Here is a 144,179-nt window from a genome sequence, read left to right on the forward strand (position 1 = left end):
ACACCAATGGAACCAAATGCCAAGATGTGTGAACACGAAGGCAAAGACTTGAAAGATGCAACAATGTATCGACAATTGGTGGGTAGTTTGGTTTACTTAACTTTAACTAGACCCGATATCTCTTATGCAGTTGGTGTGATGAGTCGATACATGCAAAATCCAAAGAAGCCTCATTTGGAAGCAGTTCGACGAATTTTGAGACATGTGAAGGGTACAATTGATTATGGTCTGTTGTACAAGAAAGGTGAAGATTGCAAGCTAGTTGGCTACTGTGATGCTGATTATGCAGGAGATCACGACACCCGCAGATCCACTACCGGGTATGTGTTTATGCTTGGATCAGGAGCAATTTCTTGGTGTAGCAAGAGACAACCGACAGTATCTCTGTTAACAACGGAGGCAGAGTACCGAGCAGCAGCAATGGCAGCTCAAGAAAGTACGTGGCTTATACGGCTGATGAATGATCTACATCAACTAGTGGACTATGCAGTTCCATTGTACTGTGACAACCAGTCGGCAGTTCGTTTGGCGGAGAATCCAGTCTTTCATGCAAGAACAAAACATGTGGAAGTGCATTATCATTTTATCAGGGAAAAGGTCCTGGAAGAAGAGGTTGAGCTGAAGCAGATTAAGTCAAAAGACCAAGTTGCAGACTTATTCACAAAAGGTTTGAGTGGTAGCAAGTTTGAATGCTTTTGTCATCAGCTCGGTATGGTAAAGATTTTGGAAGCTGATGTTGAGGGAGAGTGTTAAAGTTATCAACATCAGCATGTGACTGAGAGGATGTATTGAACAAGTCAAGTTTGTTTGTGTCAAAAATATGCCTCTGTTTAGTTTTTCAATAAATTAGGAATTGTCCGAGTCTTAGGGAGGTCGTTGCAGCACATTTAGAGTGACTGGTTATCTTTCTATTCCTATTTTTTAGTATTTCTATTTTTGTTGATGGTTTTGCCTATAAAAGGCTTGTATCAGGTGAAGTTTAAAAATATCACCATATCAATAAAAAAAAATTTCTTTCCTCCTCTGTGTGTCTCTTTTATAAAGTGGTTTCAACAAGAAGTATTTGTGAGATCTAAACATGTCCTATGCAGGAATCTCCAGTGTCATCCCAGCTTGGTTTTGGACACAATCCTATCTTAGTGTAGATCTATCTCACAACCAAATCATTGGAAATATTCCAAGTTTACATTCATTCGATATCTATCTGGGCTCAAACAATTTCACTGGTCCACTGCCCCAAATCTCTTCTGATGTAGCAGAACTAGACCTCTCCAATAATTTATTCTGTGGATCTCTTTCATCCATGTTGTGTCGGAGAACTGATAAAGAAGTAAATTTATTGGAGTCTCTAGACATCTCAGGAAATCTTCTGTCAGGAGAACTTCCCAATTGTTGGATGTATTGGAGAGAATTAATGAGGTTAAAATTGGGAAATAATAATCTGACGGGACATATACCTAGCTCCATGGGTTCTCTAATTTGGCTCGGTTCATTGCACTTGCGCAACAACCATCTCTCCAGAAATTTTCCACTTCCATTGAAAAATTGCTCTAGTCTAGTGGTTCTAGACCTTGGTGAGAATGAATTCACTGGGACCATACCTGCATGGATGGGGAACTTCGATGGAAAGTTCATTGAAACATTACCAGGGGATGGTGAGATTAGATATACATCGGGTCTAATGGTTCTTGTCCTTCATTCGAATAAGTTCAAAGGAAGTATTCCTCTTGAACTCTGCCACCTTGATTCCCTTCAAATCCTGGACTTGGGAAACAACAATCTCTCTGGAACCATTCCCAGATGCTTTGGTAATTTCAGCAGCATGATCAAACAATCAAATTCAAGTTCCCCCTTTCCTTTTCATAATGCACGTCATTTTGATTCGGAATCAACCGACACAGCAACGCTGGTTATGAAAGGAGTAGGCAACACTCTTGGCCTCCTAGTTGGCATAGACCTCTCAAGGAATAAGTTCTCTGGTGAGATCTCAGAAGAACTCACAGGTCTCCATGGATTGATATTCTTGAACCTGTCTAATAACCATCTCCAAGGGAAGATTCCTATGAAGATTGGGGCCTTGACATCACTGGAGTCTCTTGATCTCTCCATGAATAGACTTTCTGGTGTTATTCCTCAAGGTATGGCAAACATATCATTTTTGAGCCATTTAAATTTGTCAGACAACAACTTCTCTGGCAAAATTCCATCAGGCACCCAGATCCAAGGCTTTAGTCCCCTCAGTTTTATTGGCAACCCGAAGCTTTGTGGAGCTCCATTGACTGATGGTTGTGGTGAAGATGGTAAGCCAAAGGGTCCAGTTCCAGACGATGATGATGAAGAGGACAATGGATGGATTGATATAAAATGGTTCTATTTGGGTATGCCATGGGGTTTCGTGGTTGGCTTTTGGGCCATTTTGGCTCCATTAGCATTCAACAGAGCTTGGAGATATGCTTATTTTCAGTTCTTGGATGACATGAAGTATAAACTACTAGGATGGTGTTAATAATTGTAAATAAATTTGGCAACCTTCTTTTCCATGTGTGATCAATAGCACTTTTATGAGTTTCTTCCATCCATGTTTTTTAATTATCCGTAGTTTGAATTTATCAGTTTTCAACATATCTATACTCACGAGTAAAGGATGTTATATAATTATATTGTGGATGATTGTCATCTGGAACACAAATCAAAAGCTTTAATCCTAGCAATTTCATTGGCAATGATGGGCTCTGGGCTCCTCTTTCAGATGCTTGTGCTGGAGATTATGCACAACAAAGCCAAATATCGGGCAATGTTAATGAAGATGATGAATGGATCGAAATGAAGTGGTTCTATCTGAGCATGCCATTGGGGTCTGTGGTGGGTTTTTGGCCTGTTTTGGGTCATACTTGATTTTCAATTGTTAGATGATATGAAATCCAAATTATTGGGATGGTTGTAAATACAGATAGTTTTAAGACCTTGTTTCCGTGGTATTATAAATAGTATTTGGTAGTTTTCTTCCACTCATATCCTAATTTTCCCGTTGTGACTTTTCATTTTGGTTGCTCAGATAAATCTAACATGGAGTTTTCATTACTCAATAGATGTGAAAAAATAAATATCTGGATAGAAATGTCAGTCTTAACACATCTGATTAAGAGAAATGTTATTCATTGCAAACAGATCTCATGCCATTAATGTAAATCTGTGAAATAAAATTTTGAGTAATCGCAAAAAGCCCCTTAAAAAGTCCTACTTTCCTTGTTTCTTTCTTCCTAGATGACACCCATCCCAAGTGGTTCCTTGATTTAAAAGTTTTATTTTCTTTCCTAACCTTTACTCAATTTTCTTGGCAACCAAAAGTGGGTGTAGCTCAGCTCCTTTTTCAATGGATTCCTTTCTATTGTAATTGTTGTTGTTCTTATATTTAATGGAGTTTTCTTTTTTACAAACAAGGAAAAATCCAAGATCCACGGTTGAAGTATCTGAGTTCAGCATTTTCAAGCAACTTCCACAATGATAATTTGCTGATTGTTTTCTTTTCTTACGTATATTGTTACAACGTTGAAAAAAATAAAATAAAAACAATACCTACTTTCTTTACACAGAAGAGGGAATATTATACAGAACAGGTAAGTGAAGATTTCCTTCCATCCTTGATTTTCCACATTACAAATATGGAGAGTAGTTTTCCTTCCTGGCAGATTGCATTATCTACTTCTCATGTAGAGATTCTACTTTGGCATGGATTGTATGCTGGCTGAGTTGGAGTTTCCTTTATCAATATTCATATTTATTTCAACTGCTCGCATATTCAATCTTATCATCTTGACTCCATTCTCTAGTCTTTGATTTACCATTTATTATCTATTTGTGGCTTCAACTTGGACTTAGTACTTTGTAACCTCACTGCAGTTCACTCCATTCAGTTTCCACAAAGTTGATTATCATGGTTTGTGGTAGCTACTCTCGAATAGGATTTAGAATCCTTCAAACTTTTAATTATACCTTGGTTCAAACCTTTGTAATGATTGCTTGTCAAAGAAGGAAATTAATCATAATGCCAGATTGAAGGATTAACAATGGCAAAGACTCTGAAAGTTTCTTTGAGACCGGCTATGAGTAACAATTGATAAAGGCACATTGACAGAAAGAAAAATAAATCAGTTAATTCAGAATATGAAAGTTTTGATCCATGAAATACACATTAAGGTCAGGCTTATGGCAGATTTCTTTATTCCTGGTATCACTATAAGTATATAGCCTAAGCCCTTGCTTCCTACAACACACCATTGGAAAATTTCCTTGTCGATTCATCTGTTGCAGAAATAGTTCTATGGAGAGGAAAAGTATTGGAGATGTGGTGGTTCTGTGGCTTTGGTTTCTGTCCTTAGCAACTATAACCATCCAGTTTAGTTTGAGTGACGGAACTTCAGATGTCATCTGCAGTGCAAGAGAAAGAAGAGCACTCCAGAGAATCAAACAAGGCCTTGTGGATCAGGGAAACTACCTCTCTTCATGGACCCGTGAAGCCTGCTGTTCATGGAAAGGCATTGGCTGTGACAACATAACTAGGCATGTTGTCAAGATCAACCTCAGTTGTGAGCCCATGGAAGGAGCTTCCTTGGGTGGGGATATAAGTACTTCTTTGTTGGACCTGAACCATCTTCAGTACCTCGACCTCAGTTGGAACAGCTTTGAAGGACTCCAGATTCCAGAATTCCTTGGTTCCCTGACAGGTTTAAGGTATCTTAATCTCTCCAATGCAGGTTTGACTGGTGATGTTCCTCGTCAACTTGGAAAACAGTCGAGCTTACAGTATCTTGATATTGGAGGCATTTCTCTAGATACCAAGAACCTTGACTGGATCTCTTCTCTTTCCGTCCTTGAAGTTCTTGACATGAGCTGGGTGGACCTAAACAAAGCGTCTAATTGGCTACAAGCAATGAATACGCTCCATTCTTTGTCAGTTCTAATCTTGTCTGACTGTGGGCTCGATAGCATCAATCCTCTTCCAGTTGTGAATTTTTCGTCTCTCACTGTCCTTGACCTCTCAGAGAATCAATTTGTTTCTCCAACATTTGACTGGTTTTCTAGCCTTGGATCACTTGCTTCACTTGATCTAAGTTCCAATAACTTCCATGGACCAATTCCTACCACTCTTTGCAACTTAACTGCTCTAAGATCCCTTCATCTTTTCAATAACAGCTTCACTTCTACTATACCTGATCGCTTGAGTCACCTAACTAGCCTTGAAAGTATCTGACTTTTTATCAAACAATTTTAATGGAATCCTTCCTGTTTCCATCAGAAACCTTACTTCACTTGTAGCTGTAGACCTGTCAAACAATGCCCTTGAAGGGGAAATCCCAAGATCATTGGGAGAACATTGCAATCTACAAAGGCTAGATTTGTCATCTAATAAACTTGTCAAAGGTTTAGAGTTTCTAGACCTTGGAGCAGATGAAGTTTCAGGTCATTTTTCGAAATGCTTATCAGTTCTTTCTGATGGGAATAGTTCATCTTCTGGACCAACATCTGTATCTGTAAGAGGCTCGTCATCCTTGAGTTACTTAGATATGTCCGGGAATTCTCTGAAGGGTATAGTGTCTGGAAAGCACTTCGCTAATTTGACAAGGTTGAAATATTTACATGCTTCTTCAAACTCGTTTACATTGCAAGTAGGTTCTGACTGGAATCCTCCATTCCAACTAGAAATTTTGAAAATGGGATATTGGCAGTTGGGGCCTTTATTTACTGCATGGCTGCAAACGCAAAAGGATCAGATGGATCTAGACATATCCAGAGTGTGAATCAAAGATGTCATCCCATCTTGGTTCTGGAGTCTCAATCTTGACTACATAAACCTAGCGGACAACCGGATCTATGGCACTGTTCCAAGCTTACCAACTGCATATCAGATCTATCTTTGTTCAAACAAATTCACTGGCCCACTGCCCCGTATCTCTTCCAAGACATTTTCATTAGATCTTTCCCATAACTCCTTTAATGGATCCCTTTCACCCATCTTGTGTCAACAGAACAATGAAGAGAACATTTTGTGGTCTTTAGACCTCTCCGGAAACATTCTATCTGGAGAACTTCCTGACTGTTGGGCGTCCTGGACACTACTTATGGTGTTGAGATCACAGAATAATATTCTGACTGGACATCTACCGAACTCGATGGGTTCCCTACTTCAGCTAAGATCATTGCACTTGCACAACAACAGTCTCTCTGGTACTTTACCGCCTTCCATGCAAGGTTGCAAAAGTTTATCATCTGTAGACCTCAGTGAGAATGAATTCTCTGGAAGCATACTGATGTGGGTGGGGAAGAATCTGTCTTATGGTTCTTACCCTACGATCAAATAAATTTACTGGGAGTATTCCTATGGAATCCTGTCACCTTGAGTCCCTTCAAGTCTTAGACCTTGCAAACAACAGCCTCTCAGGGAGCATTCCAAAATGCTTTGGTAATTTCAAAAAATAAGATAACTTAAGGAACAATGTGTTAGTATGTAGGCCCATAATTACCAAAATATCCAACAATCTTCCACTTGGGCCACATGTCATTAAACAATTGATCATGACAAAAATGAGCTCAATATTTGCTATCTTAATTGTAATCATCTCAAAACAATCTGGTCCATCAATTATACCAATATAGAACCAAGACGATCTTCGTTACATGTTTCATAACTAGACCCATCAATGATCACCACATTAATACAATCAACAACATAGATCAAGTATGGATGTGTAGCATGGAAAATTAACGTAATGTGATCCCGTATAATGCCTATTTCCAACTGGTTCAACTTTATAACTTAACAAAGTTCAACATACTTTCAAACTTTATGCAAAACTTCAATTGAAAGAATATAACTTTATTTTAGAGTTTTCAATAAGCAAAACAAGAAAAATACTTAAGTCTAATTAGAAAAACATGTTATTAACTAGTGAACATCAATTAACAAACTCCCACTACACAAGCATATCACCAAGATGAACCACACCCATACGAGCCACATGCTCATGAAACACTTTAGGTGGTACACCTTTGGTAAGCGAATCCGCAATCATGAAGTTTGTACTAGTATGTTCAATAGACACTTGAAAACTCTGAACTCTCTCCTTAACAACTAGAAACTTGAAGTTAATATGCTTTGATTTTGATGAGCTTTTATTCTTCTTAGAATATAATTTTGCAACTTTGTTATCATAGTTTATCCTTAATGGTCTCTCAATGCCATCAACAAAACGCAATCCAGTGATAAAATTCCGCAGCCATATTACTTGGTTCGATGTCTCATAATAAGCTATAAATTTTGCTTCCATGGTGGAAGTAACTATGAGTGATTGCTTAACACTCTTCCATGAGATAGCTCCTTTAGCCAACCTAAAAACATATAGAAGTGGATCTTCTACTATCAATGTAGCCAACAAAGTCGGAGTCGAAATACCCTATGATCTTTAAATGATCAAATCTCTGATATGTGAGCATGAAATCTTTTGTTCTTTGCAAATACCACATGACTCATTTTGTTGCCTTCCAATGGACCATTCCTGGGTTACTTAAATATATGCTAAGCATACCAACTACATACGCAATATCTGGATGTGTACAAACTTGAGCATACATGAGACACCCTATTGTTGATGCATAAAGGATGTTTTCCGTCTTTTTTTTTTTTCGAGATTTCATTCTTTGGGCATTGAAGCAAATTGAATTTATTACCCTTAGCAATGGGGGTATCTCCTGGTGCACAATCCTTCATGCCAAATCTACTAAGCACTTTATCAATATATGCCTTTAGTGATAAGCAAAGAATACCACGAGAATAATCTCAATAAATCTATATGCTCAACACAAAGGATGCATTAACAAGATCTTTCATTTCAAAATTATTTGAAAGAAATCTCTTAGTTTCATGCAACAGACCTATATCGTTGCTTGCTAGCAGAATATCATCGACATATAACACCAGAAGAATAAATTTACTCCCATTGATCTTTTGATAAATACATTGATCAACTGTGTTTTCCTTAAAACCAAAAGACGTAATCACTTGATCAAATTTTCGATACCATTGACAAGATGCTTGTTTCAAATCGTAAATGGATTTCTTTAATTTGCATACCTGATTTTTTGACTCTTTGGATTAAAAAAATCTCTGGTTGCACCAAGTATATGGTTTCTTCAATGTCACCATTGAGAAACATAGTCTTCACATCCATATAATGTAACTTCAAATCATAATGAGCTATAAGTGCCATAATGATTCTAAAAGAGTCTTTCGTTGAAACTGGAGAGAAAGCCTCTTTATAATCAATCCTTTCCTTTTGAGTGAAAATTTTGGTGACTATATGTGCCTTATATTTTTCAACATTGATTTTTGAATCTTGCTTGGTTTTATAAATCCATTTACAACCAATCGGTTTTGCTCATTCAGACAATTTGAAAAGATCCCAAACATCATTGTCTTTCATTGATTTCATCTCATTGTTCATGGCTTCTATCCATTTTTAGGAGTTTACACTTTGTTTGGCTAGACTGAAAGATATTGGATCATCTTTTAGTCCCGTATCAAACTCATGCTCTTGGAGATACACGATGTAATCATCTGGAATCGCCATTCTTCTCTCCCTAGTAGATCTCCTTAATGGCACTTCCAATTGAGGTTGTTATTGTTCCTTCTCATGAATAGGAGAGGGTTCTTCATTATGAGTAAGAGGTAACTCAAGAGTGTCTAGATTTTCTTGATATGCATCCTGAATAATGTCAAACATAGTTATCTAATCATTTTTAGTTGCAACTGTAGGAATAATAACATATTCCTCTTCAAAGACAAAGCTCCTAAGTCCAATAATCCTACCATATTCAACATACTCGATGAATTTAGCATTGCCTGTCACAAAAAAGGATTTTTCTCAATGGCTCATAAAACTTAAAACCACTTGACCTTTCTAAGTATTTAACAAAGTAGCAGCTTACTGTTCTTGAGTCTAGTTTTCTTTCATTAGGCCTATATGGCCTTGCCTCATCTAAACAACCCCAAACATGAAGAGGCCTAATACTAGACTTCTTTCTAGTCTATAGTTCATATGGGGTTTTAGCTACTGCTTTGCTTAGAACTCGATTAAGGATATAAACTGCAATTTTTATGGCTTCTCCCCAAAGTGATTCTGACAAAGAAGAATGATTTATCATACTTCTTACCATATCCTTCAGGGTCCGATTTCGTCTCTAAGATACACCATTTTGATTTGGAGTCCTTGGCATGGTGTACTGAGGAACAACGTTACATTCCTGTAAGTATCTCGCAAAAGGTCCTAGACGTTGTTCACCCGATCCATCATATCTACCATAGTACCATAACGAGAATAATTATTTGATTTAACGACTTTAATTTTCTTTCCAAGTTGATTTTCAACTTCAACTTTATAAGATTTGAAAATGTCCAATGGTTGAGATTTCTCTTAAATCAAATATAGGTACCCATAACGAGAATAATTATTTATGAAAGTAATAAAATACTATTGACCATTCCAAGAAGCCGTAGGGCATGACCACAAATATTAGTATGAATTAATTCCAAGACACCTGAACTCCTGTTGGCACCAATTTTTTTGACATTTATATGCTTTCTCATAATGCCATTTCGCAACCAAGTACACCCGTTTCGCAGCTACGAAATGGTTGCGAAATCTCCATGCCGTGAAATCCTCCACTTCGCAGCCGAGATGCCATTTCGAATGGTGTTTCACAGCTATGAAACCACCCTTTGGCACACAAGTGCCACTTCGCAGCGCCGTACGCCCGTTTCGCAGCTGCGAAATGGGCTGCGAAAATGATGCAGAAATTCCTCTCACTGCGAAAACGCCCAGTCGCTGCAAAATCCACGCCTCCTCGCTGCGAAAAGTCCCGTCTGCTGCGAAAAGGAACAGTGACCCTTGGTGTCCCTTTTAAACGGTATAAATTCCATTTTTCCTATTCTAAACCGTCATTTGAACTTCAAAAAGGTACCAAGAGGATCCAAGCCAGAGCACCCTCCCATCTGCCTTCTCTGCCTGAGCAAGCCACGCGCATCTCCAGCCGTTTTTGCTGACACCGCCATAGCCAGAACACGAGGAGATATGTCTTCGTCCCCATCGACTCGCCTGAGAATCCTGAGAGATGCGCCTATCCAAGGTTCCACCTCCAAGCCGCCATGACCTCGCCTCGTCCCACCTCCGGTCCAGGAAGCACCTATCAGTCCTCCGCCTAGGCGCTATAATACAAGAAGATCACTTACCATCGCCGGTGCGAGCTCTTCCAAAGGCCAAAAATCAGGTACCGATCCCCCAAAGAAGAAAGCCAAGGTCTCTAAGCCAATTGATCTGACATAGTCATCTTCAAAGCCTGAATCAGAGCCTACGCCATCTCCACCGCCTGCCAAAAAGTCTCCACCACCTGCCAAGAAGCCTCAGCCATCTTAGACACCAGCAAGAGAATCTCAAATTCCCTCAGGCATGACTCCTGAGGTAGCTATCAGACGCCCCATGGTCACACAACCACCAATTGAAGGAAATCTGGATTGCAGAGCAAGGCCATTCCACTCCGAGCTCTGTTTCGACATAGCTACTTTCAGAATTCAGCCTGAGCTCAAGGAGTCCTTTCGTTTGCTACAGAGGTATCATATGGAGCATTTGCTGACTCCCAGGGATTTTTTCTATCCCCGTGTGGCATTGGACTTCTATCAGTCCATGACTACAAACCAGGTCCGAGATCCTACAGTCATCCATTTTACCATAGACGGACGACATGGTATTTTGGGAGCTCAACATATAGCAGAGGCACTCCATATCCCCTATGAGCCAGCACGTCCAAACGATTTTCAAGCCTGGACTCACCTTTCATAGAGTGACATCGTTTATACTCTGTCCAGAGGGGCATCCTCACGCCATTACATCCTGAGGAAGGAGCTTCCCCCCAGCATGTTCTTCATTGATGCACCCCTTCGCCATAACAGTTTCCCACTTCAGCATTAGGTGCAGAGGAGAGGAATGTTGCAAGAGGCATTGTATAGGATCTCTAAGGGATACTTCTTTGGCCCTCACCATCTCATCATGGCTGTTCTTCTATACTTTGAAGAGAAGGTGCATTGAAAGAAGCTGCTCCGAGCAGATGCCATTCCACTTCTCTTCCCCAGACTATTATGCCAGATATTGGAGCACCTGGGATACCCAGTAGAGCCTCAACATGAGCGTAGACGTATTTGTCGAGAGATTTTCACTCTCGACAAATGGACCAGTATGACAGCTTATGGTGGTGCAGACCAGGGAGAACCAGTTGGACTAGAGCATCTAGAGTAGCCAGTTGGCATACTTGCTGACACTCAGCCACCTGCCCCTGCAGTGGCCTCTAGTGAGCCTACACCAGAGGTTTCACCCTCTACTCCTCAGGTCACACCACAACCTCCCCCTATTATTCCACCCACATCAGAGCCATCTCCTTCAGCTGAGCCAAGGATAGCTATACCCATTATCGAGTATAGAGGCCTATGCCACACTTTTCAGGCATTGGCTACTTCTCATAGCATCCTCACTCAGCAGATCACAACCCTTCGTGCTCATCAGGAGTAGATTGTTGCCACTCAGGCCCAGCACACTGCCATCTTGAGGCAGATTCAGCATCATCTTGGCATTATATTAGCTCCTAAGCATGCCACTCCTAGCCCATCATAGCCAGCACAGGCCCCTCCTTTCATGCATGAGACTATGCCTCCTGAGGAGCCTCCTACAGGTGAAGCAGAGACAGTTGAGCCATCATCTCCACAACATCATCCACCCACCATTTGATCATTTTGATAGTTTATTTTATATCCATTTCGATTATGTATTTCGTTTATGTATGTCCTTTATGAAATCCCATGCTTTTGGTTTTATATATGTTGGGATTATTTGTATTACTTGTTTTCATTTTGTACTCACATGAATTAAAGTAATACAAATCTATCACTTTTTTATCACTCTTAGCATTATTTTATTCTTATTTCCTCTACTCATATCTTTTATTCTTTTTGAAACATGTGGTTTCTCCAATCAATACTCGAAATTGATATCACTCAGGAGATACCACTTCCTCCCTATAATCTCAATCGCTCATGCCACATTGAGGACAATGTTCAACTTGGTTAGGGGGAGAGTTGAGGAAAGAAGTTTTTTGTTATTTATGCTAAGTTATTTTGGTAATTTAGTTCATTTTTGTTTAATTTTCAAATTTTTTAAAGTTTTTTATTCTACTCTCCATGGTTATTAAGGAAAAAAATTCAAATTAAAATGGGAGAAATTGAATTTTTGTTTTTCACTTGACTTAGAATTTGTATTATGCTTACTAAAGTTGATGAATTGTTGAAACTTCTATTGAATTCGGCCTTAGTTCTCCCTCTTTAAGCTATTCATACACTATGCACAATAGATTCCGATTATAAGATGAAAAACTATTTCCATCTTGACTTAGGAAAATTTTAGACTTAATACCTTTGACCTCATTTAATAGTGTTGGGACACCTTATAAAAAGCCAATGAGTCTTTGAAAAAAAAAAAAAAGAAAAATGTTTGCTTGCCTTGAAACCCGAGCAAGGTCTGAGGGGTATATGGTGAAAATCTTTAAAACCTGGTGCCCTAAGCCTTCATTGGTTGGGAGCCACCGACCTCAATGCTCGTTACAAGGGTGAATAGGTGAAGTTTAACATACTGTAGGTGCTTGGGTATTAAAATTCATTCTCAAAAGTCCGGGGTAAAATCCGAGGAGTTAGTCATTGAAAGATCCTTAAAGCTTGATGCCCTAAACCTTAATTGGTTGGGAGCCATCGATGGACCCCCTTACATGGACAATTTAGAAAAGAATACCTTTAAGCCTTGTACTCCTACAATGAAAAAAAATTGTGAAACAAAAGGGTGCGTTCTTAGCCTATTGAATTTGGTCAGTTTTCTAAGTGTTAAAAAAGAACTAGGTTGGGGGGAGAGATTAGTTCAGCATACTATATTCGGAAGCTATCAACTAACACTTAGATTTTTATGGAAGAGTAAGGTTTGGTCCTTTGGAAGTAGAAATGATTTTAGAGCTTCAATTTGCATAATGCCTTCTCTTTATGAATTGTGTTTAGCAAAGTATTTGATAACTCTTGTTGAAATTTGAGTTTATATTTCTTTAATGTTCCATGTAAGAGTTTGATCATCATGCCACTTAAAATTTTTTGGAAGTGATAAGCATGATCTTGTAAAGTATATTACTTTTTAATACTTTTTCTCTCCTTTATTGCTAAGGGACTAGCAATATGTCGGTTGGGGGGAGTGATTACTACTCAAAAAGTGCTATTTGATAGCTTGTAATTAACTCTTTTAAACACTTTTGAGTAGTAGTTATTACTTTTTAACTCAATTAACGTATTAAGGACCTTTGCAATCATTTCTAATCACTTTGTGTAAGTTTTGGTGTTTTTGTTAGTAATTTGATCACCAAAGCAATCCGAGATTGAGGAGAGTTATTTGGAATCCATGGAAAAGCAATGGAAAGCTCAGAAACATGAAGAACCAAAGCTTTGAAGCTTTAAAGTCCTTTGCCATAAGCAAATCCGGAATGCAAGGAGGGGAAGCAAAGAGAAATCTATCATGAAGCATTCTAGAGGATAGTCACTGTCAGTCACTTTTAGAGCACTTCCTAGAGCTCAATTTATGCATACTATATGTTGTTTCGAAGCTCAGGAAGTTAGAAATCCAATGCTTTAAATGGTACATGATTCGGAGTTGAAATGAAGTAGTTACAGCCATTGGAAGCCGATCACTCCAAGCTGAAGGCAAATTTCGCAGGGCTGTGAAATCAGCCTTTGGCTACGAAATGGTGTCCTTCATGCTGTGAAATTTCGCAGCCCTCTTGTACGGCTGCGAAATTCTCCTGAAGCTTCCCGATATTTGCGACCAACATTTTGAGATTTTTTTGCTTTAGATATTTGATGTCTAAATCCCCAAACTCTCCTTGTAACCCACCTATCATAGGATTCCTTAGTCTTTAAGCAAGAACAAAGGGTAAATAAACCCATATTTAATGCTTGTAAGTTTCCATTAAAGTGGAGAGACGGAAGCTTGTTCTAACAACTTTTGTATAGTTTTTGAAGGAAGTAAAATTCAAGGCTTTTGCTCTGCCTTACCTACTTTGATTGTATATATTTATTTAATTTTTCTTACTAGCCAAACAAGCTCTGAGGATAATTCCTCAGAGAATGAGTGGCTAGACTTTTAGTTCCTTGGAGCTAAGGTTGCTGGGAAAGGTTCCAAATGCAAGAATTGGTAGTTTTGTTGTTTCAGCCATTAATGAAGAGAAAGTGTGACCCATTAATGATTTCTATGTTTTTAGTTAACTTAAAACACCTACAATTCACCTGAGCCAACACTTGGTAAGGCAAGTGATCTCCGTCCATGGAGATGCACTAGTTTACCTCTTGCGAGCTTTTGGGAGGTGACTTGAAGGTAGGATTTTCTAGAATTGCCAACACTTGGTAAGCTTTTGGACTCCAATGAGACATCCATTAGTTATCTTTTGTGAGCTTGAGAAGGGAAGTCCAAAGTTAATGATCACTTTGAATGGCAAAAGCTAGGTGAGAGGTACGAGCCATTGCAAGTTGCATCAGTGAGAGGGAATTAGTGCTGAAATCCATTAAAGGGAAGCATCTATACAACACCGGTTAGAGAATTGACTATATGTTAATTCTCTAATGCGAGGAAATGAACCAAGTGACCAGAGCTCTGTTTTTACATGAGGAGCCTTCCCTGTGAACCTAAAACTCCAAGGAATGCTTTTCTTCATAAGTAATTCTCATTACTTTCTTTTTAGTTAGCTTAAAACAAAACCTTTTTCAACCAAAGTTTATGTTTTTTTTTCTTAAGCTAACCTTGAAATGAAAAAGCACCAATTTAACTTTGAATTGGTATCAGTTGTGAGTTGAAAACCCTTCCCAGTGAACGATCCTAGAGCCACTATGCTATATTAGCTAAAGATATCCTAATGCATGGTGATATAGGTTATAAATTTTGTTGATTACTCCCTCAATCAAGGAACACCAGCTGGACATGAATCAGCTGAGACACCAATTGGGAACCACGAATTAGTGAGATTCCATGTCTGAGGCACCACAGGCCCTTGCCATTCCACCTTCTAAGGGTGGAGTGCCACCTAGTCCTTCTCAGCGAATGTACGAGACGATGAGACCACCCACTACACCTAGGCAAGCAATTCGCGCCCCAAGAAATCAATTCGTCGCCCTTCTGCAAAGAAAGCCAGAGTTTCAGGCCTAAGAGAGTCATCAACACCTCCATAGCCTCAACTGCCTACTACAGAGTCTCAGATTCCTGCTAGGATGACTCCGAAAGGGATTATCAGACGACCTATGGTTACACAGCCACCTATAGAGGGAAATTTGGATTGCCGAGCTAGTCCATTCCACTCCGAGCTATGCTTTGATAGAGAGACTTTCAAACACCAGCCGAAGCCTAGCGATTCATTCCACCTACTGCAGAGATACCATTTGGAGTACCTGATGACTCCAAGGGATTTCTTTTATCCCCAAGTAGCATTAGAATTTTTTCAGTCTATGACTACGCATCGCGTCCCGGATCCTACTATTATCTACTTCACTATTGATGGACGCCATGGTATCTTAGGAGCCAGACACATTACAGAGGCCCTGCACATTCCATATGAGCCTGTGAGTCCAGTAGATTGCAGAGAGTGGGCTCATTTTTCTCAGAGTGACATGGTCCGTATATTGTCCAGGGGGACATCCACGCGCTCATTTCTTTTTAGGAAGGAGCTTCCGCCTGGGATGTTTCTTCTGGATGTGCTACTGTGCTCCAACATATTTCCACTTCAGCATATGGTGCAGAGGAGAGGAGATACACTAGAGGCCTTGTTTAGGATATCAGAGGGTTTTTACTTTGGCCCTCATCATTTGATTATGACCTCTCTTCTTTACTTTGAAGAGAAGGTCCATAGGAAGAAGCTACAGAGAGCATATGCCATTCCACTACTTTTTTCTAGGCTGCTCTGTCAGATATTAGAGCATTTGGGCTATCCTTCTGAGCCTCAGCTTAAGTGCTGACGCATTTTTCGAGAGATATTCACTCTCAACAAATGGAATCATATGACAGCTTATGTTGCACCTCTAGGAGCCCCAGCTAGGCCAGCACATCCAGAGATACCACAGAACAAGCAGGCACAACAGGCTGAGATACCTGCGGAGATCATACCACTTGCCCCTATAGCACCTTCTACACTGCTCACGTCTGAGGCTACATCTTCTGCTCCTCCTACCACTTCTGGGACTCCACCAGTCGTACCAACTACATCAGCGCCTCCTCCACCTGAGTCTACTATCACCATATCTACTTCAGAGTTCAGAAGCCTATGTCATACATTGCAGACATTGACTAATACTCAGAGTGTTCTTGCCCAGTAGATGGCAGTAATACGTGCACATCAGGATCGACTTATTGCCACCCAGACCTAGCATACTGCCATCCTTAGGCAGATACAACAGCATTTGGGTATTTTGTCACCACCTGAGAGTGATATGCCTGGTCCATCAGAGCCTAGAAATCCATCTTAGGACGCTCTTCCAGCAGAGCAAACTGTGCCCCATGAGGAGACTACTACAATAGAGATCAAGACTCCGATCCAGAGCACTCAAACTACCACAGCCGAGCCATCATCTCCACACGATCCTCCCACCACTACCTGGTCATCTATCTACTTTTTTGTATTTACTTATTATAGTAGAACTCGTAATCCCATGTTTTTTATGTTTTATATACTGGGATTGGATGTATTACTTGTTCACAGTTCATATTGTACTTTCTTAAAGTAATACATATACATCATTTTTTTAGCATACTTGGCATACTATTATTTTATTTCCTCTACCCATATTTTTTTTTTGTTTTTGAATCATGTTGTTTCTCCTAGACGACTCAGACTTCATGTCACTCAGGAGACACCACTTCCTCCCTCTATTTTCAATCACTCTTGTCACATTGAGGGCAATGTTCAGCTTGGTTGGGAGGAAGAGAGTTGAGGAAGGAAGTTTTGCTATTAATGCTAAGTTATTTTGGTAATTTTTTTTTTTTTGCTTAATTTTAAAATTTTTTTAAGTTTTTATTCTACTCTTCATGGTTATTAAGGAAAAATTCTCAAAATGAAATGGGAGAAATTGAATTTTTGTCTTTTTACTTGACTTAGAATTTGTATTATGCTTATTAAAGTTTATGAATTGTTGAAACTTCTATTGAATTCAACCTTATTTCTTCCACTTTAAGCTATTCACACACTGTGCACACTAGGTTCCGATTATAAGATGAAAAACTATTTCACCCCATTGACTTAGGAAAATTTAGACTTAGTACTTTTGACCTCATTTTAATAGTGTTGGTACACCTTATAACAGGCCAATGAGCCTTTGGAAAAAAGAAAGAAAGAAAAAAATGTTTTACTTGCCTTGAAACCCGAGCAAGGTCTAAGGGGTATATGGTGAAAATCTTTAAAACCTAGTGCCCTAAGCCTTCATTGGTTGGGAGTCACCGATCTCAATGCTCGTTACAAGGGTGAATAGAGGGAGTTTAACATACTGTTGGTGCTTGGGTATTAAAATTCATTCTCAAAAGTCCGAGGTAAAATCTGAGGAATTAGTGGTTGAAAGATCCTTAAAGCTTGATACCCTAAACCTTAATTGGTTAGGAGTCATCGATGGACCCCCGTTACATGGACAATTTAGAAAACAATACCTTTAGCTTTGTACTCCTACAATGAAAAAAATTGTGAACCAAGAGGTGCTTTCTTAGCCTATTGAAGGTTGTCAGTTTGCTAAGATTTGAAAAAGAACTAGGTTAGGGGGAGAGATTAGTTCAGCATACTATATTCTGAAACAAACAAGTAACACATATATTTTTGCGGAAGAGTTAGGATCGATCCTTTGGGAGTGGAAATTATTTTGAAGCTTAAATTTGCATAATGTCTTCTCTTCATGAATTGTTATTAGACAAGTTATTTGATAACTCTTGTTGAAGTTTGAGTTTTACATCTTTAATGTTCCATGTGAGAGTTTGATCATCATGCCACTTGAAATTTTTTGAAGTGATCAGCATGATGTTGTAAATTATAATACTGTTTATTTTTATTTTTCTCTCATTCATTGCTAAGGGACTAGCAATATGTTGGTTGGGTGGAGTGATTACTACTCAAAAAGTGCTATTTTATAGTTTGCAATTAACTCTTTTAAACACTTTTGAGTAGTAGTTATTACCTTTTAACTCAATTGACATGTTAAGAACCCTTGCAATCGTTTCTAATCAAATTGTGTTAAGTTTTGGTGTTTTTGATAGCTTTTTTATCACCAAAGCAATCCAAGATTGAGGGAGAGCTCTATATAATCCATGGCAAAGCAAATAGAAGTTCATTTACATGAAGAATCCAAGCTTTAGAGCTTCGTAGTCCTTTGCCAAAGCCAAATCAAGAATGCAAGGAGGAAAAACAGAGAGACGAATCTAACATGAAGAAATTAAAGAGGAGAGCAGCTTCAAGACACATTTCGAGCACTTCTTGGAGTCCATTTTATACACATAATATATCATTTCGAAGCTCGGGAAGTCAGGAGTCCATCGCTTTAAACAGTGTGCAAATCGAAGCTGAAATAAAGAAGTTATGACCATTGAAAGACAACCGCACCAAGCTAAAAGACGATTTCGCAAGTTGCGAAATCACAAATTCAACTTGCGAAATCAAAGTCCAACTTGCGAAATTTTCGCAAGTCATGTTTCAACTTGCGAAATCCACCTGTGTGATCCCAGATATTTGTGACCGACTCTGTTATATTTTTTTTTCAGATATTTGTTGTTTAAATCCCTATTTTCTCTTTGTAATCCACCAATCATAGGATTTCTTAGTTAGGAAGTAAGAAGGAAGTGTGAATAACATTTCTATATAATCTATTGTAATTTTCTTTTAAAGATATCTCGGGAGTTTTTTCTCAGAGACCAACTTTTGTATAGTTTTGAAGAAAGTAATACACAAAGCTTTGCTCTGCCTTACCTACTCATTTTGATTGTATTTTTCTCACTAGTCAAACAAACTCTGAGGATGTTTTCCCAGAGGATGAGTGGCTAGGCTTTTTGTTTCTTGGAGTAAAGGAAGCTGGGTAAGGTTCCGAATGCAAAAATTGGAAGTTTTGTTGTTTCAGTTTTTAATGAAGAGAAAGTGTGACCCGTTAATGGTTTTTATCTTTTTAGTTAACTTAAAATGCCTTAAAATCACCTGGGCCAACACTTGGTAAGGCAAGTGAACTCCGTCCATTGAGTTACACTAATTTATCTCTTGCAAGCCTTTGGGAGGTGGTTTAAAGGTAGGATTTTCTAGAATAGCCAACACTTGGTAAGCTTTTGGACTCTAAGGAGACATCCATTAGTTATCTTTTGCGAGCTTTTAACGGGTAATCCAAGGTTAAGGATCACTTTGAATGGCCAATACAAGGTGAGAGGTATGAACCATTGCAAGATGATTCAATGACAGGGAATTAGTGTTTGAATCCATTAAGGGAAAGCATCTGTACCACACCGATTCGGGAAATAACTCTATGTTAAATCCCCAATACGAGGAAAAGATTCAAGTGACCGGAATTCTCTTTTGTATAAGGAACCTGAGCCCAGTGATCTAAAAACTCCAAGAAACACTTTTCTTTGTAAGTAATTTCCATTACTTTATTATTGGTTTCACTTAAAAACCAACCTTTCCAAACATCTTTATGTTTTTTTTTAAAGCTAACCTTGAAAAGAAAAAGCACCAATTCAGTTTTGAACTAATATCAGTTGTAATTTGAAAACTCATCCCAGTGAACGATCCTAGAGCCACTATGCTCTGCTAGCTAATGCTACCCTAGTACATGGTGAAATAGGTTTATAAATTTTGTTGATTACTCTCGTCTGAGGACCGAAATCAAGGCACACCAGTTGATTGAACACCAATCAATAGGACATACACCAGTTGGGCACGAATCAGATGGTTTCTAGAATCGTTCGATCGATAGCTTGAAACAAATAATTTTTCACCTTCAAGTCTTTCAGCTTCATCTCATCAAGCTTCTTCTGTTGCACCTCTGTCAATACTGGTCCGCTTTCTGGCTCAACATAACCAGTCTCCACAAGACTCCAGTACTCCTTAGATCTTAAAAAAATTTCCATCAACATGCTCCAATGATCGTAATGACCATCAAATCGAGGAATAGTAGGTTGCACAAAATTCCCTTCAATTGTCATCTCTCTTGCTGCTACAAATTACAAAAGCTGCTGCTTTGAACCTGGCTCTGATACCAGAATGTTGTGAATTAAAACTGAATGGAAGAAAACTGGGAAAAATCCACATCTATTGATCAACAACCTTAGCTAATAAAATAGCCTTACAATAACTAATTGATAAGAAAAACAGCCCACGTTTTACACTAACAAATAACGTGGTAAAGAGTAGAGAATAAGTTAAAGCTGAAAACTACCCTACTTATAAAACTACCTTGCTTAATAGGGATTATTAAAACAAAAAAAAAAAAAAACAATCAGAAAACTTAAATCTTAACACCCTCCCTTAAACTAACTGCTAACAACAATTAGTTTACATCTGGAACTTCACGAACACCCATCAACTCTCTCAACTTCAGAAACATGTTAAGCTTGAGAGGCTTAGTCATCACATCTGCAATCTGATCTTGTGTACCACAATGAACTAATTCCACTACTCCTTCTTTAGTAAGATCACGCAGAAAATGAAAGCGAACATCTATGTGTTTGCTTCGTCCATGCATCATTGGATTCTTTGATAATTTAATTGTTGAACTATTGTCACAAAACATAATAGTACAATTACCTTGTGTATGACTGAGCTTCTCTAAGATTCTCCTCATCCAAACAGCTTGACATGCACAGGATGTTGCGGCTATGAATTCAGCTTCAATTGTGGAGAGTGAAACAACAGGCTGCTTTCTAGAGACCAAGACATAGCTCCGGAACTCAACATGAATACATACCCTGATGTGCTTTTCCTATCCTCCAAATCACCGACATAGTCACTATCAGTAAAGACAACCAATTAATCATTCCCTCCCTTCTTGTAAAAGATCCCAAGATTTGTTGTGCCTCTCAAATATCTTAACACCCTCTTTGCAGTCTGTAAGTGAAGCTCAGTTGGTTGCCCCATGTATCTACTAACATTAAGTCAGGTCGCGTTGCTGTTAGATACATGAGACTCCCTACCATTTGCTTGAAGAATGTTGCGTCAACCTTGACTCCATTTTCGTCTTTGAAGACTTTAAAACTTGTAACAATCGGACTATGGATAGAATTGCTCTCCTCCATCCCAAATCCTTTCAACACATCTAAGGCATATTTCTTTTTACTGATGTAAATGCCATCAGTCTTCTACTTCAAATCCAAGAAAATACCTTATCTTTCCCAAATCAGTCATATCAAACTCACGCATCATAGAGCTCTTGAACTCATAAAACATTGATTCATCATTTCCAGTAAAAATGAGGTCATCAACATACAAACTCAAAATTAAAATTTTACCTCCTTTGCTTGTTTTGACGAATAAGGTATGCTCACTGTGGCACCTCTCAAATCCTTCATTCACAAAGTGTGCTTCTATATGACTAAACCAAGCGCGTGGAGCTTGTTTAAGTCCATATAAGGCTTTCTTCAGTTTGTACACCTTGTGCGGATTGTTCTTTTGCTCATAGCCTCTTGGTTGCTCAACAAACACCTCTTCACTTAGCTCTCCATGAAGAAAGGCTAATTTCACATCTAGTTGGTAAATTGTCCAATTTCTTTGAGCTGAAAGAGCAATAATCATTCGAACTTTATCCATCCTTGCCACCGACGCAAAAACCTCTGTGTAATCAACCCCATGTTGTTGGCAGATCGGAGGGTTGGCCGTGTCCATCAACTCCCCTTGTGTTCGTCGTGGGCGCTTGGGTGAATGCACTATAAGGCTAGGGTATGCGCCTTTCCTAACAGCAATTGATTTTAGGAGAGTTGGTAGCGCCTGAGGTCCTACAAGTGGTATCAGAGCCAAGGTCACGGGTTCAAACCCCAGGGGTGTCGCTGGGGGGGGAGATTGTTGGCAAATCAGAGGGTTAGCCATGTCCATCAACTTGTTGGCAGATCGAAGGGTTGGTCGTGTCCATCAACTCCCTTTGTGTTCACCGTGGGCGCTTGGGTGAATGCACTATAAGGCTAGGGTATGCGCCTTTCCTAACAGCACTTGCTTTTAGGAGAGTTGGTAGCGCCTAAGGTCCTACATAGAGGTTGAGAAGGGATTGCCTTGATTCTGAGTGCTGCGTGGGTACCTTCATGGCCAACCACTTTGATAGACACTATTGTAGCAAGTGCAGTCTTGCCTATGTTTACCAGCATGAAGGATGGAGGGTATGGGTCTTGTGATTTCAAGGAAGTTTGGATTCTCATATGGCACGAGCAAAGGAGATGGGATAAAGCTCTCGTTCCTACCAGCATCCTTCTATCTTTGGGTTTCATTCTCTCTATCTTTGACATCATTTAGCATGGCCACCTTTTGCATGGCCACCTTTGGGCCACGTGTCACTCTCCAAATTCCATCTTTCGATTTTAAAAATAATCCCCTAATCCCTTTTTGCAAATAGTTTTCCAATTTTTAGTTCTTCCAATAATCTTCATTCTTCATACGCTTATCCCTCCTTAGAATTTTAGGTCAGCAAAATCCTATTTTTCACGTTTGTCTATTTAATTATTATTATTTTCATTATTATTATTATTATTATTTTATTTATTTATTTATTCATTCCTTTTTTAAAAAAATAAAAAAATAAATTCCATTTTTCAATAATTCCACAAAATTCTGATCTCCAAATTTAATTTCCAATTTCCAAAATTCCAATTTTCGCAATTACTTATCCAATCATTATTATTTCCATTATTACTATCATTCCGTTTATTTGTTTATTCACTTATTCATTTATTTAAAATTCTTTCTCCAAATGATTCTTCAAATTTCCAATTTCTAAACTCAATTTCCAATTTTCACAATTATTTATCTAATCATTATTATTTTCGTTATTACTATTATTCCGTTTATTTATTTATTTAAAACTCCATTTCTAAGTAATTATTCAAATTTCCAATTCCTAAATTCAATTTCTAGTTTTCACAATTATTTCTCTAATTATTATTATTTTTGTTATTGTCATTATTCCGTTTATTTATTCATTCACGTATTCCGTTAATCACTTTTATTTCCATTATCACTATTACTTTAGTTATTTATTTATTTATTTATTCATTTGTTTAAAATTTCATTTCTAAATAATTCTTCAAATTTCCAATCTCTAAATTCAATTTCCAATTTTCACAGTTATTTATCTAATCATTATTACTTACGTTATTATTATTATTATTCCATTCATTTATTTATTCATTTATTTAAAATTTCATCTCTAAATAACCCCCCAAAATTCTAATTTTTGAATTTAACTCTCAATTTCTAAAATTCCAGTTTTCACATTTATTGATTTATATATTTATTTATTTATTTATTTATTTATTATTATTATTATTATTATTATTAGCATTTTATTTGTTTATTTTCAAAAGAATTCCACCTTCGACTCGAACGATTTACAAATATTCCAATTTATGTAATTAAATTTTCACAGTTTCTACTTCTCAAATAATTTTCAATTCCGGTTTTTTTCAAATTTAATCTCCAAGTTTCCGATCCTCAAATTTAATTCCCGAAACTTCAATTTTCAAACAATCCTTGAGATTCCAATTTTCAAATAAATTTCGAAAATCCAATTTTCTCTTTAACAGTTTTAAGTTCACTCTTGTTTCCAAATAATCTTCTGTTCTTCTCGATTCTCAATAAGCACGAAGACAATTTTCATAATTCTAGACTAATGGAACTTGTGAGATTAATTCATGCGAGATCGATTGGGCTTTGGTGGGACCCAACATATGTGATTTTCTCATTCACTGTTTAATTGATATACTTGATTGGTTTGCCTCATTCTGTGACCATGCACGCGGTTATTCTGTATTTGTGCACTAACCTTGTCTCTTATGATAGCGCTCAGCTTGTGACTACGGTACACCTTGTACCCGATAGTGTTTATTAATTTATTTGTTATCATGCGTGTCTTATTTTCATACATTTGATTACTATTCAGTATCCATGTTTAATCAATCAATTATCATGCTTGCTACATCTTATTTAGTAGAGACCTATTTTTAGGAACTTAGATGGGTGATACGGTTTTTATCGTACCTTCCAAATAAGTAACTTGACCCTCGGACCCGACTCGGTTTTTCACAAACATGTTTTTCCTTCAGGAGTCACACTTGGGGTTTTTCTTTCTTATTTTGTTTTCCCTTTAAAAATAAAACAAAAATAAGTGACGACTCCAATTCATTTTCTAAAGAAATAAATCATTCTCAAATAAAAAACGAGTTTCGCCATCAAGTGAGAACGCATCATGCGAAATGCGGGGTCCACACTAGTTTTCTATGTTCAATTCCCATATGCTTAATTAAGACAATCAAGGTTGAATCATATAATTTTTTTAATTTTCCACTCAATTAATTGCAAAGGTCTTGGGACTAGAGAACAAAACCTCCAACTTGTGTTTAACACTTTATATTCAAATTTCAGTCATCTAATTTTCTTTAAATTTTCCAATAGTTGATTGGTGACATAATTAAATCCAAAAGCACCAAAGCTACTAAAGAGGCAGAAATCACTTCGAATCATAAACATCATTATTGAATGTGCTTTACAGAAAACGCACGTGTATAGGATAAGAAAATTAGAAAGAAAAATAAAAAATAAAAAATAAATTTAAAATGAATAAATTATTTTTATATGTTATTTTAAATTTATTTTATTTATTTTAACCTTTTGACATAAAAATTAAATAATTTAAAAATAAATAAAGTTTTTGTCGGCATACACAGACAATAAAAGGTTTTGACAATAAACCACAAACGAATGGTAGTAGTTTGACAATAAAAGGCTGCAACCTCTCATTTTCACTCACTTCTCATTTTGTCTGCTTACATGCTGCCCACCCTTAGGCTAGGTTTGGTCGTGGGAAATTAAATTTTGAGGAAAAATATAAGTGAAAGGAAATGGAGGAAAAAAAAAATAGGATGAAGAAAATGAAAAAAAAAAAGTTTGAAGTTAATAAATTGTTATTTTTATTATATAGAGATTAAATAATTTAAATATAAATAAATTTTAAATTGATTTTAATTATATTTTATTTTTTATATATTTTTATAATGAAATTAAATATAAAAACTATTTTTTTAATAATTTTTTCTTTCTTTAATATTTTGTGAATCAAATATAACTTCAATATTTGGTGAAAAAGTATGCCTTTTAATAAAACAAAATACCTTAGAAAAAAACCCTCAATCAACTGCTACCCTACTGCCTCTTCGTAATTTAATATTTTCAAATTTTCTTTTAAAATTACAATTGTAAACTAAAATTTTAATTTTTTTAATGTTAAAAATGGACTTATAAACATTGGCACAAAATGAAATCTAAGGATTCTTTTGAATCCACTGCACACACAAATTTCAAAAAGTCTTGTAAAAATAGACAATATTATAAATAAATAAAAAAAATTTACAAAAAAAATACTTTTCCCCTTATTTTTTCACTTTGATCATAATCTAAAAGTAGACAATGAAATTGTTTTTTTTATTTTGAAAATCAATTAAGACTCTGAAGTGACTTATTCCTAGATAACTTTGTCAAAAGGTAAGAACACGCATATGGTTCTTTTGTAATTTCTAAAACTTATAGAAAAATTTTGTGAAACCTTTTCTTTTTTATGAAACATTTTTTTCTCATGTACAATCGTTTTGTCCTTGAAGGAATAGGTAAAAATAGGGAATTGAATTTTTAATTTTTATGACTTAGTTGCTTAATTCTAAATTTATTATCAAATTTTCTTCTTACAAACAAAATATTATCCATTATCTCTTTTTTATTGGAGATTTGTTTCCCTTTTCTTAGGAAACTTATCAACAAGATAATATCTATTTTTAATTCTCAATTTATTTGAAAACCAAATTTCATAGTCTTTCAGATTTACCATTGGTAAATTTATATATTATTGTTACCATTGGTATGAAAGTTGCGGAGTGGTTGGTTGCAGTTACTTTCTATTCCTACCAGGACTTGTTAGTGTTGGTAGATCTAATCAACATAAAAATCATAGGATTAACTAGACCTAGTCCGTTTAATAGTGACTCATATTATTAAGATATACATTAATAATTGACCAAATTTTAGTTAATTTAATATAAATTAAAAAATTAAATAGAATAAATAATTAAAATATTATTTGGATAAATTTTTTTTACTATTTTTAAAAAATAGAAAACATAAATAACTTTTAAATTATTTTTTAAAATTTTATAAATATTAAACATTATAGTATCAATTTCCTTCTAGTAAAAATAAAAAATAAAAAATAAAAATGTTTCATAATTATATAATATAAAAAATGAAGATATTTTTTTATTATTATTTTTATGACTTTAATGATTGTCTTCTAACTTTTGAAATTAATAAAGGGAAAATTATGTTTTTAACCCATAGGCTTGATAATTAAGGTAAAGTCCTCCAAACACCCATAATTGATTACAAGGATATGAGATAGTAATTGACAAAAATATCCATTTGACTTAATTTGGTCTTTATTCTACCACTCTTCACGTGCCACTATTCTTTCTTATTTAACTATTTTTAGATTTTTCATTATTTGTTTAAACTCTTTTATAAATAATTGAAAAATCAACATTATTTTTTATTTTTAAATTATAAATAAACAAAAATTATATTAATGCTTCAAAGACTATTTTGGAAAATACTTTCTAAAAAAATATTAATTTAAATAAATAAAAATTATCTTTTACATTTATTTTTATCTTCTACATTTTAGAAGTAAATAATTTAATGATTAAAACACTATTTAAAATAAATATATTCACTATTTTAATTTCTTTTATGCTAAAAATTATTTTAAAGTTTTTTTTTTACTATTATAAAATAAAAAGTTCAATTTTTTTTTTAATGTTCTTCCTTCTTTATTTTAATAAGTTTTTGAATATGACTTTTAGTAATAAGTTATATGAAATGTTACAAATTTGTTTACTAAGAATTTTTTTTAATGATTTGAATTAATTGAAAATTTATTAAAATAAAATAAAATAAAATAAAGAAAGAGGATTGATGAAGAGTTTTTATTTTAAGTACTCAATTAAAGTGTTTTCATATGACCTAATTTTAGAAGTGGATTATATCAATACATAGTAGAAATTGAATTTTTCTTATATAAAAGGGTTGAAAGGTATATTTACTTATTTTAAATGAAAACAAGTAGTTAAAAATTAAATAGATTATATTTGAGTTTGGTTTTAAAATATTTTTCTAGTTTTTATTTTTAAAAATAATTTTTATTTTCTATATTGTCTCTTTTTGAAAATACGTTTAATTAAAAAATAAAAACTATTTTTAAAAATGAAAATTGAAAACCTTGTTTAGTACTATTTTTTTATATGAAAAAAAAAATCATTTATTCATTTATAGTGCCACTATACAATTATATTACACTAACTTTACAAGGGAAATATACTAAGTATACAAAGGTGTACAAGGCTACCTTTTGTGAAATATTACAATCGATTATGAGGCATTCTTTTATTTTTCTTTTCACTCACAAATTATACACATATGTCATGTACTTTATTTAATTCCCATATGGAAATTCCAATACTTTCCACAATAATGATATATGGGGAAAAAAATTTTGATCTTAAGTCATCCACCATCTTCTCAACTAAACCATTGGAAATATGGTTAAACACTCTTACATGAACACATAACTTAGAAGGAATATGAAATTTGTGTCATTGTACAAGGGTATTATACTAACTGTATAAGGAAAATGTACTAATTGTACAAAGGTGTACAAGATTATCATTTGTGAATGATTTCAATCGATTCTAAATCATTTTTTTAATTTTCCTTGTCACCAAAGGATTGTACACCTATGTCATGCACTTTATTTAACTATCACATGAAAATTCCAATATTTTTCCCAATAATGATATTTGGGGAAAAAAAATTGACCCTAAGTCATTCACTATTTTATCAACTAAACCATTGAAAATATGATTAATACACCTATATAGATATATAACTTAGGAGAGATATGAAATTTGTGTCATTGTACAAGGGTATTATACTAACTGTACAAGGAAAATGTGTCAAGTGTACAAGAGTATACAAAGCTCCTACTAATAAGTTTTGTACGATTTTTAAACAACTTGAGTTTGACATTAAGACGATTATTGACAGTTTTTTTTCTTTTTTTTACCAAACTATGTCGTAAAGACATTCCCTACAAAAATTAACACATAGGAAATAAAATTAAAATCAATCATGTTTGAATTGTTCATTATAAGTAAACTAAATGAAATATATATTTGTACTATTTTGCTTTTATAAACATAATTTCATTGTTATCAATAGAGATTAAAAAAAGCATATTTAAATAGAATTAAAAATAAACAAAAATTATTTTTATAAATTTTTATTTTTTTAAATTATTAATTTAAATTATGAAATTAGTTTTAAAATTTAAAATATTTGTTGTAATTATAGTTTTGAAGATTTCATAATTTTTATCTTATTACTTTGAAAAAAATTGCTTTAATAAGAAAATATTTATTTTAATGGTTTTAAATATTTAAATATTTATTAAAAAATATTTAGGATTAGTGTGGGGAATAATTAGATAATTTTGGAATTGAGAAAATTTGAATATTTTGAAGACTTTAATTTGGCCGATTATATATATATGCGTGTGTGTTTACATTATTTTCGAAATAATATGAGAAATAATAAACGTCATGTGTCTAATTTGCAAGTTAGAAAAAAAAAATATTTTGTGAGGTATTTAAAAAGTATTTATTATATATTCTATAAATTTGAAAAAAATAATATTTGATGATATATAATTTACAAGTTAGAACAAACAAATAATACTAATATTTTATGAGGCGTTTAAAAATTATTTAATATATATGAGAAATAATATAAGTTTGAAATAAAGAATAATATTTATTATATATTATGTAAGTTTTCAACATATTTAAAAAATATTTATTATATATTCTGTAAGTTGGAAAAAGAATAATATTTGATAAGGTATTTAAAAGTTATTCATTTCAAAAATGCATTTGACAATAATAATTTTTAACCATATTTCATATTCAATTTGACGAAGAAAAATGATTTAACTTGGTTCCATTATTAAATAGTTGAGAGAAGGGTAAACGGATCAAAGAGAGAATAAGAAAGGTGAGGTGATTGGTTAGTTTTTTTCATTTAATAGTTAAGGGTATTTTAGGGATTTTTTTAAAGACAATATCCTTCATCTCAATTTCTACTCTTTCATTGGGTTTTGGGTTTAATTATGAGTGATAGGAGGACCTTACCTTAATTATCCAACCTAATTGGATTGAAAACACAATTCTCCCGTTAATAAATATGAGAGACGCATAGAAGTGGGGACTCTGAAAGGAGCAAGAGAAACATAGGGAAGTAGTAAAACCAGGCACGAATGAATGACTATAGTCCAATTGTCTGATCTCATTCTTCAATGGGAGTATTGTGTTTTGGGCCCAACTGGGCTCAAAAATTAACATTTGGTCCATATATTATGCATATTTAAGCCCAAAACCCAAACAAAATATGAAAATTAAGATGAAGGATATTGTCCTTCATTAATCCCTAAAATACCCTTAACCCTTACATAGCACAAGTGAGTGTGAATTTCAATTTTTTTGTGTTTTTTTTTTCTTTTCTATTCCCTATTAAGTATTACTCATTTCTAACTTTTTTTTTCTTCCAATCTATATTTCTATTTTATGTCAAATAAAAAGCAATAATGTTTTTTTGTTTTTCATTTTTAAAGATATTGAATCTTTTTGTTCCTATTATAAGCAATGATAAAAAATTTAGGATTTTTCATCCAAATATTTTTTATCTTTTTGTATTTATCTTATAGTTTAATTTTCATTTTTTATTTTAAATTTATATTATCCTTTCATTTATATTTTTCTCTTATTTTTAATTATTTTTTTATATTTTCTACATTAACCATATTTTAAAAATTTTAAAAATTGACTATCACTTCACTATATTATATATATATATATATATATATATATATATATATATATATATATATATATATATCCTTTTAGCTTTTTAATTTTTAATGTTTTTATTTTAAAAATTTTAAAAAGATAAATTTATTGAAAAAAATAACTAAGATATGAAGTTCTAATATTATATTAACAATTTTTCTTATCTAGATAGACTAATGCAAAGTATTTTGATTCACAACAAGAAAATTGTCAACAAAATTTTTTAGTGAAACTTTAGAAATTAAATTTCAAATGAAATATATTATATAAAATTTTATCTAAAAATTATTGAAAGTGGTATTTAATTTTTTTTATTGACTTTCAAACTTATCTAATTTTTTACTTGAAAGGTAATAGAATATGTTTACCAAAAAAAAAGTTAGTTTATAATTTTTTAAATAAATGAGTATAAATATATTAAAAGAATTAAAGATAATCCTTGTAAATTTTTTGATAAATATGATTATAATTTTAAATATAGATTCATTTGGATAAAATTTCACAAAAAAAAAAAAATAGTGGAAAGAAAGAACATTGCTAAAACTAAAAAAACAAAATATGCAATTACAAAATTTTGATGATGAAATTTAAAAATAAAATTCGAAACAATTCTTGAGTGAGAGAATTTGAGTGGGGAAAAAAATCTTTGAGTGGAAAAAAATGGCAAAGTTTTTCAAAATCACTTAAAATCCTTAACAAAAAGTAGTCTTGTACACCCTTGTACAATTAATAAATTTGTCTTATACAGTTAGTGTAATACATTTGTACAATAACTCAAATTTCATATATCATCTCATGAATATCTGACAATAGGTCGGTTAACCATGTTTGCATTGAGATTAATGTATGCTTAACCAATATGTGTAAGGAATGTCATTTATCATCGGTTAGGGAAAATAAACAAACAAGTTTTTCATAATCACTTAAAATTCTTCACAAATAATAGTCTTGTACACCCTTATACAGTTAGTATATTTGTCATGTACACTTAGTGTAAATACCTCATACAGTGACTCAAATAAAACGTTGTTTATTTTATTTTCAATGCAAAATGTAATTAAAAATAAGACAAAGAAATTACTTAAAAACTATTATTTAAGCAAGGTTTATTTATTTATTTCCTTTTATTTTTGGAAATAAAGAAAAAAGAATAAAAAATTTATTTAACCATAAGAAATATGAATATAAGATCAGTTAGAAAATACTAAATTTATTTATTTATTTCATTTTATTTTTGGAATTAAAGAAATAAAAAATAAAATATTTATTTAACCATAAAAAATATTGATATAAGATATGTTAAAAAATAAAAATAACCCCAAATTTATTTACTTATTTCATTTTATTTATTTAAATTAGAAAGTAATTTATTTTAATATATTAAAATGTGCACAATTGATTTATTACTTTGTTAATTATGGATATATTAAAATTTTCTATTAGACAAAAAATAAATAAAGAAAATAAAATTTAAAAGAGTAATAAATACATATAATTTAGTTATTTAATTATTTTTCATGTAAAAGATAGTCCCACAAAAAACATATAATTGATCAATTTCTTTGTTTAATTATAAACATACTATATTTTTATTTTATTTTATTATTAAAATAACTAATGGAAAAAAATAAAAATGGATAATAAATGAATTTAATTCTTTTTATTATTTTCATATAAAAAATAGTACTAAACAAGGTTTTCAATTTTTATTTTTAAAAATGGTTTTTATTTTTTAATTAAATGTTTTTTCAAAAATAAAACATAAAAAATATAAATCATATTACCATTTTTTAGAAAGTATTTTTTAAAATAGTTTTTGAACATAATTTTTCTTTATTTATAATTTAAAATAGAAAATAATGCTGATTTTGAGTTATTTATAAAAAAATTAAAAATAATGAAAAATCCAAATTGTTAAAATAGAATTATTATGGTTGTATAAATAGTGGTGCAATAAAGACAAAGAAAGCTTATGTGAAAGGTCATTAGGTATTTTAATCCATCACTATTTTATATCCTTAAAAGATAATATATAGAAATTTGAAGGATATATTGGTCTTTTAACATCTTATATCATTTCCATCAATTATGAAAGTTATATGAACCAAATGTTAATTTTTGGCCCCAACTGAGCCCAAAATACAATTCTCCCTTCTTCAATCACGTGCCAATTCGCCTTCCTTACCAACTACCAACCCTCCACATTTAATTTTTTGTGAAATTACTGTGTAGACTAAAATTTGTTTCTTTTTTATTTATTTTTTTAATTTTGAAAATGGGCTTAAAAACTGGCACGAAATGCAGTTTGGGGGATTCTTTTGAACCCACTGTTGCACAAACTGTCACAATTCATCTTCCATTCTTGCTGACTCTGCACATGGACTTGTGAAAAGTATAATTAAATAATTATATTAAAATTATACATAAATAATTAATCAAATTTTAATGAATTTAGTATAGGTTAAAAAAAATAAATAATTGAGATATCATTTGGATACAAATTTTGTTTTAGTATTTATAAAAATAGAAAACATAAATAATTTTTTACATAATATTTTAATTTTTTATAAATATCAAACATATAAATATTAATTTTTTCTCTTGTAAATAAAAAAACAAAGATATTGCATAATTATGTAATATAAAGAAAGAAGATTTATTTTTATTTTTTATTTTTTTAACTTTGATGATTTTTATTTTTTATTTTTCACTTTTGATTTTTGAAAGTACTAAATGAGATGCATAATAGGAGCAACATATGCATCTAATAAGTCAGGGGTTGCAAGTCATGACCCAAAAACTAATAAATAATAAAAATAACTGATTGCTCAAGGAAAATGAAAGCATGCGTGTAACAATTTCCAAACTCAAAGGCTTTAAATTTGTTCAGTTTTTTTTTATAATTATCGAAATTAGACACATAAAGCTTTTATTTATGCCTTTTGAGGTTATGACTGTGGAACAATGAAGCCAAGTCTTGGGCTTTCAAAACCACCTTAAGTAGAAAAGAAAATAAAAAATCAATCACCTCATTTCTTTGGGCTGAACAAGTCCACTTCCATCAATTCAAAACAAACTGATACCAAGTAAAATATTGAAGAGAAGTGGCTTAACCTTTATATTTACGGAAAATAAATAGATTCCAGACTTTTGTTCAATAACACTCCCCCAATTTATGAATAAACTGCTTTTACTTGAAAGGCAAAAAGGAAAAAAGGAAAAAAGAATGTGTCTTGCTCAAATCCATGTCAAGCTTCATCATCACTCTAAGTGGATCTCCTGAAACAGGAATTAGGGAATTGTCAGGACACTATAAAGAATTAAGATATATTAATTAGTTAAATGTTGTGCATGAGAGATTTTTATACCTTGCTTAATTTTATGGTGTTTTGACGCCATCAATATATATCTCTGAGACATGAGAGATTTTATGCCAATCCTCCCCTGTTGTTTTCTTGCATCTTTCAGTCAATTGAGGGCATTCTTCAATCACAAGTCTGTCAAGGGATGTGAGGTTGCGCATCCACTCTGGCAATGCCTCCAACTTTGGTAAATTTCCAAGAAACAAAAATCGTAGATTCCCGAGCCTTGGAACGTGGTCTTCCCCATTTCCATCCAGTGAATTGAGCCTTTCGCAATCGATAATCACGAGATGCTCTAACAAGGGCAGTTGTTTCATGCTAGGTGCCAGAGTCTCCAAACTCCTACAACTTCCAATTTGCAATGACCGAAGGGCAGTGAGGCTTTGCGTCCCTTGAAGCAGAAATTCTAGATTTTCACATCCGAAAATCCTTAAAATACGAAGAGATTCCAGGCGTCCTATCCCTGTCAAAGCCCTCTGTTTCATGGTGATCACTAATTGCCTCAAATTGATGAGGTTCCCAAAATCCTTGGGCAGATTCTCGAATCCCTCACATCCTTGAAGGGAAAACGTTTGCAGATGAAACAACTTGCATACTGAATTTGGAAGTTTCTTTATCCTCTTATTCAGACTGAGGTTGAGAAATCTGAGATGCTTTAGATTATTGATAGAATTTGGCAATGTGTCAAAGTTCGAACCCGTTAAATCTAGCATCTTAATGCATTTGAACCTTGAGATGCAAGCTTTAAGAAATGGTTCACCACGTGATGTCTCCAACACAAAGGGGAAATAAATTGTACGAATGTCGTTAAGCTCACCAACAACTCTTAAGATTTCTTTCTCATCCAAATCATAACTAAATGACACATGGCGAACCATTCTAGAGACAGTTGGGCTTACACAATCTATGAGAGTGCACTCAGTTTGTGATATGAATGATGCAAGATCATGCATCAGATCATGCATTTTAAATGTAAAATAATAATGATGATCTTCAAAGTCTTGAAAGAAGGATCTTGATAACATTTCTTTAATATATCTGTTTCCGATGTCATCCAACTCTTGCTTCTTTTTGGATGGTTCAATGAGCCCTTTTGCGCTCCATATGCAAACCAAACTTTCATTATCAAGCACATAATCCTTGGGAAAAATTGAGCAGTATGCAAAGCAACATTTTAAGTAAGAGGGCAATTGTTCATAACTCAACCTTAAAGCAGGTAAAATATCACCTTCCTTTTGTTCTAATTTCCATATGTCATTATCTCTCACATCTAACCAATCCCTTGGCTCAAATTTTGAGAAAAGTAGGCTCCCCAAAGTCCTTGCCGCCAAAGGAACTCCATTGCACTTCTTTACAATGTCGTCCCCAATTTTTACAAGGTTTGGATGTTGTTTCTCTTGCCCTTCATTAAATGCCCATTTTAGAAACACAGACAGACAATCGACATGGGGAAGACCCTCTAAAATATATGCTTGAACAGTGCCCATGATCGAAGCCACTGGATGACCCCGCGTTGTTACAACAATTTTATTGCCCTTTGCACCATTCATTAACAAAGTTTTGAGTTCAATCCATTTTTGGCAATCCTCATTCCACATATCATCCAAGACGAGAAAAAAATTTTCATTTCCTAGAGTAGTACGAAGAACAGTTTGTGATTGCTCCAGATTCAATTCATTATACTTTAACAAACCAGTACCACTCCCCCCTTCCACAGTAGTTTTGATTGAATTAATAATATCTATAATCACCATTTTCATATCAAAGTCATTGGAGACACAAACCCATATTCTTTTCTTAAAATGCCCAACTACCCACGGATCATTATACACTAGTTTAGCAAGAGTAGTCTTTCCAAGACCTCCAAGACCAACTATGGGAATGACTGAAATACTCTCAGCATCATCACTTGAATTCATCAAAAGCTCTAAAACTTTTTCTTTATCCTTATCTCTTCCGATAACATCGGAAGCAAGCACAAAGTGGGTGGTCTCCCTGTACACCAGAGGAGCCCTCTCCATACAAGTCTGTAGATTGAATTGAGCCCTATCTGCTGCAATGCCATCCAACCTCTCCCTCACCTCCTTGATCCTATGGCCCATTTTAAAGCTAAATGGAAGCGGATTTGAAGATGAAAAGAAGCCAAGTACCTTTGTTTTAAGGCTGCCATGACTCACCACTTGGCGCTGCAAAGCTTGGTACTGAAATTCATCGAGCACATCTTCCACATCATAGCACACATGCTTGAGCTTTCCCAACCAATCACGTAGCTGTCGATCATTCCACTGCTTCTCCTCAGCATCCAGGAGGACGGATTTGATAGTGGTTAAGGTGGCTTCCAGCTTTTGCAGTTCAGTCTTGACGCCCCATGCTAAGCCAATTTCTTGGAGAGCGACAGAGCCGATCTTCCCCACAACGTTTTCTGCAATGCTAAACAAAAACGATTCAGCCATGGTGTTGAAGTTGTTGATGACTGCTCACTGCTCAGCGCTTGCAACTCCCAAGATAAATGAGATGATCAGAAATCGTCTCTGCAAATTTAGAAAATGGTATGGGTTCAATAATTCAAACTGGGCCCTACCACCACCACCCTCTCTTTGATTAGGACTGAGGGGTATCACGCCAAGTTGTCATGCAGTTTGGGTCCACAGCCTTTAAAAGTTAAAACATGCCATGTGCTCCTTCAAAGTCTTCCTCGAATGCCCTGCACCTTCGTAAATGATTCCTTCAAAGCTGTACTTTATATTTTTAAAAATACTTTCAAAATTATAATTTTCAAAGTTAAAACATCACATGGGAAGGTTTTATCAATTAAACCGCAAGAATTTTTATATAGTTGGACCAATTCAAACACATGGTGAACAAACTCTATGTAAATAACCCATTTGGTCCATCTGTTTTCATAAAGAAGTCAAAAATTGAATTCACAGTTACTATAGCGTATGTTGATGACTTGAATACTGTTCATTAAGCTATATTTGAAAAAGGAATTTGGAGTTTTTATTTTTAATTTTTTTTTATATTTTCTTTCCCTCAATTTTTTTGAAAACCAAACATACCCTACCTTCCAATGAAAAGCCATCATTGAAGTCATTGTCAAAACCTAACATCAAAGCATTCAGAGCCGCCCTTATTGAAATCAAACTCGGCCACTCCATATGCGCCTCTCCCTTCCAAAGTCTCATCCACATTTCAAAATCAGCATCAAAACATTAAGAGCCACCCTTATTGGAATCAAACTCGGCCACTCCATATGGGCCTCTCCCTTCCAAAATCTCATCCACATTTCAAAATCAGCATCAAAACATTAAGAGTCACCCTTATTGGAATCAAACTCGGCCACTCCATATGCGCCTCTCCCTTCCAAAGTCTCATCCACATTTCAAAATCAGCATCAAAACATTAAGAGCCACCCTTATTGGAATCAAACTCGGCCACTCCATATGCGCCTCTCCCTTCCAAAGTCTCATCCACATTTCAAAATCAGCATCAAAACATTAAGAGCCACCCTTATTGGAATCAAACTCGGCCACTCCATATGGGCCTCTCCCTTCCAAAGTCTCATCCACATACATTTCATGCAGTTTGGGTCCACAGCCTTTAAAAGTTAAAACATGCTATGTGCTCCCAATAATTCCTTCAGAGTCTTCCTCGAATGCCCTGCACCTTTATAAATGATTCCTTCAAAGCTTTACTTTATGTTTTTAAAAATACTTTCAAAATTATAATTTTCTATATTTTAAAAAGGAAAAAAACAAGCAACATGTATCAAACATCAACTAAATTTAAGCTTTTATCTCCTCATTGGCTATTTGGAGCTTCAAATGAATGCTTTAGGCTCTGTTTGGTTCCCGGAAAATACGAGAGAAAGAAAATGGAAAGGAAAAATGGAAGGAAAGAAAAAGGTAAGGAAAGGAATATAATTTTTTTCACTTGTTTGGTTATCTATGGAAAATTCAAGGGAAAAAAAAAGAATTTATTTTCTTTTGTTTGGTTAACCACAAAAAAAAAAGTTAAGGAAAAATGGAAGGAAAATAAAATCAACAATTTATCTTAAATGGTTATCAATTTGTTAAATAATAAAATAAATTAATCCAATAAAAAAACTATTGAAAAACGTAAATTTTTCGACATAAAACATTACTTATAAAAAGTCTCTGCTATTATTTTTTATTAATAATTATAAAATTTGTGTATAAAATTTTTCTCATGTAATACAAATAAAACATACGAGTAATAACTATTTTTTATTTTCAAGAAAACATTTATAACTAATAAAAAGCTCTTAAAAAATTCAAAAGGATTTTCGGAATCAAAATTTAAAAATAAAATATGTTCATATAATGTAAAAATCAATTTTAAAATGGAGTGTGATGATATAAACTAACATATTTACTAATAATAATAATAATAATAATAATAATAATAATAATTTCATTTAATCATAAGGCTTGAGGATATATTATTATATGCTTCATTGTGTTTAATATTTGATGTGACATATTTAACAGAGCACTGTACAAGCAAATAAAAAGAACAGAAGACTATAGAACTCTTAAGACGAGACCCAACTGTTTCATTTGGCTCTTGGGACAAGCACCATTATTCAACTTCTCAGCCAATCAATCAAATCCATCCTCTTTGCAATGGGAAGATCATCATGAGAACACTTCGAAGGTCTTGGCTTGGAGGATGATCTGCCTCAGGGCACCAATGGGAGCTAAAATCATCAATATCACTCCCAGAATTATACAGATCTGGAATGCACAAATTCAAACGAGAGCCTGTTAGTCTTTCTCAACTTGGCCTGCTAAATATGAAAAGAAAGAGAAAAGAAGAAGAGAGAGGCCAAGCCAAAAGATGCAGTGTGGAGTTGAGTTGCAGCCCATCTTCTAAGTCTTTGCCACTCTTCATTATAAGTCTACATGATAGCAAAGTAAGAGGAATGATTTAGTAAAGTCATTATTCAGTCTTGAAATGTGATAGTTAAATTAATTTAATCTAAGATTGATTATGACTATTTATGATAGTTAAATTAATGACAAGTTACCACTTATGGTAAAACAGACCTTACTAGAGTTGAAATGTCTAGTTTAAAGCATGATAACAAAACGAAACTCTTTCCAAGTTCATTATTCAGTCTGAAATTTGCATGATTACTTAAGAATACTTGGTCCTCCACTTGGTTTTGGGATGAATGAAGGAGAGTAGAGCATTAAGAAGAAGATGATGAATGAATGACAAAGAAGTGAACTTACCTGAGATCGTTCAACTGCCAAAGGGTCACTCGGATTTTTATCAAGATGAACTTGCTTTGCCTGCACAAATAATAGAAAAGTAAATTAGGTAAAAAGAAATGGAAAACCCATACACTATTTTAGTTCAAATGAATCTCTATTTTAGTTCAAATGCAACAAAAAAAAAAAAAACTATGTTAGGAAGCAATCCCAAACATGGCCTTGATTTTTGGTGTTTATTTTGTTTCTATCTCTTTTGTATTTCTGGTAGATAAACTGAATGGGCCTTAATTTTTATAGAACCAACCTTTGATTCTGCAAAAATAATTTCATTTACAACTGAGGAAGATGATTCATATGATCAAATCAAAAAATTAATCATATTTTCACACAAAACTTTCGAAAAACAAAAGTGAACATAGAGCAGCCTAATTCCAGTGTCCTTTCGAACAGAGGAAATGTGAAGAAATGGTAGGACCCAAGTGGGGTGTATGATTGGAAAGTAAGGGAGACACCACATGGCTCAGCATTTCAAGCTAAGCTTGTACTGGTCAGGTTCAATATTGGCCCCATGTGGTTGTTCTTATGAAGCTGCTCTGTTGCATCCAAGTAAGCACATGTTAATTTTGCAAAGATAGTATCCTGAACCACCAAGAAGATGTAGAACTGAGACTAAGACTGGGATAGTATGTATACGTATGGGACATGAGGATTACTAGTAACTTAATCAACTAACAAGGTTGCCTTATGGTTTTGGTCACCTTACATATTACTAGTAAATATTTTTTTGATTTTTTTTTATAAAGCTTCTTTATACTTATGTCTTTCATTTTCTTTAAATGCTGCTTAAACTCCACCATAAAGAACAATTTTTTTTTAAAAAGTTCTCAAAGAATAGTTCTCAAAATTTGAAATGTTCTCAATTTATTTTTTATATTTAAAAAAAATAATTTTAAAATAAAATAACTGAGAATAAAATGTATTTTTAGAAAATATCATATTTTTTGTGATAAGTTCTCAAAATCTGATTTTTATAAATAAAAAAAATATCAATTCTTCAAGTGTAGAAGCAGACAAAACAGATGAATAGGTACCCGATTAAAGATAATAAAAACCCAAAATTCTAATATCATGCTAGACTAGAAAGATAAAAAAAACAACAGAAGACACTAAAAATCAGAGCTCTTATACTATGTTAAACCATGACAAATAATATTACTCATCCTAAATGCTTAACTTAGTATTGTAAAACATGTTAGTATTTTCAAACTTGAAGGGGGATGCTAAGATTGCTTTTTCACTTCTTTACCTAAAGTTAATATTTTGTTATCCCTATAAACTTGAAGCTGATCCTAAGCATGCTTTAAGAGATATCCTAAGCATGTTTGCAGAATCAACCATGTTGTGTCCAGAACCAAAAGGAATTTAGTTATTACTCAATATCTGAATTCTACCAATATTAAGGAAAGCAGAAGCAATCAACTGTAATAGCATTAAGAGAAGAGTATTTCATTGCAGGAAACAGCATTAATTTTTCCACAGCTTTTTCTAGTTTCATTTTTCCTTTTCCTATTTATGCTTATCTTCACTCTGTATTTCTTCCTTCATCATGAAGTTACTTACTAGTTGTCCTTGTAATTGTCGGTGCTAAATTCTTAACTGTTTGTTAAATTCTGTAGATTTCCCATCCTATTTTTCATTGAGATTGATAAACATCTAACAGATGAATCACACAAATTTTCTTTCCAATTCTAGAAAAATCCCATGTTTGTATTTGAATCTTTTCAGTTAAAATTCAGATTTAATTCCTTCGAGCATGCCTAATGCCTAATGCTGAGTGTATGACCAGGTAAGAGAGCCCTTTTACATATAAGAACTCATACTAAACCAATCCTTTGAGGATATAGAATAATAAAATAAAATTCCAATCTCATTGCCCAATAGGGCCAATACTAACATGGTTCTATCAATAAGAATCTTTACATGGGAAAATATGCATATTCAAAATTACCATGAGATATATTCAAATATGAATCTAAAGAGAAATGTGAGATATATTCACGTTTCTCTGTTGGGGAATATAATTAATGAGAAATGTGGGTTCATTTGGTTTGGTTTGGCTTTCATCCCTGCACAGTATATAAGTTTGATTCATAAGCAAATGCCTATAGCTGTGTCCGAGGCAGACCATTAGCTGACTTGGGTCTACTGTTTTCTCAATTCTCAAGCAACAGACAAAATGACTGAAATATGAAATTTCTGGGTTCAATCAATTTAAACTGATCAGTCCCCTTTGTCAAACATTAATTTAGGAAAATTGCATCTTTACCACCCTCTCTCACTACCTACTTGTATGAAAGGTAATAACATGATCCGCATATGGATCAAAATGTGACAAATCATAACTTGGAGGAAAAGTAAGTGATATGAGCAACATTCTCCACTAACTGTATTTACAAATTGGAGGCCACAAGTATCTGGTATTCATCTTTAATGTAAATTTTTTTGGGTATTCATTTTACAAAGCTCATAATTGATCAAATGTGATTTACCCTCATCTCCCCTTAGTTGAATATCAAGTTGGTCAGTTGTTAAAAGTTCTCGTCAAGTCCCATTCTAACTCATTTCAGATCAACTTCACAATTGACAAGTATTACAACAATGGAGACGTAAAAACCTAGTAAGACACCCATAATACTAACGAGTTATTAATTGCACCAGAATATGTCAGCCATTTGAAACCTGAGTATTCCAGTTCCCATTTGAAAACACAACCCCAATCACAATCCCCACTTCCCATTTGAAAACACAACCCCAATCACAACCTAGAGAGTCATAATGATCATAGCCTACCAATTGATGCTTATTGTACAACTTAAGTTCTGTAACTACACTCATAATGTAAGCAAATCAAGAAATACAGAGAGTCATTTAGGAATCCCTTGGAATGATATCAATTGAGGTGATTTAAGAAACGGTGTAACATTTAGCAGAATATCAAGGGTAAAAATCATATCAAATCTAGAAAACAACAAACCAGAAAAGTTTAGAAAAATTCTGGCGAAATTTAAGAAACGGGAAAGGCGAAAACAACCTAGAAACCCAAACAGAGAACCCAAGAGAGAACGATTACCTTGGGTTCCGGGTTTTCACAAGATGAGATGGATTGGAGTTCAATTCATACCTGATCTGAAGATATGGATCCGAATACATTCACTGGATTTGAAGAATCCATTTCATCAATGAGAACTTGATTTGAAGAGCGCACTTCATCCATGGGAACTCGGGTGCCTGAAGAGGGTAGGTTTTCGGCCCTGGAAGGTGATCGGAGTGATTGTGGTGGCCGTTGAAAGGGTCGACGACGGTGAGAAGCCATAGCCACCGATGAAGAGGAAAGGAAAGGTGAAGCGGTGAACAGAGCCCCCGATAAAATTTTCCCCCCATTTGCCCTTCTCTTTTTCTCCTATTTTCCTCGTCATTTTTTAAGGAAAATAATAGGGAAAATATTACCATATTTTCTTTAATACTTTCCTTTATATTTTTTTTCCACCTTATTTTCCATGTCATCCAAACTAAAGAAAACTATTTTCCTTTACATTTTTTTTCCTTTCCTTAGCATTTTCCGGGAACCAAACACAGCCTTAGCATTTGTTTTTTCCTTCCATAACTCTTGTGATCACTTTCCCCCGATTCCTCTATCCTCACTTGAACACACATTAATGCTCTAAAAAAAAAAAAAAAAAGATTTAGCATGTATTCAAGTTAAAACGATATGATTAACACTCAAAATAGTGATAAAATCCATATTTTTAAAGTAAAAAAATAATTTTTCATCATCCATATGCATCAATTTATCAAGTGAAAAAAAATCATGCTAAAGATATTTAGGTCTTATTTGGTAATTGTTTTCGAAAATGTTAGAACATTGAGTCTTATTTATATGTAGACAATTTTGTTTCAATTTATGTTTGATCAAAGCTTTTTTAGATAGTAACTTGCTCTCAATGAATGATCTCTTTAAACTGTGCTAATTGATTAATAAGAGCTCAATTAGACTAATTAATCAATTATTATCCTTGGACTTAAGTTCGCTCAAGTCACTTAAGCCAAAGGGAAGTCTATAAATACGATCTTTACTCTTACATTCACTATTCCCTCTCATATATTCCAAAGAGAGAATCATAGCCTCCACCCTCCCATATTTCCACCATTTGAGTGCCAAGTTTCAAGGACAAATCATGAAGTAGAATATCACTGAGTTTTCAAGACCATCTACGGATTTGCAACAATCTTCACCAATAGGAGTTGATCAACGACATCTTGATCTTGGTAGGCACACTAAACCTGTAATCTAGATCCAAAAAATTGATACTAGTAAGAATTTTTTATATACGGCTAAATTTTTGCCCTATCACAACTCAACTACATAAAACAACCAATGGTTGATCAATTACTTCAACAAAATTAAACCCTCAGACATTTCGACCATCTTAATGAAAATCACAGAAAAAAGAATGAAAGTGAAAAAGAATCCAAAAATGTATGAAAAAAATTACTATTTTCCCCTTTTTTGTTGGAGGGAGGGGGGACAAATTTGCTTAAACTCATTACAGCCACTTTTTTTTTTTTTTTTTTTTCCTTTTCAACAACCCTTGCAAGTATATATACCTTTAATATGGTCATAATCTGAACCGAAAGTTCTGTTGCACAGTAGTCATTGCCAAATTAGTTAAATTTCCTTCAGACATATTATATAGTCAGCTAAGATGTTTCCCATAAAAAAGTACATAAACATCACAAGATACAGAAACAGCACAAGATAGAAACCATAATTACATCTATGGACATTATCAGTAATAAAATTACGCTAGTTATTTACAAATGAGAGAAACAGTCAGTGCATGTTGTCGGAGACCATGGAATCATCTACAGGTTTGGGTCCACCGCAAGATCGAGAAACCGATTCAAACAGTTTCTCAATCTCCGGCGCACACCTTGTGAAAGTCCTGCTCCAGAAGTTGTATCTTGAATTCTGCTAACACAAAAAGGAGAGAAATTCATTAACTATTTTTAGAGAAGAAACGTGTGTAACCAACCAGATAGAAAGAAGAAAAAAAGAATCATCAAATTAATTACCTTGATGAGCTCGATAAAAGTGATGAGAAGGCCCCATGGGTGGGGTCTATTTACAATCAGACGTTCCAGCAAAACTCTTGTAATTTGCTCCTGGATGATTTCCTGCACCATCAGAGGTTGAGACTATAAGAAGGTGATCATGTCCCGTGGGAGGGTGTTGAAAGTCGGGGGAGTCTCACCTGGCTTGCCTCAACAAACAAGTAGAGAAGAACAAAGGAGAAAAAATGTGTGTGGTTGTTGGGATAGCGCAGCTGATTTGCAATGGCATTAAGGAAGAGGTAACGCCCTTCTGTATCAAGCTCCGCAATCAGAGTCTGGAAGATGTCCATGGCAGAACCCATCAAATACAACTCCAGCGGACCATTGTGGGCCATCTGCTGTGCAAGTGGAGGCGAGCTTTTTGTTTGTAATTGCTGGATGGTCTGCAATACATACATCCACTTGGAGATTAATAAACCAAAGAGATTATCTCAATAATACAAAGAGAACCAACGGTTTGTTACTTAACCAAAACTTACAAGGTGAGAGAGAAATAAAAAAAATAAAAAATAAAAAAGGGAGGGGGAGCAGGGAGCACATTACCTGCATTCCCACATAAAGGACAAGGGAGTTCATCAAGGGCACATTGTACCGGGTCCCAGCTTGTGCTGCCTCATTTTGGGGCAGAAGCAATCTCTGCTTTAGATCGGGCAAGAATGAAGATCCCTGATGCCTTGTCTACAAAATAAAGCCAAGGATTATATTATACTATGAATAAGAAAAGGAAAGAGAAATTGCAATTTTCTCAAGTCAGTTTGACAAGCATTTATTCAATGAGCAAATCCAGTACCTTGAGATACTCATCTACATCTGACTTCATCTGCTTTGATTTAAGAGCAGCATCCACCTCTGAGAATATGCGTGGGGATTGATTGATCTCTGCTAACAAATCAATCTGAAACGGAAAGTTCCGAAGTACACCATTAAAGACAAAAATAAATTACATAGCTAAGATTTTAATGAGAAAAAAAATGATCAACACCTTTAAGTTGGGAGTAGAAGGATCAGGCAGCCTCATATTACGTGGGAATGCACTGAGGATGACATTTCGCATCTGGATGCAGCTTGAAGGAATCACATCACAGAAGCTGAAATGATAATCACACAGGAACTCCGGGAAATCATGGAGCAGCACAAGCAGTACCCTTAGAGTGCCTTTATATAGAAAAAGTATCTGTAAAAAAATTGAAACAAACAATTAAGGATAGAAAAGCCAGCAAATAATATATTCTCTGAAATATTTAAAAGACAAATAATTAAACCCAATAAGCTGAAGAAGCAAACCGGCTCTGCCATTTCAGCATTCCTTAGATATGGCTCCATGAATTTGAACAGGTCCACAAGCAAGCGTTGAACATAAAGCCAACCTTTTGGAGGGTTTACTGTAAGCAGCTTAGGCATAAAACTCCTGTGGCTCACTAGCTCAAGCCATGCAAAGCTGCAAAAGTTTCAACAAGTTACTACTAACAAAAGCAAAAAGTATATGATATCAGCTCATCAGAGTTTTGAGTACTCCAACAGCAGAGTCTGACACCATCTTGACCAATTTACACCGTAAAATGCAACAAACTGGGGAGCAATACTGATGCTTTCCAGAAGAGCACCAGAAAGAGAACTCATATTAAGAGGAACAACATGCACTTTCACTAAAGGTTTCCACTGTACCGCATTTTAGTGCTTGCTAGCAGGGTTTAAAAAGGAGGTGCGGATTATGCAATCAAGCTCGATTAACAAACACATCCCTGAAGTTCAAAATATATGCTAGGAGTCCTATCCTAGAGATGTGTTCATTTTATAAATGCCCAGTCACAATTCACAAATACAAACTTGACAAGCTGGAACCCGATCTTTTATGGGAAATGAGATCCCACTGAAATTTTAAACTAAATTTCTTCCAACATTTCTCTGATTAAAACCAAAGGACTTCCATCATCTACAACTGTGGCACTCAGGCACTACCACATGCTATAGTTAAGACTCATGACCAATGGTTTAAAAGGCCAAAGCCAGCATTGATACATTTCATCTAAATGAGGTCAGATGTAATCCTCAATTTAAAACACACACACTTGACAAGCTGGAACCTGATCTTTTATGGAAATGAGATCCCACTGAAATTTTAAATTAAATTCCTTCCAACATTTCTCTGATTAAAAGCAAGGGACTTCCAGCATCTACAACTGCAGCATTCAGGCACTACTACCACATGCTATAGATAAAACTCATGACCAATGGTCTAAAAGGCCAAAGCCAGCATTGAAACGTAAATGAGGCAAGGTGTAATCCTCAATTAGAACACACACACAAAAAAGAACATTAAATATAAGACTCATGACCAAATTTTTCAAAGGCTGAAGGTAGCCTTGTGCATTTTGCTCAAATGAGGTGTCAGGTTTTAAAACACATAATGGCTCTTGAGGCTTGCCTCAAGGCAAGGCTTTGTACTTTATCCTTGAGACTATAGCCTCAGTAAGGAATTAAGGATTAAGCCTCACCTTATTAAGGGTTAGGATCTTAAGGCTAGACCTCGAGGCAATTAAGTATTAAAGATTAAGTCTCAAATATTCAAAGGGTTTAATTGGTTTAGGGTTTTTCTAGGCTTTTGGTATATATTTTATAAAAGGTTTAACCCTCAATATTCAATGGTTTTAGTAGGTGTGGTGCTTTTGTGGGGTTTATGGATTTAAGTATAGTTTTTTACGAGTTTAGGTTTAAGTATAGCTTTTTATAAGTTTTATCTTGGTTCCAAAGCTAGGGCTAGGGGTGTAACTTGGGTGGGGCCTCAACAATCATTTCTAATACTCAGGTTAGTTTTGGATTAAAGTTTTTCAACTCGAACTCAATTCAAATCAGGTGCTGGCCAAGATTGGAATAACCTGAGCCTAACCAGAATTTGATTTAGCATTTCTATAGTTTATTTAATTTTCTTTTTTAAATATTTAAGGAAAAATATTATATTACAATTATATCATATACTCTTCATTATTCTAGAAAGATTTATAACTTTATTTTTACTTTTTTATTAAGGTTAATTTTATTTACACTCCTTGAGGTTCAATGCAAATTACATTAAGCCACCATTTGTTTCAAATTTCATCAGCTAGCACCCTAATAGATATATTTCATACATAAGATTAATTTTTAGATAATAGTTTTTTTTTATAAGTAAACACGGAATATATTAACACAAGGCAAAAAAGCCACATAGCATACAGAGAGTATACAAAGCGGCAAAGGTCTCACAACCAAAAAGAGACAAAAAACACACCAACCCTCAAATGGAGGCTAACCACTCCAAAAAGCTCCACTATACAATTTTGCCCAGCCCCACACATTACAAACAAAAGAATTTTTAAGTTTCTGGATAGCTAACTCCACTTTGTCACATATACTATTTAAATTTTGGTATATAGAATGAATACATACATACATACTTTGAATCATACTACCCAATCAATCCAACCAATTTAAATCTAATCCGACAAACCCAAACTTAGAAAAATGATGTTGAATTGGGCTTGGATTGAATACCTCGGGTTAGAAGTCGAATCAGGTTAGGCTCAGATTGATTATTTCTTAATTCAAGTTAGACTTGGGTTAACCACCAACCTACCTAAGCTGCAACCGTAGTTAGGGCTAGATCTTTTACAAAATAAGACTTTAGTTGGCTTTAGATTAACCCTTTAAATGAAAAAACAAAAAGAAATTGAGAATAAGAAAACAAGAAGTTATTGGCTACTGCAATAGTTGAGTTCATTTATAATCATTATCTTATTATTGATAGCTTAAAAAGAATTGTTGCAATTTATGGATGTAAAACAAGAATGGGGGGATAATATATCAATTGGATATAATTATAATGCCTTGGAGGAGTTGAAAATTATATGATGAAGTCATGAGAAAGAGGTGGATTTAGAAGAAAGACAGAGGAACTAAATTAGAAATTATTGACAATGACACAGTTTTGATGAAGTTATCACGAATTTTATGGATTATTCAATTTTCACATGATTTTATTTAAAACTTTTCTATTTTTTCTTTACCCTTTTATTATTTATTTTGAGGCTTATACTTTGTTACACCTCAAGGCTTATGTTGGACAAAACACCTCAAACTATCAATAGCTTTTAAAAGTATTGAAAACACCACAGGTAGCCTTTAGACATTTGTTCTAAATGAGGTAAGGCAATTCTGGACTTAAAAACGCACATACACACACACATAAAAATATCATCATAAGAAAACGATAAAATTCTGGATAAGAATTAATTATTTGGCTTCATTTTCAATAGTTCTAATTTAGTTCCTCTCTCTTCTACGGTCCAACTCTTTCATGGCTCCAACAATATTCCTCAACATAACCATCAATTTCACTAGTAAGATACCCTGAGAAATCAACAGCAGATCAAATTGCCTTATATCCCTTGTGTCCACCCATCAATGCCAATTTTCAGCCCTTACAGGTTAAGCTCTCCTCCATAGGCCAAAACTTAAGATCCAAATGCTATCGATCTTGCCCTCCAACAACTCTCTAATTCTTCTTCTCTGAACACCCCCCCTCCCAAAACCCCTCTTTGTCTAAATGGAAGGCAACCAAGGACTTACTTTTTCAAATGTTTAACCCAAGCCCGCAAAAAAGCCTAAAAACCATTAAAACCTAATCTATTTCTGAGGCTAACACCTCAACAGCCTTGAAGCTTAATCAATGCTAATTCATGGCAAAGGCCATTAAAAGCAATTCAAAACAGCTCATCACAACTCAGACAGATAATGATCCAGGTACTTTTTAAGTGAAATCCATTCTTAAGAGTTTCATAAAATCATATGAAGAACCCAGACTTTAACATTTGGGAAAGTAAAACTTTGAATGCATGGCATGCTGACCTGAATGCGGGGATTTTAAGAGGCTGCAATGCATGGAAAGCATTAGCAAAAGCAATCAACACCTGAAAAATAACCTTATTTAGTTAGTTTCTGCCAAATTACAAATTACAATACTGATGCATGAAATGAAAACAACTTATACCTGAAAGTTAGCACCATCCAGGATAGGGTCTGGGGACACAAGGTCAAAAAGCCAGTTAATAAACAACCTGAAATATGGCCTTGGATTAAAAGATGCCTTCTTCTCCTCGGAATCTCTTTGGATGACTCTCACAGTTACAGAAAAAATCTACAAAACCCAAAAGATAAAGCATAAAATTATTGCTGCTAATGATGCATGAATATACATAAACCAAATCTAAGACTCAAACCTTTGGCAACAGGAGGAGTTTACTTGGTCCATGCTCCATCACACAAAACTGATAAACAAAGAATAAACCACAAAATAAGTTCTGATACTGAACACCTAAAACAACATATTCCAAAAACTCCACATGTGTATATTACCTTTAGAATCAAAATAACAAGCTTTGCATACACATCTATCGCAAGAAATGACATGTTCTGCCCTGTTTGAGGTGAATGCAGTGACAATGATCCAGAATTGATTCCTTCAGAAGAGAGACAATGTGCCACAGCAAGTTCCTGAAACCATAATTTTTTCAACAGAACCAACAAAAAATATTATCCCAAAGTCACAAAAATTTACAATTTTATTCATGACGGATAGAACATCAAACAAAAACGAGAGGTTACTGTGAGCAGTCGGAAAAAACGATCTGATGTATCATCCCCATTTAGAAAACCACTTTGTTGTAGTTGTGAGATAAAATGGGTAATAGCTGGGTCATTTGTACCATGAAGTTCATATATCTGGTACCAATCAGCAAACAGCACAGAAACCTACAGCATATTCAAATAACATAAACGCTATAGGGAATCTAAATAAATCCAAAACTGAAAGTAGAGTTCCAAAACTTAAAAGAAACAGACCTGCTTGCTTAGCTACAAGTTACCAAAAAGATCTAAAAAAAGGTCTTTCTAAAAAATTGACATGTACAAATACTAAGAGGGGTAGGGGTGGTATGTCTGTGTGAACAAAAGTGCATACTGGGAAAGAAAGAAGATACTACTTATTGCAGAGTGGCCTTGGTTATTGTTGTACATCCCAAGTTGATACAAAGAAAGGGAAGGCTTAAAAACACACAACTAACCATAAAGGTTTCTCTTTTTTTTTTTTTTTCCTTTCGTTTTGATAGGCAACTGCATTGAAAAAAAATGAAAGTAGAGAATGAAAAAAAGCGCGGAAGGTTTCACCATAATTTTTTTCTAATTGTAGTAGTAGTAGTAGGAAAAAGACAGAAACAGAAACAGAAACAGTTAAAGATTTCATATCCATTAACTAAGCTGCCAAAAAATACTGTCAAGGTTAAGGCAATTCCACCTAGAACACCATCACAACTTTTTTCTGAGGAAAATAATTGAGAAAAGCACAAGGCAAATCACAACCACAGTTTCTTTTTATAAAAATAAGAGGGCACTAATATCACAAAGCAGAGGAAGTTCTTGCATCATAGTTTTCTTATGGAAGTATGAGAGGACCAAAAACACAGCAAAGAAAGTTTCACAACCCTCAACCATTTTTCCGCAAGAAAGGTCACAGTTAAGGGAATGCCAACTAATAAAATTAGTGAAAAAAACAGAACTACACACCATGAATATTTTTTCTCATGCAAATAAGAAAGAATAAAAAACACAAAACTGAACATTTCAGTATGACATTATTTTTTAAAAGAAAACAAGGAAAAATCACAAACAAAAAGGCAGTGGGAAAATTTGCATCCAATAACCGTATCATGACAAGGAAGGAGTAAAAAAGCAATGCTAGCCAACTAAAAAACATTTAGTCCAATTACAGCAATGCTAGCTAACTAAAAAACATTTAGTCAAATTACAGCAAAGTCAGCTACAGACACCCATGTTAAGTTTTTTTTTCGTCTCCATTGGCATTTGGACCTGAAACCTCCCTCCCATAAACCCCACCCCAACCCATGTTAAGTTCACGTCAGTCTAAATATCCTTTCCCTGTTTCTTCCCGTCAGTTTCAGCAAAATGCCAAAATATCTCATTTTTTACAATCAGACTGAAAATATAGAATATGATTATTGTCAAGGAAGAAAATCTCACTGCAGATAATAATGAAGAGATTATAGAAGATAAATATAGTAATATGATTATTATCAAGGAAGAAAATCTCACTACAGACAACAATGAAAAGTAAAAGAATAAGGAGGCAATTATGTCACCAGCAACATTTAGCTAAAAAATGTATGCAAAGAATAAGTTCTTTGCAGGGAACAAGAAATTGTAACAATAAAAAATGGAGCGAAAATGAGGAAAAATGTATAATCCTTTGAACCAGATACAAGAAGAAAAAGACAAACAAAAACACTGGTAAAAACACATTCCAGACATTCATTCTAACAACAAACACTGAAATATTATGTGAATAAACAAAAGTTAACAGAACTCAAATCAAATTTTGTATTTATTAAATAGAATGCACATTTATGAAATAACTGCACATATAGTTATTAAAACAAAACAAATTGCATATGTCATTTACACAAATGATACTTTTTAAAGGAATTGTTCATCAATCATAGTGATTCTTCAACAATAACATTAACCATTTAGCCTAAAAACATGATTCATGTCTAAAACTAGTTTATTAAAACTTAAGTAAAATAAAATCTTTTATAGGTAACCATTACAAGTAGCACGAAGATAATCATAATAATCGATATATTTCACAAAAGAGGATATTTCTAGATCTTCTATACAACCATCTATAGAGAGTGGACAGACATTCGACGTATCAATCAATCAACATATTGCAACTTGAATATAATTTTATGACTGACAAACCGATACCTGATCACGAAAACCAACAGGATCAACTCCCACAGAGTCAGCATTGGTATAGTCTTCTCTGCTTGTCATGGATCGATCAGAACTCTGCTTATGGAAAAGTAAATTAAAATTTGGTATTGCATGCCAAATTTATTCAAGCTAGATTATAGAAAATAAATTGTAACTAATTCAATCAACCTTCTTTTCTCGAGATTGCTTCTCCTTATCATCCTTTCCAACATTCAAACCAGAAAGAATTGCTGCATTAGCAGCAGGATTTCTTGCAATCTCAACTAACTGTTGTAAAGATTCAGGAGATCCAGGTCTCATTGCAAGCTGCAATTTGGAACCACTTATCAATAAAAAGGCCATAACAAAAAAAAAAATCTAAATAACACATTGTCGCGAATTGTACCTTTCCCAATGCATCAACAAGATTGGGAAGTTCAGAAACACTAACTCTTGAATCTTGAATCAGCAAGGTCTGGAGAAGAGAAATTGCAAACTCTGTAGCAGCTTCTGCATATTTGATGCCTCCAAGTTAGCTATAATATCAAATGCTTAAGAGGCCAACCAAAATTGAAGAGATGTTTCATATACATACTGTTCCTTCCAGCATCAATAAGTTTTGCCATGTGCATATTGTATTCTGCAAGGTTTAGTAAGTCCTTGTGTATGAGACCAACAGTAATATCCGTGTTAAACTTCCTCTCCTCATCTGAGTAAATGACCTGAAATGGGAGGTGTCAAATTGATAAGAAGCAAACAATTAAGAATAGCATATAGAGATCATGTAGAAATTAAAACATTGTTTGGTCATGAATGTGGTCTTTCCAACTGTCTCACTATCCTAGAATACTAAATCAAATTGTATCCAAAGGGGCAGAACAAATGAAACACAAATTAAATACAATATAGACAGATCTTAGGTTGTCACATGATTGTGGACAAAGTTGTTGATGTTGGCTGAACAAAATATAAATATCTTAAAACATGTGATAAGAATGTTAAACAACCCATTACAAATTGAGGAATTATGTCTATCCAAATAGATATTTGTGTAATTTTTTCTAGCAAAAGCATATGATATAATCATGCAGTTATGACATTTGCCCCATGTAGAAAAGGAGCTTTATCACCATCAAGCAATGAAGAGGGGGAAAAAAAGGGGGGTAAGAAGTCATTGACGAATAAAGATGTACAATTAAGAAACAAAAAAGAAAACAGAAAACAAACTCAACTCTGAACCAAGGCCCTTGTTTCAAGGAGGATAGTAAGTGAATGCTATTCTTTTAGCCAAGAAATCACTTCATTACACATTTATCACATGATGATACACATTTACATACTGAAAATCAGATCCAATTTGCAAAATGCCATAAGAAAACATCATTTACAGTGCAACGTGGTGGCTATCCTATAAGTCAAAAAGATAAAGCTATTTTAAGGTGTAATTGTCGATCATATTTTCATTCAAAAGTTTCATCCTTAAGGCCCCAAAACTTCAGTAGGCCACAATTCATTTAAGTTTTTGAATAAACCTTATGTGAATAAAAATGGGCTCAAACCCTCTCCCAGCTAGGTTGAACAGACTGGCATTTAACCTGAAATGGGTCAGTAAGACATGCCAGTCAGCAGTTTACCATCTGCTAATCTGGATTTGAAACCTCACGCTTATCAAAGCTGAGCTAGTACTCCTCAGCTTGGATGGGAACTCCAATTGGAAGTAACTGCCTAAATCTATGACCACTAAATATACAACTAAATATTTAGAAGAAGAAACAAAAGAAAAAATGAAAGGAACAAAAACAAGTAAATAAATAAATAGTAAGGTAGCCATCACTAGCATGTAGGGCTAAATTCCCATTGAACTCCAATTGGGAGTAACTGCCTGAATCTATGAAGGCCAAATAAACAACTAAATATTTAGCCATAAAACAAAAGGCAAATGAATTGAGCAAGCTACCACTTATGTCCACCACAACCACCCACCAAAACACCCACCAACCCTCGAAAAAACATAAAAACAGAAGGCTAAGGAAGAAAGAATTGAAACATTTATTAATTGGAAGGGGAAAAAATGAGCTGGAGAAGAGATCATGAATAAAGAATAGTAAAATGGAGAAGTACAGCAATAACCATAATCATATATCCTTGAATAGAACAATATTTGCAAAATATTAATTAAAAATGACAGAATCCTTAAATAGTATGGAAAACAAACTTCAATTTCTAACATAGGATATAAGAGTCCAGTTCATAGCAACATACCCAACTAGTGAGCTCCTTAACAACAAGCTTGCAAACATCTCGAATAGCAGCAAGGATTGCAAGATGAGCACTGACATGTAAACTGTTTGATGCATTCTCATATAAACTCTTAAACACCTGTCCCAACGATATATTACAAATTTAGGAGTGAGAAAGTACACCATCAATATTTTCTAAATGCAAGATACCACACCTTTTGAGCTACAGCCAATGCAGCCTCGTCTCGGCGTATACATTTGAGTATTATTTCAGGAATCTGAGCAATAACCCCCTGACCAAAATGATATCCATATCAATATAATAATCTTGACATATCTACCAAGAATTTTTTGTCACAAATTTAAATGAAAGATATAAAGTAGGACAATAAAAAGAGGATGCCAATATCAACAAATTCACAGTTCAATATAAAATCTTACCAAATAGCTACTAATCATATGAACCCTATTATGAACAAAAACACATGTTTCTCACTAAAACAAGTAGGAGGCTAAAGTACTACCTGAATTTCAGCATCCCCTGAGTCCTTGGTTAGCAAAGTTTCCAACTGAATCATGAAGAAGCTTTAATGTTATTTAAATTTGGTGGATATAGAAGAATTCAAAATACCAAAGCAGAAAAAATGCGACAAATACAATCATGTGAAGAAGCTCAACGACAAAGCATAAGAAACTGAACAAGTAAAATCAATGTACAGAACCAGGATCGAGCAGATCAACAGAAAAATGGAAAGGAAACATAGACTGTGCTAAAAGTGGTTGAGAAATGAATATATTAAACCAGACATGGAAAGCTGCTTAGTGCATTCAGAAACACAACTAGACAAAATATGGAAACCATTTGCAGAAACCCAATAAGAAAGGATAAGGATACACAAGCTACAAACAAATTTGACTACCTTCTGTGCAACAATTTGGTACTTATCCAATGCATCTCCAGTATTCAACAAGGGTTCCGAGATGCCACTCCCCGAATGTTCTGTGGTAGAAGCAGCAGGCAATGATAGTGCAGCAGCTCCCAATTCCTGGCACCAAATCAAGAACACTAGTAAATATGAATAAATCAGGATCACACTCAATTTAAAGTTTAATGGACAAAAGCAGTAAAGATTTCTCTAACTTTTCCAACATTAGAGGCCTCCACTGGATGGACTTCAGGGGTAGGAGCCACCGACGGAAATGAAACAGAGTTAAGTTTAGAACCATGAGGAGAAACACCATCCATCACTCCAATGCGTGAAGAGGAGCCACTGGAACAGAAACATAAATATGTATGACAGCGAAGCTTCAGAGAAACTGAAAGCAGAAAACAAACAAACTAGATATATGAAGAAGGTAAAAACAAAAAAAAGCACCTGAGGAATTGGGCAGAACTGGGGTCCATATCCTCAGAAATTAGATCCAAGGGCTGAGTAGCACTCAATCCGGTAGCCCCAGTCCCAGTAGAGTAGAAGCCTGGGCTAAGCTGTCCTGATGATGAAGCATAAGCACGAGACAAACCAGAACTGCCAGGACCACTAGATGCAGCAGGTGGACCAGCAGGAACTGCATTTGAGCTCTGTCCAGATTGATTTTGCCAGGGAAACCGAACAAAATCCTAGGAAACAATGACAAATAAGGTAAAAGTGCAATAATAGAAAGCAATATGACTTGATTCTGAACAATATCTCACTCTAGGATTTCTACCTCATAAACCCGCTGTTGGGAATGGGACAAATGACCAGGTCTGGGGCGGAGGGCTTCTGGTATGACACCCATAGGACCTTGTGTATAAATACTCGCATCATAATAAGGACCAACACCCTCCCTGTGCTTCCTTCTCAAGGAAAGTTGTTGAGTAATCTCACCATCAATGGTTTGTAATGCCTGAAATGGCAACTAAATCTTAAACCAATCTTAAAAAAATAAGAAATAAAAAAAAAAAAAGTTTATATCTCAGTGACAGATGCCAGCAGTTTAGAGGCATCAGGACTAGCACAGTACATTTTTGGAGCATCTTGATATGTTCGTTTTACATATGAGAATTTTACAACAATGAAGAGGCACTTGATCAAATCCTACAACCTGTATTGAGTATTTACTTCAAAACAAAAATGTTCTAGCAGATTCTACAAAGTTAATCCTTTCACAACCATATATGAAAGTGCTAATCTAAAGACAAGAATCCCCCTGGGAATCTTTTAACCAGACAATAGTTAAAGAAAATATTTTAACATGTTGAAAAAAAATTATTAAAGAAAAATTCATGAAAATTAGATTTACAACCATATATTGGACCCTTCATGTGAGGATGGTCTAGAGTTCACACAATCCATTGCTCTTCTAAACAAAAATATGAGATGAGGGATTTCAGTGCCATTGAAGCAACATATCAGCTTCTACAAATTGAGATGTGCTCTTATTGAATTCTGAAATTTCAGTCTAAAATATATATTCAAACAATTTAAAAATACATGAATTTAAATAATTCACTCCCCCGAAAAATATATAGAGCAGAAAAGCTTTTCCAACGAAGTATAGAAGCATTTAGATCTACCAATTTAATTGATTAAAAACTAATCATGATATGTCTTTGAAGGCAAAAACTAATATAGAAGTGTTTTACTCTGTTAAGAGAATTGTAAGCCACAAGCCATAAGACACAAGTCTAATCATCTTATTATTATATTAAAAATTATACTCAAATGATCAAAAGATTTAAAAAAGAAAAAGAAAAAAAAAGAGAGAAAAAATAACAATTAGCATACAGATTTAGATATTTCTTAATGGTCATAGTTGCTTTAGGATTATACAACACAATAACAACTGATTAAATCAACTGAAGACTGTAGAAAGACATGCCTACTTTTCAAAGTTACTTCACGGCTAACATAGCATGGTTAAGACATGCCTATAGTAAATAACTTTAACCATGTTTGTTAATCATACAAAGACCTGCCTATGGTTAGAAATTATTTATACAACCAACCATAGAGTACTTATAATTGACGAGTAAAATATGGCTAAGACATGCCTATAGTAAATAACTTTAAACCGTGTCACTTTCTTGTACAAAAACATTACCTATGGTTAAAAGTTATGTTAATAGTGAAAACAAATATAAGAAATGATGGCTGCTTTCACGGAGGGGAGAGGAGTTTCGAAAGGTGGTAAGAGCTGGTTTGCAGTGGAATATAAGACGTTCGAAATCTCTATTGAAGAGGTCCGAGGTAAATAGAGAGGGATTATTTTGGAAAGGAGCAAAGGCCTTTCCTCTTGGATAAAATTTGGAGAAAAGAGCTTAAATTATCTATTGGAAGGTGTAGAAGACTAGTGCAGAGGAGAGTCAAGCTCGAGGTGTCTAAAAGTTTGGGAAGAAGAAGGAAGAAAGTTTAGGTTGGAGTGTTGTTCAAATGAAGCTGGTATGTTTTTGCTTTGCTCGGTGAGAGATTTGCAAGCTAAGAGGTTTTGTCTCATTTTTCCAAAAGGAAAAGGCTTAGTAGGAGGGTGGTTTTTGTTGGCTCATAAGTTATGGGCCCTTGGAGTTTCCACTCTAGCTTTGAGCAAAGGTGATCTGGGTACTTCCAACTCTGGAAAGGATGGATATAGTATCAAAGGAAAAGAGAAAGGGAACGGAGTGTATGCAGAAGTCGCGAGAGTGAAGACAGTAGAATTAGGGGATTCTTTATGGGTGCATGTAGGGGACCGTGACCTGCTCAGTAGGGAAGAGCAGCTTAGTCGTTGCCTGGTAGGATGCTTTAGAGACAGTTTTGAGTTTGTTCCTCCTTTTTTTTTCTTGAAGGAGTGGGCGTATGAAAGGTGGTCTCTCAGGGGAGGTTTAAAAATTTCAAGGTTGGGTGGGGCCCTTGCGTTGTTCGAATTTGAAAATAAAGTTGAAGCGGATTTGGTGCTCTTAAGGGGTAGCAGATTTTTTAAGGAGAGAGAGTTTCTCCTACAGAAATGGGGGCCTAAAGTGGGGTGTTTAAGGAATGGGAGCCATGCCAAGGAAGTTTGGGTGAAAGTTGTTGGTCTTCCACTTCACATTTGGAGTAGAGAGGTGTTTAAGAGTATTGGAGAGAGATGTGGAGGTTTCATAGCTATTGATGAGGAAACAACTTTTTTCTCATAGTTGCAGTGGGCTCGTATCTTGATGAGAGTCTCTAGGAAGAATAGACCAGGTTCTTTGCAGGTAATAGCCAAGAATTTTTGCTGGATGATTAGTCTATGGTGGGAAACTCCCCCTTGGTTTTCCCAGGTGGTGGCAAGGTCCGCCTAGTATAAAGATGAGGGGCGAAACGACAGGGATGAGGGTGGGGGTGATGCATGCGCAGGTGTTAGCGTGCGAGATTTTCAAATTGATATGCAGTCTCGGGGGACAGATGAGCAGGTTGTGTGTGGCAGAAGGCATAGGGATGCAGCGGTTGCAAAGGGTAGGCTGCCTAGTGCAGCTAAGTTGGACTCAACAGCCTGTGGGCCTAGGCCTAGAAAAGTAAGTTGGAAGGCTTTAAAAGATAAAGGTTGTTTGGGCTTAAGTGGTGGAGTGGATTGGGCCAAAGGCCCAAGGTCCGTCAATCCAGAAAAGGCGGGCTGGTGACAGTTCATCAGGGCCTCCTAGGCCCCTTTTAATAAGGTTGTCATGTGCTTGTTGGGGAATCCTTCCTCGGCTAGGGCTCCATCTATTCCCACGAGGGGTGCTGGGGGGATGGATTTGGAGCTCTTGGTTGTTGAAGTTGCAATTGCCGGGGAGTTGTTGTTGGGTAGTTTGATGGTCACCGACGAGGCTTTGATGGAGGAGGCATCCAAGTATTCCGTTGATCCCAAAACTTCTTTTTCTTTGGAGCTTCGGGGATCCTCTTCTTCTCCTCCTCTTTGGGGGCACGTCGAAGTTGTAGGGGTGTCGAAGGGGATTTCTAGTGGAGTGGAAGGGGAGTTAGGCTGATTTCCGCTGTGTGCAGTGCAAAATGGAGTTGTTTCGGTTCTCGATGGCTGGAGTGAGCCTTCATGGGGTTGGGTTGACGCTGTGCGAGTGAATGAACTAGCACTTGTCCTGGTTGGGTCGGAGTTTGCGAGTCCTATTGAGAAAAGGATTGACTGTCACCTAGAAGAAGGGGGGCGAGATGAAGAGTGGAGTTCAAGCTGTCTTGCGATGTTCAGTCGTTGCATGGGTATGCCAACGGAAGGGTTTGAAGAGGAAATTTTGCACCTCTTAAGGAGGATGAAGGGGAGAATTGATCAAAAGCGTAAGGAAGGGGTGCCTAGGAAGACGAGTTTAAAATCTTCAAAATTCAATAGGGAACTCAAGAAGTTGGAGTGGACTATAAGCTATAAAAAAGCTAAAATGGGTTCTAGTGGGGGTATTTTTGGAGGGGCTTCTGGATCAGGGTGTAAATGAAGATAAGAATTTTATCGTGGAATGTTAGGGGTTAATGATAGGGATAAAAGGAAGATCATTAAGTCAATCATCAAATCCCAAAAAGTGGACGTGGTTTGTTTACAGGAAACTAAAATTAAAGAAATGACTACGAGGCTTGTTTGTAATCCAGGGGTGGGAAGACATCTAGACTGGATGGCAGTCGATTCTAGGGGTGCAGCTGGTGGTATTCTGGTGTTTGGGGATAACAGATTGGTGGAGTTGGTTGATTCAAAAGAAGGGGTTTTCTCAATTTCGTGCCAGTTCAAAAATTGTGTGGATGGTATAGTGTGGATGTTCACTAGAGTGTATGGTCCGGTCTGCAGTAGAGATAGAGAGGATTTCTGGGAGGAACTTGGGTCAATAAAAGGTTTATGGAGTGACCCATGGTGTGTGGGAGGGGATTTCAATTTGGTAAGGTTTCTAGAGAAGCGTAGTAGGGAAGGAGGGCTTACTGCTTCAATGAGGAGATTCTCAGAAGTGGTAGAGGATTTGGAGTTGAGGGATTTTCCTTTGATGGGGGGCCCGTTTACATGGAGAGGCGACTTGAATATCCAGGCCTAGTCTAGGCTTGACCGGTTTTTAGTGACAGACAACTAGGATAGCCTTTTCAATGGGGGTATGCAGGGAATTCTTCCTAGACCAGTCTCTGATCACTTCCCCGTCCTCCTAGAAGGAGGAGGTCTGAAGAGGGGACCTTCCCCTTTCAAATTTGAGAATATGTGGTTAGAGGAGAAGGGTTTCAAGGACAAGATGAAGACGTGGTGGGGGAGCTTAAAATTTACAGGGACATCCAACTTTATCTTAGATGCAAAATTGAGGGCCCTAAAAAGTATTTTGAAGAATTGGAATAAAGAAGAGTTTGGTCTCATTGAGACTAAAAAGGGTGAAGTTATGAAGCAAGTAGTGTATTGGGATGAAAAGGTGATATGTTCAGATATAAATCTGGAAGAGTGTGGAGCAAGAAAAGAGGCGAGGGAGTCTTATAAGTTTTGGGTGTTGAGGGAAGAGATCTCTTGGAGACAGAAGTCTAGGGAGTTGTGGTTGAAGGAGAGGGGCAATAATACCATATTTTTTCATAGGATGGCGAATACTCATAGTAGAAGAAACTGGTTGTCCAAGTTGAAAGTGAATGGTTGTTGGCACTCGGAGGAGAATAATTTAAAAAACAGTGTGGTGGGGGCGTTTCAAAAGTTGTATTCAAAAGAAGAGGGGTGGTGTCCTTGTATCGACAGGTTGTCCTTTATGGGGGTTAGTTAGTAGTGAGGCTGAGGGGTTGGAGATTTCTTTTTCGGAAGAAAAGATCTTTGTTGCTCTTTCAGATCTAGGCAAGGACAAAGCCCCCAGGCCAAATGGATTTGCCATGGCTTTTTGGCTTTTTTGTTGGGATGTGGTGAAGGTTGAAATTATGGGCTTTTTTAGAGAATTTCATGAAAGAGGCAGATTTGTAAAGTCTCTAAATGTCACCTTCCTGATTTTAGTCCCAAAGAAGGGAGGTGCAGAAGATTTGAAAGATTTCAGGTTGATTAGCCTTGTGGGAAGCCTTTATAAGTTGTTGGCTAAGGTGTTGGCAAATAGATTCAAGAAGGTTATGGGAAAAGTGATTTCGAAACCCCAAAATGACTTTGTGGAAGGTAGACAAATCCTAGATGCAATTTTGATTGCAAATGAAGCTAGGTTGAAAAGCAATCAAGGGGGTATGCTGTGCAAGTTGGATATAGAGAAGGCCTATGATCATGTCAGCTGGAAGTTCTTGTTGGCAGTGCTTAAAAAAATGGGCTTTGGGGAGAGATGGATTAAGTGGATAGAGTGGTGCATCTCTACTATGAGATTTTCTGTTCTTATAAATGGTTCTCCCTTCGGTTTTTTCCAAAGTTGAGACAAGGAGACCCTCTATCCCCTTATCTGTTTGTGATAGCCATGGAGGTGTTTAGTTGCTTATTGAGAAGGGCCATTAGTGGGGGTTTTTTATCAGGGTGGAGGATAAGAGGTCGGGGAGGTGAAGGGATACTGATCTCTCACTTGTTATTTGTGGATGACACTTTGGTGTTTTGTGAGGAGTCTCATGATCAGTTGACGCATTTAAGTTGGCTTCTTATGCGGTTTGAGGCTTGCTCAGGGTTGAGAGTTAATTTGGAGAAGAGTGAGCTTATCCCAGTGGGGAGGGTGCATGATATAGAGGATTTGGCATTGGAGTTGGGCTGTAAAGTGGGTAGTCTGCCTTCCTGTTATTTGGGTCTGCCTTTGGGGGCACCCTTCAAATCAAAGGTGGTTTGGGATGGAGTTGAAGAGAGGTTTGGAAAAAGGCTTGTTATGTGGAAGAGACAGTATATATCAAAAGGAGGAAGACTCACCCTAATCCAGGGCACTCTCTCTAGCATGCCTGTTTACTTCATGTCTCTCTTTTATTTGCCCAAAAAAGTAAGATTGAGGTTGGAGAAGATTCGGAGGGATTTTCTATGGGGTGGAGGAGCTCTTGAGCAAAGGCCACATCTTGTTAGGTGGAACTTGGTCTGTTTGGAAAAAAAGAAAGGTGGTTTGAGTGTGAGAAATTTAGCCTTGTTGGATAAAGCTCTCTTGAGTAAGTGGAATTGGCACTTTGCCATTGAAAGTGAGGCTTTGTGGAAGCAAGTTATCAGTAACAAATATGGTGTAGAGGAGGGGGGATGGTGTGCTTGGGTCATAAGCGGGAGGCATTGTGTCGGGCTTTGGAAAGCAATTAGAAAGGAATGATTGGGTATGAATAGCAGTTTAGCATACCGCGTGGGTTGTGGTAGGAGAGTGAGATTCTGGAAGGACAAGTGGTGTGGAGATGAGCCTCTTTGCGAGTCTTTCCCTTCTTTATTTTCCATCTCCTTGGCTAAAGACGCCTGGGTATCGGATGTTTGGAACCCAGATGGTGTAGGGGATGGTTGGACCCCTCTTTTCTCAAGGCGTTTAATGATTGGGAGATTGAGATGGTGGAGCGTTTTATGCTTAAAATCCAAGCCTTTAGGGTGCAAAGGGAGGACGAGGATAAAGTGGTGTGGATAGCATCTAAGAGTGGAGCTTTCTCAGTCAAGTCGCTTTATTATATTCTAGAGCCCGGAGGTTTTTCTTTGTTCCCTTGTGGTAGTATTTGGAGGGCAAATGTGCCTCCTAAGGTAACATTCTTTGCTTGGGAGGCTACTAGGGGCAAAATCTTAACTTTGGAGCAACTCCAGAGAAGGGGGTACTCTTTGGCAAATAAGTGTTTTCTATGTCATTTTGAAGTAGAAACGGTGGATCACCTTTTACTTCATTGTGTAAAGACGCGAGCATTGTGGAATCTTCTTTTCTCCCTTTTTGGTGTGGCTTAGGTTCTCTCTGGTTCAATTAAGGAAACTCTCCTCGGGTGGCAAGGAGCGTTTGTGGGGAAAACCCGTAAAAAGGCTTGACAAATCCCTTATGTATATTTTGGTCAATCTGGAAGGAAAGAAATTTGTTAGCTTTTGGGAATGAGGAGCTTTCGCTTCAAAGGCTGAAATATTCTTTTGTATGTAATCTTTGGTCTTGGATTAGGGTGTTTATAGTTTTGAGCCCTTCTTCTCTTGTTAACTTTTTTGAGTGGCTAGACTCTAAGTAAGGGTAGGGGTTGTTGTTTATTTCCTCCTCTCTTGGTTTCGAGCCTTTGGGCTACTTTTGTATACTCCTTGTATACCTAAAGGGCACTAGTTTGGTGTTTCCTCTTTCCGTTTAATATTATTCTCTTTATCTATCAAAAAAAAAAATAGTGCAAACAAATATACATTGGTATAAATAGATGCATAAAAAACATTATAAAGACTGACTTTATGCTTTAAACATACTAATTCATAGGTCATTTAGAATAACAAGTTTTATTAAAAAATGGAGGAGAGAGAGAGAGAGAAAGCTAGAGAGAGAGAGCGTGAGAGAGTTGGTGGGGAAGAGAAGTCTGTGGGTGCGGGCAAGGGGACAGAGGGTGAGACATGGTTGGGGGCTAGGAAAAGCCGGAGGGTGAGCAACTTTGGAGTGGAATCGAAATTGTTCGAGGTCGTAGTGGAGGAGAGGAAAGGTAAAATGAAAGCTACTATGGTGGAGAGGAAAAGAGGGATCTCCTCGTGGGTCAAGTTGGGACCGGTGAGTCTGGGGCTGTTTCTGGAGTGCTTGCTCCTCTGTTTAGAAGAGAAGAGTGAGGAAAAATGGGAAAAAAGGTAGGAAGAGAACGGCAGGTCTTATTCGCTGTTGCGTGATGCGAATAAAGGGGGTTGCTATCTACGTTTGGGCGTGGTGGACTTGGAAAGTAAAAGGTTCAGCATTTTCATTCCTAAGGGAAGAGGGGTGAAGGGAGGATGGTCTTTAATGGCGAAGACATTACGCAATTTGGGGGTTGTCATGGATAGAAAGGAAAGGCAACAGTTGGATGTGAGGTTGTCGGAACCGGACCTGAGGAAATCCTTCGCGGAGGTGGAACAGACGCCAAGGAGTAAAGGTAAAGCAGTGGCGAAGGTGAAGATTAGGAAAGAGGCCTTGAGCAGTAATTTAAACAAGTTGACCCACTGTCTCGTTGGATTTTGGAATCCAAACTCAGTGAGAGGTGACGATCTGAAAGGGTGGGGAACCCAAATGGCAAGTATGTGGGGATTGAGGGGTAAGCTAGGGTTGGCAAAACTGAAAAGGGGTAAGATATTGTTGGAGTTTGAGAGGTTGGAAGAAGCTAGGAAAGCTCTCAAATCTGGGAAAGTGTTGGTTGGGGGGACTTCCTTACGCGTGGAAGAATGGAGCCCCGAAACGGGGTGTGTGATGGAAGGGGAAGCTAGAAGCGAGGCCTGGGTGAGGATAGTGGGGTTACCGGTATCGCTTTGGGATCGGGACATTCTAAAAAGAGTAGGGGAGGAATGTGGGGGTTTCTTGGCAGTCGACACTCAAACGGAGAAGCTGGAGGAGCTGCAGTGGGCCCGGATTCTGGTGAAGGTAAACGGTGACGAGCTTCCTAGTGCGGTGGAAATTTGGGTTGATGAGAGGTGCTATGTGCTAACCCTGTGGTGGGAAATCAGACCGCTTCTGAGGATTTTTCCTACTGATCAAAGCGGGAAGAAAGTCGCAGTAGATGTCGAGGTAGGGGGTGAGGCAGTAACACGCGCGGGGAAACGCGTGGTGGAGGAGGGCAATGACACAAGTTACGAGGTCATGATTCAGTCTGCAGATGGGATGCAGCGTCAGTCGTCTGGGTCAGGGCGTCCTTTGGGCCCTATTCGGGGCCATGATGGGATGTTGGGCCGGACCAGTGGAGGCGGGCCAGTGCTGGGTGGATCTTCCATGAAGGGCCCAGTTGAGGTCCCTTTCCCTAGCCCAGATGATTTAGCTTTTGGCTCCTTTGGGCCAGGCTCATATGTGGCTGGGCCGAGTAGTTATGGGCTGTGCACTAGGATGGCTCATGGGCAAACCAAGGATAGTGGAATAAATGAGGATCTTGGGCTGGTAAGGGGTCAGTATCACTCAGGGCCAGGGGGTGAAGCCCAAGTGGGAGAGGCCTCTTCTTTAGTGAGAGTAGATCCAATTGTCGTGGGAAGGCCAGTATCAGAGTCTTCCATTTTCTGGGAGAAGGATGATTTACGTAAGCAATTTGAAAAAGAGAGCCAAGCTATGGAGAAATCGAAGACTGATCTGGCCTTAATTGAGGAAGCTTCGAGGTATGGGAATGCTCTTAACTTTAAAGGAGCATTAGTCTCTGGTTTCTTTCCCCCTCTCTGTTTTTTTCATGGTCGGACTCCTGAAAGGGAGTATTACGACTATTCTGGGGCTGTGTGTGAGGCTGGTCAGGGAGACACGCCGTTATGTATGCTCAATGCTTCGGGTTTCACGGAGGGTAAAACCGTTTCTCGGTGGGAGCTGGTGGAGGCAAATAATGGTTGCAGTATAGTAAGCGGAGCGGAATTGAGACCAGTCCAACCTAAGCCTCATGAAGGTAGCGATTGGGAGGAGGCCAGCTGGGAGGAAAGCGATTTGGCTAGATTCAGCAATTTTTTGGGGTTTTCCACAGAGGGACTGGAGAAGGAGATCATGGATTTTCTGGGTAAAATTAGAAAGAGAAGGGAAAGAATCCATAATAAGTCTTTGTTGGAAAAATCTAAATTTGAGAGGGAGCTAAGAAGATTAGAGTGTTCTATCAACTACGAAGGAGGGAAAAGGCAGGTTGGTGGCAGGCAAGGAAGAGGGTGTCAAATATTAGAAGTCCTATGAAGTTAAGACTTCTGTGTTGGAATGTCCGTGGAGCTAATGATAGTTCCAAAAGGAAGGTGATTAAGGCCCTGATTAGGAGCCAGAGGGTGGATGTGTTCTGCCTCCAAGAAACAAAAATTCAAGCTATGTCGGAGGGTGTGGTGAGAAGCTTGGGTACGGGTAGGTTCCTAGGGTGGGGGGCCTTAGAAGCTTCAGGCTCTGCTGGAGGGATTTTGGTTTGTTGGGATAGAAGGACGTTGGATGTGTTAGATGTGGAGGTGGGCCAATTCTCAATTTCCTGTAGAGTCCGGAATGTAGAAGATGGTTTTTGCTGGATGTTCACAGGCGTGTATGGACCTTTCTCTAGAGAGGAAAGGGAGTGTTTGTGGGAGGAGCTAGGGGCGATTAGGGGTCTGTGGGATGTTCCTTGGTGCTTAGGGGGGGATTTCAATATCACCCTTTTTCAAGGGGAAAGAAGTAGGCAAGGAAGGACTACTGGGGCGATGAGAAGATTCGCCCAGATGGTGGATGAGTTTGAGCTGACTGACCTTCCTTTGCAAGGGGGGAGGTGTACTTGGAATGGGGGTAGGGGGAGTCAGTCGTGGGCTAGACTCGACAGATTCTTGGTGACGCAGAATTGGCTTGATCATTTCAGTGGGGTGGTTCAGAGCAGGCTGCCAAGACCCACGTCAGACCACTTTCCCATATTGCTGGAGTGCGGAGGTCTTAGGAGGGGTCCCTCCCCGTTTAGGTTCGAAAATATGTGGCTAAAAGTTGTTGGGTTTAAGAACTTACTCCGGGGGTGGTGGCAGGAGACTGTGGTGAGAGGGACTGCCAGCTTCAGACTGGCCTCAAAGTTGAAGGAGTTGAAGAAGAAGATCAAAGTATAGAATAGGGAAGTTTTTGGTCAGTTGGAAGTTAACAAAAATTTAGCTCTCCATCAAGTAGAGCACTGGGATGGGGTGGAGAGTGAGAGGATCCTCTCAGAAAGGGAGACAGAGCTGAAGAAAGAAGCCAAGGAAAACTATCAGAAGTGGGTGCTGCTGGAAGAACTTCATTGGAGGCAATTGTCCAGGGAACTTTGGTTAAAGGAAGGGGATAGGAACACAGGCTACTTCCATCGTATGGCAAATGCACACCGAAGAAATAATACATTGGATAGAATCAAGATTAATGGGGTATGGCTGTCGGAGGAGCAGGAGGTGAAGGAGGGGATTGTTAATGTCTTTCAGCAGCTTCTCTCAGAAGAGTCAGGCTGGAAAGCTGACATAGAGGGGCTGCATCTAAGTCATTTAAGTAGTCAAGAAGCTGGAAATTTGGAGCTACCTTTCTCTGAAGATGAAATACATTCTGCCTTGTTGGAGATGGATGGGGACAAAGCCCCAGGCCCGGATGGGTTTACAGTAGCTTTTTGGCAAGAATGCTGGGACTTTGTGAAGGAGGAGATCTTGGAGCTATTTAAGGAATTTTATGAACAAAGATCTTTTGTTAAGAGCTTGAATACAACGTTTCTGGTTCTTATTCCAAAGAAAGGAGGCGCCGAGGATTTGGGTGACTTTCGGCCGATCAGCCTGTTAGGAGGTTTGTACAAGCTTTTGGCGAAGGTGTTGGCAAATAGACTGAAGAAGGTCCTAGGAAGGGTGGTTTCATTGGACCAAAATGCGTTTGTGAAGGGGAGACAAATATTGGATGCTTCGCTTATAGCTAACGAGGTGATTGATGCTTGGCAAAAACGAAAGGAGAAAGGGTTGATTTGTAAGTTGGACATTGAAAAAGCCTATGACAGCATAAGTTGGGATTTTCTTATGAAGATTCTGCGTAGATTGGGCTTTAGGTCTAGGTGGATGGAGTGGATTTGGTGGTGCATCTCTACTGCCAAATTCTCTGTTCTTGTTAATGGTGTGCCAGCAGGTTTCTTTTCAAGCACCAAGGGGTTGCGTCAGGGAGACCCCCTCTCTCCTTATCTCTTTGTCTTGGGTATGGAAGTGCTTAGTGCACTGTTAAGAAGGGCTGCTGTCGGGGGATTCTTTTCAGGCTGCAGATTTTGGGGGAGGGGCAGGATGGAGCTAAATATCTCTCATTTGCTTTTTGCGGATGACACAATTATTTTTTGTGAAGCAAGGAAAGAAAACATGACTTTTCTAAGCTGGATTCTGGCTTGGTTCGAGGCTGCGTCTGGGTTAAGGATAAATCTAGCCAAAAGTGAGTTAATTCCAGTTGGCGAAGTGGAAGAGATTGAGGAGATGGCTGTGGAGCTAGGTTGTAGGGTGGGGTCTTTGCCCAATGTGTACTTGGGGCTGCCGTTAGGGGTTCCTCACAAGGCTTCCTCGATGTGGGATGGGGTGGAGGAGAAGATGAGGAGGAGATTAGCCTTGTGGAAGAGGCAATACATCTCCAAAGGCGGGAGGGTTACCCTCATTAAGAGCACGCTGGCCAGCATGCCGATCTACCAACTGTCCCTTTTTCGAATGCCCAAGATGGTGGCAAGAAGGCTTGAAAAGCTCCAAAGAGACTTTCTTTGGGGAGGGGGAAGCTTGGAAAGGAAAGTTCATTTAATTAACTGGGAGGCGGTGTGTGCTCAAAAGGAGAAGGGGGGCCTTGGCATTAGGAGGATTGCCCGTTTGAACAAGGTTTTGTTGGGAAAATGGTTATGGAGGTTTGCCTTTGAAGAAGATAAGCTGTGGAAGAAGGTGATTATGGAGAAGTTTGGTCAAGAGGGCCTTGGTTGGAGGACTAATGAGGCTCGTGGGACGTTTGGAGTGGGAGTTTGGAAGGAGATTCTGAAGGAAGCTGATTGGTATTGGGATAACATAGAGTTCAAGGTGGGTAAAGGGACCAAAGTTAGGTTCTGGACTGACCATTGGTGCGGCAATGCAGCGCTGTCCCAAACTTTCCCTCTTTTATTCGAATTGGCAGCTCATAGGAATGCAACGGTGAACGAAGTTTGGGATCCTAGCTTTGGCCAAGGAAGTTGGAATATCAGTTTCTCTAGAGACTTTAACGATTGGGAGGTGGATTTGGTTGGTAATTTGCTGTACATGCTAAGGGACTACAAAATCTCTTCAGAAGAGGCTTCGGTTTTATGGAAAGGTGGGGGAAGTGGCATCTTTAGGGTTAAGGAGGCTTACAATCTCCTTGTTGCTTCGAATGATATTGTATTCCCGAATAAGGGCATTTGGGTGGACAAGGTCCCAACTAAAGTTGTGTTTTTTGCTTGGGAGGCCACGTGGGAAAAGGTCTTAACTTTGGATAGGCTACAAAGAAGGGGGTGGCAGTTCCCTAACCGTTGTTTTTTGTGTGGGTGTGAAGAGGAGACTGTAAATCACATCCTTCTTCATTGTACAGTGGTCCGGGTCCTTTGGGAGATTGTCTTAGTCTTGTTTGGCATTCAGTGGGTGTTCCCTGAAACGGTTAAAGATATGCTTTTCAGTTGGAGGGGTTCTTTTGTGGGGAAAAAAAGGAAAAAGGTTTGGACTTCCATCCCATTGTGTATTTTTTGGACGGTTTGGAAGGAAAGGAATAGATTAGCTTTTAGGGGGGGATTCTTATCTATACAGAAACTCAAAAATTCTTTTGTATGTAATCTGTGGAGTTGGGCTAGGGTGTATATTGGAGAGGAGTCCTCTTCACTCTTAGGTTTTCTAGAGTGGCTCGCGTCCAATTGAGGGTAGGTAGGATTGTGGGCTTTTTGTGGCTTTTGGGTTTGGCTGCTTTGTATACGTCCTGTATGCTGTGTGGCTTTTTGCCTTTTTAATCTAACATCTACTTACTTATCAAAAAAAATAATAATAATAATAATAACAAGTTTTATTATGTCAACTAATTTAATTTCCAATCAAAGATATTGTTAAAAAGCAAACCCAAGTTTGAGGCTTTATTATATTAAAATTTTTAAATTTGTAAATACTAACAACAGAAAAATAATTATCACTTTCTTAGCAGACCTTTCATTTGATGACAACAAAATACACTTGACCCAAAAATTAATATATGTACTTTTTGATTAAAATTTTTTTTTTTAAAAATCCATGCCAACTCAAAAAGACCTCTCATTTAGGAGTGCATCATCCACTCTATTACAAAAAGAGCATAAATCAACTACCACAAAATGACTAATTTTGTGCGGTGGAGGAGGATGTGATCAACTGTTTCTTCTCTTCAACATAAAGGGCATCTACTCAACATCCTTCATCTCGTCCTTTTAAATTGATCCAATATCAATATCCTGCCACATGCAACTTCCCATGCAAAAAGGTTAACCCTTAATTGTGCCCAAGAATCCCAAACAATACTATAAGTGAAGGCTCCCATTCTCCTACATGATAAAGAGAAATAAAGAGACTTAATTGAGAAAATGTCGCCCTTCGTGTTCAATCAAACAATATTATCCTTCATATCCTTAATAATAACCTACACTTGCAACCTCTAAAAAAGGCCTCCACCTCTAACTCCGAATCATAAATTTATCTTGTAAGCCTTGCTACACCTCAGCTACCCATGCAACTTTGGCAGTGGCAATTGCAATAACTCCCAAAAAAACCTCCCTCAAGGGTATGCCACCGCACAACCTATCCGTCCAAATTTCACCCTTCTACCATTGTCTACTCCAAAATTGGTTCTACAATTAAAGGTCTCCAACCCGCACCTGATTGCCTTCCACACACCCACCCTGTACCCTTCCCTCAATCCTCTAAGGCACAAACACCCCTCTTCCTTCTCATATTTCCCTGAAATTACCAATTTCCAAAGGGTTCCCTCTCAATTACAAATCATTTTTTTTATAATCGAGGAACCTTTTATAGTCGAGCCCTTCAAACTCTTCATGGAGACCCAAACCTCAGGGTGTTGACCAAGCCCACCACAATCAACACCAAGTAATCCAGGACATTAAACCAACAACATGAATCAAACCCAAGACTATGCACCTCTACCACACATCCTAGCATTAACCTTAATCAACTAGGCACACTGATGGGCCCCTCTCAATTACAAATCTCAAACACCATTTTCCTAAAAGAGCCTTACTAAGAGTGGACAGATTTTTAATTCCTAGACCCCCACTCTTATCCATACAAACTATAGAGCAATTCATGAAAATGTGGCTTTGCCTTACACAACATCTAGCAATTTGCAAAGACTTTAAAATCCTTTATTACATAAACAAAGACTAAACTTGAAGAGTAGTTTGAAGGTCACTAAGTGTTTGCATCTAGAGACAAGTTTTAGGAGTCCCAATGAAGATCTGTTCTACGCATAATCAATTCAATTGTATGAGACAACAAAAAAATAAAGGGCAAAAATACTGTTTACGGTTTAGATTGGTCATGGACAATCACTGAAAGTCAAAGTCAAGTTTCCTCCAACTTAAGGGGAATTGATGACAAAGAATCTTCAAGGTACATTTTTTTTTTTTTTTTTTTGATAAGTAAACAAGATATGCATTAGAAAAGGCTAAACGCCACAAAGCATACAGGGAGTATACAAGACGGCTAAAGCCTCAAAAAGAGAAAAAGGACCAAAAAGAACTACCTCCCCTTAAGTGGAAGCTATCCACTCCAAAAAACCTATAAGGGAGAAAAACTCCTCACCTAAATACACTTTGGCCCAATTCCACAAGTTACAGACAAAAGAATTCTTTAATTTCTGAATATTCAACGCACCCCCCCTAAAGGCTAACCTATTCCTCTCCTTCCAAACCGTCCAAAAAATACATAACGGAATGGATTTCCAAATCTTTTTCCTTTTCTTCCCAAAAAATGAGCCCCTCCAGGAGATTAAAGTCTCCTTTACAGTTTCTGGGAGGACCCACTTAACATCTATCAACCCAAAAATAATATCCCAAAGGGCTCTAGTCACTATACAGTGTAAAAGAATATGATTTACATTCTCTTCTTCATAACCACACAAAAAGCAACAATTTGGGAGTTGCACCCCTCTTATCTGGAGTCTATCCAGAGTGAACACCTTCCCCCACGTAGCCTCCCAAGCAAAAAAGCAGACTTTAGTTGGCACCCTATCCACCCATATTCTCCTTGCGGGAAATACTGTGGCATTAGGCTTGTCTAGCAGCCTGTAAGCTTCTTTGACTCTGAAAAGACCATTTCTTCCCTGCCTCCACATAACTGAATCATCCTCCAAGGAGGGCCTATGACCCCTCAAAGTATGAAGCAACTCCCCAACCATATCCAACTCCCAATCATTGAAGTCCCTCACAAAAACGAGATTCCACTCTCCTTGGCCCGAATCCTGGTCCCACATCTCCTCAATCGTAGCATCCCTATGCATGGCAAGGACAAAGAGGTGATTGAAGCATTGGGACAACGGAGTGTCAGTGCACCAACTATATTTCCAAAATTTGATTTTTGAACCCTTCCCAACTATAAAGGCCAAATTTTCCCAGCACCAATCAGATTCTTTCATAATCTCCTTCCAGACCCCTACTCCAGCCGCCCCACTAGCCTTCTTTGACCTCCAACCATAATCCTCTTGCCCATATTTCGTAGTGATCACTTGTTTCCAAAGGTTATCCTTTTCACAAGCAAACCTCCAAATCCACTTGCCCAGCAAGGCTCTATTCAGAGTGGCTATTCTCCTTAATCCTAGCCCTCCCTTGTGTTTTTCTGTACAGACCGCGTCCCATTTAACTAAATGAACTTTTCCCTCCAAGTTTCCTCAAGGTACATTCAACAAGAAGAAACAAAAGATTTGGCTCATTTAGAATTTGGGAAGGTTTTTTTATTATAGTACTCTTTAAAAAGTTTCTTTATCTGTAAATTTTTTATTTTCTAAAGCATCTTTTTCTAAAATTTCCATTTGAGCCTTTCATAAAATCTAGGAAATATCCTCTATTAGAAACTTTTATCACAAAAAGTCTATATAGAATTTTAAGTTTCTAATTCTAAAAGGAAAGTTTTTATTTCCTTCTAATTCCTTTATTTGAAAGATTTAGAAGTTTTAGGAAGAAGTAAGAGTCCTTAATAAGCTACTTCTCTTTTCTCTTTCTTTTATTTGGTTTTTAGAGTTTCATGAAGACTACAAATAAGATTAATTGTTATTAAACAAGATTGAAAATGAACCCTTAATCCTGAAAATGGTGAAGCACCTCACTTTATTATAGGCAACCACCCTAGAGTTGTCCCACATTACTTCTCTAACTAATCCATCCAACTCCAAATCCACCAGTAACATTCTCCTCAATCTACACCTCCCACGTGATCAATCAATGATAATAAAATTCTAACTAGTGTCAATACCCATCAAAATAAAATAAAATAAAATTGCTCCTTCAATGTCACACCCAGTTTCTCATTAAGTTAAAATCCATTCATTCTATCTTGAATTTGCTTATCCTTCAGCCTAAAAAGCATTTCTCCATAGTGTTAACTCGGTTTTTCCCTACAACCAAATCTCATCACCCAAACCATTACGGGAGAACAACGTAACGGATAACACCAGGGATCTCTTCCAAAAACTCCCAAGAAGTTCAACCAAAACTTGCAAGGAGGCATGGGCCTCAATACGCACCCAATTTTAATTAGGAATTCAATTATTGAATAAATAACAATGATTGTAGTAATGACAATAATAATCCTGATCTTGTTCACACTTATGCAGTTCAATGCTGATGATAACCAAGACATATGATGATGAGTTTATGGGTGAACGTAACCAAGTGCATAGAAGTCAATGGATTATAGTTTGAGAGTTCACAGTTGTACATTAGTGACACAAAAGAGCGTACCTTCTCTGTTGCAGCATTTTCAATCACAGCACAACCCAAATCAAGATTATCATTAGTAACAAGTGGCACAGCTTGTTCTAGAAGTTCAGTTCCAATGTTTAAACCCTGAAATGAATTCCTAAGCTGATTCGTTATGGCGCCGCGAAGGGGTTCCTAGCAATAACAAGAGAACATCAACAGCCCCCATTAGAAGCTAACAAAGATAAACTAGAATCCTCCAAAATTTAAAAAAAAAAAAAGTTCAAAAACATATTTTCATAAAGTGAAACAAATAAAAGCTCCAAGGTTTTGGATGAGAAATTGAAACCTTGCATGTGACATGAGCCAAACTTCCAGCTAGACTTGCAACCATTAAATGTGCAGCGTTGTATATGCGGGACTCATCAGACTCCATAGCATAATCCTAAAATAGTATTTGTTTAAGTTGAAAGGCAGCAGTTAATGACAACTTGATGAGAGAAATATAGACCACTATAAAAAAGAACTTTGGCAATACTAACCTTTAGAACAAGTTCCTTTGTTGTCTGAGTTGCTATAGTAACACTACGTTGAACAATAGGAGCCATTATGTCTTTGATAGCCCTCTCCATTGCAATGGGTACAACTCTGTTGTGAACAGATCGGTTTAGATTTCTCGTGGCAATCTATGTGTATATATCAATTTGATAAGACTAAGAGGACGACACTGTTGACAATTCCAAACCTCTGGAAATAATGCAAGCCCAAAGCACCAAGTTTTTGGTTGAAAATGATATGGCTTCCAATGTTAGGGATCGGTGCAGGGATCTGCACTAAACCACAGACATCAGCATCTAAAACGAGTGCAGCAGCCACTAAATTTTTTGGATAAGAAAGAAAAGGAATGCAAATAACTGTACCTGACCAACAGAATATGGTGACTGCGCTGGAGGTACTTGTGAAAGCCCTTGACCAGTAGGAAGCCTATCACCCAGGCTTAAGGTTGCTATTTTATCATCCTCCGTTAATGAACCAGAAGCAAGATGAAGACCAGAAGGATACTAAAGCCACCAGATGAATCAACAATCAGCATATTAAAGGAAAAAGCAACTGCTCAGAACCAAGTAAACAAAACCAATGTTACAAACCTGAGTCATTACATTTAAGTGGCCACCGGGATGAGATGAATTAACAATATCAGGCTGTAGCTCAACTTGACTCAATGTGGACATGATTCCAGGGTTAATATCAGAAACCATTTGTGGCTGAGATGCCCCAACATCTTTATTAGAAAAATCAGGGTTTCCTTCTATTTCCCGAACTCGATCTTTAAGAAGAGAAGTCGGCTTTACTTCCTTCATATCCACACCAAGGTTCTTAAACAGGACCTAGAAACCAAGAATAGAGGAGAAGAAATGAACTGAAAAGAAAGACTGCCAATATTCCTTTGAAAAGTTTAGAATGCCTAACCAAAAATTGACAATGACTTTATACCTCAATGTCAAACTTAAGATTCATTTTAAGATTTGGCAATGCATAAATCTCAACAAGTAAACCAAGAATTGCCATGGTCCAAGGATTGGGAGGCCGATAGGCAAGACTGCTTTGGCAAGGTTCCAAAATCTGCAGCAAGTGTGTTTCAGTAAAATATTACAGTACAACACCAGGTGATAACAAACAGATCAAATTATTAAATGATTATACCTTCGAGGTAAATGGGACCACAGCAATCATCAGGCCCTTCTCATATGCCTTGGTCAACACAATAGAAAATGCATTAGCAAACCATCATAAAAATTTTACAGGTACCATCAAATAAAGGTAAGGAGCATTTATATTTCAAGCAAGAAAGACAAGAAGGCATAGTAAATAAAACAAAGATCAGAAGTATCACCTCTATTATCAAAGACTTGGGATCTATTTCTCGAGCCCTGAGTACTTGATTTCTGCCTATGGTAAACTTTCCAAGCCAACTTCCCAGATTTTTTAGCAAAGAGCGTTCTTCAGAACTTGATTTTATAAGCTCAGATCTCAAAAGAACCTGAAAATATATATATACACACATGACTAAAAACCGTTTCCATTCATAAGCATAACAAAAGTTAGAAATGGAAGAGTCTTAGCTTATCAACCTTGCAATTCTCATAAGCAGCTTTTACAATCTCCTTATTCAATGTCTTTGAATTAACTTTGTCCAAAAACTTCAAGTATGAGTCATGGAAGTTGGGCTCAATGCTTGCTCTAACAAGAAATCACAAAGGGGAGTTGATAGAAGACAAGCAAGGTGGTATAAACTTCAATCTAAATCAAATATATTAAGAAAACAGACAAAGAATACTTGAGAAAAAAATAAAGCCTAACCTTTTCATCACCATGTACCGGGCAAACCATGGATAGTACTGCTCATCTAAAACCTCAGTGAATTCCTTTGCTTTAGCTTCAATATTTGCAGACGCAATATTATTAATCAAAAATGATATCTTGTCCTGAATTTCAGATGTAGGAGCCTGCATTCATAAACTAGGCAAATCAATACTGTAAACATTATACAAATAACAAAAGCATAGATAAATGTTGTAGTTGCTGTTCCTTTGAATGATTTCCCATCCTTCCTTTTCTCCTCCTTATTTATTAGTTAAGTAATTCAGTTTTCTTTCAAGAAAATGAAAATCAACACAAGTATATCATGGAAAATAACTTTTTTTGGATAGGCTAAGTATATTAAGGCAAAGAACAAGGATATTGACCATCTAATAGATCCATCATAGCTAAGAAATTCACTTTAAGAAATGTCTCACAAAAGGAGAATGTGGAGATACTTTTAGGGTCATCTCAAAAATAAAAGGGACACAAATATTAATCTAAACAAGGAATAAAAACTGAAAAAAAATAAAAATAAAAATTAGCAATTCATATTAAGGACCTCATATCCAAATTTGATATTTAAATGTATTGATGTAGGTAGAAGTAGGTTAAGATCAAATCACCCTAATATGTTAAAGATAGAACTGGCCAAAAAATGCACCAAAGTACACAATACACAGGACATGAGACGTATACAAAGGCCGCCAAAAAATGGCCTAACAAATGGAAGAGGAAACAAAAAACGACTCCCTCCCTTAGCAAGGACCTAACAAACAATAAAGTCATACAAGGACCTTGAGCCTTCAGCTATGTACAATTTGGTCTACGAAAACAAGTTACAAAGAAACAAGCTTTTTAATCTTTGGATAACAAGCTCGTCATTTTAGAACAATCTTCTATTTCTCTCCTTCCAAATTGTCTAAAAAGGACACAAAGGAGATGTTCCCCACACTTTTTTTTGTTTCCTCCCAATAGAAGACCCACACCAACCTAACAAGGTCTCTCTTACTGAGGAATATAACACCCAAGAAAATTCGAAGGGAGAGAACAAAAGTTGTCACAAATACCTTGTCATACCATAATGTAGTGAAATATGGTCAATTAATTCCTCCTATACATAACAAAGGACCACCTTCTCTTTTGAAGCTAATCTAAGTTAGAGCTTTACCTCATGATCTCGCTTTAGGAGGAACCTAAGAATTCCAAACAATTGTTTCTGAGAAAGGGGCTGAACTCCCAAGCTCTAAGCAAGTGTAAAGGGACCTCATAGAGAAAGAACCACTCTTAGTCTCCAGCCAAATCACCTTCACTGCCTTATCTTGAAGCCTTAAAGGAAAACATTCCACACTCTCTCTAAATTGTATAGACACTAGAGAAGCTAGGAGTCCAATAGCCATTAACATTAGATTAATCCCATAGATCTGCCGCCCACGCCTCCTTTGAATGAACCAAGGTAAATACAGTAGGGAAAGAAATACATAGCGGCTCATTGCCACATCACTTATCCTTCTAAAACTTTACCCCCCCCACCATTATCTACAGAAAAAAAGACACCACTATTAACAATTGCCCACAATTTCCTTATAATTTTTCATAACCCAACCTCATACCTATTACTCACTTCCTTAAAACACCACCCCGCTTCAACTACACTAAATTTGCCCCTCATAACTTGTTTCCAAAATGCCGCCTTTTTACTGCAAACCACCAAATCCACTTGCTAAGAAGAGCCTTATTGAGCGAAGCAAGACACCTAACTCCCTAACCCCCCTTATTTTTGTCTAAACAAACAGTAGCCCACTTTACTAAATGAGACTCTTTCTAAATTTCCTCCACCCCAAAGAAAGTCCTTTTGAATTTGTTCCAACCTCACCTTCACTATTCTCAACATCTAGAATAACGACATAAAGTAGACATGCAAGTTAAATAAAGTGCCCTAAATCAGTGTCAATCTCCCCCCTTGCATATATATTGTCTTTTCCACATTGTCAATCTTTTGTGAAACCTCTCCTCCACTCCGCACCAAATTGCCAAAGAATTGAAAGGGGCACCAAGAGGAAGACCCAAATAAGCGATTGGAAGAGCTCCAACCTTACACCCTAGAACAAAAGCCAGACCTTCCAAGTTTTCCACCCTCCTAATTGGTAAGAGCTCACTCTTGCTTAGATTCATTTTCAAGCCCAAAATGGCCTCAAAAACACATAAGTAACAACTTACATAGGTCATCTGAGCTTGGGTAGCCTTGCAAAAAACAAAGTATCATCAACAAACAACAAATAAGAAACCTTCATTCCCTCACCAACTTTGTCATTTACCTTGAAGCTAGACAAATAACCCACCCTCCCTAGCCCTCCTAAGAAAGCAACTGAGTGCTTTCATGTCTAACACAAACAAATAAGGCAAAAGTGGACCCCTTGTCTCAAACCCCTAGAGCTTTGAGACCATTAGGAAAAATTCAATTACAATTAGGATTGTTTTTCTACCATATTTAGAATAAGGATTAATTCTACAGATATCTAGAGTTGAAGACAATTGTTCAGTCAGTATTCACTCAAAACAGAAAAATGTTATTTAGGATCTCTCTTGAATTTTATTCCAAGGAGAGTTATTATTCCTTTTTCTGTCACTTCTTTCCCATTCTTTTCCGTTGCTTCAAATCAGTATCACAGAACAAGAAAACCTTCAATTTATGCCATTGTTGGACATGATACAGATCCTGGAGGAAGAGGAAACCAATACCAACACATGGAGATAGCTGAGAAAAGGTGAGTGATTCAGGATTTATCATAGGCTATGCAAATATTTCAACGATGTCAATTGAAAAAAGTTTATATAGAGAGTGAAAGTTAACATAAGAGTGAAGATTTATGCACTTAATTTGAACAGAGGAATCAGAATTAAAGTTGCTTATTTTTTTTGGGAAGACACCAGCTGAAGATTATTTGGATTGGGAAGAAAGTGTGGAGAACTACTTTCAGTGGAAACCTATGGTTGAAGAAAGAAAGGTGTTCTTCGTAAAGATTAAGCTGAAGGGCATTGCACTTCAATAGTGGAAGAGAGTTAAAGAGTAACATAATGATGAGAATGAATCTCCAAAATCTACTCAAGAATCTAACAAAATAAATATTAAATTAATTAAGGGTATCTAAATAATTTTCTAATTTTCTGATTTCTTTTTTTTTTTTTTTTTAAAGGATTTCCTAGAGCTAGCTGCATTTCTTGTGAATCGGCCGAATAGAATAAAAATCCTAATTACTTACAACATAGGTTGGGTTTATTTTTTCATAGTTTTATTCAAATTCAATATTTTCTAAAGCTTATAAATAAGGTTAATTGATGTAAATGGGATTAAATATTGATGATCAACAATATGAAGTTTTTTTAAGGGAGGCAAATCTTGGATAAAATTTTGATTGCCAATGAAATGGTGGATGAGAAAGATATTCAGGAGAGGAAGGGGTCGCCTTTAAAATTGATTTTGAGGAGACCTATGACCATGTGGATTGGGATCATCTAGACCATGCACAAGAGAGAACAAGGTTCAATTCAAGTTGGAGGTTTTAGATGAGGGGTTGCTTGTCCTCGACAAGTTTTGCAATCTTAGTAAATGGAAATGAAGGATAGAAATGCTAAAGAATTAAGGAAATCCAAGGTTTAAGACAAGGATATTCTTTCCCCATTTCTTTTCACCATTGTAGCTGATTTTTTAAGTAAGATGGTGCTAAGAGTGGAGGAAAACGATTTACTAGAGGGCTTCCCAATGGGCAAGAATAGGACTAGATTGCCTCTTCAAGGCAACCATATTAGTAGATAAGGTAAGAGGAAGAGTGATCATTATTGGGGTACCAATCATGTCATGCCTTATTGTTAGGTAAAATAGGATAAAGCCGAATTAAGTGGATCAAGTCTAGGGCTTCAACTTTAGCGGGTTCAACCCAACCCAACTCAAATTGTTGCAGACTAGAAATTCAATTTGCAATTTCGATTTGTCTTTGGCAAAAAAATCAACTCAAATTAAATTTGGGTCAAGCTTGAGTTTAAGGCTCCAATTACCCAATTGAGATTATATATTTATAAAAAATTAAATTTTAGATATATATTATTTAACAGTATTGTAATAACTTTTACTGTTAACCTGATTGTTAACTTGATAGAAAAATGTAATATAAATCTTATGTGATGGTCTTAGATTTTATTCTATTTTCATTTTATTTTTTTTACAGCTTTTGATTGATTTTACTGAGTGTAGCATACAGTTGCAATTATTGGATTGATTAAGTAATGGATGTTTTAAGTTTATATATTGGCATATTAATTTAGAAGGATTCTAGGTTTTAATATCTTCATTTCTTTTAATTTTTACCAATCAAATTTGAAAAAAACAAAAAGTAAAAGCAAGTTACCAAACAGGAATTTTGAAAATATTTATCAAATTGTTAATTTTAAAAGAAAAGTTGGAAGACAAAAGAGTAACAAAGCAAATCCTAAATGAACCATCACATAATTTTTTTTTTTTTTTTTGATAAGTAAACCAGAAATTCATTAAAGAAGAGGCAAAAAGCCACACAGCATACAAGTGGTATACAAGGCGGCTAAGGCCTCTAAAACAAAAAACCAAGAGAGACTCACCACCCCTTAAGTGGATGTTAACCACTCCAAAAAGCCTATAAGGGAGAGAGACTCCTCACCTATATACAATCTAGCCCAGCTCCATAAATTACAAACAAAAAAATTCTTGAGTTTCTGGATATTCAACACCCCCCCCCCCCCCCCCCCCCCCCCCCTAAAGGCTAATCTATTCCTCTCCTTCCAAACCATCCAAAAAATACACAACGGGATGGATTTCCAAACCTTTTTCCTTTTTTTCCCCACAAAAGGGCCCCTCCAGCTAATTAAGACCTCCTTTACAGTTTCTGGAAAGACCCACTTAGCATCTACTAACCCAAGAACAATATCCCACAGGACTCTAACCACTATACAGTGTATAAGAATATGATTTACATTTTCTTCTTCACAACCACACAAAAAACAGCAATTTGGGAGTTGTAACCCTCTTTTCTAGAGCCTATCAAGAGTAAGCACCTTCCCCCACGTCGCCTCCCAAGCGAAGAAAGCGACTTTGGTTGGAACTCTATCCACCCAGATACACCTTGAAGGTAAAGCGGTGTCATTAGGATTCGCTAGCAGGCTATACCCTTCCTTGATCTTGAACCATCATATCATTTTAAACCAACTATATACATCTAATTTTTCTTCCCATTCTTAAGCTTATTAAATAAGCACAAGTTGTGTAAAGGTCTCCTAATATTTGGAGGTATGAAGAATCAAACATCTAGCATGAAGTTGTTCACTGATTGGAACTCTTGAAACTGTTTCATCTGTTGTTCTTATTGGTGCATAATGTGGGAAGAATGTAGACGTAAATGTGTTTTGAGTAGAATGGATTCACAAGGAAAAATGTGTTGGTTTGCTACAGACACCAAGACCTTCAATCTTTTCATCGAGGTGGTCAGAGGGAAGTTAAAGGGTCTCATTGTGGAAAGAAGTAGAGGCTTTTCCACTTGGATTAGGTTTAAGGAGCTGAGTTTAGACCGCTTGCTAGAAGGGGTGGAAGCCTATTGCAGAGAAAGAGCATTGAGGTGGAGCACAATTTGGGAGGATGGTGGGAGGAGATTTACCTTGGAGCAGCGTGCGAATGGAACAGAGAGATACATTTTTTTTTCAATGGTTGTTGAGGAAGCAAAGAAGTACACTAATTTTCCTAGAAGGGAGGGGCTTTCTTAGGGGATAGACCATTTTGGTGGAGAAGCTCCACCTCTTAGGGGTAGCTCCTAAGGCCAAGATTAGGAAGGTTGCATCCTCTGCTGAGGAACTGCAACCTTCATTGGCGGTTTCTAAAAACAAATCCTTTGTGGAGGCCATTAAGAAGGATATGGGCTTGGTAGGCAAAGCAGTATGGGTGCAACTTAGATTGAAGGAAACCCCAAGCAGAGTGGACCAGCCGAGAAGCTGTTTGGTTGGGAGATTTGTGACTGCTTTTGACCTGTTGCTAGATTTGATTGAGTTAAGACAATATGCAATTCATTTGTGGTCTCTGAAAAGGGGGTTGAAGCTCTCAGCCCTTGGGGGTGCTTTGATCTTGTTTGACTTTGAGGATCGATCTGAAGAGGAGAGGGTGCTAGTAAGGGGCTCATGGAGTTCTAAGCGGTTTGTCTTGCATCTAGAGAGGTGGAACCCTGAAATAGGGTGTTTGCAAAACGGTGTGGCACCTAAGTATGGGTGAGAGTATTGGGTCTTCCACTGCATCTTTGGAGTCAAGAGGTGTTCAAGAAGATTGGGGACTGTTGTGGAGGCTTCATGGCTTCATGTTCTTGGACGAGCATACAGTTGTTATGTCTCATTTGCAGTGGGCTAGGATTCTGGTGAAATCAGGGGGTGCAAGCTTTGCCTGGCTTACTTCAGGTGGTAGTGGATTCTTCAAGCTTCTCTATTCAGCCGTAGTAGGAATTTCCACCCAGATTTTCAGTTGTGGTTCCAAAGACTAGTGGTTGCAGAAGCTTAGAACAGGAGGTCAGGGATGATGCATTGGGAGTCTCACACAACACTGAGGGTGTGAGGTTGGGACCGACTGTGGTGCAGGATGCAGGGGTTGACGTGTCAGCTGCTGGTGGTAAGAGTGGAGTAGGTGTAGCATCAGCTTTTGGCCATGCAAAAGCTACTGTTGTGGCATCAGAGAAGGGGGGCGGTGATAGTGGGGTTGTTACAGGTGAAAGGAATGATGGAGGGGACTGGACGGTGAAGGTTTCAAGAAAGGAAGTCCAAAGAGAGAAGGCTATAATGGGCTTCCTTACATGGACTATGATTTTCGTCCAGTTAGAATTTTAAAGGCCCTTGGACCCAAAACTTTAGAGGCCCAGGGAGCAATTGGTATTTCTTCAAGGGTTGTCTCAGCTGCAGCCCAAAACTCAGTGACCCTCATTGAGGGAGGGAGGGGGGGAAGTGGGGATTGGGCTCCACGCAAGGCTATTACTGGAAGAGAATCTTTGGGCCTTGACTATTCAGTTGGAGCCCGTCTTTCTTTGGGTCATGGCAGCATAGAGACCCAATGCAGCGGAGGCCGGGTGGATAAGTATTTAGAGAGTGGGCCATTGGAGGTAGGTCAAGGAAGTTTGGGTTAAGAAGCTTTGTCCAGGGAGGGCTCTTTAGAGGGGGAGAGGGTTTTTTTGGCTCCCAATGTTGCAGATGATGACCCCATTGATGAAGCTAGGGTTTTGACGCCTTCGCCTTCGTCGCTTCCTCTCCTGCTAAATGATGAGGCTCTCATGGAGGAAGCGGCAAGATTCTCAGCTGGTAAGTCTTCAATTCCAAATGGACCAAGGGGGGAGGGTCTTTTTCCTCAGCATTCTCTTTGTCCACTGGCGAGGGATGTTCTATGGGGAGGACTGATAGTTTGATTTCTTGGAGCAAGTAGGACAAGGCTTTTTTAGAAGATATTTATAGGTCTTTGTGTGTGCTATCTAGGGAGGGCGTGGTTGAGGAAGAACTAAGGATGGAAGCACCCACGACACCCCAAACAGGGAAAACAACAAGTTCCATAAACTCCTTGCCAACTCACAATGCAAGAGGATGTGATCAATAAACTCTTCCTCTGAAAAACACAAGCAACATCTATTAGCTAAAGGCCACCCTCTCCCCTAAATCCGATCCAAGGTTAAGACCTTTTTCCACGTGGCCTCCCAAGCAAAAAAAACTCACCCTTGGCAGCACCCAAGAACAGGAAAATCCCCTTGTCTTTTCAATTCCAAAGCGTTATAGAGAGACTTGACAAAAAATTTATCGTCCTTTGACTTTGTCCAAACTACTTAATCTTCCACATCTGTACACCCTCCTCCTTAGCAGTCTCAGGAGGCTTTGGGTTTTGAAAGCCTTAGTAGGGGCCTAATGGAAGTAGAGAGCCTCTATGATCTCTCTTATCAAAAATTCATCTCATTTAGTAAGTTTTTAGGATTGTCAATGGATGGGAATGAGAAGGAAATCGCGTCCCTTATGAGGAAGTTGGAATCCAGAAAGCATCGTAGAGCTTTGATTGCAAAAAGAAGGCTCCCTTCCATCCCTCATCTGGTTAGGGAGCTTCAAAATTTGGAATGGTCGGTTAATTACAACAGTTCAAACAAAAACAAGAAAAACCAAAGCAATGGGAGGGAGTTGGTTTGTAAGTGACCATCAAAGCCGTGTTTTTAGGGTTGTGGTAGGTTGTCATAGCTTTCTTGGTGTTAGTCTGGCCAACAAGGATAAGCGGTGGTGGCAATAGTGGGGTGTTTAAAGTTATTTTTCATCAAATTGTTAGTTGAATATGGGTTCTTGTTTTTCTAGGCTTTAAGTTGTTGTCTTGCGTTTTGGGGTTTAGTTTGTCGTCTCTCTTTCCTTTCTCTTGTTTTTGGTTGCTACTTGTATACTTTGTGTGTACTTTGTGCACCATTTCCAAGCGCTTTTAATATATTTGCTTTGTTCACCAATCGCAAAAAAAAAAAAAAGAAAAAAAAAACTAACCATAATATTTTCTTCTTCTTCTTCTAGGTTTTTGTTTTAACTAAATCCAAGTAAAAATATTTATAATAATCAGAATTTTTTACTTACATTTTACAAAGAGTAAAATATAATATAAATTCCAAAAGTATATTACTCCACAATACAAAGAGTTTCAACTAGATATTCAATATCGTGTGCCTACATCACAAGAGCAATCTCTCTTAAATTATTCAATTCTTGTGATCTTGGATTATCATTGATATAACATTTGTCTTCAATGTAAAATTGGTATTTTACAAATCACATGAGGGCATGTTAGTAATTTAAAGTGTCAATAGAAAAGGCCCCTCACAATCACTTTTTCATTTTATCAAATTAAAAGATTATAAAAATAAAAAATAAAAAATAAATCATACAAAATGTGATTCTAAGAAGCTTAAAATCAAATCTCAAACAAAGTCCTTACACAAACCTAAACTTTTTCTATACACCATTTTTTCTTTGTGCTTCTTCCTCTTCTTTTTCTTAATCTTATTAAACAAACCTAAACTTTTTCTACACCATTTTTTCATCATGCTTCTTCCTCTTCTTTTCTTAATCTTAATCTAACATGTTTTTAAAAAACTAAAAATGGCATCACACTAAGAAATTGTCACCACAGTAGTAACAAATAGGATAATAAAATTGTAAGATAATTTCCTATTTCTAAAAACAATGACAATATCATGAAGTTAGCACCAATTACTGTTGAACCTTAACATTAATGCCAGCTAACAAATTTTTTTCCACATTTTTATGAATATCCTGAAATATTTCCAAATTTTTTAATCATTTCCACCTACATAAAACTCCCAGATACAAAGTTTGTCACATGTCAAGCACAATTTCAAGTTTAAAAAATAAAATAAAAAAATACATGAAATTCAACAAACTAAAACAGACATCAATATACAGTTTTTATTTTCTTCATTCCATTTTTCCCTTTTGCATTTACAAAGTCTCTCTCTCTTACATACGCGCACACACTAAAAAAGTAAAAAATAAAATAAAATAAAATAAAGCCAGTTAACAAACAGTACCCATCAAATAAATTAGCATCAATCGCAAGGTTAATTGATTAATCATCTGCAAATACACTTGTTTGAAAGACATGATTCTGACACATCTAATCATCTCATGGGTGTTCCTGACCAGTCATTCTCTTCCTAAAAGAAACATCTCACAAAGAATACTACAACCTAACCTTTGTATGTTTGACTGACCAAGTTTGATTCAGAAAGTCAAAAAAATGCCATGGTCAGTAAATGCCTGTGCCCAAGTAAATCATAGAGATGTCAGAACAAGATTGAAATACACAAAACATACCTCTATATGTGTATCTCTTCTCTCCGCTGCCGCAACAAGCGTTTCAATGTTCAAAGCAGAACCAAACCCTGTATTATATGAAGGTTGTCTAAGCATGCCTACAGAAATGGGATGTTTAACAAATCAGGCACAAGAAAGTGAAGTAAGGGATTTTGGAGTGTACCCAGGGAAGATTTGCTATCAAGAATTACAGATACTACAGATAAATAAGATATAAAAGCTTACTAGTTGATGCAATGCTTCGGGAAGGATGAAGTAAACCAGTTGAGGAAGACACGGCTGCAGAAACACCAGTAGCAGTCTGTGACGACACTGTTTGCAAGGACTGAGAGACAACCAACTAAACAAGAAGATGAGAGATGAAGGAAAATAAAAATTAAGATACAATGAAAAAATTAGCCAAAATTTTCACATAAACTGAAATGGTTTCCCTGGGATACCTTTTGACTGCCAAGTGCATCACTTGTGGAAACGTTTGAAGCATGACCAGTGGGAGGTAGAATTGGTCTCCCATAATTAATCAAAGATGCAGATGTTTTATGCCTGTCACCAAGAAACCCTTGATGTCTTTGTTGTGCTGGTAGTGGAGATGAGGTCTGCTGTCCAGGCTGTGTGGTCCTAGATCCTAAAAGTTGCCATGATGAATCAGGCACCTGAAATGATAAGCAAATAAACATGTATCATTAACGTGTTTCACCTGACAAATTATAGAAATCAATACATGAAAACAAACAAAATAGTTAATATTTTATGATCCAAAGATATACTTGGTTGAAGGATACCCAAGAAGGAAACTGAACACAGAAGAGTAGTATCAAGGTTAAAATTTAACACATAGTGAAGTACATCTAAACACAAATTTAAGATAGCCTTTTACATCACATAGATCCCTCTATATACATAAACAATTCCTAAATAAGCACTTCTAAAAGACACATATGCAATGTAATCCTAAATGCAATTTTAAAGGTCAAGGGAGAAACCCCAAATTGGTCCTCCTTTAGTGCTGCCATCATTGCTGCTCTTTGCAGATAGTGTACCATCGCTCTCACTTATCACCTATAAGTGCTCTCAGGATCTCTGCTTTCCTTGTAATTCGTTTCTTCTTCTTTTGGTTTTCTTGGTAAGTCATTCATTCATTGAAACATCCTCAATTAATCTACAAAACCTATATTCATTTTGTGCAGACATTCTTGACTGCCAACATTTTTATCAAAAACTGTAATTGGTCCTTTCATCTGCCTAGCAGTTTTATGATATCCTGTTTTGATAGGAAACAAACATTTTATTAAAATGCAAAAATCTAAATAAATATCAGGCAACCTTCAAGCCAGGAGGAAAAGTGAGGATACAAGGAAAAAGGAAAGCATGAAGAACCAGAGTGAAAATCACTGAGGGGTCAGCTGGAAAAGGAGGGGGAAATTTTGTGGAGGGGTGACAAGAGGTAAAAGCAAGTTTAGATTTGAAAACATGTGGTTCAGGGTGGAAGGTTCTACGGATAAGATTAAAGAATGGTGGCAGTCTTACAATTTTAGTGGAAACCCAGCTTTGTGCTTGCTAAGAAGCTACAGGCTTTGAAATACAACTTGAAGAAATGGAATAAAGAGTCCCTTGGCAATGTGTCGGCTAGGAAGGATGCTGCCTTGGAGCAGTTAAACTATTGGGACAGTTTAGAAAGGCTAGGATCTCTATTTGAGGAAGATAGGAGAAGTCAGCGGACAACCAGAGATGAGTTTAGTCATTGTGCCATCCTTGAAGAAATCCCTTGGAGGCAAAAGTTCAAGGGCTCTTTGGTTGAAGGAGGGAGACAGCAATACCAAGTTCTTTCATCACATGGCTAATGCAAGGAGAAGGGGAAATTTTATCAGTAGCCTTACAGTTAGGGGTGTTCGGCTGGATAAAGAGGAGGAGCTTAAAGAAGAGATTGGGTCCTACTTTAAATCCATGTTTGAAGAAACTCCAATGAGAAGACTTGATGTGGATTCAGGGCTTTTTAGAACTCTTGACCCCTTGGATAATGAGACTTTGGAGGGGCCATTTTCAAAGGAGGAGGTTTCTAAAGCTCTCTCATATTTGGGGGTGATAAGGCGTCAAGGCCGGATGGTTTTTCGCTGGCTTTCTAGAAGTTTTGTTGGCCTATAGTTGGGGGGGAAGTGATGCAGATATTTGAGGAACTCCATACGCAGAACACTATTTTTCGAAGCCTTAATGCAACCTTCTTAATTCTTATCCCAAAGAAAGCTTGGGCTAGTGACGTGCAAGATTTCAGGCCTATTAGTTTTATGGGGAGCCTTTATAAGATTATTGCAAAAGTCCTAGCTAATAGGCTAAAAAGGGTGATGGGAAAAGTGGTTTCAAATGGCCAGAATGCTTTTGTGGGAGGTAGGCAAATTTTGGACGCAGTTTTGGTAGCTAATGAGGCGATTGACTCGAGGAAACGAAGCTCCAGTGCAGGTTTAGTGTGCAAATTGGACATTGAAAAGGCAACTGAGAATAGAGCAACAACGTTTTTTGGGTGTAAAGTAGGAAAGCTCTCTACTACTTATCTAGGTTTACCCCTTGGAGCCCATCATAAATCGTGTAGATTTTGGGATGTTATAGAAGAAAGATTCAAGAGGAAATTGGGTACTTGGAAAAAACAATACTTGTCAAAGGGAGAAAGACTTACCCTTATTAAGAGCGCTCTCTCAAACCTCCCCATCCATTTTATGTCGCTTTTTGTAATTTCAAAGAAAGTGAGACTTAGATTGGAGAGAATTCAAAGGGAGTTTTTGTGGGGAGATTTGGAGCAGAGAAAGAAAGATCCACTTGGTAAGTTGGTCGGTTATTTGTAAAGATAAGAAGCATGGAGGGTTGGGGTTAAGGCATTTGGAGATTTTCAATCAAGCTTTGCTAGGAAAATGGCTTTGGAGATTTCCTCTAAAAAGGGAGAGTTTTTGGAGGAAAGTCATTGTTGGAAAATTTGGAGAGGAGGAAGGGGGTTGGACCACTAAAGAGGTGAGGGATTCTTATGGGATGGGCCTTTGGAAAGACATTAGAAAGGGTCAGGAGGATTTCTTTCTTAGAACTAGTATCCGTATTGGAAATGGTAGACTCGTGAGATTTTGGTGGGACATTTGGGTTAGGGATTTTAAGTTGAAGGATCTTTTCCCTTTGCTGTTCAGAAATGCAACCCATAATTCTGCTGCAATGGCTGACCTTTGGGGGAGACAAGGAGGTGGAGGTGGGGGTTGGGAGGTGCACTTTAGAAGATCTTTCCAAGATTGGGGATTAGAGGAGGTGACTCGTTTTTTGGAACATATTTCTACAATAAAGGTTCAATAAGGGGAGGATTCCTTAGTTTGGAAGATCGAGAGGAGGGGAAAGTTTAATGTCAAATTGTATTATAGGTCTTTAAGGGCTAAGAATAGCCTTTTATTTCCAACCAAAGAGATTTGGGGTTCGTAAGTTTGGGGAAAAATTTTAATAGTAGACATGTTAATGAAGAGGGGTTAGTCCATGGTCAACAGCCTTTGTAAAGACGACGAGGAATCGGCGGACCACATTCTGATTCATTGTGGTAAAACAAGGAAGCTATGGACTTTGCTGCTATCTTCTTTTGGTCTGGTGTGGGCTTTTCCGGCCTCAATGAGAAATCTGCTTCTGGAACGGAAAGTTAAGGGGCTAGGGAAGAAGAAACAAGCAGTTTGGAGATTGGCGCCTATTTGCCTTTTTTGGTGTATTTGGGGAGAGCAAAACCGAAAAACATTCCAAGAGGAAGAGCTATCAGATCCCTGCTCGAGGAACCTCTTTTTTTGGTCTCTTCTAGAGTGGTCTCAGCAGTTTTTGGATTTAGACTCTCCCTCTTTTCTGAATTTTTTGGGTGATTGGCATGTTGGCTAGCTTTTTACCTCTCTAGGTTTTTTCTTTCTTTTTTGCAGCCTTGTTTTGGCTCTCTTTGTATACTACCTGTATACGTAGGGTGAGCCCCCTATTTTGGCACCTTTTCAATTCAAGTTGTCTTCATCTACCAAAAAAAAATTGAGGGTTCAAGTGGACCCTAGAGCAAAATTGTATTTGATGGGCATAGAATCCCTCATGAAGTCGTCTACCAAGAAGGCACTAACTTTGGCTAACTGGTCAGCCCTTTGATTGGCCAATATAGGGATCTAAGGGAGCGAACCCCAAACCATTCATGTTGAAAATCTTGTGAATCATGGGTACAACCTCCATGGCCCTCTCTTACCCTAAAACCCCTAAGAGAGGGATAGTTGAATTGCCTTACACCTCCACAATTTTAACATGCCCTCATTGCCCTGAACCTTCCATTTGTCCATCTTAAAACAGCCCTCTTCAATTGCCTCCTTGGAAAGAGGTGGTCTAATCACACCCCACTAGGCACCGAAAATAGCATACCAATCCAAACCCTTAATCCTCCGGTTCTCAACATCCCCATCATTGCAGATATGGTGAAAAACAAAAACTTGAGACCTATTTGGTAGTAGATTTCTGTTTTCAAAAAGGGAAAAATGAAAACAACAAGAAACTGTGTTTGGTAACACATTTTTAAACAAAAAAAAAAAAGGGCCTACAGAAACATGTCATAACAGTATACTTTCAGAAAATGTCAAAATATTGTTTCCTATACTTTCAAAATGCAAGTACTTGAACAATTATGGACAATCAAGATTTTCTGAAGCATTCATTTTTATTTCTGCTTTACATCCTTAAAATTTCCTCCAAGATAGAATCCCAACAACTAATACAGATTCATCTGCTATCTGGACTGATATAAACAAGTTCTTCTACTCTCTATTGTGAGCTACCATATGGAGAAGTTTGGACTTGCAATCACCTTTCTTAACCCATTTCACTATGGAAGTTTATCTCAAGCACATCTCTGTCAACAAGATCTTTTCTACCTCTAATTTCCTAGCAACTTCAAGGGTACTAAGATCCTACACTGAAAACATAAAAGACGAACCTTTAAGTAAATCAAACTTCCTAATTTCTTTAAGAACAGATACACTCTCTCATCTATGTCCCAAAACAATATCCTATTCCAACTTTTCGACTTATCTTTGACGAACAGAGTTCTTGCATGAATGCATGCCCTTAAACAAACATTAGCAGAATTAAAATAAAACTATGTCTAACTGGAATATTTCTATTTGTATAGCACCCAAGATCTCATAGGGAGCCCAAACTTTGCCAAGACCATTACTGAAGTGGATATTCCTCCCATACATGCCATGCAAACTAAGTCAATATAAAAGGAATATCATTTGCAATACAATCCATAACTTTTTCTAATAAATATTTAAAATGGGACTTTAATTCTAAGATTTACGTGGATAGAGCAGCACTCAGTCTCCAATCAGTTTTAGATATTTTGGATAGATGACAAGCATAGAAGGTACTTATAATCCAACAATAGTCTTTAGAGCTTCCATTCCATAACATGCTCTACATTAGATTTGAATTTAATTTTTGTTCAAAAATTGGCAGAAATGGTTGCAAATATCTGACCAACATAATATTTAGTGTGAACATGACATGCATGTCCAAAAGACATAACTATCAGACTCATCCATAATAACCAGTATCAACACAGTTAACTTCGGCAAAATCTTGCTCCAATATATGAGTAGAATATTTCTCATTGATGATTTATAACTTTATATGGCAGATCTAAACACAAGACATGCATCAAGAAATGAAGCTTAATTTTGTACCTCCACATTTTCCAAAGTAGCTGGAGCAGAACCACTATGGGGATCAGTTGAAGAATTGTTGCCCCCATTTGATTCAGAGTGACTAGACGAAGTCCTAGCAAGAGCTCGTTCAATAAATGCAACAAGCTCTGGATGAGTACCACGTAAATGAGATATTTGCAAAATATGATAGCAATATTGTGGCCACTCTATAAGCCGGTCCAGAAACTGCTCCAAAGCCTTTGTTCCAAAAGTGAATATCTAACAGCAAAACGCATAAAAGTGTCAAACATGGAAAGCAAACAATGGAAGAAAGACATACTAAAGTTGATACTGACTTTTGAATCTGTTGGTTTGCGCAATGCATCCAACACTCCACGAAGAGCAATACCAAGCGTGAGATGAGTCACAAGCTGGTGCTTTATCAGAGAACCTGAAATACAATTTAAGTACAATTTAGTAAATATAATGACAAAAACCATTGAACTACAAAATGGAGGAAAAAAAAAGAGAGTAACCTAGCTAGTACACTGTCCACAACTTGTTTCAAAGGATATATAGTAAGAGATTGGGAAGAAGAAATAAAAGATTTGTTGGTCACTGTAATGATCAAGTTTATATCCAATCATTATTTGATTATTGATTGAGCAAGTAAAAAACAGTGTTGTCAAAAGCAAAAGGCGATGTCAAGGCGATAAGACTCCTTTTAGCCTAAGGTGAAAGGTAAAAAACAAGGCGATAGCTTGACTATGCTAAGGCAATAAAAAATATACATATATTTACCTTTTTGATACTCAACCAATATAAGGGTTGTCTTCAACAATCAACACTATTAATATTTCATCCCTCATAATGTCTTATATTAACAAAATAGTAATATTTATTCAAAGTGTTAAATATTATACTCCACATCATAAGAAACATCATATTGTTTAGAAATATTCATATTGTCTAAATGTATATTCTAATTTTTCAAACATCTAAAAAGTAGAATTAAAAACAAAAAAAGAGATTGAACATTATAGAGAAGCTTTGGGCATCATCATCATAGTCATCATCAAAATTAAAATTGTCATCACTTCCATCAAGACTAGATTAATAGCACTCCATCTTATTATCTCTATGATTGATAATATAATCTTTTTTCTTATGCTTTGTTTAATCGAATTTTAGATTAAATAAAATTATAATCTAAGTATGTTTAATCCTAACTCATGGTCAAAGCCGATCGTCTCTATGCCTTATGCATTATCCCAAAGCAATTGTCTAGGCATTGCCTCTTTGAAGCACCTTGCCTGGGTCTTTAAGAGGCAACTTTTATCTGCCCTGTCTGGCCTGATAACCTAGGCGACCCAAGCGATCATCTTTGATAACACTCATAAAAAAGATCACTGTAATTAATGGATAAAGAAGAAAAATGGAGTGACATTAACATTGATGGAGAGGGTAATAGAGCAATTGGATATAATTATGATTTATCCTACTAGTGATAATGATGGTAGGTTTAAAGATTATTTGACAAATGCATGAGAGAGTTGGATTTTAGAAGAGAAAAAAAATAAATAAATTAGAATCTATTGAAAATGGCGTACAATTAATTTGATAATTATACATTGCATAGTTTTCTTATTATTTAATTTTCATGTGATTTTATTAGTATTTTTCTAATTTTGAAGATTTTTTTCTTATTATTATTAAAGTTAAGGCTTACGCCTTATACCACCTTAAGGCTTACATTTTGCCTCCTTTAGGCAAATGTCTCAAGACCGCCTTTAGCCTTTTGAAATATTTTCCTTCTCATGTACTTTTATTCACTTTTAATATAATTTTATATCTAGTTTAAAAAAATAAAAAATAAAAAAAGGCAGACAACTAAAGGTTTAAGGCAAAGAGATCCCCTTTCCCTCTCCTTTTCTCCATTGCAACAAATGTTTTAAGCAAAACACAGAAAGATAGTATCCTAGAAGGCTTCCTAGTGGGGAGAAGCAGAACTAGGGGTGTCTCCTTTACAATTTGTAGATGACACTCTTTTTTTCTGATGCCAAAGCAAAAGAGTTGCAAAATCCTAAAATTGTCTTATTGATTTTTTAGCACATTTTAGGATTTAAAATCAATCTAGATAAGAGCAACAAGGAATTAATGCGAGTCGAAATCGGATTGCTAGATTAGCATTGTTGTTAGAATGTAAAGTTTTCGATTAGCTTTTAACCTATTTAGGTCTTCCACTAGTGGGGAATCCCAAGGCTAGAGTCTATCATAAATAGAATTTCGAGGAGACTAGATGAGAGGGGAAAAAAAGAACTTTTTGTCTTTAAGCAAAAGAACAACTCTAATTTTTTTTTATAGATAAACACAAATATATTATAGGGCAAAGGGCACAAAGCATACAGGGAGTATACAAATCAGCCTAACACAAGAACACAAAAAACAAGCACCCTTATCCACCCTTAAGTGGCCGCTAGCCACTCCAAAAAGCCTAAGAGCGAAGAGGACTCCTCTCCAATATACACCCTAGCCCAACTCCACAAGGTACATACAAAAGAATTTTTGAGTTTCTGTATATCTAACACACCTCTCCTAAAAGCTAATCTATTCATCTCCTTCCATACCGTCCAAAAAATACACAACGGGATGGAATTCCAAATTTTTTTCCTTTTTTTCCCCACAAAAGAGCCCCTCCAACTGAATAACGCATCTTTAACTAACTCTGGGAACACCCACTGAACCCCAACAAGGGCAAGGACGATCTCCCATAGGGCCCTTACCACTATACAATGTAAAAGAATGTGATTTACATTTTCCTCTTCACAACCACACAAAAAACAGCGGTTAGGAAGCTGCCATCCCCTTTTTTGAAGCCTATTCAAAGTGAGAATCTTCCCCCACGCGACTTCCCAAGCAAAAAAGGCCGCTTTGGTTGGGACCTTGTCCACCCAAACGCATTTAGTCAGAAAGGTGCATGCATTGGTAACAGCCAGCATGTTGTAGGCAACCTTAACCCCATATTTGCCATGACCCCCACCTTTCCATAGCACAGCGTCCTCCTCTGAAGATATCCTGAAGTCCCTGAGCATATTAAGCAATCCTCTAATCAAGTCCAACTCTCAAATCATTAAAATCTCTATGAAATCTAAGATTCCAACCTCCTTGACCAAAGCTTGGGTCCCACATCTCATTAACCGTTGCATTCCTATGAACCGCCAACTCAAAAAGCTAGGGGAAAGATTGGGACAGCGTCGCGTTGCTACACCACTGGTCAATCCAGAATTTAACTCTAGTCCCCTTCCCCACCTTAAACTTTATGTTATCCCAGCACCACTTAGCTTCCTTCAAAATCTCCTTCCAAACCCCCACTTCATAAGTTCCACGGGCTTCTTTAGTTCTCCACCCAAAATCTTCCTGACCATATTTCACCCCAATCACCATCTTCCAGAGATTATCCTTTTCAACGGCAAATCTCCATAACCATTTACCCAACAACGCTTTGTTCAAGGGATCAATCTTCTGAATGCCAAAACCACATTTCTCCTTTCTTTTCTTTTTTTTTTTGATAGATAAACAACCAAATATATTAGAAAAGGCTAAGAAGCCGCACGTATACAGGGGGTATACACAAAAGCCCAAAAAAAGAGCTGAAAGAAAAGAGGGGAGAAACCTCACCCACCCTCAAGTGGCCGCAAGCCACTCCAAAAAGCCTAAGAGAGAATAGGTTTCCTCACCAATGTACACCCTAGCCCAACTCCACAAGTTACATACAAAAAAAATTTTGAATTTCTGAATATCTAACGACCCTCCCCTGAAAGCTAACCTATTCCTTTCCTTCCAAACCATCCAAAATATGCACAACGGGATGGAATTCCAGATCTTTTTTCTTTTTTTCCCCACAAAGGAACCCCTCCAGCTAAGTAACACCTCTTTAACTGACTCTGAGAACACCCATTGAACTCCGAAAATGGCAAGGGTAATCTCCCAAATAGTCTTAACCACTGTACAATGTAAAAGAATATGATTCGCATTTTCCTCTTCACAACCGCACAAAAAACACCGATTAGGGAGCTGCCACCCCCTTCTTTGAAGCTTATCCAAGGTGAGGATCTTCCCCCACGAAGCTTCCCAAGCAAAAAAAGACACTTTTATTGGAACCTTATCCATCCAAATGCGTCTGTTCAGGAAAGCACAGGCTGAGGAGCCACTCAACATTTTGTAAGCACCCTTAGCCCCAAAAACACCATTGCCTTCCCGTTTCCATCTCACTGAATCCTCCTCAGGAGAAGTCCTGAAGTCCCTCAGCAGATTCAGCATATCTCCTATTTGATCTAGCTCCCAATCATTGAAATCTCTAGCCAAGCTGAGATTCCAACCTCCTTGACCCAGGCTAGAGTCCCACACTTCACTAACTTTGGCATTCCTATGACCCGCCAAGGTAAACAGCTGTGGAAAAGTTTGTGAAAGCGCCTCATTGCTACACCACTCATCCGTCCAAAACAAAACTCTAGTCCCCTTCCCTACCTTAAAATCAATGCTCTCCCAGCACCAATCAGCCTCCTTCATAATCTCCTTCCACAATCCCACTCCATAAGGCCCACAAACTTCCTTAGTCCTCCACCCACACCCCTCTTGACCATATTTCACCCCTATCGCCGTTTTCCAAAGATTATCCTTCTCATAGGCATATCTCCAAACCAATTTGCCCAGCAAGGCTTTGTTCAACAAGTCTAGCTTTCGGATGCCTAATCCACCCTCCTCCTTAGGGCTGCAAACCACCTTCCAATTAATTAAGTGAGCTTTCCCCTCCAAGCTTCCCCCCCGCCCCCCCCCCCCCCCCCCCCCCCCCACAGGAAATCTCTTTGAATTTTTTCAATCCTTTTTGCAATAGACCTGGGAATGCGGATAAGGGAAAGAAGGTAGATGGGTATGCTGGCCAAAGTGCTCTTGATAAGAGTAATTCTTCCCCCCTTCGAGATATATTGTCTTTTCCACCAGGCTAGTCTTCTTCTCATTCTCTCTTCCACCCCATCCCAGGAAGAAGAGGTTTTATGGTGGGCTCCAAGGGGCAGCCCCAAATAAACAGTGGGTAAAGCCCCCAATCTGCATCCTAGCTCAGCCGCCAACTCTTCCAGCTCATCCACTTCCCCAACAGGAATTAGAACACTCTTAGCAAGATTAATTCTGAGGCCGGAGGCCGCCTCAAACCACGCCAAGATCCAGCTTAGATTGGTAAGTTGCTCTCTTCTAACTTTGTAGAAAATGAGTGTGTCATCAACAAAGAGAAGATGGGAAACAATCAGCTCCTCCCCCCCTCTCCCCCGAAGCCTACAGCCGGAAAGAAAGCCCCCCTCACCAGCCCGTCTAAGAAGGGTGCTAAGCACTTCCATACCCAAGACAAAGAGATACGGAGAGAGAGGGTCTCCTTGCCACAACCCCTTTGAATTCGAAAAGAAACCGGCTGGAACCCCATTGATTAAGATGGAGAATTTAGCAGTTGAAATACACCACCACATCCAATCCATCCAACGAGACCCAAAGCCCATCTTCCGAAGCACCTTCATAAGAAACTTCCAGTTGATGCTATCATAGGCTTTTTCAATGTCCAACCTGCATATCAGCCCTTTCTCTTTTCTTTTATGCCAATAATCAATCACCTCATTAGCTACTAGAGAAGCATCCAAAATCTGTCTCCCTCTCACAAAAGCATTTTGGTCTACTAAGACCACCCTATCAAGCACCTTCTTTAGCCTATTCGCTAAGACTTTGGCCAAGAGTTTATACAAACCCCCAAGCAAGCTGATGGGCCTGAAGTCCCCTAAGTCTTCAGCACCTCCTTTCTTCCACCTTTCTCCTTTTGAGTGCACACATTTTCTAGGATTGCTCCAATCATACCGAGTTTTAGGTGGGAAATAGTACAAAAACAATTTTCTGAGAAGATTTATGGTGGGGGAATCAACCTTTGGCTTTTCAATTTCTAAGTCTTGACACTATTATCGCAATTCAAAATTTTCTTGTTTCATCCATCCTTGGACTCCACTCCCTTTTAACTTAGAACTTCAACTTAAAACAAAACCTCCCTAATTCACAAAAAGAGGATCTTGAAAGACTTGTGTCTATTCTCAATCATGTTACCATATCACTATACCCCTAGATGTGAGAGTTTGGTCATTATCACCCTCCGGCTTAATTTTGGTCAAATCTTTCTTCTCAGCTTTATCTAATCAATAAAATTCAATTTTCTCTGAGTTTCTCTTGCAAATTTCATACAAAAATCAAAAGTCCGATCAAAGGACAAGGTGTTTGCTTGGTTAGTGGCTAAAAAGATACTTAGTACCTATGACTTGCTTCAAAAGAAAAGACTTTTCCAATTCTTTCAAAATCGAACCAATTATTAAAAAGGAAAAGTTATCGGTTTATGATCCAAAGGTTGGATCAGCGGTTGAACCGCAATTGCAACAATAATGTCATAAATATATAATATATCTATTATTAAAATTAAGAATATTTATAAACAAATTAAAATGATAAATTCTACCAAAATTTCGAAAACATTTCTCTGTGTATTTAGTTTTTTCACAAAATATTTTACCTATAAAATTTATAACACAACATAGGATATTATACCTTCATCAATGTAAATCAGTACAATATGCACGAAAATATTAGTATAAAACATCCACATATAACTAATGATAACCAAATTCTCAAAAAGTTTTTATCACATCATCTATAATACAATTGTCCATCACAACACTTAAAATAGTTACCTAAAATAAAGCATGCCAAATTTATGTGATTCATAAATAGTTCTTTATTTCAATTTTAAACTTCATTTTTAGTTTTAACTTCAATTTTTCTCTCATCTCTAGCTTGTTGATAGCATCAGAGAATCTCCTCATGGATGCAGTCAATCTCAAGCCACTACTGCATTCTGAAGGAAATCTAACAACATTAAAATCTCCTCCTACATGCGACGGATTATCCCACAACCCTTTTATAGCCCCAACTCCGCCCAAAGGACCTCTCTATCCTTTCCAGAAGAAGGCCCATAAAACCCTTTGAAAACCCAAACAAAATCATACTCATTATTCTTAAACCTACACAAAATAGAGAACTCTCCCACGGTCCCACCTCCAACCCAATCAACTCTATCACCCTATCATCTCAAAACACCAGAACCCCTCCTGCAGCACCCCTTGCATTCACAGAACCTCACTCTAAGAACCTACCCACTCCTAAACTTCTAACAGTCTCCATCGTCATCAAGTTTCTTACAGACAGACCACATCCACTTTCCATAACCTAATCAAGGACTTTAGAGATATGGCATAAGCTATTCAGACCAGCCAATTTGGATCTTGTTCTGCCTAGAAGTTTCAAAGACATGTTGACCATTTCTTGTAGGGGTTTAGAGTGCACTAGGTGAAAAGTTCCATGGCAAATCACTTGTTTTATATTGATTTGGATAGTATGGCTAAAAAGAAATCAAAGGATCTTTAAGGACAAGTGGAGGACTTCTGAAATGATATGGAATCTAGTATACTTCTATTCATCTTTTTGACCTCTAATACTACAGCTTTCAAGGGCATTCCTCCAATATTAAACTTGATTGGATTTTGATATGTAGATCAAAAGGGTTGAAATAGCAATGTTGAGTCATATTGATGTCTATTGGATTGTATTTCTTTCCCACTGTATTGATCAGATTTTGTTTCTGATCAAAAAGAAAAAAGTTTTGGTAGATTCAAGTGATGTCAACAGGTTGGGCCAACCACAATTGACATGATAGATACACTAAATTCCACCATAAACCTCAACTACTAGAAGCCTAGAATTCCTGCCACTCAATAGACTTCAGTAATTATTTCGATTAACAATCTGCAGCTTTAGGCAGACCACCCACTCCAAGTTGTTGCATAGGAAATTCATTCCTAAACCACAAAAATTGGGCGGATTTGGTTTTACTAACAAGTTGCAGAAATTACCACCCATACAACATAACAAGAACAATATAAACTACAAAGTAAACGTACCAAATAGACCAGCCGCAATCTTAAGCTGCTTTTCTGGATACCTAGGGAAGAACCTGTACTCCTCAAATAGGTTTTGTATCATGCACTCAAATATTGATTGTTCCCTGTCAATTCATAAGAAATCAAGTTAGGAAATTCCTCCCTATGATAAACAACAAAAGACAATGTGTCTTAGATAAGATGACTTTTGGTTTTGACTTCATTAACTTTTTTTCCTTAGGCATTTCATTGATCAGTAAAAACATAGGGGTACATTTTTTTTTATAGGTAAAAAACATAGGGATACATGCTCAGACAACTAAACCTAAATTGTGATTGATGAATCTATTGAAAAAAAATCACATCAAACCATAAGAATGACTGTGTACTTTGATCCCAGGTTATTAAATTTAATATCCGTATGAAGCTGAAACACAAATAGCGTGATCACCAGCCAAGAATATGAACATGAAAATGCAACAAGAATGTATAAGTGTCAAAACATTATATACAATGAAGCTAAATAACCTATAAACCAAAAAGAATAGGGAAAACAGGAAGAAAATAAAAGCCAACACTTTAGAGAATGGAAAATGACGTGCCTTTTGGTTCTCCTCGAAAACAACCTTCTTTTTCAAAACCCATTTTGAAAGAACTCGAAAGAAAAATTAGAAAATTTAAAAACAAGAGTTTTCTAGTTCTAATTTAAAAGAACAAACAACATTGTTTATATTTTTAAGGGTCTCAAAAGAAACAAAAAAGTAATTGTCAATTGCATTCTATTTAATATAAAAAAGAACTCTTGAAATAAATTCAACTCTATTACTTGGATTGAGAAACATAGATGAATGTAATGAAACTCAATAGGAAACGGGTCCAAGAATCAATAATCAATAATCAATAATCAAAGGACTCATGAATTGTCTATAGAAATTCAATCTATGAATTTGACAACTTATTCACTGACAGAAAAATAAAAATAAAAATAAAAAATCTGACTGATTGAACAAGCACAATAAAAGTAACATAGAATGTATATATATATATATAGATAGATAGATAGATAGATAGAACAGAATAGGAAATGGGTTCAATAATCAATAATCAAAGGACTCATGAATTGTCTATTGAAATTCAATCTATGAATTTGACAACTTATTCACTGACAGAATATACACTGATATACAAACAGCATGCAAAGTGGCTGATTTCCCTCTGTTGCGATCAATTTTGCTACAAAACCCACTGCTATCTAGTTGCCCGCCTTTTCTAGTGTGATTTCCATGCTATGTACGGTCATGCCTAATGGCATATTGGTTTAAGTAAATTCTTCTTTTTTATATTCCCAGATTGTACAAGCTTCTTTAAATTTGACTCCACATTGTTCATAAAATTATGGGTCATCTTTTTCATCCCTGGATTACTCAATAATTTCCAAAAGCACAAATTCCACTTTTTATAGGGCCAGAAATTCTTTCAAAAAATAATCTATCTTTTTCTGGTTTATTAATTTTGTAATAAAAGTACAGGGTTTTGTAACCTTTCCAATTATCTCTCAATAAGGTAGGATTTTATTGCCCAAGCCATCAAAATGATCACTTTATTAACAAAACAGGTCACCGTAAACCTCCTAAGCAATCAAAACAGAGAATTTTATAAATACGCAGTATGATATGATGCTCAGACAGCCATTGTTATTAAGCAAACAACAAACCTTCTGTCTGAAGATTCCTTGAAACGTGCAAGCATTTGAATCATTGAATCAATGGTCAGCTGACCAGAAAATATTTGGTGGAAATAAGAGTTTGCCTCAGCCTCTATATCATTCGTGTAAACATCAGATGTCGATGAATCTGAAGCCCCAACATTCTGTAGCCTAGGACTAACATGCATAGATGCTCTATGCAAACTTTTCAACTCCTCAGAGAGCTGTTTAGAGGCAATCTGATCAGTATTAGCTTGGAGGACCTGCAAAATGTGTGTTACAAGTTGTGAAGTGGCAGAAAATAGAATAGAACATGGAAAGCTAATAAAAGAACTCAGAAAATCACTAAAACCTTCCAAAAGATTGAACTTGTCTCCTCATTTATATTCATTCCAGCACCAGAATGTTGAAATGAATTGGCAGAGACATCATCTGCTGCATCAAAGGTTATCTCCTTCAAAAACTTGAGACACTCCTGGAAGAAGCATTATGAGTATCATGAAAATTTTTACACACATTTCATTGAATCTAAAGAACAAAGAACTGCTTTGACATTGTCATGTTGAATGCTTAGAAAAATAAATTACAAAACCGACCTCAAAGAAAACATCTTTATGAGTTCTTAGACAATCATTCAACCATTTATCGAGACTTGCATATTCTTTCTGAGAAGCTAGTGCAGCCAGCCGAATGCTAAAATGGAATGGAATCTGCTCCAACACAGATGATAGAATCTGTAGGGTAAAAACAAAACAAATATAGAAATCAGAGAAACAAGGAACAGTATTCCCACCATACTTCTTTTTTATGAGAAATAAGAATAATCTCAATAACCTAATACAAATAGAAAAGAGTTCTACATATGGAAGGATATGAGATCCCCTTCAGGCAAATACAAAAGCAAAAAGAAAGAGAAAACTAACAGCAAACCCTAACAACACAAGCTCCACCCTAGACATACAGCCCATCACAGAAATTAATCCAAAGAGAATAATGGGAACTAAAATCTAAGCAAGCTCAAAAGAAGAAAGGCTCCCATATTTCCCAGTGATATTGCCTCCAGGTCAGCTGACCTAGGCTTCCAAGCAAAGGAGCAACCCACCAATCTAGAGAGATCCACAATGTGGTGCAATCTATGGTCAGATTGACACAAGAGCATTTTCCTGTGACACCCCAGATAGAAAAGTCTTTCTTTTTTTTTTTTTGTATGATAAAACAGAGCATCTATTAATACAGAGTGCCAAGAAAAGGGAGTGCACCCTATGTATATAGGCAGTATTACAAAGCAACAAAACAAGAAATACCAAAAGGTATCTACAAAAAACAGCCATCACAAAAAACCAAAACCACCCACAGTTGAGGCTATCTAAGAATTCCAACACTGAGAAATTTTCCATTTCCAATGAAGCATGGGACCATTCCAAAATGGATTTAATGAAGTACTCTTTTAACCTTTGACCTGAAAGTTCTTCACTAAAAATCCTGTATTTACACACCAGAGCATACACTGAGGAGGAGATTTCTCACTGAAACTAGAAACACCCATTTCAGGCGAAAGGATTCTAAAAGAAATGTCCATAATTCTTTTGTCCTATCACAATGAATCAAGATGTGATCAGTTGACTCTTTGCTCTCTTTGCAAAGGCTACATCTACGGACCATGGCTCACTCCCTTTTCATTAACATGTCTACAGTTATCTTCCCCCATACTGCTTCCTAAGTGAAAAACATGTTCTTGGAGGAGCTCAAGATCCCAAATTTCTTTGGTTGGTAAAGCCACTTTAGTCTCAGTGCACAAGGAATTGTAGTATGACTTTGCACTAAAGCTTCCCTTCCTATACTAATCCCATACTAATTCTCCTTCTTCTAGCACTCTCACAGTCAAATAAGCCCTATCCACCAAAAGGTTATAAACACACCCAGCATCATCAGCTCTTTGAGACCCTAGAACTAAAGTAAAATTCCAATCACAATTCCAAACAAAAAACCAGATACATTTGAGAATGTCAGGACAATCCCACCCCTACTATGGTCTTTGAAGGGGCCAATAATAAGCATCTAAAACAGGGTATCCAAATCAAAGTTGAGCTCAAGGCTCAAACCAGTGGAGGAGCTTGTTGGCCCTATTAACCACAATGTGCCAATCATGAAAGCACATTTGATCTCTAATCCAACAAAATGATGTTTAAGGGGGCACTAACAAACTCCTCAATGATACCCATCTACAGAGCATGATATAGAAGATACTTTCCCACAAGTCATCAATAGGCCTCCAACATTCAAACACCAGCACTCCCTTTGGGGCTTTTTTCCCAAACCCCTAAATGACAAACATATCTACAATGAGCAGTCATAAATTTCTCAATTTGGAAATAAAAATTTCAAAAAGGAGAAATTGTGAGTGAGAGGAAAGAAGCTAGCAATATAAGAACCTCTTAATTTAGAAAGATGTGCAGATGAGGGTATAATAAATAAATAAATAAATGAACAAACAAGGCTGATTCTCCCACTGGAAAAATTTGAAGGATAGAGAGATAAATTCCTTTTCCACCAAGGTATAAAAAGCAAAAAGGTCAATCTCCTCACCACAAGTCCTCTCAAATCATCCTTCCTCCACCAAGCAGTCTCTCTTAACTTCAAACACCACTAACTACAAAAATTCCCTATTAATGTTATCAAAAAAATTCAAAAAAATACATGCCAAAACAAAAAAGAACCATAAAAAGGAAAAAAAAAAAAGAAGAATCAAAGCAACCTTTTCCCCCTTGTTTCCTTTTTTTTTATTGTTAGGCAAATAAGAATATATACATAAGAAGAGTGCCAAACTAAAGTGGCGAACACATATTGGAAGTATACAAGTGAGAAACAAAAGAAACAAGCTACGGTAGCTACAACCCTACTCTAAAACTTGAAGCACAACCACTCTATAAAATCTAACAAATAACATGAACCTGACTGACCATCCACTAGAAGATACTAATGAGACCACTTGTACAAATTAGCAATGAGGGAGTCCTTAAGAGATTGGATAGTTCGTTGTTCCCCTTCAAAGGTTCTCTGGTTTCATTCCTTCCAAATTGTCCAAAAAAGAAATGCAAAGGGGAGTTGTGCACCAAACCTTCCTTCTCTTCTTGCCCACAAAGCTACCATACTAACCCATTAACAAGTCCTTCACCGAAAATGGGAGAACCCGCAAGATGCCCATAAAAGAGAAGAAGTGTCACAACTCTCTATCTTTCCCACAATGGATGAGAAGATGATCTACCGATTCATTTGCATTTTTGCACATATAACCATAACCTGCCAAAACCCATCCTCCTTTTGAGTTGGTCCATAGTTAGGATCCTTCCCCACTAAGGAGACTTTGCCCCTCAACCTCCCACTATAGCTCAGGAGGTCGCAAGACCGACCCACTTTAGCTAAAGGCAATGATGTGGGATTTGAGGAACCAAAATTTAAGGAAAGAATGGAGCAGAGTGAAGTTAGGAATGGAAACTCTAATATTTACAAAATCTTTAGAACTTAGGAAGGCACGCATCAATTGTCTTCTTCTATTGTAGAAATGCAGCCTCTATAATGTGCCCTATTGCAGCTCTAAGGCAAGTTTCCCATTAATTGTCATATGTACTTGTAATATTGGCATCCATCTCATAAACAACAATGGACCATACCCCTCCTATTCTTGCCAAATAGTTATGATGCATGTAAATTCCACCTCAACCAACTTCCAAAGCTAGCTGCTAAATTAAACTAATCTTAAGTGCTTAGTGCTTGGAGGGTTAGTCCCACACTAAGGTGCAACAAGTCCATACTAAACTTCAAGGGCCATAAATTTGAATCACGAAGGCATACTAGCATCGAAGTGTTTAGAAACATAGTTAACAAGGCATATGAGGTCTTTAGTAGATTCACATTTTGGCGAAAAATTGACACTTTTCTAGGTGACAAGAATAAAATGTTCATTTCCTTTGGACACACAACCTTGTCTCGAGGTGAAGCAAGAGAGCCTTTTATTGCTTCAAAAATAAAAGATGTCAAAGATGAAGAATGACCATACTTCTTACTTCAAAAATAAACAAATTGAAATTCCAATGGAACCAAAGATGAAGAATTCATGACAGTTTTTTGCTGCTCTACTAACAAGCCCTTTCTATTCCTGAGTGATTTCACCCTCTAGCCACTTCATTTTTTCAAATGACCAAAATTTTTAATTTAATTATGAAAGACTTGGATAAGGAAAAAGAAAAAAGGGAAATGATATATCAGACTGGATATGCACATATTTGGATTTTTAAAATTGGTGCATTCTTTTGACTAGGGACTGTGCTTCTCCTGCATGCCCAGTAGAAAAAAGCTATGCTTAGTGTGCGCTTCAGTTAGACATTGTGTAAATCCACCAAGCATCTACTTGTCTTGTGTTTCACATGCAAAGTTGATGTATATCATTTGATTTCAGAATCCTGCTGGTAGGCAGTAGGAGATCATATTACAGAGGTACCAGACAACAAGCTGCATTTCAAGAGATTCCCTAGCACATTTAGAACTCAAAACAAGGCAAAACAGAATTTCCCAAGAAAAACAATAACCCATGAAGTTCTTTATTTAGGTCATAGGACATAATCATTCATCCAATGGTTATAAGTATGTATCTTGCATCATTCTGAACAACTTTATAGGCACCTGCTGCATAGATGATTTTAAGTTTCCTATTTCATGTAAACATGTATTTAAGATAAAATTGAAAAAAAAAATGGCAAAGTATGACAAGTGTGTACACCCTGATGCTAATATGACTTTAGTATGCACCTCTAACCATAAGAGTATCATGGAAAATGTAACTTAATTATAACTACAGAAGGAAAAGGAAAGGCATCAGTGGTCAAAACTTTGAAAGGAACGATAATATGACTAACGAGAAAAGATCACACCATATGTCCGATCAAAAAGGGAACAAGGGAAAAACCATTAGAAAAAAGGCTTCAAGATACTGAATCTAAAGAGAAACATAAGAGATGTTGCAATAAAAGGAGACAAATACCACTTCATGTTTTACCTTCAGCTCTTGGCAAAGATCCAAAATTGTAACCATGTTCCCTTGATCACTTTTAATAAAATCCAAGAATCCATGCACTAAAAGTTTGGGATTAGAGTGCCAAAGGTGAAGAATAACACCACTTCCCATGACATTTCCAATAATCATGGGGAAAACAGTGGAAGATACCTCACGCTGGATAAGATTATAGGCAGTCTGCAACAATGAAACAATACATTTTATCATCCACTACACACTGCCTTCAAGATAGTATAGTTAAAAACAAAATCTACAATTTGCACATATAAAATATAAGAATACATTAATTTGTGCAATCCCAAGAAGTAGAATTTCAGGGCAGTGTTTAAGAGGAAACTCAAGCATCAGTCGCACTGAACCAGCATGGCCTCTCTCAGCTAGTTGACACAACACATCTAAAAGATCAAGAGATAACCATGCTTGGTTTGCCTGCCCATGCGGAAGCTCCTGACCATGCAATGCATCGGTATATGCCTACAAAAATGAATATTTAGTATTAAGTAAAAATAGGAAAAGAATTGTTGAGCAATATAAAAGACAATATAGTTATGCCAAAGAGGATACCAGTTTCCTAATAGAATGTGCAAAGGTAAATGTTTCTGGTGGGGCTGCTACAGCATATCTTAGAAAAGAGATCTGGCCGTCAACATTATTCCAGACAGACCCACATACGGCATGGAGTGGAAAGGGATCCTGTATGCCATATTTGCATGAATTATGTTCAATTCACATAAACTAATACGTTAGTAAAGTCAAATGAATGCTCTACCTGACAAGCACGGGCATAAATGGACATGAAAAAAGAAAAGGCCCCCTCATTGGGAAAGTAGAAGCCTTCATGGTCTAGATTTTCCATGACAAGAGTCCAATTGATTCCAGGAGCCTGCGGTTCAATATATCATTGTCCAAATCAAACACGCCCTGGAAGAAAATAAATAATGAAACTGAAAAATTGCAAATAGAACTTACAAGTTGCTTAATGGAATCTACAAGGACATCAACATTCCAACAGCTCAAGCATGAAGAATCAGATAAGGCGCTGCTACCAATAGCAGAGCAGAATGTTGAATACGAATTTTGATTATCCTCAAGGCCAGCATGCGTGCGGGCAATTGTGCTAAGTATTCTTGAGAGAGTGACTTCAGAGAGAGGCAAGAAGAGAGATAAGACCTCTTTACAATGAGAAGTACTAAGCGTGCATCCATAACCAAGTTCCCTCATAATATCAGCCATACTTGTGTCATTTTCCATTTCTGCTAGAATACTATCAAACTCATTTTCGCTGAAATCATAGAACAAATCCAAATTCCTACAGCACACAAAGAAGGCAGTGAGACAAAAGAGATGATTTCCACTATCATAAACTGTGAAACATGGCAAAAGTTTAAATGGTGTGACGGTCATCACCAAAAGATAAATATTAGAAAGATAAAAACACCTTGAAAAACTGTCCTCATGTAAATCATCTGAAAGTAATGGAGCTAATACAAATGGTGGCCTTTCTTTAAACTCCATCAAAGACAGCATTTGCATGAATGAGTCTACATGCTTGGAAAGGCCCTCTGACTGATATAGGAACATAATAATTTTCTGAATTTTCTCATGAGAATCAATAGAAGCAGGATTACCACACAATTTCTCAATCTGACGCATGCAGAAATTTTGCCCTGAGAAACAATCAACATTTACACATTCCATAAGCACCAAAGAGACACGAAAATATTTTAGCTGAATGTAAAGGAAAACCAAAAGGCTGGAAACAACCCAAAGGACCATCTTCAAATAACTCACCACTTGTTCTAACATCACCATTCTCTGAGTCTGCCAAAGCAAGACCAAGGCCAATTTTCTCAGACACTGAAAACTGCAACACATTACAGAACTCTCCAAGAAATCCTTCACCAATAACTGAGCTTCTTAATGCTTCACAAAGCACGGTACTGAAATTTGGCTTATCCAATAAATATCTAAAGATTGCAGCTAGTACATCAGGTTTGAGTTGCATATCATTCATGTCTCCCCCATGAAAATTCATGTGATCCAAGCATGTCTGGAGCAACAAAATGCTTGCCTCATATCCATATTCAATAAACTGCCAGAAATCAGTTTTAGGATCAATAATTGACCATAGAATTGGTAATTCAGAAAGATCAGCTCATATTAATAGAAACAACTAGATTATCACATCATTTATGAATCAAAAATAAAATTAAAATAAATTAATGAGAAAATAATTAGGTTTCACAAAAAGATAGAGCCTGAAAGCTCATAACTCAATATGCATAATTTATTATTTGAAAAGAGTTTGTTCAACTTCTGACAAGGCTTCAATTTTAGTTGTCTACCTGTTCAAGCAAGAAGTAGAAGCATTTCACAGAAGGACAAGGAAATTAGAACCCAAAATCAAAATATATAGCAACAAGAATCTAAACACAACTTAACCTCATCTTAAGCATCATTTAACCAAGAAGTGAAAATATTCTGCAAAAGTACAATAAAGTTAGGAACCAAGTAGAAAACACAAAGATTTTTAAATGTCCATCATATTGTTAGAAGAAATGAAATAACAAAACATCGAAGGAATTTTAAATAAATAAAATTAATGCTTGCCCCCTAGACAAGGATATGGGGTAGGGAGGGGGAAGTTTTAGGTCCAATTCCACCAAACTATATATATATAAGAAAAGAAAAAAGAAAAACCACTACACACGCAAGGACTAAATAAACACCACAATGTTTCTAGGAACTAAGATATTTTTTTTCATAAAGCAAGAGAAACAAATATGGGGCCATTCTGGAATGACTCAAGAACCTGGAGCTATTTTTTCCCATTCTTGTTCCTTAGTTTAAGCTAGCAGGCTGCTATTGCTTGGCCTCTTACCTGATAACAAAGACCCTTCCCTCACCTGCTTATTGATTAGGGTGAAAGCAAATGCCTTCTCCATTTTACCAATTTGAGGATGATATAGAACATCAAACCATATGTTTAATCATTTCACTTCAACCTCCTTCCAACATAAATCAAGAAGGGTGTTCTGTTAAATGGTTCAAGGAGTCAAAAAATTATTGGGATGGATGGTGATAGAACCCCTTACCCATCCCTCATAGCAAAATATTATGGTAAAAAAACAAAAATATTCCATTATGGTAGGAGGCCTTAAACCCATCTCCACTTCACCATCACCACCACCACTACCTCCTCCAAAGGGTGCCTCCAAGAAATCCCCACACACACAACAAAAGTGTCAAAATCTAACCTAGGGTTGACCTTTGACCATCTACAATCATCTTCTCATTGAAGATATGGTAGAAACCAAACCTTCCTTCATAGTCTCTCCATTATTAGATAACACCAACCCATCAATCACAACTATACCTTTGTCACCTTTCAACCCATCATTACTATCATTTCTCCTCCTTGCATTAAAAACCTGATGGGAAATACCCGTCTTTTGTCACCTTTCAACCACATAACTCCCCAACTTCAATCTCAGTATCTCCTCCAATATTTTTCTATAGAACTAATCTCCTCCAACATCCTACTTTGCTAAATTCAAAATCTAAACCTATTTACTACATCTCTGCAACTTCTTTAATGCCTTAAGCATTCTGGCAAAAGAACAACTAGGAAAACTTTGCACCATTCAGCCTTCCATCAGTCTTGTACCTTCCAACAACTCCCTACTCCTTCAACCACATATTTTCAAACAAAAGAGTCATTGCACCATCACAATCCTCCATATTTCCCCCACCCCAACAAAAAAGGGGAAAAAACAAAAAGGGAAAAAAGGAGTAGGATATGATAAGAGTCTCAAAAGCACACTTTACACAGCATCACAGAAGTGATCCTCCTACCTGACTAATAACAATCCTGTCAAGCCCAAGTAAGAAAGTGCTTCATAGTTATTCATACAACCCTTTGTTTTCAGTGAAATCTTTATTCTTGGCCTTGTTAAAAGTCTCAAATCCTATCTTGTTCGTTCCGGCCAAGTTTTTATGGAGTTCAAAAGCCCCCTCAAAGGTTAAGGCCCTCGCTTGGTTAGTAGTACATGAGAAGGTAAACACCAATGACAAGTTGCAATTGAGAAGATCCTCTACAAATCCTTCTGTCCTCAATGGTGCATTCTTTGCAAAGGAACTGGAGAATCAATCGACCGCCTTTTTCTTCATTGTCCTATTACCATTGGACTCTAGCACAAGCTGTTCAATCTAGCAAGGTTAGCTTGGGTCCCTCCAAGGAGTATTGTGGCCATGATGGTTATTGCCTTTAAAGGTTTGGGGAATTCATTAAGAGGCAAGACACTTTGGCAAATTGCTTCCCTCACTTTGTTATGGATGGTGTGGCAAGAGAGAAACAATAGGATTTTTTAGGATAAGGGGAAAATGGAAGAGATGTTATGGGACTTGCTTCTTTTCTATTCCTCTCTTTGGGCCTCTTGTACTGCAACTTTTAGCGAAGTTCCTCTTAGTGTTTTACTACTCAACACGACTGTGGTTTGCATTTCAAAAGTTTGAGAGTGTTGGGGTTTTTCTTTGTATTTAGTTTTCTAAAGTTGAGTGTTTTCTCTTTTGTTCAGTTTTTGTTTTTGTGGAAAGGACCTCTCATCCTTCTCTTGTTTCTTCTCTTTCTCTTGTATCTCTTCCTTCTCTTGTATCTTTTCTTCTTTTAATATATTTTTCTTCATTTCTGATCAAAAAAAAAAAAAATATATATATATATATATATATAACTAATCCAACACAACCAAAACCGACCAGATTGGTTCCATTATCAACAATCATGAAGCTTGGTTCTGTTTCAAAATTACAGAATCAAAATTGGTCAGTTTGGTTTCCGGTTTCTTTGGAAATTGCAGGAACAAAATTGGTCAGTTCAGTTTCAGGTTTCCTTATCTCCTAATCGATAGAACCAAATCAAACAAACCCATGTTCCAAGACTTGTATTTCTTGTGATTTATAATTGCTTGATGTTGGATGAGTTTATATACATGAGTATGTATATTTTGCAATGTCCAATAAAGTACTTTGTTTATATAAAGAGACCATACAAAAAAGCTGGTCAAAATATGATTGACCTCCTCTACCATACAAGGAGTCTATACAAGAGATTCAGACTACAAACCAATATACAATGATGTCATCTTCTCAAGTTTTGACTAAGCTCCTCTCAAGGATGTCCAAACCCTTTCGATTTACACACCAAAAGCCAATTGAGCTAGATAACACTAAGAGGAATGCCTTTAAAAGGCCCAAAACTAGAAATAGAAGTGAACTAAATAGGTTTAAAATGCATCCATTAAATTTTAGGTTAGAAATCTTAAATGTTTCCAATTGGTCTAGCTGATTGAGCTAAAAGTATAAATTAGTTTGGTCCAACTGATCATTAACCAAACCAACCTTGAAACAATTTTCACTTGTATTTTATTCAAGTATAAACTAACCATTTCAATTCAACCAATTTTTTCACTAGAACCCACCAAACTGAACCGTTTTGCAGAAGCCCTTATTCATGCAAGGAATCAAACAAGGAAAAGGATCATCCAAAGCTAAGAGCAAGCTAAGAGAAAAAATATCTAACAAAGGGGGGGTCCTACCAAAGGGGCATACACAACCCCACAATTGTCACCTCATCCCACCCAAACTAAAAAGTAAACAAAAAAAAACATCCAAGACATGATAAATTTTAAATTCATATATAAAGAGGCTAATATCTTCAGAATTTCTATGTTTTCTTCTCTCAAAATATTGTCAAGAATAGCTCAATGAAGGGATCTTCCTATTCTTTTTCTTTGACTTCTAACCTTTAATCCACTAATAACACCAATTTTCTATCAACTCAAAAGGCAAGCAATGTATTCAAATAGAGAAAGAAGGCCTAAATATCTAAATTCACTCTAAAATGAAGGATAAGATATCCACCATCAGCCCCTTCCTTATAAATAATATCCCTACTTATAGTCAAATACCTACTAATGATGCAGTCAATTCCCTCCCGCTTTCAATATGGAAAGTCCACCTTACTTGGAACTAAATGAAATTACACTATCTTAACCGCAACATCAATTCTACAGTTAGCAATTCATTTATTTTTTATCATTAATATGTTGTGCCAAATCATCTGATCCTCCACTGCAATATGAAGATTCACCACATAAATATTCCATGTTCCAAATCATGAAATCTTGTAAGGCAAATCACATTCCAAATCACACCCTTGCCATGACCACCCTACTCCCTCCCAAAGCCCAAAAAGAAAAGGAAAATCTAAACAATCACAATGATCATACTATTAACCATGATTAAAAAAAAATTAAGATCTGGTTCTATTTCTGACCACTATAACTAACATAATACGAAAATACATTCCTATCCATCATCATAAATGGTAGGTCATTATCCCTTGCCAGATATCACTAGCAGTTGCTCAAAAAGCATTTTAAAAACCATGTGCTTGTTTGTGGCGAATGAGTAACTACCAAAATCATATTATTCAACTTTATTATACATACATTTAGGCTGCATGTGGTTCAACAAAATTATACTTGATTATCAAGATTATTTATCCATTAGATTACTAGAGAAATAATATATCTGTACTTGTGATCAAACTTATCCATAAAATGCATTTTGTCTGCCTACCAAAATCATATCATTCAACTTTATTATACATACATTTAGGCTGCATGTGGTTCAACAAAATTGTATTTGATTATCAAGATTATTTATCCATTAGATTACTAGAGAAATAATGCATTCACACTAGTGATCAAACTTATCCATAAATATGCATTTTGTCTGCATTTAGGCAAGCATATCTTCATTTAATTTGAAATTTCAATTTTGCACATTTCAAAAAATTGTTGATTTTACTGTGGAATAGTTGTGTCCGAAGAGAGTAAATCCAATTTCAAATTGATAAGTATACCAAGCAACAAAACTGTGTTCTCTAGAATTCTCCAATGGGACCTTATTCCAATTCAAAGAGTTTCCAGAATTCCATGCAACCAAAAGCAAGTGTAATTTCCCGAATTGACAATTCAAATAATAACACCTTGTGCACATTTAAGAATGGAAACACACTAGAAACATCCCATTCCATAAAATACATTCACTTCTTACATTAGCATTACCTTTACATTCAATCAGAAATTTACTTGAGTATGCATGTCACAATCATCCGAAGCTTGTGATAGAAAACATTGGACTCAAACTGCATTCATTTCTTCTACACACTCACAGGAATGTAAGCAAACCCACTGAAGAACACTTCTTTTTTCTTTTCCTTTTGTGATAGGTACCCCACTAAAGAACGCAATTAAAGATACATGCATACAAACATGCATGTTAAAAACCCTTCAACTTGGAAAATTGCAAGCGTAAGAGCACCAAAAAAATATCCAGCCACAAAAGCCTTACTCACTGCCTGAATTAAAAGAAAAGGAAAAAAGGAATTTCCAGACCCTCGTTTTCCATTGGTCTTCTTCTGAAAATTAAAAAAAAAAAAACTTGCAACTTCAATTTTGCACATTTCAAAACAGTGTTGATTTTATTGCGGTATAGTTTCATCCTTTAGACGCTTATGGGAGTAAATTCAATTCTAAGTCGATTAGCATACAAAGCAACAAAACTGTGTAACCTAGAATTCTCCAGCGGGGCCTTATTCCAATTCAAAGAGTTTCCAGATTTCCAAGCAACCAAAAGCAACCCTAATTTCCCAAATTCGCAATTCAAAAAATAACACCTTGTGCACATTCAACAATGGAAACACACTGGAAACATCCCATTCCATAAAACACATTTACTTGTTACATTTGCATTTCCTTTACACTCAATCAGAACCTTACTTGAGTACGCACATCACAATCATCTGAAGCATGTAATAAGAAAACATTGGACTAAACTGCATTCATTTCTTCTACACACTCAGTTATATAAGCAAACCCACTAAAGACCACTCCTTTTTTTTTCGTTTTTGATAGGTAACCCACTGAAGAACACTATTGAAGATACATGCATACAAACATACATGTTAAAAACCCTTCGACATGGAAAATTTCAAGCTTAAGAGCACCAAAAGAAATATCCATCCACAAAAACCTTAGTCGCCGCAGGAAATTAAAAAGAAAAAGAAAAAAAGGAATTTCCAGACCCTCCTTTTCCATTGATCATCTTCTGAAAATTTAAGAAAAAAAAAAACAAAAACAAAAAACAAAAAGCGAAAAAACAAAACAAAACAAAATTGATTTCTCCCTTTTCCCCAACAAACTCAGAACCAACCGCAGACACAAGCATCAAACGATAATAATCTAGGGTTTTATGACAGATCAACTGTGAAGACAAACTGATCGAGTTAGAACCAACTACAAGCATCAAATGCAGATATAAAAGTAAAGAAAGCGCGAGAAAAGAAAGAAAATAAAAGCACAACCTGACAGAGCTCGCGAACCACGGAATCGAAGTTGGAATCGAAGTTGGAATCGTTCAAGCCATGAAGCAAGAACCGAATCTGACTGGAGATGAGCGACGAGAAAAGCATCTTCATTGAATCGGGGCTTTCCTGTCGAATAATATGAAAATCGGAGGTAGGTTTTTCGCAATTTTTGGGGTGTCTGAAGGCGGTGTTGAGACTGAAACGGAGTTGAAATATTTGAGAAGGTGAAGAAAGCGACGGAAAAGCAGACATGGAGGTAAATATAGGCCATTTGGGAGAGGGGTAAATCAGGAAAGCAACATTTAATTAGGGGTACTTTTGGAAGGGAACTATGAAACCTGTGATTGTGGCGGAGAATCATTGGTGGTAAGAGTTGTAATTTTAAATAGTGTCGAGGGGCATAATGGACAAAAGCCAGCGCCTTTGCTGACTCAGTCGGACAAATGGTTTTCGAGTTTACAAAAAGTTTACGCCTATTATTAATTAATTAATTAATTAATTAATTAATTTTGTGGATTTACTCCTCCAAACAAGTAGATAATCTAATTGTTTTTAATTTTGCTAACGATTTGCATGTATTATTATTGAAAGTGTTGACAAGGAAGTAATAGAAGGATCATGTTTATTATTTAATAGACATTTCTTTGCGTTAATGATAAATGAGTTTTTAGATATTTAAAATATAATAATTAATTTAAAAATATTGTGTCGTTACCCAAAAACCTTTACTAGTTTCCTTTGCATGACAAATACATAGAATAAATGGTTTTAACTAAGAAAAAATAGAATATGAGAAGAAGAAAATCAAAGGAGGAAATAATTTTTTTATTAATTTAAGATATATTTGTTATATTAAGGGTACCGCTTTTTAGGAGGAGTGTATGATATTTCAATTCAGTATATGATAGTTGTTTAGGCACCATTTAAACACGAACAGATGGCAGATGATAGAAAGCACAATATAACCCACAAAATCGGATCACAATAAAATCTAAGAAAGATGGAAATAAAAAAAAAACATGGACCATGTGACTTTGAGAGGATATGTAATAAAAAGCGAGTGTCAAGTGTATAGAGGATTCACAAAAAGTCCTCGTGTAGAAGCGAATTATAAATTTGTCTTTGACACCTAGTGAAAGTAAGGAGGCCCACACAACCATAACAATTGATGATGATGGTAAAAAATTGAAGATTGTTATTCGATGGTGATTGATACTTGTCAAAAGGGGAAAATTAAGGAAAACGGTTTTAAGAAAAGTTGAGACTATTATCAACGTTGACTGTTTAGGCACCCTTTAAACACTAACAGATGGCAAACAATAGAAAGTGCAATGTAACCCAGAAAGTTGAATCATGAAAAAATCTAGGAAAAACGGAAATGAAAAAGAACATGGAACATGTGATTGTAAGAAGATGTGTAATAAAAGCGGGTGTCAAGTGTATAGAGGATTCAGAAAAAGTCCTCATGTGGAAAGCGAATTATAAATTTGTCTTTGACACCCAGCCAAAGTAAGGAGGCCCACATTGCCAGAACAATCAACGATGACGATAAAAATTTGAAAATGGTTATTTGTTGGTGATTGATACTTGTCAAAAGGGGAAATTTAAGGAAAACGATTTTAAGAAAAGTTGAGATTGTTATCAACATTGGCATTAGTGAGCTATAACACTTATGTACAACACTAAAAAGAGCTATGTTGTATGAATTTGATTTTGAAGGGAGGGATAAATGGCCTCAATTGAGTAATGTTATCACAAGTATGATATAGGAATGACCATTAAAGTAAAATCTAGAAACATGGATGGCTAAATTTGGATGGAAAAAAAAAAAAAAACAAGTTGCAATAAATTTAAGGGACTCCTATCTAATTTAAATCCTTTGCAAATAGTAGGAGTTATATTCTTGTGTATAAATAAGTGTCTAGTTTAAGGGCAAAAGGAGCCTTCTTCAACATTCTAACACTTAGTTTCTTAGTTATATTTTATTTATTTGTCGTCGGTCATGGTAATATTCGTCTCTTAGCAGAATTGTAGTAGTTTAAGTCAATTATGAGTTACAAATAAAGGAAGAATCTATCATTTATTCCTATTGTTTATAATTTCATCAATGAAACAATAGTTTAATAGCATTTTCTTTATAAGGGCTTAAGTGTTCCATCCTTTTGGGATTATTTCCACTTTTATCAACCATACAAAGTTAGTATGATCAAGATACTTTTGATGCCTTAGTATTATTATGTAAAGGCTTATGTCTAATGTGCTCTTCTAACTTCATTTCTCTTCACAATTGTTTCTTATAGTAATATAATAATTTATATTTAGTGCATTAGTCAGTATTCCTATCATTCCAATTATATCAATGAATATCTTTAAAATCATTATAGCTAATGTTAGGATTGACCCTTAAAAACAAGACATGATGTAACAAAATTATTTATATTGTACATGACTTGAATGCATTAGAAGTTACACATAAGATGTAAGTCATAAGTTCCTTTCAAGACGATAAGTTATTTATAGTTGGTTCATAAATCTAGGCAATCTAGTAGAAACTGTAGTACATTACCTCCTAATTGGATCGATCTTGGCCATCAGGATGAGGTTATCATAGTGAGGACACTAGTGTGTATGGTTACACATTAGACAAGACCTATAGCAAATCATGACGTAAGGTTATCAAATTATCATGATTCACCGAGCTACTATGTTGTATGGACTCTCAACCTTGAAAGGATATTGACTTTGTTCTAAAATCAACAAGGGGCTTTGATCTATAGATGAGACCCTAAAGTGATTATATATTCCCTATGAATTAGGTCACTATTAATAGAAGTTGGTGACAGTAGGTATTTTTAATAAAGGTGTCATGATATCTCATGAGATTAAGCTAACGTATCCTCTTAGGTGATTTAAAGGATGTGTGATAATGAAATTTGTGATTGTAGTAATTCCTTTAGTAGAATTAGACATATACTCTTTGGAGTTAGAGTGTGTCAGTTGATCACATAATAGAAGGATTTGTAACTCAAGGATTGGATAGGTAATCTTAATGGGTTGATAGCACTACCTTGTTATATTATGGAGAGTCTACATGCAATGAATAGTAGGTCACAAACTTAAACTTTATCTTGTTGTAGTTTCATAGGATATTGCAATGTAGTTAACTCCCTTTAGTGGAGTGTTGAATCAACTTTTGAATAAAGGAGCTAGTATTTTCCTATGGGTCCTAGTTGTCCCTAATCAAGCTCATAGTTCATGGTGACACACACCTTGAGAGTATTTTGGGTATGTAATTCATAAATATGCATAAGGATATTTTGGTAAAAACATAAGGTTTCACTAGATCTTATGAATGGACTTTTTAAATTGGGTTAATTAATTAATTGGAATTCGTTATGACTAATTAATTAATTGGACCCTGTTTGGATTAATTAATTAATTAGGACCCAAGGGGGCTAGATTAGGTGACCCAAGCCCAATTTGGGCTCAGGTCACTTAAGCCCCTAGGGAAGCCTATATATAAACCTCCTTAAGGGTTAAGGCTTCAATCTAACCATTTGGTTTTTTGAAATTAAAAAGACAAGAACCTTAGCCACCCTCTAGAGAGAGAGAAAATCTTACTTTTCTCTCGTGCCAAGATCCATGAAGGGAGAGATCGGGTGGAAGATCGTTGGATAGACAAGTTCTAGAATGAACATCGCGATCGCTGAACATCCAAATCATAGGTAAAGTTTTTTTAATGCACAAATCTAGATCCTTTGATTGTTTAAAGTGTTGTTCTTGCTTCATTTGCTCAGGATCTAGAGGCATAAGGAAAGTTCCATAACCTGAGCCTAGGATAAGGAACAGAGAGGTCCAACATTTCTTACAAATAATGGGATTATACACTAAGAAAGTCACTATTAAAACATTTTATCTTATCAATAAAATCGAATTTATTATGAATTTCATCAAGTATTATTGATGCACTTGTATATATTTCAATGCATGAATGATGTATTGAATCATCCAGATTTTTTATTGTAAACACGATGGTGCATAGTCCAGTGTAAAGTATATATACATAGAAGCTTCATAATTGTTGGTTCTTCCAAATTAAACTTAGTTGAAAATCCCAAATGGAAATAGGTGATCCATTTGGTGAATTATGGTGCGTGGTTTCTAAACTCATTTTATATTCTAACTTGATCATAAGGATGATTAAGTTCGTAACTTGCGCATCAATACTTTTATGTTGGATGCATGGTATTGCATGCACATGTTCATTCTTTTAATTTGCTTTCAAGTTGTTAGTTTGATAAGAAAGACAACGATAAGGACTCTTATCTCATTGCTAGTTCATATTTTTGTGAAAAAGTTAAACATTAGAAATACTTGTATTTATGCCCTTGTTTTAATGAAATAGGCAACTAATTAAAATCTTATCAACATGAGAGTTGTGTTGAGAGGAGCTAATGCCTCAAAGTGTTAGCACATTTCTTTTCACTCTTTAATTTCTTTATCTTTTCCTTGAGCTCCTTGTGAATGTATTATCTTTGGTATTAGAGCTAGGCATTGAGCTTCTAAATCGTGCAAATAAAATTAAAGAGGATGTGGCATTAGTTACTAATGGACAAAAAGACCTCTCGTGTTATGTAACAAAAAGCTTAGAGAATATGCAACATCAAATTAGTGGCAAGGGAATAACTTTAGACTCAAGTAAAAATTCAGCAAATAGGCCCAGATCAAATGTAGGACAACAATCTCCTCTTTATGGAACTTGTTCTTGAACAACTTCATTCCACGGATAGTGAAGTTCGATTTTCCTAGTTATAAAGGAAGTGATGATCCTACCTTGTAGTTATGTAAGGTTGACAAGTATTTTAGGCTCCATAAAATTGCAAAATTGGATAGAGTGGATTCAATTTATTTTTATATAAAGGGAGAAGCATAACTTTGGTTTCAAATGATAGAGCAAGAGTTATATTTGTGACTTGGGAAGACTTTAAGAATGCTACCATCTTGTGGCAAACATGTTCAATCATGGAATATCAAGTTGAATTCAAAAAATTGTTTTTACTAAAGTTAAACGCCTTCCACAAGATAAAAAGGTCAATTGTTTCTTGGTTGGTTTGAAGGATAGTATACACATTAACGTGCAAGCAAATAAACCCACTTTATTGACAATGACAATTACACTAGTGAATTGTTTGAAGATTGTGATCATGCTCAAAACCGCCTTAATACCTAAGTTGCAAGATTGAAAATTCCTCCCCATAGTGCTACTAATTTTTAGGCCTATAATTCATTGTCAAACATAATTAAAAAATGACTTTGAAGGAATTAATAGAAAAAATAATATAAAAAAAGTCTTGGCTTTCATTGTAATGATAAGTACAATCATGGATAAGTGTCTAAGGCTTTTCAAGATAGAAGTTTGTTGAAGAGATGATGAAGATGACGTGGAAATGGAAATAGAAAATGGTATAGAGGATTCACCACTAGAAATTTCTTTTCGTGCTAGACAGGAATGGAGACACCATAAATCATGCAACTTTAAGGTGAGTTGAAAAGGTATTCAATGAAGTTCTTGTAGACTCGAGCAACACTCACAATTTTATTAGTTTGTGAATAACTCAACATGTGAATTCACAATCAAATTCGAGTAGTAAGTTAGAGGCCCTAGTGGCATTGGGAGAGAAGCTTATGAGTTTAGGTCGTAGCCCATAAGTACCTATCCAACTTCAAAAGGTACTGTTTGAGGTTGATTTCTTTATTTTACCCCTTGAAGGTTATGATATGGTATTAGGTACATAATGGCTAAGGATATTGGGTTAATTACAATTGAATTTTGAAAAACCGTTAATAAAGTTTTCTATAGGCAATAAAGAGGTCATTTTAAGAGGCATCACTAATTCAAGGAACAATGGGATTATTAGCATGCCATTACCTAAAGTTTCAACATGTCAAAAATGAGACATATTACAACTCATAAGAGGTGATGAGATTTTGAGCAACAATGGCTCCATATTAACTGAAATTGAGCAACTTTTGTAGAAGTCTCAACAAAATTTAATCAAACATGTAGGGTTTCCTCATCATAGAAGTCATGATTATCGTAGTCCACTTCTTCCAAGCCATGGGCCAATTATAGTGCGACCATATCACTACCCTCATTTTAAGAAAAAATGATATTGAGAAGCTGGTCAAAGAAATGCTAGTAATAGGGACCATTTGACCAAGCATCGACCCTTACTCTTCTTCAATATTGTTAGTTAAAAAACATGATGATACATGGAGGATGAGTGTTATTTATAAAGCCTTAAACAAAATTGCCTTGAAGGATAAGTTCCCCATATTGATAATTGATGAGATTTTAAACGAGTTAATAGGTGCTCAACTCTTTACTAAATTAGATTTATGGTCAAGTTACCATCAAGTGTATATGCATCCTAGTGACATTGAAAAGACAACTTTCAGGACTCATCAAGGCTATTACAAGTTTTAAGTCATGCCGTTTGGGCTAACTAATGTTCTCTCAACTTTTTAGGAGCTTATGAATGAGGTATTCCAAGATTATCTACGAAAATTTGTACGGGCCTTTTTTGATGATATACTTATATATGGTAGAAGTTAGATACTCACTCGAATCACTTAAAAATAGTCTTTGATATATTGCAAGCTCACAGGATAAAGGTGAAGGTTGAAAAGTGTTAGTTTGGAAGACAACAAGTACATTATTTGGGGCACTTGATTTTAAACCAAGGTGTTGCTATGGATCCATCCAAAGGGGAGGCTATGGTGTTATGGCCTAAATTGAAGAGTATCAAGGCTTTGCATGGGTTTTTAGGACTTATAGGTTACTATCAAAAGTGTTAAGACATTATCCTTTGATTTTTTTTTTTGTTGGCAATTTTGTTCATTTTCATTCTAGTCTTGGATCTCTTTAGACAATGATTTACTTTTCATTGAAAATTCAAGGTTGTTGTTTAATCAATCGGACCGTTACAAGTAAGTCTAAAAGGATTTGAGTAAAGACAATTAAGTTTTTTGACAAGGTAAGATTATATCAGAAGTTTTAAAACTAAGCTAAAATGTTTTAATTAGTGTTTGGAAAGTTGAAATTTTATTTTTTAAGAAAATTAAAATGTCTTAATTATTTTTTGGAAAGTTAAGATTTTATTTTTTTTAAGAAAATTCCATTTCCAACATTCTAGGCTCTTAAGCCCTTATATATCCTACACAATTGTGTTTTAGGTTGGATACTTTTATTAATAAAAAAACCCTAACTTGCCCTACCATTCTCAAAAGCTCTCAAAGGTTATTTGAATGAACTCTGGGTTGTTGAAGAAATCTACATCCCCTTAAAAATTGAGGCGGATCCATTAGAGCAATTAAAGTGTTGCATTGTGGCCATGGATCATGATATATGTATTGAAAAGTAAGTTTTAGGAGAAACAACTAGGTAATCTGTGTATTATGATCTCCTATAATGGATGTTTGATGTGGAGGTTTTTCACATAAAATTCTTTGTCTCTTATGTGTGATTGATTTTTTATTGATCATCTTTAATCTACCAGGTTCAATTAATTCAAAAATGTTTAAATCTCTAATAGGTTTAATTGGGTTAAAATTTTCAATGTCTATATTATAATCTTTAAAATTCACCATTTTACTTCCTCTGGGTGTTACTCTACTAAAACATTGGTTTTTTTAATTGGTATCATAATAAGCCTTTAAATAAAAATATGATTTTCTCTCTCAATTCTACTAATCTAGTATTGAACAACCAAAGACGAGTACTTCCATAAATAATCCACCATATTTTGATGGGAATAACTATCCTCACTAGAAGGCTTGAATGGAATTTTTTTAAAAAAAATGCAAGGTGAAAGGGTTTGAAATGCAATGAAATTTAAATAGGGACTCCATTGAAATTATATGTTTCTGGAAGATCTATTGGGGAACTCAAACTTAAACAAGAATAGGATAAGTTGCATAATGAAGGTAGTGAAGCTAATGCTTGAGCCTTATATAACATAATGGGGTAAGTCTTGATGAGTTTCATAAGATAGCCACCTGCAAACGGGCTAAGGAGACATGAGACATCCTCAAAGTAGCTCAGGAGGGCTCTTCATTTGTGAAGTTGTCTAAAATCCAAATGTTCACATCCAAATTTAAGAGCATAAGAATGCAGGAGTATCAGAACTTCTCTGCATTCTACTTTGAGCTCAATAATATAATAAATTCATCTTTTAACCTAAAATAAAGGATCCCTGAGTTCAGGATTGTTAAAGATTTTAAGATCCCTTCCTGAGAGGTTTATACCTAAGGTCACTACAATAGAAGAAAACAAGGATGTTGACTCTATAAGAATTGATGAACTTGTAGGTTCTTTTCAAACTTATGAGATTACCTTTCTAAAATCTCAAAAGCCTAAAAAGTAAGCTTTTAAAGCTTCTAAAAATGGAAAGAAGAATTTGAAAGTTTTGAAAAAGTAAGAAGAGAAAAACTTGTTCATATGCCAAAATATGTAAAAAGAAGCTTTGAAATTTCATAGAAGAACTAATAAGAAGCAAGATTCAAGAAAGGGAAAAAGTTTTGAAAAGTTTGTTAAAGAAAAATGAAAGAGATTCTCCAAAGGGAAGAAGATTGAGTGCTTTAATCGTAGTGGTTTGGGACATGTTTCTACTAGTTATCCTAGTCCCAAGGACATTAAAAAATCTATGCAAGCTACTTAGAGTGACACATACTCTAATGGGAGTGATTCCACTATTTTAGAGGACACTAGGTATGATCAGATTGATTATCTCACTTTTGTTGCATTTATTGATTTTGTGCATGAGATTGTTAGTGAGTGCTTGATTGAAAAATTCATGAAAATTAATACTATTGTTGACTCACAAAAATTTGAGATTGAAATGCTTTGTGAAGAAAAGATTAATCATATTGAGAAAATTCATTTTCTTGAGACTGAGTATCAATTTCTCCTTGAGAGAAATGATATCTTATAACTCAAGAGATTGAATGTCAAATTCATATTTTTCTTCTAATAAGGTCTTTTATCCTGGGACTAAAGTATTGAATGATATTCTTAACAAATGCAAATCCCATGGAGATAAGAAAGACCTAGGTTACATTAACAAAACTGAGACTCCCACTAGTGGAGACATAGTTTTTGTTAAGGGTAAAGAGGAAACTTCTAACCATGTTAGCCTCATTTAGAACTTCCCCTCTATGCACTTATTGTAAAAAGTTTGGACACACTCAAAGTAGATATTATTGTCATCTTAGATTCAAGCATTGAAAGCAATACCAATTTTATAAGAAATTAATATTTAAGGTTAAAGTACTAACCTTTAGGTTTGGATGTTCTCAAAATTTAAATTCCAAGTGTTGAAGAATCAAATTGATGTCTTTGGAAGTCTTGTAGACCCATGATCTTTCGCATGATGACTTTTCTTTGATCTTGGCATACTTTTGGTGGGAGAGAACGATGGAAGACAACTCTATGGAAAATTTATGGAAATCCTAATTCCTAAGGGGGTATTTATAAGGTTCCCCTGTGGGCTTAAGTGACTTGAGCCCACCAAAGACTTAAGTCACTTAATCTAGAAAAAAATGGTTCCTAATTGATTAATTAACTCAACAAGACCTACTAATTAATCAATTAGCCCATTCCAAAGACCTTGCTCACTTACCTCTGTCCAACTTTACATAATTACCAATGTTTTCAGAAACCGACTGGACATTGATTCGAAAAAGTTATTGGTTCATAGTTCACTGGTCAGACCAATGGTTGAACCGGGGTTGAATCGATAACATCATAAATATATCATTTATATTTTAATAAAATTAAAAATAATTATAAGAAATTAAATATATATATATATACACATAATTAAATTTTTTAATAATATTTGGCATTTTATATTTGATATGTCAAATTGAATATTAAATGATAAATATAAATATAAATGTATTAATATATTAAATTTTATTAAATAGAACATATGTAATATTTAAATATGAGGATATATTTAAGATAAAAAAATTATAATATTTAAATTAATTGCATATATATGTATTTTGTTATTTTAAAAACTATTATATTAATTAATTTATATTATTTTTATGTTAATAATTAATAATTATTATACAAATAATGGTAAATATAAATATTTATATTTATTTAAATATTCTATATGATAAAAATTTAAAGTAGGATATATAAATATTTTCCATACTGTTGACCAAATAGTTGTGTAACTTGGTGGTTGACCACTCATTATGTAAACCACATGTCCTAGGTTCAATTCCCCTCCATGTGAAGCTTATTTCATTATTACTAAGGCCTAACCTATCCCAAATTGGAATTCTACAAAGCATTTATATAGTATTTATACCTTCACATCACAATAGAAAGTAAATTACCACATCAGGAAATAAATGAGCTTGGAAGGAAGTGAGAAATGGGCCAAAAAACTTGAGGAAACCAAGTAGAATTTTGGTAAAACCATGATTGACCGGTTCACAAGGAATCAAATGGTTTGTCAGGTTCAGCGGTTCGATCGTCGGTTCATTTGGTTCAATGACAATTCAACCTTTGAACGATCCATTTCATAGGATCAGAAAGGCCGCCAGTCAATGGTTGAACCAGTCGATCCGGTCCGGTTTTCAAAATAATGGAAATTACCAAAATGCCCTAATACATAAAAACGAACCTAAAGCTAATTCAATCCTCATAAACCGTGCCAACAAGGTACATGATCTCGAATAGGGACCATTGAGACTCATAAGAGAACTAGCTCCTTCAAAATCCAATTTTGAAATTGATTCAACATTTTACTATAGAGAATTAATTGAACTCTAGTATCCTACATAAATAACAACGAGACACCATGTGCTCGGGTTCGTGACCTACTATCCATTATGTTTATTTTCCCTATGAATTGGTGTCTATAGTCTAACAAGGTGAAAGTTATTAGCCTTTCAAGACTACCTTTACTATCCTTGAGTTACAAATCCTTCTATCGTGTGTTCAACTAAAATGTCTTAGCTCTTAAAGAGCCTATGTCAAGTTTTACTTAAGGAACTACTATGACCATAGTTTACTTGAACATATCTTTTTAGGATCATCTAAGGGGATATTGTATCTTAATCCTATGAAATATCATGGTACCTTTATTGAAAATACCTATTACTACTGGCTTCTATCAATAGTGACTTAATCCATGGGGAATATATGATCAACTTACAATCTTACTCGTAGGTCAAAGTCATTGCTAGCTTTAACACAAACTTAATATTCTCTCAAGGTTGAGAGATAACATAATGAAATAGCTTGGTAAAGTCATGACTACCTGATAATCTTACATTGTAACTCATTATAGGTCTTGTCAAATGTGTAACCATACATACTAATGCACTCACTATGGGAAACTCATCCTAATGAACAAGACCAACCATCCTTCAAATTAGGAGATAGTACACTACAACCTCAAATGGATTGCCTAAGTTCATAAGCCAATTGTAAACAAATAATCTACTCTCAAGGAACCCATGATTTGAATCTTCCGTGCAACTCCTAATGCACCCATGTTATGTATAATGCAAAAGATGGTAGACAAGAATGCTCATAAAGTGTAATGCATGAAACAATGATAGATAAAAGTAAAACTAGAATATCATAAAATAATAAATTCTGAATTTATTACATCATGTCATGCTTTTAAGGGTTTTATCCTAACAAATGTTATAATAGATTCTTTGAGAGGTATGAAACTCAATTGAATAGGCTAAGCGATAAGTTTGATTTCTTAAAGAATAAAATTTTGCACACTAAGAAATGAAAAAGAATTAATCCTAAGCCTAAGTCTCAAAAAGGCTTCTCTAGTTTACTACCTAAAGTGAAACAAGTGTGGTTGAGGAATGATAGGCCTAAGTGCAATGTTATCTTTATAGACCTTACAGTTAGAGCCTCTAGTGAGTGATATTTTGATAGTGGGTGCTCTAGGCAGATGAAGGGCGGCAAGTCGTTTTTTCGCCTCTTTTCAAGGCTTTAATGGAATGGTGATGGTAGTGTTGCCCATGTGATAAGTAGAGGTAGTGGTTTTATCCTTCAATGCCTTAATTTAGATGAAGTCCTCTTGTTGATGGAAAGGCTAATGTTATTAGCATTAGTCAAACTTGTGATAGTGACTTTAGTGTTAAATTCTCCTAAAATATATGTGAAGTGATTAACAAGGAAGAAGTCACTTTCACTAGGCATAGAACTATGGACAATTGTTATGCAATCAATTCTAGTTCAAAAACCTCTCTAGGATGTAGTAGAGCCAAACTTGATGTCATTGAGATGTGGCATAGAAGACTAGGTCATATTAACTACAGGGATCCAGTGTACTTAGCTAATAAAGAACTAGTTAGAGGGATCCCTAAGTTAAGTGGACAACCTGAGCCTATTTGTGGTAAGTGCATGAAAGGTAAACAAGTCAAGGTGTCATATAAAAAAATTTAAGGGTGATAACACATCTAAGCCATTAGATATTCTCCACATGGACCTTAGAGGTCCCATGTGCACTAAAAGCAAAAGTGAGAAGAAGTATGTTTTAGTGGTAGTTGATGATTTCTCTAGGTGTTCGTTTGTATCCTTTTTGAGAGAAAAATCTAAAACTATTAAGATATTGAAGACTTTTTGCATTAAAATTCAAGTAGAAAAAGGTTGTTCCGTGATTCATGCCCAATTGGTGTCTCAGCTGATTCGTGTCCAGTTGGTGCTCCTTGATTGAGGGAGTAATCAACAAAATTTATAACCTATAACACCATATACTAGGGTAGCAAAGAAAAAACTACTATAGTATAGCGGCTCTAGGATCGTTCACTGGGAAGGATTAGCAAGCTATCAATGATACCAATTCAAAGTGAATTGGTCTTGTTTCATTTCAAGGTTAGCTTAAGAAATAAAACACAAACTTTGATTGGTAAAGATTTAGATTTGAATTAACTAACAAAACAAGCAATGGGAATTACTTAGGAAGAAAAGCATTCCTTGGAGAGTCAGGTTCACTAGGGTGGTTCCTCATGCAAAAGACATAGCTCCGGTCAGATGGTTTATTTCCTCGCGTTAGAGATTCAACATATAGTCAATTCTCTAACTGGCGTTGTACAGATACATCCTTTAATTAGATTTCAACTTTAATTCTCTCACTGATGCAACTTGCAATGGTTTAAGCCTCTCACTAAGCCTTAACCATTCAAGGTGATCTTTAACCTTGGACTTCCCTTCTCAAGCTCGCAAGAGATAACTAATGGATGTCTCCTTGGAGTCTAAAAGCTTACCAAGTGTTGGCAATTCCAGAAAATCATACCTTAAAGTCACCTCCCAGAGGCTCGCAAGGGGTAAACTAGTGCATCTCCATGGTTGGAAATCACTTGCCTTACCAAGTGTTGGCCCAAGTGACTCTAAGGTGTTTTAAGTTAACTAAAAACATAGAAATCACTAAAGGATTTCACTTCCTCTTCATTACTTGCTAAAACCACAAAGCTTTGCATTCTTGCACTTGGAACCTTCCCCGACAACCTTAGCTCCAAGGAATTAGAGGTTTAGTTACTCATTCTCTAGGGAAAACTCCTCAGAGAGTTCATAACTTAGTAAGAAAATAAAAATACAAAGTGAGAAGGTAAGCAAAACAAAGGGCCTGAACTTTACTTGCTTTCCCAAAACTTTTCAAAAGGATCTCCTCCGAGAACAGGCTCCCGAAAGGTATTTATATGAACATAATATAAAACTAATTATTACATGGATATTTTCTCTTTTTACTAACTTAAAAGCTAAGGAATCTTGTAATTGGTGGCTTACAAGGAGTATTTTGGGATTTAGACAACAAAAATTTGATGCAAAATATCTCCCAATGTCGGTAGCAAATATCGGGATGCTCCAGGAACCATTTCGCAAGAGAAAATGGTGTCTGCGAGATTTCGCAGACACTCAAGAAGGGCTGCGAAATCACTTCGCAGCAAAAAGCTATTCTCGCAGGGCTGCGAAGTTGGCTTCCACCTGGATGTTCTCAGCTTCCAGCTTGCGGCATATATCGGGCAACTTCAGAAGGAAATACACCCTACTGTATAAAAAGGTTGCGAAATCACTTCGCAACAAAAGGGTGATTTCGCAACACTTTGTAAAATGCTTCCTTCAGCTTGGAGTGATTGGCTTGCAATGGCTGCAACTTCTTCGTTTCAACTCCGAATTGCACACCGTTTGAAGCATTGGATTGTTGACTTCCTGAGCTTTGAAATGGTATATAACATGCATCAATTGGACTCCAGAAAGTGCTCCAAAAGTGGCTGCTACGACTGTCATCAAGAATATGCTTCATGGCAGATTCTCTTTACTTTTTCTCCTTGCATTCCAGATTTACTCTTGGCAAATGACTTCCAAGCTTTGCCCAAGATTCCTCATAATTCTCCTCAATCTTGAATTGCTTTGGTGATCAAATTACTAACAAAAACACCAAAACTTACACAAAGTGATTAAAATTGCTTTCAAGGGTCCTTAACATGCCAATTGAGTTAAAAGGCCAAAACTACTACTCAAAAGTTTTTAAAAGGATTAATTATAAGCTATCAAATAGCACTTTTTGAGTAGTAATCATTCCGTTATGAGGATTAGGAATGATAGGGAAACAAAGTTTGATAATGTTGACATTGATCACTTTTGTGAACCAAAGGAGATTATGTTGGAACTCCATTTTGCTTGTATCCAATTATTAGACAGGAATCGGATGTTGAATCATATGAAGATATTATGCCAAACATTTCTATAGAAAGGGAACAAACAGAATCTGAACTAACCTGATTCCATTTTGAGTGTTGAAAGAACAAGGTATGGATCTTCTAAGGCTGTGGAGAGCACCACCTCTTTCTGGATTCTCTTTGACGATGGGAACGGGAGAGAAAACAAGTCTATTCTTATTTCAAATGATGTGATAAGACTGAACAGACACTTAGCCTTTGGTTTTATACCCTCCTGCCTTAGGGACCATACCCTTTGGCTATTGGGCCTCACGAGTCTTAGGCCCATCATCTAAAGCCCATGATGGCAATGGGCTCTACACATAAGGTGGTCCATACTATGGAGATTGATACAAAATAAATGTCAAAAGGCGAATGACTTAGTCATGTATCATTGTTAAATATGTGTGAGTCCATATTTTAACAATCTCCCACTTGGACCACATATATTTCGAAACAATGTTCATGATAGTACTTTATTGAGCTCATCTTGCTATTCTAACTTAATATCCTTAAACAATCCGGTCTACTAGTTATGCTAACATAGGATCAAAGCGGCCTTCGTTAATCTTAATTATGAATAGACCCATCAATGATCACAACATTAACAAAATTAGCAACGTGGATCAAGTATGGATGTGTAGCATGGAAATTACATAGAATGTGATCTTTAATATGTCTATTTCCAATTGGTCCCACTTTATGACTAAAAATTAGTCAAATTCCACTTTCAACACTTGATGCTAAACTGCTTCTGAAAGTCATCATTTTAATTCAGAGTATTCAAACATAATAATCTTTTAAAAACAAAGTCTGTACAGATAACATAGAATAATATCACATCAAGAAAACAAACACAAAATCTAAATACAAACTCCCACTATACTAGCACATCATCAATGTGTACAACACCCATATGTGTGACATGCTCATGATATACTTTGGGTGGCAAACCCTTAGTGAGCGGATCCGCAATCATGGAGTTTGTGCTTATGTGTTCAATCGATACTTGAAGACTCTGAACTCTTTCTTTCACAACCAAGAACTTGATGTCAATGTGTTTGGACTTTGACGAACTTCGGTTGTTCTTAGAATACAATTCTGTGGCTTTATTATCACAATTGATTCTCAATGGTTTCTCAATCCCATCAACAATTCGCAACCGAGTGATAAAATTTCACAGCCATATCCCAAGGTTTGATGCCTCGTAGCAAGCTATGAATTCTGCCTCCATGGTAGAAGAAGCAATAAGTGTTTGTTTAACACTTTTCCATGAAACTGCTCCTCCGACAAACATGAAGATGTAGCCTGAAGTGGATCTCCGGCTGTCAAGACATCCTGCGAAATCGGAGTCCAAATATCCCACGATTTCTAAATGATTGGATCTACGGTATGTGAGCATATAATTTTTAGTTCTTTGTAAATATCGCATAACCCGTTTTGCCTTTTTCTAGTGATCCATACCTGGGTTACTCAAATATCTGCCTAACATTCCAACAATGTACGCAATATTCGAACGCGTACAAACTTGTGCATACATGAGACTTCCTATTGCTGAGGCATAGAGAAACCTCTCCATATCCTTTTTCTCAAGTTCATTTTTCGGACATTGGTGCAAACTAAATTTATCGCCTTTTGCTACAGGCGTGTCTCCTGGTGCACAATTGCTCATGCCAAATCTACTCAACACTTTATTAATGTAGGCCTTTTGTGATAACCCGAGTATACCTCTTGGACGATCCCTATAGATCTGTATACCCAGCACAAAAGATGCATCACCAAGATCTTTCATATCAAATTTACTAGATAGAAATCGCTTGGTTTCATGCAAAAGTTCCACATCACTACTTGCAAGTAGAATATCATCAACATATAGCACCAAGATAATGAATTTGCTCCCACTGAACTTGAGGTATATGCATTGATCAACGGTGTTCTCCTTAAAACCAAATGAAGTAATCACATGATCAAACTTTTTGTACCATTGTCGGGATGCTTGCTTTAAACCATATATGGACCTTTTTAATCTGCATACAAGTTGCTTTGAATCATTAGACTCAAAGTTCTCCGGTTGCACCATGTATATTGTTTCATCAATGTTACCATTAAGAAACGCAATTTTAACGTCCATTTGATGTAGCTCTAAATCATAATGAGCTACAAGTGCTATGATGATTCTAAAGGAGTCATTTGACGAAACCGGTGAAAAGGTCTCCTTATAATCAATGCCTTCCTTTTGAGTGAAACCTTTTGCGACTAGGCGCGCCTTATACCTAACAATATTGCCTTTTGAATCCCGTTTGGTCTTAAAAATCCATTTACAACCAATCGGTTTTACACCTTTAGGCAACTCTACTAGGTCCCAAACAACATTGTCTTTCATTGATTTCATCTCTTCCTTCATGGCTTCTATCCACTTTTCAGAGTTAGAACTTTGTTTGACTTGACTAACTGAAATTGGATTGTCTTCCAGACCCATGTCAAACTCATGTTCTTGGAGATATACAACGTAATCATCTAAAATTGTACTTCTCTTTTCTCTAGTGGATCTCCTCAGTGGCACTTGTACTTGAGGTTGTTGAGGTTGTTGAGGTTGTTGAGTTACTTCTTCATGAACTTGAATCGGTTCCATAACTTGAGTAGGAGAAATTTCAGGTGTGTCTTGAATTTCTGTTATCAACTGTACATTCTGAATAGTGTCATCAAACATAATATGACCATGTCCAGTCGTAGGAATACTAACAGATTCCTTTTCAAATACCACCTTTCTTAATTGTTTTCTCCCACTTAACTCAACATCCTCAATGAACTTAGCATTACCCGTTTCAAAGAAGGATCTAGATGAGGGGTCATAAAATTTAAAACCTCTCGACCTTTCAGAATACCCTACAAAGTAGCAGCTCACTGTTCTGGAGTCCAATTTCTTTTCATTTGGCTTGTAAGGCCTAGCTTCAGTTGGACAACCCTAAACATGCAAGTGCCTAATACTAGGTTTCTTGCTAGTCCATAACTCATATGGGGTTTTGGCTACTGCTTTGCTTGGTACTTTATTCAAAATGTAAACTGCAGTTTTGATAGCTTCGCCCCAAAGTGATTCTAGTAAGGTGGAATGACTAATCATACTTCTTACCATATCCTTAAGAGTATAGTTTCGCCTCTCTGCTACACCATTTTGCCTTGGAGTCCCTGACATGGTGTACTGAGGAACGATACCACACTCCATCAAATATTTGGCGAATGGCGGCCCTGGACGTTGTTCACCTGATTTGTCATATCTACCATAGTATTCAACCCCACGGTCAGATTTGACGGCCTTTATTTTCTTGCTTAGTTAGTTCTCAACTTCAACTTTGAAATTCTTGAACATATCCAATGACTGAGATTTCTCATGAATCAAATAAAGATAGCCATAACGCGAGTAATTGTCAATGAAAGTGATAATATATTGTTGTCCATTCCAAGAAGCTGTAGGGAATGGACCACAAATGTCCGTATGTATCAATTCCAAGACGTCACTGCACCTATTGGCATCATTTTTCCTCATATTTGTTTGTTTACCTTTAATGCACTCTATACAGACTTGAAAGTCTGAGAAATCAAGTGGATCAAGAATTCCTTCTGACACAAGCCTTTGAATCTGTTGATTTGAAATGTGACCCAAATGCTTATGCCATAACATTGATGAATTCTCATTTATTAATTTTTGTTTAATGTCATAATCACTTGAATGCAAGGTTTCATTTCCATTAGTGGCCTTTATGTTCAATTTGTATAATTTATCTGTTCGACTACCTGTACCAATAACATTTGAATTTAGATAAAGACTAACCATTCCATTTCTAAATGAACAACAATATCCAAATTTGTCCAGACATGAAACAGAAATTAAATTCCGTCTAAACGACTGTACTACAAAAGTCTCTTCCAAATCCAAAGTACATCCAAAGTCTAACTGTAATCTGAAAAGACCAATAGCCTTGACTGCAACCTTGTTGCCATTTCCCACATAGATGTATCTTTCGCCATCAGTTGGCATTCGGCTCCTTAGGCAACCTCGCATAGTGACACTTATGTGAGTAGTTGCACCCATATCTATCCACCAAGTGTCAGTAGGCACTACAGCTAAATTAATTTCTGAACAAACAAAGTTGAGAAGTGTGCCTTTCTTTTCACGCCAAGCAGCGTATTTGGTACATGTCTTCTTCATATGACCAGCCTTTTTGCAAAAGAAACAAGTGATCTCCTTATCTTGTTTCTTTTGCACCTTCTGCTTTGATGTCTCAGAAACTGCAGTTTGTTTTCCTTTATTGTCCATCTTTCTTTTCTTGTTGGCACCAAATCCCTGAGATGTGGAAGCCAAGTGAGCACTTTCTATCTTCTCTTGTTTTAATCTCTCTTCCTCTTGTACACATTGAGCAATAAGCTCATTCAAAGTCCATTTCTCCTTTTGAGTGTTGTAACTGATTTTGAATGGACTGAATTGTGTAGGCAGAGAGATCAAGACCAAGTGCACGAGTATGTCTTCCGAAAACTCTAACTTTAGTGTCTTGAGTCTAGTCACAAGATTAGACATTTCCATAATGTACTCCCTTATATTCTTTTTCCCTTTATACCGTATAGAGACAAGCTTACTAAGAATAGTGCTTGTCTCAACCTTTTTGTTTGCAGCGAATCGGTTTGCTGTCTGGTCCAAGAATGCCTTGGCTCGGGTTTCCTTAGGTATTGCACCCTTTATAGCTTCTGGAATTGAGTGCTTCATTATCATTAGACTCATGAGATTGGATCGCTCCCATTTTTCTATAATAGACCTTTGCTTAGCAATGCTGGCATCAGTAAGATCTAAAGGGCGATCCTCTCTTAATTCATAGTCTAAATCCATGCACCCAAGCACAATTATAACGTGCTCCTTCCATTTCTTGAAGTTTGTGCCATTAAGCACTGGAATGTTTTTAACATTTGAAGATATAGAAGATGCTAAATTCATAATAATAAAGCTCACAATCAGTCATATAATCATCACACATACATGAATAAATAAATAAAAAATTAACATATATATGTATGTGCATGTGCACATATAACAAGATACCTAGCACAAACATCAATATTCAGCTTTGGACAGAAATATCAACTTGTAATTGGCATCTTTATACAAAATTAATTCATAAATATTGACAATAAAACTGAAAACAATATGCTTGTCTTTGGACTAACATATTGAATGTAAGATAAACTTTATATGTCACATATTTATAATTACTTTATTTATCATTATATTAAAATAATCTTTCTTTGGGTTGATTATTTTATATAACAATAACATATTTATATATTTCAAAATAAATGAAATTATGTAACACAAGTTACTTTGGCAACAAATATGCATAATTCATTTATTTTAAAAAATATTAAACATAAATATAGCAAGCAATAATTCAATCAAAATTATTTATGCATAAATCTATGTATATATACAAGCCTTAATAATAATTGATGGGAGAAAAATGGGGCAAATGTTAGAGTGACGACATTGCCCTTTAGGCTTGTACTTTTGTGGGTGAACTATAGGTTGGGGGGGTGAGCCCCCCGCGGTATGGTTCAGGGGTATTTTGGCCCAATTTTTTTTTTTTTTTTTTTTTTGTTTGACTGCAGCCCCAAACGACCCTTGGGTCGTTTGCAGCCGCGTCACCCGTGGAGCAGCACCACTATCGCTCCTCTAATGACATCGACAGTGGTGCAGGGTGGAAAATGGCTTATCCAGGCGACATCATGGGTCGACGCCTGTAGTGGCGCCAAAATGGCGTCGGAGCTATCCTCAAAACGGCGTCGGCAGTGGGGACGACGCTAAAACGTCGTCTGAACTGCTCCGATCCCTAATCGAAACACCAGGAACGACGTCGACATCCCTTTGCACCAGGTGGCGTTTTCTCTCCGGTGTCTAGAAACGACGCAACAACGCATGGAGATTGCGCTTCTCACCGGCATCTGGAATGCCTGAAAATGGCGCCTGGAATGCCGTCTGAAACTCCTGAAAATGGCACCTGGGACGCCGTCTGGAACGCTTGAAAATGGCGCCTAGAATGCCGTTTAGAATGACGCCTGTAATAGCATCTCGCCCGCCTAAGATTATTTTCTCAACACTAGCAGAATAACTACCTTGAGAGTCAACAAAGAGAAATACAAACCCAGTATTCTATGTATTTAAAGAGTGAGTATAACCTCTTATTCAAGCATAAAATTTTTTTTTTTGAGTAATTCATTTTCTAGATTGATATTTATTGAAAATTTTGTAGAATTCAGAAAATGAACCTTGAAAAATTTACAGATTCTGTTAAGTGATTCATTGCCCTAATATGCCATATGGGAGTAAAAACATGTTTGTTTGAATCAACAACCATTTCTAAATGATCCAACATTCTGCTCTGATACCAATTGTTGGAACTCCATTTTGCTTGTATCCAATTATTAGACAAGAATCGGATGTTGAATCATATGAAGAAATTATGCCAAACATTTCTATAGAAAGGTAACATACAGAATCTGAACTAACTTGATTCCATTTTGAGTGTTGAAAGAACAAGGTATGGATCTTCTAAGGCTGTGGAGAGCACCACCTCTTTCTGGATTCTCTCTGACGATGGTGTAGACCCTCAATTTTGTTCCTTTAGCACATGTCTTTAAATTCATTTTTAATGCTCCATAGTAACTCCTTGGTGGCCCATTACTACTCGTACAACTTACCTTTTTCTGAGTCACCTCGGAGACTTCGGTCGAGGGATTATCTGACCCTTTATTGTGACCCTTGGCAACCCTAATTTAGACTTAGGCTTTTGTTATTCTTTTTAGGATAACTTTTAGATACACCTGACCCATTAGACACCACCCTAGGCCCACCTAGATTCACCTTGACTCGCACCGAGACACCTCCTCATTTACACACATGTCACTTAGGTCACTTAGACACTTTTTTCAGAACAGGTCCATTTAGACATTTCATTGAGGCTCAACATTTCTTTTTTATTTATTTATTTATTTATTTATTTTATTTATTTATTTTTTAATATTATTATTATTATGGCATGCATTTGGTAATTACATTCATTTTGTCTATTCATTTTTACTTTTACTTTTTATTATTTACTTATTCATGTATTTAATTGTCTTTATATATTTCATTTTATTTATTTTTATTTACTTATTTACTTACTTAATAAAAAATTGTTTGAATTGTTAGATTTAAAATACGCATATAGCCCCTTTATCAAATGACAGAATTGTACAATCTAATATTTGATTTTCTCTTTCATTATCTTTTAATCATATTTCATTTTATTACCAATTTCATGACTTTCATTAATTTCTCGTCTTTTCCTTTAATTTTAATTTTATCTTATTTTGTTTTGCATGAGGAGCACCATTTTGGGCAGGAACAAAAGGATCGTGGGACGAATTATCCACATACATTAGACCCTATTCCTTGGAAGCTTCAAGATCTTCATACCCAGGGATAGGATCACCACGGATTCTCCACGAAAAAGCAAGGGAATTAACCGCCATCTCGACAGGAAGAACCAGTACGCATGTGTGGGCATTTTTTTGGTCGTTTGGGAACACATCATGAGTTGAAGACAACCAGTCCACGCGCAAGCATCCCCCACGCCTGTAACTTTTGAGGGGTCCACATCCCAATTTCCATAAGATCTCCACGGTATCTTGAAGAGAACCATGCATGCCACTCATTCAAAGTGGGTGGGCTGCATCTTCCAAATGTAAGGAGAGACAAGACAATACGCATGGATGAAGGCTTCATTCTGCTGCCAATCCATAACCTGCACGGGCTGCAATTCAATGGATGTACAGTCCACTTTGGGATTGATCACCCACCATGGAGAGTGACCACGGAATTCTCCAACACTTTGCCCGCATATGGAGAATACCATGCATGGACCTTAGGTTGAAACATCAACGCACACCAGATTGATGAGGACGCGGTTCGGGAACTGAGTGGTGAACATCAGATTTTTTTATGGAGCATGGTATGGACAATTGGATAAAAAGAAACAAAAATCTGAACCCACTTTAAGAGAAACACATAGGCCGCACCATTCTCCAACAAGACATGGGCTGCATCCTTGAAGAAATTGCTAGGTAAGTCACGCATACATCACTTCCCATATCCACATGCATTCAAAAAAGGAAATAGAATATTCAATGATGGAGAGGCTGCCATAAAAAAATCCCCACTTCCCATAAGAAGAGGATCGCTACATGCTGGTTATACGAAGGGGAATTTTGGAGATCCTCACGCAGCCATATAAAGAGGGGCTGCCATATAAATAGGAGGGGGGTTTTTTTTAGCAGAGATCGACACGAGAGGAGATTATTTTTCTGGAGCAAAAGGAGGATTTTTGGCTTGAGAAGGAGAAAGGCGAGAGGATTTTTTTTTGAGGAGTAGAGAGATCCACACGAAGAGGGGAGCCACCTTAACGCATCAAAGGCAAATTTTTTTGTTAATACAGGTGAGTTTTTGAAATAGTTTTGATTATTTTTGTTCGTAATTCATAAGTCCATGCTAATTTTTGTTTTAATCCATGTGATAGTTAAAATGTGTTTGTGAGTTTAATTTAATTAGTTTTGTCTTAATTCACTCCTTAGTTTAGTTTTGTTATTGATTCTGATTTCTTAGTTTAATTAATTAATCTTCTTTTAGGTACAATTTAGGTTTCGATTTGGTTTATTAATTTATTTTATTCATAATTCTAATTCATTGATAAAATTGATTCTTTATTTGAAAGTTTGCGTTTTTAGGATGTTTTAATTTAATTTGATTCATTATATTTAGTTTAGATATTTGTTATAGTTTAGTTCATTAATGAAATTGATCCCATGTTTAAAAGTTTGCGTTTTTAGGATGTTTTAATTTAATTTGATTCATTATTTTTAGGTGTTTTTTTATAGTTTTAATTTATTAGTAAAATTGACCCCATGTTTGAAAGTTCATATTTTTAGTATTCTTTGATTCATTTTCGTTCATTTTAATTAGTTTATGTGTTTTTATAGTTTTACTAGCTTATTGATAAAATTGATCCTTTATTTGAAAGTTTGCGTTTTTAGGATGTTTTAATTTAATTTGATTCATTATATTTAGTTTAGATATTTGTTATAGTTTAGTTCATTAATGAAATTGATCCCATATTTGAAAGTTTCAGTTTTTAGTTCGCTTTGATTTAATAATTTATATTCATTATTTTTAGGTGTTTTTTTTATATAGTTTTAATTCATTAGTAAAATTGATCCCATGTTTGAAAGTTCATATTTTTAGTATTCTTTGATTTAATTTCGTTCATTTTAATTAGTTTATGTGTTTTTATAGTTTTATTAGCTTATTGATAAAATTGATTCTTTATTTAAAAGTTCATGTTTTTAGTGTACTTTGATTTAATTTAATTCATCTATTTAGTTTAGACACTCTCACAATTTTTGGTCCATCAATAAAATTAATTCCATGCTTGAAAGTATATATTTTTGGTTTGCCTTGGTTCATTAGTAGAATTAATTCTATGTTTGAAAGTTCATGTTTTTAGTTTAATTTAGTCAAACTCGTTATAATTAGTTTAGGTACTTCTATAATTTTAGTTCCTTACCCGAATTGACCCCTTTTTAGTTTTTATTTCAAAATCATTAACGTTAGTTCCTGATCACCCTTATCCTAGCTTATATGCTTTTAAAATCCTAGCGGTTAGTTCATGAATTGATACTTTGTTAGTTTGTCTAATTTAGAATGTCTTGTCTGTTAGTGATCCTTCATTTAATCTGATTTTCTTTCTGAGGCCATTAAAAATCATGAAGATTGGCCTCTACCATCACCATTATCATTTTTGTTAATTACTAAAAAAATTTTACTTTGAGGTTTCATTTTTGTTTTGTTTGGTATTTTATCTCTTATATTTTATTTTTTCCCAATTTAATCCCTTTTATTTTAAAATAAAATACTTTTCTCAAAAAATCATTTTAAAAATCTATTTCAAAAACTCATTAGAGTCCTCAGGATCAAAATTTCCTTTTTTTTATTATTTAAAAATAATATGCAACCATATCTTGTTCGGTTTGCATCCTTCTCGGTTTTCAACAAAAATTTTGGTTTTGAACACTAGTTAAGGAAAATGTGGCGTCTAATTGATCGATTAGAGGGTACCCCCTTTTCCTAGGCAAGGTGATTCGATTTGCTTGTTTGGTTTGCTATCTTACCATGTTTGATTGCCTTGGATGATCACTTGATTGTTTTGCTCACTTTAGCATGATTCACTATCACATATATTAGATAGGACTTTGTTTGTTTGATATTTATTTGCTTTGCATGACTGTTTGAATGATCACTTGATTGTTTTGCTCACTTTAGCATGATTCACTCTCATATATGCTAGATAGGACTTTGATTGTATGATACTTATCTGCTTGGTATGATTGCTTGTTGCATGACAACCCTTTCTCTTGCATGATTGTATGATTGCTTGTCTTTGTTCACTATCTCACTTTAGATCTTAGGTTTTTCGGATGCACCCACATCCTTCATTGTGCACTTTAGATTATCCCTGAGTGTTGAGAGATGGGAGAGCCTTCACCCTTAAGAAACCCCCTGGGAACGCGAGGAAGTGCATGTGTGGAGGTGATGACCACCTTGCATGGAAGCACCCCGTCTCCTTGGAGGCGTGCAGAGGGTTGCGTACCATCGGAGGGTACGATCGCTTCTGCTAAGGATCCTTTGACCCACCCATTTTATCCTATAGAGCCGCCTTAACCTTGTAGGTTAGCCTAGATCCAATTAAGATTTCACTCCTACACGTGGGTGCATCTATGGACCTTCAGAGCTACCTTGGTCACAATTGGATTCGGTTATCCCTTCCTTAGTCTCCTTTTGGTGTAATCAGAGAAGGGTATCAGATTGAGTACATTTGGGCTATTTTCTTGCACACTTATCAGCTGATTCATACAGAGTCGCTTTCATACCGCACCTTATCCAGTGTTTCCATATTTGTAGGAGGGTTTACCTTGACCGATCTGGATTCACCTTTGTTAGAGTTGGAGGCAGATTGACCAGAGTATCAGACCAGTTAGACCAGAGATCAGATCAGGGGGATATGGATTCTCAGATAGTTACCGTTGACCAGTTTGCTGCAGCCATGGCTTCGATCCAGGAGGCTATAGCTAGCCTTGGCCAGAGGATAGATGGGCAGCAGGCCCGACAGGTCCCAGTTCAGGAGGATATCCAGTTTGATACCACAGTACCACCACCACCTCCGCACAGTCAGCCAGCACCACAGACTATACCTTTTACTCTACATAGTCAGACTGAGGTTGCACCACCTCCTGCCATAGTGCCTACTTCGATCTCAGAGGACCCACATGCTCGTATGGATAAACTTGAGCAGAAGTTGAGACAGATGAGGACTTCAGAGGGAGCTATTACTTGGGAGGATTTTGATGGAGCACCAGTGGCCAGTCTACCGGCCAAGTTCAAGATGCCTGAGATTGAGAGATACACAGGCATAGGATGCCCTCACATCCATTTGAGACTCTATAGTACTGTTATGAAGGCCCATGGACTGGATGATGCCCAGATGGTTATGCTCTTCCCTATGTCATTGAGTGGTGCTGCATAGCGTTGGTTCGCTTCATTGGAGGTATCACGCCGTAAGACTTGGGATGACTTAGCCCAGGAGTTTTTGAGACAGTTTGCATTTAACACTGTCATTGATGTTTCGAGGAGAGAGTTGGAGGCTTTGAGACAGAGGCCGGAGGAGTCAATCACTTCATTTATCTCCTGCTGGAGGGAGAAGATTTCACAGATTATAGACCGTCCTTCAGAGAGAGATCAGATTGGCATGATCATGAGGAGCTTGCAGCCTAGATTTGCTAGACACTTGATGGGATTTCCCCATACGGATTTTGGATCTTTAGTACAGGCTTTGTATGGTATAGAGGAGGGCATTGCTAGAGGATTATGGTCTGAGTCTTCCCCTACTGATTCTAAGGGGAAGAGGCCTTCAAGAGGACAGAGATCAGGAGATGTTGGTGCTATCAGTTCAGCAGGGATGAGACCTTCTAGACGCTATCAGACAGTTGGGCAGACTCCTGGGTACTACTATCCACCTTCACCTCATGCGCATTACAGACCACCTACCCCTTCCAGACCTATGACTCCTACTTATCTGCATCTGGACTCACAGCCCGTTTTTGCTGCACACGTCGCAGAGAGACCTCCTGCCCCATATATTTGACCCCGAGCTCCGCAGACCACTACTTATGTGCAGAGACCACCACGTCAGTTTGCTCAGTTGGGTATGCCTTTGAGTCGAGCTTTTCAGAAGCTCGCAGAAGGTGGATTATTGACTCCATTAGCATCCAGGCCTTTACCCCAGCCCATACCACCTCGCTTTAGGATGGACTTACATTGTTCCTACCATCAGGGACCAAGGCATGACACGGACCATTGCACTGCTTTGAGACATGCTATTCAGGATTTGATAGATCAGGGTTTGGTCAACTTGGGGCAGCCAAGTGTGACCACTAACCCTCTTCCTGCTCATTCTACACACGCAGTGCATCCATCTTTAGGAGATATTAATCACATGGACCTTATAGAGGATGACAGTATACACATGTTGAGTTGGGATGATGGATTACCTGAGCCGATTGTTCTGCATGACAGCTATGAGATTGATGGGGTTTCATTGGTCCCTCAGACTCCTGCACCATTCAGTTTGATCCCGGACGAGGCACCATTCCAGTTGACTCATCCTACACCCTTAGTTATCGGATGTTAGGATACTTTTGTCCCTTTCACCTTATGGCCAGAGGATGATGATTCAGAGGGGAGAGAGATACAGATTGTGACTCGTAGTGGGAGGATAGCTCAGCCACCACCACCAGCAGTCAGACTATTTGAGGGTACAACCTCTCATGAGTAGGTTAGGAGAGAGGATGATGAGGTTTTGAGACAGATACAGAGCACTCAGGCTCGCATTTCCATCTGGAGTTTATTAGCATCGTCCAGTACTCATAGAGATGCTTTGATTCGAGCCTTGAGTCAGATCAGAGTAGAGACTACCACCACTCCGGAGAGATTGATTCATATGATGACGGCTGGCAGGGCCACTTGCATTGTATTTTCAGATGATGACTTGCCACCTGATGGTTTAGACCACGTGCGCCCTCTATACATCACAGTTGGATGTTCAGGCCGTAGAGTCCCGTCTGTCCTACTGGACAACGGCTCAGCCTTGAATGTTTGCCCTTTAGCCACTGCTATAGCTCTTGGTTTCGCGCCTTCAGATTTTGGTCCTTCTACTCAGACAGTCAGGGCGTATGATAGCACCAAGAGGGAGGTTATGGGTACCTTGATGATTGATTTACAGATTGGTCCAGCCACATTTTCCACTTTGTTCCAGGTTTTGAGGATTCCTACATCCTTTAACCTACTACTAGGCCGGCCATGGATTCATGTAGCTGGAGCTATTCCTTCTTCCCTTCATCAGAAGGTGAAGTTTATTCATGATAGGTAGGTCATCACAATGCGCTCTACTAGGGATATATTTGCCGCTTCTGAGCCAGTACTTCAGATTAGTCATAGTGAGGATGACCTATTTTTGACTGGATTTACTTTTAATGAGATACAGACTCTCGAGATTGAGGATTTTCATAGAGACTTTGTGGCTATGTCGTTTGATCAGCACAGTAGCACAGTGGTCCTTGATATGATGAGGGGTATGACCTTTCTACCTGGCATGGGGTTAGGACGACGTCAGCAGGGACCGAGCGAGTTCATAGCTGCCATTGACCATGATACGACATTTGGACTTGGATTCATCCCTACTGAGGCCAATTACCGTCACATGGTGCGGCTGCGCAAGGAGAGGGTGAGAGCCCGTTTATCCCACACACCATTTGATTATCCTATTCGACCCTATAGGATGAGTTTGGCTGACTACTTTGTCAGAGGATCAGAGACTCGACCTCGTCTAGAGGAGATTGATAGTGCGGTTCATACAGATAGAGAGACCGAGCTTCAACATCTATTTCACCAGCTACAGTTGAGTGATGGGGCTCCCGACACTTCTTTCCCTGTGGCGATTACTCCCACGTCTCCAGATCGAGCTAGCATGTTGTCTCTATGCTTTCCAGAGGAGATCACGAGTGATGGGGTAATTGTTGATCCTACTGAGGTGATTGATGGAGTTGTTCCCCATGATGAGTACCGTGATGAGATGGACATGATGACCGTGAGCCAGATTGCCGGCATTGTTCAGCTTCAGCCTGTTTCAGCATTTGATATGTTTGGGGTATCTACCATTGAGGTTTTTGAGGGGACTCAGACTCTTCCTGTTCCAGAGCTTCCAGAGGATGATAGTAGTTTGTTTAAGGGCATTGTTAGCCCAGTTGGGGGAGCATCCGACCTTGTGGACCCACCTCTTTCTTTTGATGTTTTATCGGGATTTATCTCCTGCTCTGACGATGTTTCTGTTGCTTCATTTATGGATTTGAGCATTTTTGAGTATTCGCCTGTCTCTTGTGATAGTATCTCTACATCTGCACCTCACTCACCCATTACACAGATATTTGATATAGATGATGAGATTGCACAGCCCAGTTCGGATAGGGACTCTTTTGATCATGACTCTGGTCCCATAGATGAGAGAGTTTCACCTGCTGTAGGGGACATTGAGACTGTTGATTTTGGCACAGAGGATCAGCCTAGAGAGTTGAAGATTGGTTCACCCCTATCTACAGATGAGAGATATA

The 144,179-nt window shown here is 36.5% G+C and overlaps 5 protein-coding genes across 13 annotated transcripts; 2 read left to right on the forward strand and 3 right to left on the reverse strand.

The window, feature by feature from the left end:
- The first annotated feature begins 1,609 nt into the window (after positions 1-1,609).
- On the forward strand, positions 1,610-2,895 carry LOC104878033 (receptor-like protein EIX2). Its single transcript, XM_010647717.1, has 2 exons — positions 1,610-2,378; positions 2,750-2,895. The coding sequence occupies exons 1-2, from the start codon at positions 1,610-1,612 to the stop codon at positions 2,893-2,895; spliced, it is 915 nt and encodes a 304-aa protein (XP_010646019.1).
- A 1,426-nt stretch (positions 2,896-4,321) lies between these two features.
- Positions 4,322-5,798, forward strand: LOC104878032 (receptor-like protein EIX2). The gene is made up of 2 exons (XM_010647716.1): positions 4,322-5,243; positions 5,317-5,798. Exons 1-2 carry the CDS (start codon positions 4,322-4,324, stop codon positions 5,796-5,798), a joined length of 1,404 nt encoding a protein of 467 aa, XP_010646018.1.
- Positions 5,799-33,417: 27,619 nt separating this feature from the next.
- LOC104878030 (disease resistance protein RGA2) lies at positions 33,418-36,317 on the reverse strand. The gene is made up of 2 exons (XM_059733673.1): positions 33,692-36,317; positions 33,418-33,602 (listed from the first exon to the last, which is right to left on the reverse strand). Exon 1 carries the CDS (start codon positions 36,136-36,138, stop codon positions 33,703-33,705), a length of 2,436 nt encoding a protein of 811 aa, XP_059589656.1. The 5' UTR covers positions 36,139-36,317; the 3' UTR covers positions 33,418-33,602; positions 33,692-33,702.
- A 1,805-nt stretch (positions 36,318-38,122) lies between these two features.
- LOC100251812 (uncharacterized) lies at positions 38,123-42,408 on the reverse strand. 5 transcript variants are annotated; one of them, XM_059733686.1, is made up of 4 exons: positions 42,107-42,408; positions 38,944-39,003; positions 38,540-38,593; positions 38,123-38,442 (listed from the first exon to the last, which is right to left on the reverse strand). In XM_059733686.1, the coding sequence occupies exons 1-4, from the start codon at positions 42,296-42,298 to the stop codon at positions 38,344-38,346; spliced, it is 405 nt and encodes a 134-aa protein (XP_059589669.1). In that variant the 5' UTR covers positions 42,299-42,408; the 3' UTR covers positions 38,123-38,343. The 5 variants fall into 5 exon arrangements, with proteins under 5 accessions (XP_059589669.1, XP_059589670.1, XP_010646011.1 ...); XM_059733687.1 differs by having other exon boundaries at positions 38,535-38,593; positions 42,107-42,407; XM_010647709.3 differs by having other exon boundaries at positions 38,540-38,606; positions 42,107-42,405.
- Positions 42,409-43,647: 1,239 nt separating this feature from the next.
- LOC100256945 (uncharacterized) lies at positions 43,648-114,840 on the reverse strand. 5 transcript variants are annotated; one of them, XM_059733774.1, is made up of 51 exons: positions 114,609-114,840; positions 107,972-108,272; positions 107,619-107,847; positions 107,150-107,489; positions 106,950-107,063; positions 106,745-106,873; positions 106,463-106,654; positions 106,163-106,357; positions 101,706-101,843; positions 101,462-101,584; positions 101,119-101,372; positions 99,426-99,529; positions 91,743-91,837; positions 91,426-91,665; positions 86,152-86,364; positions 85,937-86,036; positions 85,712-85,779; positions 75,815-75,960; positions 75,586-75,694; positions 75,348-75,494; positions 75,158-75,205; positions 74,948-75,076; positions 74,602-74,841; positions 74,374-74,514; positions 74,199-74,281; positions 73,996-74,101; positions 73,803-73,898; positions 73,496-73,648; positions 55,851-56,030; positions 55,520-55,761; positions 55,285-55,414; positions 55,064-55,189; positions 54,668-54,712; positions 54,359-54,436; positions 54,166-54,282; positions 52,499-52,625; positions 52,310-52,413; positions 52,093-52,230; positions 51,916-51,999; positions 49,738-49,884; positions 49,489-49,626; positions 49,353-49,400; positions 49,124-49,270; positions 48,982-49,043; positions 45,382-45,535; positions 45,080-45,271; positions 44,888-44,992; positions 44,641-44,775; positions 44,238-44,480; positions 44,059-44,160; positions 43,648-43,954 (listed from the first exon to the last, which is right to left on the reverse strand). In XM_059733774.1, the coding sequence occupies exons 1-51, from the start codon at positions 114,720-114,722 to the stop codon at positions 43,817-43,819; spliced, it is 7,329 nt and encodes a 2,442-aa protein (XP_059589757.1). In that variant the 5' UTR covers positions 114,723-114,840; the 3' UTR covers positions 43,648-43,816. The 5 variants fall into 5 exon arrangements, with proteins under 5 accessions (XP_059589757.1, XP_059589755.1, XP_059589756.1 ...); XM_059733772.1 differs by having other exon boundaries at positions 85,712-85,809; XM_059733773.1 differs by having other exon boundaries at positions 85,937-86,051.
- Positions 114,841-144,179: the final 29,339 nt, after the last annotated feature.

This window comes from Vitis vinifera, chromosome 16, assembly GCF_030704535.1.
Source record: "Vitis vinifera cultivar Pinot Noir 40024 chromosome 16, ASM3070453v1".
Taxonomy (NCBI): Eukaryota; Viridiplantae; Streptophyta; class Magnoliopsida; order Vitales; family Vitaceae; genus Vitis; species Vitis vinifera.

Bases quoted from the DNA above. Each gene is read 5' to 3' on its own strand.
- LOC104878033 (XM_010647717.1), top strand. From the start codon at position 1,610: ATGGGGAACTTCGATGGAAAGTTCATTGAAACATTACCAGGGGATGGT. The intron at 2,379-2,749 runs GTATGCCATGGG...CTCCTCTTTCAG, and splicing joins TATAAAATGGTTCTATTTGG to ATGCTTGTGCTGGAGATTAT.
- LOC104878032 (XM_010647716.1), top strand. From the start codon at position 4,322: ATGGAGAGGAAAAGTATTGGAGATGTGGTGGTTCTGTGGCTTTGGTTT. The intron at 5,244-5,316 runs GTATCTGACTTT...CTTCACTTGTAG, and splicing joins TCACCTAACTAGCCTTGAAA to CTGTAGACCTGTCAAACAAT.
- LOC104878030 (XM_059733673.1), bottom strand. From the start codon at position 36,138: ATGGCTGAATCGTTTTTGTTTAGCATTGCAGAAAACGTTGTGGGGAAG.
- LOC100251812 (XM_010647709.3), bottom strand. From the start codon at position 42,298: ATGGCTTCTCACCGTCGTCGACCCTTTCAACGGCCACCACAATCACTC. The intron at 38,607-38,943 runs GTAAGTTCACTT...GCTATCATGTAG, and splicing joins TGGCAGTTGAACGATCTCAG to ACTTATAATGAAGAGTGGCA. The intron at 38,443-38,539 runs GCTTGGCCTCTC...TGTGCATTCCAG, and splicing joins ACTCCACACTGCATCTTTTG to ATCTGTATAATTCTGGGAGT.
- LOC100256945 (XM_059733770.1), bottom strand. From the start codon at position 114,722: ATGAAGATGCTTTTCTCGTCGCTCATCTCCAGTCAGATTCGGTTCTTG. The intron at 75,077-75,157 runs GTATAATCATTT...CACTTGCTGCAG, and splicing joins TGGTCCCATTTACCTCGAAG to ATTTTGGAACCTTGCCAAAG. The intron at 45,536-48,981 runs GTCAGCATGCCA...AAACTTTTGCAG, and splicing joins CTTAAAATCCCCGCATTCAG to CTTTGCATGGCTTGAGCTAG.